This window comes from Cavia porcellus, unplaced genomic scaffold (assembly GCF_034190915.1).
Source record: "Cavia porcellus strain 051 isolate PalLab524CR breed Dunkin Hartley unplaced genomic scaffold, mCavPor4.1 scaffold_3, whole genome shotgun sequence".
NCBI lineage: Eukaryota > Metazoa > Chordata > Mammalia > Rodentia > Caviidae > Cavia > Cavia porcellus.
The window spans coordinates 95,278,679-95,422,857 of record NW_026947486.1 but is presented as its reverse complement, the minus strand read 5'-3'; the positions used below and the strand labels follow the sequence as shown (position 1 = coordinate 95,422,857).

Here is a 144,179-nt window from a genome sequence, read left to right as displayed (position 1 = left end):
ATACATCTTCTGCAAATATGAAGGGGAACTAGAAACGGTGCAGGGAGGGAAAGTAAGACAAAAGGAAACTAAAAAGAATTAGGATGTGTTATGTACATGTACCAACTCCCCACAATGAGTGTAACACTTATGTATAGCAACCATGTATGAACAAACATAAAAAGAAAGTGTCGAGAAAGATTGGATATGATGTGAGTGGTGGTTATCTCAGTTGAATGGATTCGAGTGATTTTAATTTGTTCTTTAAATTTTGTGGAGAGAAGTACATTGGAAACAACGTCTTATTATGTAGTCCAGGCTGACCTTGAACTTGGTATTCTCCTGCAGTTTGCCTCCCAAGTACTGGGAGTACAGGTGGCACCACTATAACTGGAAACTTTTCTATGTTTTATTTTGTTTTTGTGTGGGGCATGTGCTGGGGATGAAACCCAAGTCCTCTCACATGCTAGACAAGCAATCTACCTACTTAGCTTCTGTCCCAGTCTTGTTATTTATGTTTTTGTTGAACTTTTTAAAATGGACATATTGTTATTATCGGGAGAAAAGAGCTGTCTTGATGAGCTACAGAAAATACAAAAAAAAATATGTGTAACACAATTCTTTTGAGCTGGAAGTTTTATTAAGTACATTGATAAGTAATGAGATTGACAACATCCAAGAATACTGAGACTGTAGTAAGGGATCCTGACGTTTGCAGGCTTTCATTCCAAAGCAATAAGGACTAATGAGGAGATGCTAAGACATGGGACCATAACTTGGGTCAGAATTCTTCTAACATTCAATTTATATCACAGATTACTTTTAGTATCCTGGATAAAAGCAGTTGTGTGGTGCTTTTTCTTTTTCATTGAAGTTTTGGGAATTTTTTATTTGTTTTTTGTTTTTTGTATTTGAGAGAGGGTCTTGCTATGTAGTTCAGGCTGTTCTGAATTCAATACACAATTTGGCTGGCCCCAAACTCTCAGTGATTTTCTTGCCTTAGCCTCTGAGTGCTGGGATTACAGGTATGCCCCACTATGCCTGGGCTCATAAAGTTTATTTGATCTGTTCTTCCCTGATAATGCTAAAATTTTTTTCAACAAGCTCTTTTTATGCTGTCCTGCTCACCTAGCCAGGAATTCACTGCCCATCTATCAGATGGAGGGCACGATGGCCAGGTTCATGCGTCCATCAAAAAGTTCCACTTCAGACTTACTTGCAAAAGCAGAATTTGAAAATTTTGTTTATAAAAGTTTCCTGCTTTGAATCACAGACGGTACAATTTTACCAGCAAAGCCTAAGAAATGGAGTCTAGGTGGAAAAAGAAGAGAAAAAGAGGCAACCCATTCTTCATTTATCAGCAAAAGAGTGAATTACTCATTTTCATTTTCTTGATATTGACTTTTTCATTAAGCATTTGTTGAGTACCTGCTACATACCAGCCTAGAGCTTTTAGTTTTGAAATAACTCTATGAGTTAGGATTGTCACTTTATAGGCAGGAATCGAGGAAGAGGGAGCTAAAGTGACCTGGTGCAGGTTACATTGCTGATATTATTATTTCAAATAGACTCTTCAGTCCCCAGAGTTACTACCTTTTCTACGGGTGTCTCCAGCCAGAGTTCTTGTGAAGACTGTAGTGAGCGGTCACAATGTTAGCCAAGGTGTGCACCCTTGTCCAGCTCATGATGGCACTTCATGGACCTGATTTTACCAGCCCATTTACTTAGTGCCACAGAATAAGTTGGTTCAATATAGGCAAAGAGTGGAGTTTTTTGGCTTCCTGCCTAATATGATTTAAATGTACTTTTAAAGTGTCTCTTTTAAAAGCCACTGTCTCACTTAGTGAGTAGTCCTGGAAGCTTTCCCACTGAAGTCAGGAGAAAAAAAAAATAAATGGATGCGATCTATTGCTCCTGTCATTTAGCGTTTCACTGGGATCATTAGCCTACCCAATTAGACAAAAGAAAGAAAACAATGCTACAAGAATGGGAAAGGTACTCGGAGGCTGAGGCAGGAGGGCTGCAAGTTCCTGGACTATCGAGCAAGACTGTCTCAAAAAGCAAACATCACTTATCTAAGACATGTGACATGACACACACACATGGGAAAACAAAAAATACGGCTATTTATAATCACAAATAGTGGAGTTTTCTTATACATGAGAAGCCAATAATCAAATAAAGAATGACTACACGCTTAAAACTCAGTACGAAAGACATGAAATGAATGTATAAAATAGGTTCTTGCCTGGAGGTTTATAGTTCAGTGGCTTAAGTGCTTGCCTCACAAGCACAAGGTCATGAATTCAATCTCCAGTACCAAAAAAAAAAAAAATTCTTTACATATACACACAATTGTCAATTAAAAACTAGAGTGATAGAAAAGATTCACACTTTGAAAAGCAACCAACATGCTAAAAGGGAAAGTATATTGTTTGGTCAATCTCATAGCCTGAGCAATTACTTTAAGGATAACAATATGCAAATTGACAACCATTGTTAAGTTCCTATCATCTTGTTTTGAAATCCTCTATTGCCATTGTTTTGTTGTTGTCATCATCATTTTGCTTTTCTTGTTGTTGTTTCTTAATTCCTTGCTTGCTTCTTGATTTTTCTGGTGTTTTTCTCTGTAAAATAAAAAATAAAAAGCGGCACCAAAAAGATTATATACCTGCAGCAAATATTTGATCATGTATAAAGCATATATGTGGAATATTTTCATATTTTTATTTTATTTTAAAGAGGGTAAAACTAAACAGAACAAAACAGAACACAGCAGATCAGAAGAAAACAATGTAAGTGACACAGATTTCAAGGCAAGACAACAGGAGATCTACAGTGGCTACCATAATTATAGAAAATATTTTCAAAAACTTAAATGTTCATTGCCTAAAATCATTGATCAATCCTAGCATCCCTATAAAAGAAAACAATTGGACATACTACTCCTAGTATCCTTACAAAAAAGTTCGATGTGAATCTCATCAGACATTGATAAGAAATACAGGGAGTAGAGGGCCAGTTAAGTGGCATCATAGTGAAGCCAGCAGCAAAGATTAAGACAATGATGGCAAAACTTTTAGAGCTTTCAATGATACAAACAGCCCACCGCGGCACCTATACCATAGGTTTGCCACCTCTGGTCTAGGATGTGTGACATGAAAGGACAATTGATGTAAAAACTGCCAATAAATCAAAAGCAAAACAAGCAGGGAGGGTTACTGCTGTAGATCAAAAGAAGAGAAATAGATTTAACAATCAAACACAATGGGTAGATCTTGCCTGGATCCTGATTCAAACCAATCAATGTTACAAAAAGGACCCTCGAGTCAATTGGAGACTTCCAATATGGGACTGAGTATTATATGAGAAAGAGACAATGTTTGGCAATTTTCTAGGTGAGGTAATGGAGGAAAAGGTCCATGTTTTTAAAGGAAACGCTACTATTTTTAGAGGAGTCAATAGAATGATGTCTGGGATTTGCTTAAAGGAATTGGTAGAGTAGAGGGGGGAAAAACAGAGAAAGATAGTAAAATTTCAGTATTATCTGCATTATGCTAGCAAAATATCACACACTGCATGGCTTAAACAAAAAAAAAAAAAAAAAAAAAGGTGTTTTTCCCAGTTCAAGGGGCTAGAAACTCAAGATTAAAGTGTCAGCAGGCTTGGTGTCTCCTGAGGCCACACCCTCAGTGTGTCCCCAACAGTTATTCTCTGTGTGCACACATCCCTGGTGTGTCTTTCTTCATAGCCTCTTCTTCTAAGAATGCCTATTAGCTTGCCGTAGGGCCCATCCTAACGCAATTTTAATTTAATTTCTTCTTTAAAATTCCCACCTCCTGATACAGTCACATTCTGAGGTCCTAAGTCTTAGGGCTTTATCACACACATTTTGAATGATATTCCATGCTCAGGAGTTTATTTTCCCATCTCTTTGTTTTTATGTATTTATAAAAATGTGTATTAGACACAGGAACATTCTAGAAGACAAAGACATAAAAAGTAGATATGAACAAATTGAGTAGGAAGACTCATCAGAATGATATCAGTTACCCTTAAGTAAATTTATATTTTTAACAGCTCAGTAAATACACCAACATTTATTTCTTGGAACTAAGCAAGGTTATAATACCTAGAAAAATAAATAAATAAGAGAATCCAGGAAAACTAAGTAAAAGAAAGCATTAGGATGTGGAAAAGTCTTGCCAGATAGTAAGACATACTCTGTGTGGAGGACCACTGGAAGGGCTCCCCCAAAAGAAGCTCCATTTTGGCACCCTTGCCCTACTGCTGTGCATTGATATGTACAGAGCTGGCTAGGAAAATAATCTGTTCCCTCAATTGGCTTTAAGTAATGCAAATGGGCCTAGCGAGACGGCACTGATTCAGAGCCTTTGAAGCAATGTGACAGATCAGTGATGCCTCACCTATAACTCCCTAATACTAAGCATGAACTAGGCTGAGAGATGATCCAGTAACACGCCACAACTTCCCAGGGCAGGAAGGCCACACATCAAAGCAGAGAAAACCGACCCAAAGCACAATATGCTTCCTCAATCTGTGTTATGCAGATTCCTCCAGATTTAGAGATTACCTGTTACCAGAACCCAGTAGTCTTTCTGCACACCTCTCTTTGCATATTGCAGAGGTGCTGCTGTGTCGCCTACCTAGCCCTGTGCGCAGTACTCCTGCCATTCTCTCAGTCACTCAACGCTGGGCCATTCTCCTCTTCACCAATTAATGAAACCTGGGTTCAACCCTGGGTTCAGGCCTTTGTTCTGCTTAGCTATTGTTCAGACTGGACTTAGGACCGACCCCCTTGGCTCCCCACAACTACAGATATGGCTTTGTCTATTCTTGCTGTGGTTGCACTGAAATTGGTAGACTGGAATTTCCTTACTGTAATTCCAAAAACTTTTCCTTGGAATTACAAATATAAAAGCCTCCAGACCAAGATAAGGTCCAAATCAGGTTCTCTATACTCTAGAGTCTCAAAAGTTAGAATAGTGTGGTAGAATTTGTACCTGAAGGGAAAAGAATAAAAATGCAAACATAGACCGCAAGTACGTATGGAAATTTAGCGTATGACAAAGGCAGCTTCTCAAATCAGTGGAGGCAGAAATTAACTTCCTGAACAATGATGTCTGGGTAACTGGGTAACTAGCTGGAAAAAGATACAATTGGCTTTATATTGTGTATCATGCATCCATGCATCAGGATAAAATCCAATTAGACTAAAGAATTAAATATTTAGTGCCCAGAAGAGGTATAGTTGAGTCAAACATAATCTCTCTTTTTGAGTTTTCTGAGAAATCTCCATACTGATTTCCATAGTGGTTGCACTAGTTTATGTTCCCACCAACAAAGAAAAAGGGTTCCTTTTCCCTACAACCTGCCAGGGAACAGTCAGATCAGATTTGGGCTCTTTCTAATGACTTCATTTCAATTTAAATATCACTTTAAATACACTGTCTTCAACTCTCCAAACGCATTCATGTTTTGTGGGGGGTTAGAATTACAACATATGAATTTTGTGGGAAAGTTTGGAGGACAATCAAGAAATGGCAAAATCATTACCTGTGACCAGCAGCTCCACTTCAGAGCTCTGTTCTACACAGATCTACCTAAACACTGTGCAGTGGCATATGTATGCACATAAAGCAGGGCGTGGTGGTGCACTCCTGTAATCCTAGCACTTGGGAGGCTGAGGCAGGAGGATCCTTGTAAGTTCCAGACCAGCCTGGTCTATAAAATGAGCTCAAGGCCAGCCTGTCCTGCATATTAAAACCCTGTCTCAAAAAGAAAAAAAACCAACCAAACAAACATAGGTATGCACATAGTTATTTCAGCTTCCATGAGACTAAAGTATTCATGTCAGCCTGGTTGGATAAACTATAGTTACCTACACAGTCAAAATGATGGAGCTGTAAAAAGAAATGAGAAAACTCTCCACGCACAATGAGAGGGAAATCTCTACAATATACGAAGGAAGAAAAGGAAGACATGGCAGTGCAAGAGCCCACTGCCTAAGTAGGATAAATGCCTTGTACAATGCTTGTGTGAGGAACTCCAGAAGACTAAGCAACTACAGCCAAAACCTATTCAAATTGTAGCTGATGGAAGTCTAGCAGGGACACAGAATGGAAGGGACAGAGGAGGAAGTGGTGCTTTCCGTATTTTCTTTGTGATATGGTTTTTGCTTCTAAGTCACGAAAGTTCAGAATAATTAAAATTATATGGATATATAAAATAAAGCATATTTTCATTTCTAAAAAAATCTAAATTTAAAATTACGAAAAAGAAATATACATATGGAAATAGATATGCTTATTTATATCTATCTATCCCTCTATCTCTCCAACGCAGCCATGAAATTTCTTATAAAATACGGACTAATCTTTTTACTTTTGAAAATGTCGTCTCTCAGTTTTTCAAAGGCTCGTGTAGGGTTTCTAAATTGTGCACTTGCGAAATAAAGACAATCCCTAGAAGTCTCAAGCACTTTCTTTCTCTTCTGTTTCTTCTTAGAAAGGAACCCAGGTGAAAGTTCAGTTGGTTTTGCTGTTGGCCACGGCGGAGGCTGCCCAGATGCTGCGGAACCCAGCACTCAGCACACAGACGCCCTCGGGTGTGCATCACTTCGCGCAAATGGCACTGGGCCCCGCCGAAAGTGGGGATGCCTGCCTGGGGGTGGGGGGACCTGAGTGCACAGCATCCAGCTGGGAGTGAGACTGCTGGAGAAAGCCCCTTCCTGTCACAGCACCCACAGCTTGCTGAGCCTGCTCGCAGCCTAACAGCCTCTCCGAGGATGCTACATTTAAAAGTGCAGTTTTTGGATGATTCCCAGAAGATTTTTGTGGTTGATGTAAGTGAAAATCACATTGCTATTATTCCTTTATTATTCATTCAATAATGGTCATTTGTGGGCAGCCCATTAGGCCAGCGATGTTATGTTTTCTTTAGGAGCGAATGAGGGAGAACTGTGGTTTTTAGCATTGGAAAAGAAATCTGTCTTTAATACCACGACCTAGCTCATGTTTTCCCATTAACCTTTCTTCTAGAACATGTTGTCTTTTTCTCAAAGGACAATGAAAACAGATTTTAAAGATATGCTAAATATTTATGAAAAGGCAAAGCAGCAATACTTTAGTTCTCCTACCTAATAAGGTATTATTGTTCATTGAAATGATGTATCTGTGACTCTCATCCCCTGAGCATCTGCAAGGAGAGATCCGGGGCTCTGAGAGAAAGGAGAAGGACTAAATTCCCCTCCTTCTCTGAAGAAAACCTATGGGCTGTGGGGTGTAGAATTATGCAGTTCTAATGAGAACTTCAGGAAGTAATGACAAGTATGAAAGAGAAAAATAGGATAGAGACGATTTAGTTTGATTTAGTACTTATAGTTCAGACTTCTTAATATAATTCCTAGCTACAAGATGATTGCATACAATTATACCTCATCTCTTCACGAAAGAACAAATGTATTAAGCACATCATTTGATGCTCATGTTCCAGCATCTTAAAATACGGACATTTTGATGTCAGGATTTATGTATGAGCATTTTGAAATGTTCCACATTTTTATTGGAACTCAAACTGCTATTTCCTCTGACATTTACATTAGCTACTAAGAAGGAACAAATAGTTCATTTTCTTGAAAATTCATACAAAATATTGGTTGTTTTCTTTTATACATAAGATGACAACTACTATAGCTCAGCCATAATGCTGTGTGTGTGGAGAGCCCATTTTTCCAATGAGTATATCAGTTTTATTTGAATCATGTGCTTTGGGGGTGATGACTTCATGGCTTCAGCTGCTGTTTTGCTGTCTCTTCGTTTCAATTTTATGTGCAAAAGGCATTTCTAGGTCCATGGAGCTGAATGATTTGTTTTTGTAGAAAATAGCTTCCATTAGAGGTATGAGGCATTTCCTATTCTTTCTTGGAACTATATTTAAGGGTGGAAAATGTCTTTTGAGTAATTTATCCATTTGATGTTGGTGGACGCTCACAGTGTTCCAGTACTGAATTACTGAGGTGGGTATTCAAAAGACACTGCTTTAGGCTAAGTTTTTAATAGATATTTCAAGCGACTCAAAGAGAAATCTTTGACAAAAAGTGACAGAAGAGTTTTCTGAATGTGCAGTTCTAATTCAGATCCAATTAGATGGGGAATAGGGAGCAGAGTGCTGTGGCTTTAGAAAATTTACCTTCTGAAGAGCCAATTCCAGCAACTTGAAGCCAGCATGATTTGGCTTCAAGTCAGGTTGTCTCTTTCCAGCTGCAAATACATTGTGTTCTTTGGAAAGATAATGGGAGAGATTTGATACCCAGCAATTCGGGTGTCAAGGCATCTGATCCCTTTTTCTGTGTAGCAGGCTGCTCCGTAAGTAGCAATCACGATGTTACGGAGAGTGGCAACAGCACTTACGGCAGTCTTCTGGTAGCTTTGTCCTGAGGGGACAGAACCTTGATTTAGCATCCAGTCATGCAACAGTTTCTTCTCTCCTTAACAACAGTAGACATTGTGATGATGATGATGGTATGATGATGATGATGACAACAGTGGTAGTCAGTCACTAGTGGGTAGCACTTTAAAAGTCATAAAGGGATTTCAGTCTTTAGTTCATTTGATCTTCCACTTCACCCTATGAGCGAAGGTAGGGAAAAGATCTTATGCTATTTTGTAAAGTAAGATATGAGGATCTCCAGAAGTTTAAGTGACTTGTCTAGGATGACACCCACACAAGAAGTACAGAGCTGGGGCTGGCAATCTAGGACAATCCCTGCCTCAGTACACAATTTTATCTAGAGAACTCATCCCTCATAGCATTCTAGGCCTGAAATATTGCTTATGCATGTTATTTATTTTCTGTTGCTGTCAAAAACATAAAACTTTACACGCAGTGAGTGCTTCATAGTTCTTGTGAACTAATTAGTAAATCTTTCTTTTTCCATGGATGGAGAGTCATGTGGGAAAAGGGTCCTCGAAGTCAGGGGTCCCATGGCATGAATCTTTTCACTAATTCAAATGCTTAATAAAAGCAGCCTTAAAATGTGCTTTTAAAATTAGCACTAACAACCTAAATAAGATGGAGAAATGCTTAGGATCATAGTGAAGACAACTCATTAGTAGCTAAAACAAGCCACATGGAGGGGATTTGATAGGAGACTTACCTGAAGCAGCAGATGGCAAGTGTTGTCCCTAGGGAGAATTGTCCTTCAAGACAAGATTCAAGAAAATAATTGGTTGCAAGAGGAACAACAGTAGATTCTCAAGTATTCATGGTGATTTTAATAGAAAGTACAGTGGTAGAAATATTTTTAACACACACCACACACACACACACACACACACACACACACACACACAATCAGGTAAAATAATGTCATCTGGAGAAGGTTAATTGACCTTCAGAACCCTCCCCCTACCCTCAGTGACATTACCTTGGTGAGTTTTTCAGCATTCAAGATCTGGCTTAGGTCTACAGTTTATGAAGGGATTTGTCAGTTGTCCAGGAGAACTGAAGTCAGAAATTGATTACAAACTCGGAATGCCACTGTCACCTTTTACAGTGGGATTAGGGACACTGAGATCTTCCTGTGGATTATAGGAGGCCAAGTGACATCAGAAGAATAGATACATGATTATAATATTTCATGTACACTCCTCCACAAAACCACTGAGATCCTTAGTTATTTATTTATTATTTTATTTAGTTACCAGATTGTTATTAAGGACCTGTGTCTGGCTCTGTTTGCGCATAGTTGACTCTGCCTTATTTGTAGGTAAAGTTTGTTAGCAAAGACACAGCCTGCCTAGAAAGTGCCAGCTGGGCACTGCCAACTTGACCTCAGTGATTCCTTTCTTTTTCAATGTGTGGTTGCCAGGACAGTGTGTGCGTATGTGTGATTGTCTCACTTTAACTTGTTAATTCTTTCAATTAGATTGTCAGAAAGAATGACTGGCTTCAGAGGCATCCTGTTTGAGATTTCTTTGCATATTTGTGCTCTGGGGCACTGTGTGTTGATTTTATAGATGAGCTTTCTGAAAATATTATCAACCTTTTCCTTTATGAATTTTCAAGTGTATTTAGACAGTGCAGAGTAGGCATGGGACTTCAGAATTGCAGGAATATTCCTACTAAAGTATAATCAATGATGAAATAAATTTAACACAACTCATCTTCATTTTCAAGTCCTCATATTTATTTCATAAAACTGTTCATATATCAGCAGCATCCTTAGTGCTGCTCCTATCACAGACAATATTAGCTTAGACAAAAAGGAGGGATTTCTTGAATGATGATGAGAGAGGAGTAGCAGGAGGAGAAAGGCAGAAGAATGACTAAAAATTAATTAGAGGTTTTAGGGTCAATTCAGTTTGTCTTCTGCAACATGCATATTGGGCAATTTCTTGATAAAATAAAACCAATGCTAAGACTTTCTGAGAATTTAGAGGAGATTAGGTTTTTAGTCCGACTATGAATCTCCTCAATACACACCCTCTCCCCTCCCTCATACCAGTTGTGGTGATAAATGTCTTTGGAGAGCAATTTTGTTTTAACCCAGAGCTATCTGTCTCAAGTTCAGTTGGGGGAATAGTATTAAATAGCAATTCCACAACCGGGTGTATAGCTCTGTGACACAGTGCCTGCCTGACAAGCATGAGGTCCTGAGTTTGATTTCCAGCACTTGACACACTTCCAGAGCTTAAAACACAAGAGGTTGAAATAGCTCTACTTCTACATTTACTTGATTGATAAGTGATTGTGCTAGCCATGTAGTGGTTACAAAGATAACATAGTGAGTTACTGTTACGGTTTAGATCTAGAATATTCCTCAGGAAGCTCACGTGCTCAAAGGTTGAGCTTTTGGAAGGTAATTGTATCCTGAGGGTGCTAAGCTCATCAGTGGGTCTATCCACTGAAGAGCTTAGAGATGAATGTGCTGCTGAGGGAGGGGTCTGGAAGGAGGAGTCCATCCCTCCCTCGGAATGTGACTGAAAGAGTGCATCTCCCTGCCGGACTCCTCCCTGCATTGTCTGCTTGCTGGCCTCTATGATGTGAGCAGCTTTCCTCGACCAGACCATCCCACCATGCCCTCCCTGCACTGGAGCCTGTGGACTGAATCCTCTAAAAATCAAGAGTCAAAATAAACCTCCCCTCCTGTATTTTGTAGGTGTCAGATATTGGATCTCAGTGAGAAAGAGACCAAGTCAGCTCACCTGATTCCCTTGGGAGGCTATCTTAAAGGTCTCATTTGCTCAAAAGACATAGAGAAAAGGCATTGTCAGGGTGGAGCATTACTCAAGTCAGATAGGAAAGTGCCTAGGAATGTTTGCCCAAGAATTCGCTCTTTCAGCTTGTAGTGATAAGGAATCTTTCATCATAATTTGGCTAGTTGGTGAACTGGATAATAATTTCTCCCACTTTAGAAAGCTATCATTTCTGGTGAGAGGAATTGCTCTGATATAGTGTATCTGGATTAGGGCTACAGAATTGCACTAGGTTAGCTCTGTTATCTGGAGGCAGTCATTTATCCCCTTTATTTCCTTGAGTCTTTTGAGGAGTAATACAAATGAAATAATATTTATCTGAAGTCGAATAAAGCTGGATAAATTGGACTTTTCCAATTATAACCTGTGGAGCCCTGGGGACATTATTTGAGTCTTAGTTCTGTCAACTGTAGAAGTCTAGACTTAAAGTATCAAGAAAAGTTTCCCCAAGAATAAATTATTTAAATTGGTGAGTAAGAAATAAGAAGAGGAAGGGTGGGAAGCAGAATATACAAGGCAAGAGTGGGGATCTATGCTGATAAACGTGTGAAGGCCAATACACAAAGGGAACATCAATTGGAGTAAACAGTAGAGCCTTTCAGATGGGAAGTGACTGGAAATTAAGGCTGAATAAGAAAAGTCAGCAGCTAGATTATTCCGGAACTGTATTCTGTGTATGAAGAAGTCTGATCTTTATCCTAAAGGTGGAGAATGAGTAAAATATCTGCATAGCTCAAAGTGCACATATTAGTATCTGCTACAAATTTACTAATTGATGTATTCACTCATCCAAGCAGCACTTAGTGACATACATGTTACAAGCATGAGAAATGTCAGGCAGAATCTAGATAATGACATCAAGTTTAATGGTTCCAATTTTAAAGGGTCAAACTACCTCCTAACCCAAACATCAATACTAGCCTGGCTGGGTTTTGAAGGGGTTAAGAACATGCCATCTCAAAATATTCCAAATTGTTTTAATATTTAGATCTTTGATTCAATTTGACTTTAGTTTAGTGCATGGTGTTAGTCATGGGTCTAGTTTTATTCTTTGACACTAAATCTAAAGGAAGAGACAATAGGTAGAAATCTTGAAGACAGACATCTGCGTAGGTAGAGAGTTCATGAACAAAAACCAAACTGCACAGAACATACTTCAAAGAATCAACAACTTGGAAACTCATATTATTAAAAAAAATTTTGCTCATCAAAAGAAATCACCCACAAAGTGAAAATAAGACCCACAGAGTGAGAAAAAAATTTTAGCCAACTGTCCCTCTGACAAAGGACTTCCATCTAGAACATTTAAGGAACTGAAAAAAATCGAGTCCCCCAAATTCAAAGACTCAATCCAAAAATGAGCATCTGAGATGAATACACACTTCTCAGATGAAGAAGTACAAATGGAAAACAAATTCATTAAAAAATGTTCAACTTCTTTGGTCACTGAAGAAATGCAAATTAAAACAACACTGAGATTCTGTCTCACTCCAGAAAGAATGGCTATCCTCAAGAAATCAACCAATAACAAATGCTGGAGAGGCCGTGGGACTAGAGGAGCACTTCTCCACTGCTGGTGGGAGTGTACACTGGTCTAAATGTTGTGGCACTCAGTGTGAAGACTCCTCAAAAAACTAGGATTAGAGGTCCTATTTGACACAGCTATTCCTTTTCTAGATATTTTTCCAGAAGAACTAAAAACATCATACTGCAGCAATATATGTGCACCTATATTTATAGCAACACAATTTGGAATAGCTAAATCTTGGAAACAACCCAAAAGACCTTCAACTGAAGAAGGATAAAAAAACATTTTGTATTTTTATATAATGGAGTACTACTCAGCTATAAAGAAGGATAAACTCGAGGCTGTTGTAGGTAATGGATACAACTAGAGACCATACTCGTAAGTGAAATAAATCAGACTCACATGTGTAAACATTGTATTGTCTCCCTAGTGTAAGAAACTGAAAGAGTAAATAAGATCCAAAATGTACAATAGATATTATAAAAGAGAACAAAATCACTCACAAGGAAAGAATAACTGGGATGGTGAAAAGGAGGAAAAAAGGAAGGGAAAAGAAAAAAATGTATATACAAGATAGCTAAGCTAGTTATACTACTAATTTTTTTAGTTCATTCAAAAAAAGTTTGTGCTTATACAGTTTGATCAATTTTGCATGTCTATATCTTGTAATCTGAGCAACAATTTTGAAGCTAATGATACACAATATCTTAATAATTGTTAATTTCCTATTATTCTGTTTTGAAATGCTGTATCATTCCTTCTATTATTTTTTCCTCCTTAAAATAAAATTTTTAAAAATCCAAATTGGCCTATTGATTATTTCAAGGTGAAATCTCTTTAGGAAGTGCCACTTCAGAAAATGCCTCTTGGCCTGTATTTCATTGTGTGCAGTAAACCATAAAGATTCTTTCAGGAGCAATGTCCTTCACATACCAGGGTTGCAAAATAGCCTGGATCACCAGACACTGGTTATTGCAGTGAACCTGCATAAACACTCTTTGAAGTAAGCTTTATCTTCTACCAGCTTCTGTATGCTCCCCACATATATCTCAGTGACATACCTAGATTTTAAACCCATACAGCACAGTCATAGCCAAGTTATGTCTTCATATATTTATGGTTTTTTTATCTAAAAAGCATAAACGCATCATGCTTTGGTCATTTCTTTAGACTTCACCCACTTGTGAATATCTCCATATAGCTGTGAAATTAATATGAAATTTTATGCCTTTCTCTTGTTAATCAGTGCTTGTATTAATTGGGTTACTGAGTCCATCCAAAGACCCCACGGGAGAACTAAGGACAGGAGAGCAGATCTCTCTCCCTTACAAAATCTGAATTTAGTTTTTGGTGAATACAGATAGGAAAGAAGAGTGAAAGAGGCATTATTAAGGTGGAATTTCTAGAGCCATTTCATGGCCCCTTTTGGATATGGGAGTTAAGTGAGAAGAATTGGAGATGGCAGCAACTTTCTGGCTGAGGTATGTAGTCACCAAGATGGAGAACAGAATGGGAGAGACAAGTTTGGGGAGACAATGATCAGCTTGGTTTCAGATTTATGGGTAAAATTATGGAGAGAAACGCATCTGCGGTCAGGCAGACCTGACTTCTAATCCCATCTCTAACAATTTTAAGGTATAGACTTAAAAAAATTCAATTCACCCTTTAAGCCTGTACCGTTATCAGTAAAATGAGGGTAGCCATACCTCATGAAGCCATTGTGCAGATAAATGGGAGAGCAGAGGTAAGGTTCCTGACAGAGTTGGTATTTAAAGTTTGTTAGTTCCTCTCTTTCACACTTATACAACTCTTATTTTTACACTTCACAAACCAACATAGAACAGTATTTCACCTTTAGCTTGGAATTTCCTTTAATAATGCTTGATTTTGCATCCTGTCTCCAGATAATAGAATTGTTCCCCCAGGTCAGTGGGGCTTCTTGAGGTTCATTTGTCCTGCCTTTCTGTGGGGTTTAGTGTCTTCTGAGTCAACATCTCAGGACATTTGGGTTTTCTCCTGGGATCACTAATTCTAAGAGGGTCCATAATAACTGTCGGAGTTTCCTAAAATGATACTGAATTTCCTTTAAGAAAGCCAGTGAAAGTAGCCTAACACTTTGCATTCAATTACATTATAAACTATTCCATGGTCACTACCTATAGAAAGGCCTACATGGATAATAATAAAGACAATTTTACTGAATAATTATCATGAATAGTATCTACAGGCAGCTTATGTTCTAATTGTATTTTACATGCACAGTCCTACACAATTCTCACGCAAGTCAAATTAGCGAGTGTCAAAAATCTAATGTAGTTACATAATGTCTCTTTGACCTGGGTTTTTTCAGGTGAAAAATTGGTATAATATTAGTTTTACACCACAAGGCTGTTACAAATGAACATATATGAAAGAACAGGGCCAGAAAAGCTATATCAGTATGTACAGACACTTAGGTCTATGCAGCAGTATTCCAAGCTGATGAGGCACAAAATATTATATTTTTCTCTACTGTTAACAATCATGTAAACTGAGGCACAGAGAGATTGACATTTAAGATCTTGTTGCTATTTAAGTCAGAAAGTGAGTTGGGGCTCAAGCCACAGTCCAACTAGCTTCAAAATACTGGCTGATCTTTGTTTAGGGAGGAGACTTATGACACAACTCAAGTGTGATTGCTTTATGTGCGGAGTAGCTTCTTGGTTTCTAGGACTTCATGATGCATTCTCTAGTTGCAAGCAGCCTACCCTACTTTGGGCGTTTAATCGATGTTTGTCGATAGACCAACAATCTGATCAGATCAACTTACTACCATCCCCTGTGTGTACAGAGAAGACCGAGTGAAGGAGCTTCTAAACCACCTCAGAAAAATCATCCTGGAATCCTTAGGACCCAGCCCAGCCAGTGTCAACTGTCTCTTTACTAAGGATTTATTTGTCATTACAGGGACCCATGCTGCTTGATGAATGCGTCTCTTTAAACTGAATTTGCTGTCCCTCACATCTGAATGATTGTTGATTTGGGACATAAATTGAAGTGAAAAAGAAAGAAAGTGCTTGTGCTTTGTCTGGCCAATTGCCAGGCTGAGCAATGGGCCAATTGTACTTTGGGTGCCGCCCATTCCACCCCTCTGGGGGCCCCTCATTTTCTGTGTCACCTGGCTGCCTGGCTGCCTTCCTGCTCCATCAGAGAGGTCTGGCTTGCAGCCTTCCCGCCCCCGCCCCTGCCCTGCCTTTTCTCTTCCCATCCCCACAGCTGAAAGGAGGAGGGAACCAAGCTCAAGAACATTTGAAGCACTGGGGGAAGCAATTGGGGAGCTGGCTTTAGAGCCAGGTGGGTGGCAGTTGGGTGTTTGTTCAAGTCTGCACTCGTAGGAATCTGTGTGAAGAGTTTCAGTTAGTTGGGGCTTGCCACCCTTCACCTTTCACTCCAACACAAGGCCTGCCTGACGTCTTGGTGCTGGGGAGGCCAGGAAGAGGCTCCTTACCCTGCAGGCAGAGCTCCTTTGCTAGAGGGCAAGATTCCCCTGGAATCTATAGATTTTCTTACCCTGGATTTACATCATTGTTCAACCTATCACAAACACAAACACATTACCCTCTTAAAAGCTTAGTTTTAACTAGTGCTTTAAGACGTTGAAGTTGTTAACTACAACTCAGAGAAGGAGAAATTCTTCGAACTCATGGAGCCTAGTCTAATGCCTTGAGGTCAAAAGGGTATGGACTGAGGGGCAGAATCACCTGGGAAGCCGCTGTGGACTCACCTAGCCATTTCCTAAAATGACCTGAAACCTGCCAGCCCAGCAGCAGAGAGCAGTACTAGCCTTTGCTTGTGCCACTGGGCAGCTGTGTGCCACACCGTCAAAACTGCAGAAACAGTCGGTTAGGTTAGACCAGTTCTGCTGCTGAGAGATCCAACCCTCCGAGTTCATTCGCACCCCAGAAGGCAGCAGAGTTAGCCAGTGAGGTGCTAGGGCAAGGCACCCCTGGGGAGAGCTGCCAAAGGCTGTGCTGCTCTGAAAGAACCGAAGGTGACAGGCATTTGGGAGGCACTTCTCTGGGGGCTGCAGAACTCTGATGTATATAGCTTGTCTCTTTCTAAACACAGCTGCTGTGCAAGAGCTACAATTATTCCCCATACAGAATCCCTTTCCATTCTCTTTCTGGGTTGCCTCCCTTCCTCTTTCCCCACTTCCTCCTTTTCTTCTGGGTCCCAGGTGTGGGGCCCCAAAGGGGAGGTCTGTCTGGGTGAGCTGACCCGTGGCCCTGGAAGCACTTAGGCTTGGCGCCTCACCACTAATCGCTGGGCTTAACTGTCTTAAACAAGAGGTCCTTTGTCCTAGAAGATTCCACCAATGATAATGAAATTCACCTTTCAACAGACTTAAACAAACACAAAGGTCCTCCAGACCTTCACACTGAGGCCATCTCAAGTGTTCCAAAATAGCTGTCTCACAAAGTTGCTGTCAGTTACCTTTAAAGCTACAAGATACATTTCCTAACTTAATAATATTCCAGGAATTTCCACTTACCTCATTCTCTATGATCACCAGTACATTTGTCAGATAGGTATGATTATATTCCTTCATTCATTTATCACTGCTTTAGCAAGTTTCCTGGGGTGCTCACAGCTTCCATGCTCTGTGTGGTACTGAGGATGTAGAGATATGTAGGAACTAGCATCCTCCCTGCAAGAATTCATAGGCTAAAATAGGCCAAATAGCAGAGAGAAACAAGCACTTCCAAGGCAGTATGAATAATACAAATGACAATGGCAAGGATAGTTTTCTTGGCACAATGGAAAAATAGCATCCAACCCAAACTGAAGTGTGTGTGTGTGTGTGTGTGTGTGTGTGTGTGTAGGGCATGGTCAAGCAGGGCTTTCTGAAGGAGGAGACATCTTACCTGAGCCCTAAATGATCAGTGCTAATTGTTTCCATGTGTGTTAGAGAGTTAGGAGGTGGGGCCAGAAGTGGAGATTGCTCCAGACATAGGAAAAAGCCAACATAGGCCTGTGGAATTGCTCAGTCTGATTGAATCTTAAAATTGAGGGCAGAGGGTATCTGAGAGCTGAGACAAGAAAGACAAGCAGGATTCAAAATATAAACAGGATTTTTCATATGAAAATGCGGAGTTTCACCAAGGTTAAATATGAGCCCAAGGTCGTAACAGCTGCAAGTAGTCACTAGAATCAGAAATTAAAAGGAAGTGCTGGCTGCGTTGCTCAACTTCCCCTCCTGCAGCTTGCCGCCTTGTGAATTCTGATACCCAGTTTGAGTTCAGAAAATCCTTATGAAACAAGGACAATCGCTGTCATAAATCCTTTCCACAATTCCTGTTTCAGTAATTAAAAAGTTCATGAAAGTTTAATTAAGCATTTTTGTATTTAATTATAAATCTCCAACAAAATAAGACAAAGAGCAACCTAAATGAGCTGGGAAAATTTGATTGCTGGAAAAATGTACCCCAAGGAAAGGGCTGAACGTGTGTATAAAGATGTATGGACATCTTTGAGTGCTAAGATGATTATTGCGGTGTTACTTGCAATAGCTTAAAGGTTTACATGCCCAACAAGGTAGTTTCTTATCCAGGAACTAATGATGTTCATAACATAATGTAAGTTTTTCAAAAGTGGATCCACAAATTGTATTTTTATGTCACATGCATTGAAAATTATCTGGAAAACGTTTAAGACCCTCACACTGATTGTCTCTTGATAGAGGTGATTACCAGCACTTTATTTTCCCCCCTTTTTTTCTGTGTATGTTTTCCCCGTTTTTTTTTTTTTTTTTTTTTTTTTTTTTTTTTTTTTTTTTTTTTTTTTTTTCTAATGAGCATATATTGCTTTGGAATAGAGCCCAAAAAATGAAAGAAACTTATTTTAAAAAAAACTTTCCAAATGACAAATATGTGAGGCAATGCATATGTTAATTAGCTGATTTAGCCATTCTACACTGTACGGGCACTTGGAAATGTCATTTGTACATGATAAATACATATAATCTATTTGCTCATAAAAATAGTAAAATGAAAAAAAAAATATTGCTGCATAAGACCCATTTCCTGCAAAAGCAATGAAATAGGGAGCTCCTCTCAAAAGTGGCAGTGCCAGAATTTGCAGCCCCAGTAGGTGACATGCAGGGGTTCTTGGCACCTGCCTTCAAATATCAGTCTCCTTGCCCACAAACCCACCATCATGCCTCAATTCCATTCCAACCTAAATAGTAGTGACAAGAGTCGATATATGTGAAAATAACGTTCATTATGTGCTATGCGCTAGTTTAAGTGTCTGATTCATACTAGCTAGTTGAAAGCCTCAAGTATTTTACATGTATTACTTATTGAAATTTTTAATATAGCAGGTGCTTTCAGCACTCCTGCTTAACAGATGAGCAACTGAGAAGAGAGGCAAACATGCCTAAATTTCCAGACTAGTAAGTAGCAGGAACAGGATTTGATTTGGGCATGTTGGGGTAAGAATCCGTGCAATTTTTTTTTTCTGACCCATCCCAACCAGAAGACAACAGCTGGTGCCAAATTTCTTTATTGGAAGGATTTTTTTCTTTTTATTTATTTATTTTTTGAGCGCATGCATTTTGATCTGCCATTTGATCCAGTTATACACTCCTGGGCATATTCTCAAAGTAAAATCACCATACTGTGGGATACCTGCAATATCCATGGTTGTTGCAGGATAATTCACAACGGGTCAAGCTATGAAACCAGCCCATCAACAAATCCCTTTATTTGTGCCCATCAACAAATAAAGGGATAAAGAAAATATGTAATACACAATGGAGTGTTCTTTTAGCCATAAAGAAGGATGAAATCGTGTCAGTTTCAGAACTATGTATGGAAGCTTGTGCAGGGAGAAGGATTTCTTGGTACTAATATTAACATTATCTCTTCTATATAGTTATAGATTAATCCAATTGTTGGGAGATCATCAAGTGAAACGTCAGACTAAAAAGCCAAAAAAAAAAAAAAACTCCAAATATTGCATGTTTCATCTCATATGTGGAATCTAGCAAACTTAGGGTTAAAAAAAGAGATGACAGGGAAGCAGTAGGAGGACTAACAGCAAGGAGGAAGGAGTCATGGAAAAGGAGTTTGGGGATAACAACAGCCAAAGTAAGTTATAGGAATGTGTGACTATACCAGAAGGGAAGTCATTCGGTGTAACTAATACATACTAATAAAAAAAAAAATTTAAAGCCCGTGCCCTTGACCACTTTATCTACTTTGAAAGCCTCTTCCTAGAGGGATCTTCCTGGAGTTATCTTAGCATTTCACACCTTGAATAGTTCTCATGTGTTTAAGGAAAAGTGGTGCAGGAAATGGTCAGAGGTTGGTGGGGATAACTAATTGAGGAAGCGGGACCTGAAGAGCTGCAAGACAGATTTCATGATGTCTCTAGACAATGGAAATGACTCGGAGAAATGGGTTAGTTTAGAGAACTTTGTGGTGCTGAGCATTATAGGAGGCCAAAAAGAAAGGTTGTCATTTGCAGCTCAGTGGGTGGGACTGAGTCCAGAAGAACACGGTGCGTTCTATTAAATCTGTGAAGGCATAGTACATCTGTTGAATAGTTAGTACTATTGTTGAAACATCATAAATACAGAATAAATATCTGTTGAATCAATGAAAGAATTAATTCTGTTCTAGCCTTCAGCTGCCAGGAAGTTAATCCCTGCTCAAACAAGATAGCTGATAAAATGTCAGTTTGCTAATAAAACATTCTAGGAAGAAAAATCTTAGGTCAGAAGAAATGTGGCAAAAACATTTCACATGTTATGGTAAGGATTTTCTCTGCACCATCCCTGTACACATGTAAAAGTGTAGGACCACAATAGGCCTTCATCGACCTTTTAAAACGGGGTTCCCAGAAATCATAAATGACCTACATTGAGCTCTTCTAAAGAATGATAAAGGAGAGATCGTCCCCACACTTACTCCCCAAATCTTTCAGTGGACCCCACCATGAACATGTTTGTTTGCTTCTGTTTTGGGATGAATGTGGATTAGAGCCTCCTAAATTGGGAAAAGCAAATGTCAAATTCAACATTCAGATGAGAGGACTATCTTTGATTTTAGTTTATAAATAGCAATGAATCAGCTTAACCAGATCATTCTGCACAAATAATTTCACTTAAGCAATTACAGGAGAAAGGTATTGGAAAAGTTTGCATTTGGGGTGTACACCCAATTTTAAGACAAAGTTTAGTATCTCCTGGGACCATTCCCCACTGAAGGTTGATCCTTAGTTGCAAACTCTTCTTCCACCCCCTTTTTACGTTGCCTGCAGCCCCACAATTTGCAAGTTAAACCATGCTTTCTTTTTTATTTTTTATTAAAAAATTTTAGATATGTTAAAGGAAATGAATTTAAAATATTTTGAGTGCCATGTAGGGGTGAATCCCTATAATCTTGGCTACTTGGGAAGCTAAGATAAGACAATTACAAATTCAAGCCAAGCCTGGGAAACTTAGTGAGACTCTTGTCTCAAAATAAAATTTAAAAGGGCTGGGAATACAGGTTAATGCCCCCTGGGTTCAATACCCAGTCCTGCCCTCCCCCCAAAAAAGAAATATGTTTGGTTTTGTTTGCATCTGGGCACAACTAGAAAATTTCCAGTTGGCTGTTTTGAGTTCCACTATGCACCCTAATAATAGAGCTGCCATGCTTAAATAGTGGCGGGAAGATGACAGAAGTCCCCAATCTGGGGCCAACCCCAGACTAGGCCAGACTGAGAACAACATGTAACTCTCAGGGTTTGGTTATAGAGTCAGATTACTCTGACACTCACATGTATGAATTAGTGCTAAGTACATGGGTAGCTTCATGCCAGTATGGGTTAGAAGGAAGGGGCCAAAAAGCTGCAAGCAGGCCTGAGTTAAGTTATAGTTAAGTTCAGCAAACCATTATGAAGCACCTACTGCATGCATGCATGCCAATAGAGAAGAGCACAGCTCAGTGGAGGCTGTCATAATAGGTCCAAGACAGTACCAAGCAGCAAGAAGCCAAGTAAAGAAGCTAGAGGAACAGGGGTCAGGAACTCAGACAGATGTCTGCATAGGAAAAGAGCAGTAAAATGACAGGTTCTAAGTGACTGCTGCAAATATGTAGCTTGGCAAGGAGCCAAGTGGAGACTGCGGAAGAGGCCCTGCTAGGCTTCCTGCTGTAGGGCAGAACCATCCCACAGTGGAGCCCACAGGTGTTGACAAGCAAACACACCTGGCCAGGGTAAAGGTGCTGAAAGGGTGAGGACCGAGATGAATAATGGCAGGGAGATCCCAGCGAGTGACAGCTTACCCTGCAGCTCATCATGCTCATCAGTTAGAAGTGCGTAGTTTGTTTTTCAATTGTTCATAACCACCTCAATAAACAACACAACCAGAGTTATTTATAAATATATTAGAAAATTCTAATAAGAGGAAAATAAATTGCAATCACAGACTCTACATTTTGCAATACTATTTTCTTCTGAATTCCTAAATTCCACATGTACTTTCCCACTCTACTTAGTTTGGGATGGTTTCCTGAACATATTCAAAAAGATTTTCTATGTAGCCAACGCCTATTTTCCATGTTAACCCTGATATGCTGGGATTCTGGAGCTGCTATTAGGTAGATGTTTGAGAAGACATTATTCCTTAAGGGATTCTACAGTTTCCCGGGAAACTCACAGCCTGTCAGGACACAGTGGCCCCCAACTGCTCACAGCCCAGCTGGACGACAGAGTGAGCACACATTCTAAACCCAGCAAAGCTAGCTTGAGGAAAGAAGAGACAGGAATGGGGAGGAAGTGAGGAGAGGGAAACTAAAGGAGGAAGGAGAGGGATCTGAGCGATAGACAGGAGAGAAAAGACAGCAACACGGCCCAAAGGTGAGAAGAGGATAACGGCAGGAAAACACACTGAATAGAAGCAGAAAGAATGAATAAAAAGAATAAACTATAAATGTTGGCTTGGGCATAGCTCAATGGTAGGGTGCGTGCCTAGCATGTGTGATGCCCCGGGTTCCACCCCCAACACCACATGCAAGATTTAGGTGTTTATTCCTTTCTTATCCTTCATATATCTATACAGTAGTTTTTCCTTCATATTTAATTTTTCCTTCATATTTAAATACACTTCATATTTCCTTCATATTTGGTTTCAGAATCTAAATGATATGAGCCTATTACTAGAGGCCAGAGGACCTCGGTTGCATTTCCAAGTCTGCTATTTACCTGCTGAAAGACTCTAGGCAGGTGCCTTCCCTACTGTCAATCTTAGTCCCCACATTTGTGAACCGAGTGGGATGGAGGGACTGATAGAAATGGTCTGCACTGTGTCACTGCTAGATGTATAACAGATTCAACTTCAAGCTTAAGACGAAATTGTAGCTACCATTTAGAAGCTGGTTGTGCATCATGCACACCACATGGATTTAGTGCTAAAGCGTTACATGGAAACAAACAATTATAATTGTTTTAATTACCCAGGGCAGCTAGTAATTTCGACAGGACTGAGAGTACTGTCTTGAGAATGCTATTATTACACTGTCACTTTGCAACAGTCTTTCCAGTATAGGCATGATAATTTCAGTGTCCCAGGAGTGGGGGGCAAGATTGCTATTAGGGTGGTAATCTTGTGGCTTTTTTCTTTTTCCCTTAGTGGAAAGGGTAATGCTGGCTGGGGAGAGTCACTTAGACTCCCTCCAACTACTCTAGCAAAGAGTATGCAGATGTAACTTATCCAGGTCATTGCCAGGGGACTTGCCATGATCATTGCCTGTGATTTTGGAAGGATGTCTGCCAGCAAGCATCACCTATCAGGTACTAGTCTAGCTAATCTAATTCGAGAAGAAGTCTCTTCTTAATTTGATGTCACTGTATGAATATGGTGGAGGGTAAAGGGCTGGTGATCAGGCAGTTGCTCAGTTCAGCTCTCTAGGACTTTGCAAGACAGTTACGTGGGCTGGAAATCTTTCTGAGCAGTTAATCCTAAGCAACTTTAAACCTCCCATCTTTCACACATGCAGCACTTTGAACTGCTTTATGATTTCAGAATCAAAATAAAAAGCAGTTGTAATTTGGTGTGAATTTCACCGTGTACACAAGCAACTACAAGGGTTGTCCTTTCTGCTTACCCCCAAGGGGAATCTTAAGTATGTAGTTAAACTGTGCTTCTCTCCAGGGTTTATGGCTGAGTCCTTCGTGTTCTGGGGAAAAGGCCTCGGCTGATTTCCTACTTACTCTTTGTTCTTTGATGTGTAACTGCACCTTGTTCTCTACCAGATGCTAAAAGACCAGATTGCCTGCAGGGAAAGCTTCATTTTGGAAGGAACTGCTGCTACCTGGTAATTAGCCTCGCAAGGCAGTTCTCTTTTTACTAGGAGTTAAACCCCCCAGAAGGATTACAGCCTGGTCAACAAACTTTATCTGCCCTGCCCTAAAGGAGCTTCCTTTGCTAGCTTCCCTGAGTTCTTTTGTAGTGCAAACTTTCAAATTATTGAAATTATTTTACTTTATTTCTTAGAAAACTGGTTGAATCTGACTCTGTTGGCAAATATACAAGATGCATACCTTTTTCTTGAAATGTCAAGTTATTTTCATTTTAAATGAAAAGCAATACAGTCCCAGGTTTAATCCTCAGGAGGTTCTGGATATAGCCCGTAGGTGATGAGAGAGGTTTGCCTTCAGAGGGTCTAAGCTCTCTGGAAATGAGTTGCACACCTGTTGCTATTCATTAAAAAAAAAAAAAAAAAGAGAACGATTGGAGTGACAGAGTATATATCACAGTACAGAACAAGATTTCACTAGGGTTTACAGCTGGCACTAAATCAGCATCACTGAAAACATGCTTAGCCTGGAAGTTCACCTACTGTTATCAAAATGCAGAAATAACTCCAGATTTTCTGTTCCACTAAGTCCAGTCCTCTGTCTAGAGTGATCTGATGCTTCTGGCTTCCAGATGCTGTTTGGAGTTCAGAATTTGAAGAGTCAAGGGAGAAATGGCAATTAGCTAGAAGAGTAGCCAGAAGGAACTGGCTCACAACCGTGTATCTGGACAAAGATGCTGACTGGCAATGTGTTCATTCTGTGATGAATGTAACTGGTGTTGGGCCAGTGCTGGATGAGTGAATGGGGCCAGTTGCAAAAGAGATAACACATGAAGGTGCTCTGAGGACAGTAAAGAAAATGCCAGGTGGGGTGAACACAAACAAAACAGTGAACACATCAGAGGTGGGTGTCAAAGGGACATTTGTTCAGTTTGTGTTAGCTTTAGATATGACAAGCCATGATTTTCTTTTCATACCTGCACCAAGAGTAGGGAGTTGTAAAAGAGGGGCTCAAATATGTGCAGAGATTGGTGAGGAATGTTGCAGCATTCCGACTGGTGGAAAGGTCAGTGTGGGAAGAATTCAGGAATGAGATGTGGGGGGATGGAGGTAAGCTGCTTGCACAGTGCCTTGCTGTGCTGTGGTCAGTGGGCCAACTGAAGAGCAGAAGAGGTGTGTGTGAAGACAGGAAAGACTGCAAAATGTAGCCTTACATCAGGGGCAGTGATGCACACCTGTCACCCCAGCTACTTGGGAGGCTGAGGCGGGTGGATTGCAAGTTTGAGTCCCACCTGAGAAATACACTGAGACCCTGGCTTAGTTTCCCATCACCAGGACACAGTACCCGACAGCCACAATTGAAAGGAGGGGAGGTTTTTTCTGCCTCACGTTTTAATCCACATTCAGTTGGCTCCAAGGCAAGACCTCATGGCAGAGGAACGTAGGAGAGGAGAAGATGCTCAGTAGGAAAACAGAGAGTACAGAGTGCCGCATGGAAGGAACAAATGCCTTCCAGCTCACACCCACAGTGTCTCACCTCTGCTGATCAGACTCCCACTCCTAAAAGCAAGTCTGTGATATTTCCCATATGATGCACTCCCTTCCAAACACATAAGACATTGGGGGGGTATCATTTTAGATGTAAGCCATAATAGACCTTGTCTCAAAATTTAGATAGACAGACATACAGACAGATAGATAGGGCTGAAAATGTAGCTTAGAGTCTTAGATTCAGTCCCTAGTACTGGTCAAAAAAAGAAGGCTAGCGGCTGGAGGTTTAGCTCAGCAGCATAAGCGCCTGCCTTGCAAGCAGGCAGTCGTGAGTTCGATCCCTGGTACCGATAAAAAGGAAAAAGGACAAAAAAAAAAGAAGGCTAAATTCAGTTATGGTGTGTGAGAACCCCTCCCTGGCAGAAGGGAAAAGGGGAGCAAGCCTCTAAAGCCTGCGCAGAGAATACCAAGAATGTATGAGATATCCCTTTCTCTCACCTACCTGAGTTCTTCTGCATCCGCCATGCCGACGTGTCTCACAGCTACCTTGTTCTGTTCTCACCACTACTGCCTTGGATTGGGCTACAGTCTTCTCTCAGTTGAACATCTTCACATCTATTGAATCTAAATCTGCATTTTAACAAAACCCCAGGTGATTCATGCACACTTCGTAATTTGGAAAGCTATGTCCCAACAACTTCCTGGCTAATATTTCTAAACCACAACTCTAAGCATGCCAATTCCTTCCTTCAAATCATTCAGCTACTCCCGTTGTCATCCTGCCCTCACCTTTAGACCCTTCTTGGTCTATATGGCTCCTGCCCACTTTTCTAGCTACTGAAGCACACTTTCTCCTTGAACAACACCAAACTACTTGCAGATTTGTCCACACCAGATTTTCTAATCTCTTCCACCCTGAGAACCTGCTCCTTGCCTTTTCTTCACACGGCTAACTCCAACTCTTGCTTCGTCTTGATTACTTGGCCCTCCACCAGAAATCCTTTGTGCTGCCCTGTGCCCTCTTCTTCGGTTAGACGCCCCTTGGGTGTGAACTCATATTGCCCCTTGTGTACATGCCTTTGCAAAGGCCATTTGCCAGGCTGTCAGGAACCATTGATGAGCCTGCTTTGGCTGCAAGCCTGTGTGTTCCTTTGTAGTCACATCTGTGTCTTCTTCACCCCAGTCTCCTTGGAGACTAGGAAAGTACCTGGCACAGAGAAGATCTCAATAATATGTGTGGAATTATATGCGTTGAATAAAAGTGATCCTGGAACAAGTCACAGAAGTGTAAAGGCACGTACAGGAGGACAAAAAGCATGTATCAAAGCTAAACCAAGTTTAGGCAATAAAATCACATCAGGAAAACAAAAAGGAACTCAAAAACAGAAAGAATGGAGAAAACATGCTAAAAGATAGGTGGGTATTTGGCTTTTAGTATTTAACAAGTAGATGGTTAAGACTGTTGAAGCAGATCGCTGTCCTTGTCATTTGTGCTGTTTTGGACTTTTTGTTCCTATTATGACCGAGCTTTACCTATAGAAATGGGGAATCACAGGGTGAAAATAACCAAAAGGTAACCCATTCAATTGCCACTGGAGGAATGATCAGGAAGCACTGGTTTCCAGGAGGCGAAACTAATAGTTGTGGAGGTGATCTCTAGTATTCTAAATCTTGAATATTCAAAGAAATAGTACTCTTGTCAAAACAGACCCTGTATGTTGTCCTAATGTTAATGGTTGGGCAAACATACATCTGAGTTTGTCCATGGCTATCCTGTTGTGACAATGTAATTGTTATTATTGTCCCTATCACCCTCAAATTATCCGTTTGTTTGAGAAATTAAATGGTCATTCACTAATTGTCAACACATTTTAAGTTCTTCTTTTGGGCCAGACACTACATAAATTACTTTATAGAAAGATAGATATCCATTAGATGCTCACTATGACCCTTTTTGAAATTGAAATACAAAGCACATATTTAAAAAAATCCTTTTAAACTATATAACTAAATGATCTGAAATATACTCACTGCACTGTGAAATCATTGCAACCATCTAATTCTCAAATATTTTTATTACCCCCAAAAGAAATCTCATTCTAGTTAACAGTAACTCATCGTTCCATCTTGCCCACTGGAAACTATAATTCACCTTCTGCCTCTATGGACCCCCCAATGTCAGATATTTCAAACAAACGGAATTGTATAATATGCAGCCGTTTGTGCCTGGCTTCTGACCCTTCCATTGCACCATCAAGGAAACTGAGACGCAGTAAGATGAAGGAGCCTGCCTAAGATCGTTTGTCTATAGGAAGAGGAGTCAAACTAGCCTCAGGTATATTTGGTCCTAAAGCCCATGTTCTCAGCCACCATATGCTCGGCCTCTTCATATTTATTGCTGGTGCTCAGCACATTCTTGGAACTCCCCTTTGGCTTTCTGTAACTGGATGCATTCTTTCCAAAAAGTCTCCAATATTTTCATTATTCAAATTTAGTGTTCAGGAATAGCCAAAAGTGATAAAGAGTATGTGTGATAACTAAAATGGCCATCAAGTTGGGGCATTGCTCTGAATTGATTTGTGTCTTCCCAAAATTCCTATGCTGAAGCCCACACTCACAATGGCACTCTATTTGGAGAGAGGACCTCTAGAAGGTAATTAAGTTACATGACAGCATTGGAGTAGGATCCTTATCCAAAATAATTGGTAGCCTTACAAGAAGAGGAAATGATCTCCTTGTCCTTAAACTCCCAGGTGAAGACATAGGGAGAAGGCGACTGTCTGTAAACCAAGAAAGAGCCTTTGACAGAACCTGACTATGCTGCTAACCTCCTGTCAGATTCCCAACCTAGGGAAGTATGAACAAATCGATTTTGCTCGGAGTCAGTTGCCAGTTTATGATATTTTGTTATGCAGTCCCGCTGACTAAGATAATTGGCTTTTAGGATTAAATAAATAACTTATAACCACAGAAGAGGATGAATGATTATCATCTGTGACACTGAGAACAATCTCTTAAGGACATCATAATAGTACTGTGAATATTAGGGTCAACACTGGAGAGAACAGAAGCATCTGTAAGTTACTTTGTGTGATATTAAGCTTTCAACTGATAATATCAATGATGTTGCTCTGGAAAACATAAGGAAAAAGTAAAAATAACTTTTAAGCTATCATTATAATGTAATATATTTTGTTCCAGTCTATTTATTTGTGAAATCTTAATTTTATAATCTGTAATTTCTTTTGCAATCAGTATGTGGATAAATTAGCATCTCTTTTGAGGCAGAGGTACTAGGAATTGAACCCAGGACCTTTTCACTGAACTATAACCCTAGCTCATTTTTATTTTGAGGAAAGTCTTTGCTAAGTTGTTAAGTTGCCAAGGCTGGGTTAGGACTTGGGATCCTCCTGCTTCGCCCCCTCTCCTGAGTGCTGGGATTATAGGCATGCATAACTATGACCACCTCTGGAATGATTTCTCCGATGTTGTCCACAGTCTTTGTTGGGTAGTTAAATAATATAATTAGCTAAAGTGGAGACTGTTGTACTGATTGTAACATGAAACATACCCTTGTGCTCATATGTCAAGTTTTTGATGAAAGGCCTGGATATAGGCTTTTGCTTGCACTTTCCTTTGTCTGTCTTTCTTAAATCACATCCATAATGCGTCATCTGTGATTTCCAGTGTTGGCTGCTTTAATACAGAAAAGATATGTAACTGCTTGGGAAGTAATTTGGGTACAGAATCCTTTTAGATTTTGATATACTCTCTCTTCCAATCTTTTACCACTATCAGATCCAAAACTAATTTGACAGCCTATTTCTAGTGATTCCCTATTACTGAGTTTAAAATAGATCAACTTAATTTTCATAGAAACAACCACACTTTTATTGTGCATAGCAATTTTTGTTATACATATTTAAATTAAATTGTACATTTACAATAACAAAACTGTCACAAATATGTTCATTTCATTGTCTTTATCTGCACACATGTATATTGCTCATGTCATATGATGTGCCAGGCACTGAACTAACACCTTGATGTAAATGACCTTGTTGAATCCCCAGCACAATCTTGAAAGAAGTTGAGCAGAATGTTGAAATGTGGTGGGTTAAACAAGACTGAGCAACTATACAGAGAATTAAAAGTCCAGGAAAAAAAAAAGCCACGTAAGGAGATGTCATGAGAAAGATAATCATAAAATAGAAATTGAGGCATTGGATCAATGAGGCAATAGTAAAAAAAAAAAATTACAAGTTACATGTTTAAACAGAACGAAGACCATACCTATCATACAACTCATTCCATAAGGCTGGTCAATTTCAATATAGGGAGGACTGAAGGGCAATAAGCCTGTTCCGGGGGTAGAGGTGGAGGGCATGAGCCCCATGTGTGCCTGACCTCCAAGTGCATAAATGCCAAAGGCTTCTAGAGCCATTTGGTAACACTTACTGCACTGCAAGAATCAGGGGGATCATTCTTATAAACATGCTATTGCAGCTTACCAAAAGGAGCAAAAAGAAAGCCTTGACTTGAAACCTTACAAGTACTGCCTCATATTTATTCCTTGTGGCTACAGAGACATTTAAGTACACAAATACATGGAAGGTGGCAGCATCAATGAGGAGGTTGAAGTGTCCCTATGGAAAATAAGAATAAAAATGAAGAGGGAAAAAGAACAACATTGAGTTTCTTGAATTAGTTGCAAAGAAACTGCAGTCCATGATGGACTCGTCCTCATTACTGAAATATTTCACTGGTGTTAGAAAAAGTACTGCTGTCATCTCACTCTTTTTAGAGATTTTTTTTTCATAATAAAAATCCTATGGCATCTCCTTGTCTGGAGGACTTTAAAAATAGGAGCGATTTCATCTGTCTGGAATGGTCTGTGTCAGCACTTGCCCTAGGCAAGGTTGCCACATAGGCAGAAATCGCACTCCCCTCCCCCGACCAGGCAACCCTTCCCTCAACCCCCCTCACCTGTCCTTGGCACTCGCACCCCCAGTGCTGACTCCCTTTTCCTGGACCTTAGCTGCAAGTAAGTTCCCAGGTTAGATCAAAGCCCTTTTCCCTCCATACAGCTCTGTCCAGATGCTAGGGAGGCAATGGATTTCGCCCTTTGTGGCCTATTTGCATTTAAAAATAGGGCCCTGGTTAAACCAATGTGAATTTGAGCTGGTGGAGCTCTGGGCAGTGCAACCAAGTGCAGGGAAGTCCAGGGGGAGAAGGAAGTATTTATGGTCAGCAGGAGAAGCGGGTGAGGTAGGCTTCTTCCTGGAAGCTATTAAATCCCAGATGTTACCTCTGTTCAGCATGGTACTTGCCTTGGGGTGGGAGTGGAGAGGATGGATTCCCTGACCTCTCAAGGTTGTTGCTAATTCTATAGGTTGGTGATTTCCTGCTATGTTTCCTGAGCATGGGGCTTCCTTTGCAGCACCCTGGGCACCTCATGACTTGGTGTTAGTAGAGTGTCTTTGTGGCTATGAGCCAGGGCCTAATTTTTCCATCAGCATCCTCCCTGCAACAGCAATGGCAGCTGGTGAGGGCTGAAGACTAGCCCTGCCATGCTTAGCTCAGAGAGATGTTCACGGAAAGCTCTCAAAGCTCTTGTTTCAGAGAAGGCTAAGAAAGGCACCACTGTGTGCTTACAGTGTGTGTGTGTGCTTGTGTGCGTGTGTGGGGGGGGCTTCATGAAGAAAAAGAACTGTGGGGGCTGGTGATTTAGCTCAGCAGCATAAGAGCCTGCCTTGAAAGCAGGCAGTTGTGAGTTCGATCCCTGGTATCTATAAAAAGGAAAAAGACAAAAAAAAAAAAAAAAAAAAAAAAAAAAAAAAAAAAAAAGAACTGTGTGTGCCCTTAGTGATCAGGGTATTCTGGGTGCAGATTTGGTGGGCCAAGCTCGAAAAGGAAATTGACTTAAAGAGTCAGATGATGGATTTGACCAATTTCTTGTTTCAAGAGCCCCAACTGTGTGGCATGCTCTGTATATGGAGCCCTTTCCATCCTCGTCTCAGTCTAGGAAGTTTTTATTTGTAATCCATGGAAAAGTTATTGGAATTCCAGTCAGTTAATTTTCATCTACCACTTCCAGTGCAACCTACGGTGAGACTGAAGACACTAAGACGTATTTATAGTTATGGGGACCCAAAGGGGCCCTAAATCCAGCTAAGATAATGGTTCACTGAAGCAAAGGCCTCAACCCAGAGCCCAAACCAGATTTTATTAAAATCTAGTGAAAAAGGGAGTGGCTTGAGCATGAGTGACTGTGAGAAAGGCTGGAAGTATGTGAGTCCTATGGGCTGGTCTAGATAGGTGGCCTGAAGGCACCTCTGAAATATGCAGAGAGAAGAAGATGCAGAAAGACCAATATGTATAACACAATTGAGGTCACATCTAATATTCTGAGGTTAGTATTTCAGCTCTGATGTGTAAACTTTTCTGCCCTAGGAAGTCATGGCCTCTTATCTCAAAGTTGGATCCCTGTTAACAGCATAGAGCAGTGGCTCTTCATTCTGCCCTGCTTGACTATGTTTTTGGGAGTCATAGTGTGGGGAAATAGGACTGTCTCTTGGCTTCAGAGATTACACATTGGCACCTCAGCTAGCCCTATTTGCAATGAAGGGATAAAGACATGACCTAGCAAGCTCTGCACATGCCAGTACATAGAGACAAGGCCAGGAATGGAGATAATTGCTCTTTAGTCAAGGAGAGTCATCCAGGTGGTCTTCCACAGTTCTGAGATCTGGTGAGTAAGAAGAACAAGAACGCATGGTCCCTGATGTGGAGGAGTTCTGTCTAAGAGAGGAGCCTGCCATCCAGTGTAAGAAGTGCATGTTTGAGGTAAGCCAGGGTGCTGGCAAGCAGAGAGACCGTGTGGGAGCTGACAGGGAGCTGAGGGAATAGGAATCAGCCATAGCAAGGGAAGGTGGGAAGTGCTGCTGTGCTAGGGATGACAGCAGCATAGACACAGAGCGTGACAGGACCCGACAAGTATGAGGAACTGCAAAGGGGCTGAGATCACGAGAAAGCAAAGTGGCAGGCAGAGGTCAGGGAATGAGGCTGAGGGGCAAGCAGGTCCTGGGTAGGGAATGCCAGCCCCCCCCCCCCCTGCAGAGGAGCAGGAGAGTCATAGAGGATTTTAAGCAGGGAAGTAGTAGAGTCAGATTTACGTCTTGATTAAAAGATCTGTCAATTGAGGGGAAAGCATTTAAACTGCCTGTGAGATACCTTGATTAAGAATGTCCATTGGAAGGGTAAATTTGCAGATATGGCCTCTTTTTCAAAAAGGGTCCACCAATCTAAGGCTTCTTTGGGGATGTCGCTAAAACCATCACTTAGAAGGACAGCAGCACGTACTCTAAATGGTACTTAAAGGAAATGGCTCCTTAAGAGTCTTGTTACTTTGACCCTTTCTTTATTCCACACAGTGTTTTCAATGCCACGTTAGATACTCAATCTCTTCATTTTGTTTAGCAAAAATCATCTGGAAAAGCACTGTTCAACCTGAGTTGCAGTCACCTCAATCTTGCTGAAAAGGAATATTTTGGATTAGAATTCTGCAGCCATTCTGGAAATAATGTAAGTCAGTTTTATTATAGGATTGCTTCTAAAGGCAGTCCACATCTAGATATGTAGGGATCAACCCCATCTGAAAGAAAAAAACCCATTTATGCCCTTGAAGAATTATTGAATTTAGTAACTCACTCCATTTATTAAACATCATCACAGTTTGCCAAACACAAACTCTAATACCCCATAACTCGCTGATTCATCTCTGTGAACAGTTGTCATCGCTTCACCTATTTTGACTTTCCAGAGACTGGACCTCCACCTTGAAAATTAAGACTCCTGACTTCACCAGTGAATGTGCAGTGGAATTTGCTTTCCCGTTTTTCAGAGTCTGAGCGCCATCCCAGAAAGGCTCATTAGGTCTATTAAACTGGAATTTGGGAATGGCAGGATTCAAATATGGAACCAAATAATTTTGTTAGTCTTTGTAGCAACTAATGAGCCATACATGTGACACCTCTGTCATCCCACTGAGGCAGGGGAGCAGAGATTCAAATATCAACAACAAAGAGATTCTAGACCAAAACTGTTCACTGCCGTTAGAAAAATACAAGGGGGGCAGGTTGAATGTGGTGAAGGTACGTCATCTCCTTTAGAAATCTAAATAAAACTATTTGCTTATTTCATGTTGACCTTTGTCTGCTACTAAAAACCAAAAAAAAAAAAAAAAAAAAACCTGCACAAAATGCCATGTTCTACAAAGTTTTTCACTGATGTTATTTCAGGTTTGGTTGGAACTTCTGAAACCCATAACAAAGCAAGCAAAAAGTAAGTATGGAAAATCATTTAAGGAATATACTCTGAGTTAAAACTTGAAAGAGACATATTTCAGCCACCCTATACAATTCCTCACCTTCATATGGGGGAGGGGCTTTCATAGATTATTTCAGTTCTTCTACATTCAGTAAGTTTTGCAATTTAGAAAATTGTTTTAATTTTGCTTGAGATGAGGAGCTCATGCTGCTGGCTCCTTGAGTACATGTGAAGAATGCTGGTAATTACGGCACTCTGAGGACTGGCTCTAGGAATATAGCTCATGCTCTGCCACTGCAAATCTTCAAGCATTCTTAATGTCAATCTGCAATGCCACTCTCCCTCTGCCTGAAGATTCTTTAGTTTTAGGCCATTACAAGCATTGCCAATTTGCTTCAGTTCTTATTGGGCTGCCTACTGAGTGTGAAATATTTCCCGCTATATTTCACAATCGACAGTAGCGGTTCTGAAATTTCAGTGCATATTAGCGGGTCACCTGGGGTTCTGATCATCCTCATTTTTGGGTTGAGTACCATCAACCTGCATGGCTAACCAATTCCCCAAGTGTTTCTGATGCAGGTGGACTTTAACCAGTATTTTGAGAAATACTGTCTCAGTCTCTCTATTTCCTGATTCCTCTTCCCCAACCTGGGCTTTGCATGTTGATTCTTCTCATATTTCTGTCTGCTCCCTCTGTGTGATAATCATCTGTCACATTATTCAGATAGCTTCTAAACTGATTCCTCCCAACATATCACCTACATTACTCACAGAGGGATTGACTGAAAATGCTACCTTGATCACACTACCCTCCTACCTAAAAAGCTTCCATGGCTCCCTATAACCCCTAGACTAATGGCAGGTCTTGTTCACTGGACACCCAAAGCACCCAACTCTGACCACCTTTCTAGCTTCTGCCACGAACCATGTATAGTCCTTCCTATTCTGACTTGGATAAAACTAATTGCAGGTGTAGGCTTCAAGGATAAAATACAGGATGCTCAATTCAGTTGGAATTTCAGATAAAGGAAAAAGTCTGTATAAATACACCCTATAGTAGTGTTTAATTATAATTCAGATTGAATTTGAGTCCCGTATTTTGATTCACTAAATGTTATAGCCCTACTCAGGTATCAACTCCTCTGGGAGGACTTTCTTGACCTTCCCCAAACTCTTTTCTTCCTCTGTGCTTCCCAATACTGAGAAACGTTTTGTGGTTTAATCGCCTATCTGATGCATGTCTCTTCTAGCCGATGTGGAGCCCCCAATATCTGCGTCATACAATACTTGACACATAAAAAGCACTCAACAAATATTTATTGAATGCATGTTAATGCTGCAAGTATGTGGGTAATTTTGACGTAAAAAATTTTTTTTTTGCATTCCTGAGGATAGAACCTCGGGCCTTTTGCATGCCGGGCAAACACCATCCCATTGAGCTACATCCCTGACCGCAGTTTCTTATTTTTTAATCCAAGTGGACATGAGAGTGAGTAGATGCACTTTTTAAATGTATGTTTGAAGACAGAGACATTGGTCCCCACTTCTTCTGGTTCCCTTTACAAGCTCCTGAAGCCAGGTGATATTCATTCATCACAGCTGAACTGGACACTTCAGCAATGCAGAGCCCGAAGTAGCTCTGAATAGGCTCTGTTTTTCTGAATAGGACACTGCTTCAAAGAGCACATAGTAGGCCCAAAAGGGGCACACCTTTTTATTTTTGATAGTATATTTTATTATACATAATAATGGCATTCACCTTAGGGGATTGGTACACACACATAACACATCTTGGTCATTTTTACTCCCCCACCACCCTCTCCGTCTCTGTAGATCCCTTCCTGTCTCCAGAATCTACCTCCTTGTTTCCTATCATCTCTCTTTTATTTACTTTTGAGCGTATTTGTATTTTGGGTCTCTCCTATTGGAGGAACCATCTGATAACCTTCTGGGACTTGTTTATTTTACTTAGCACTATTGTCCCAAGATCCAAAGGGGCACATCTTTACAAAAAGAACCAAAAAAAAATGAAGGAAATGGGTGGAAGAATTTTCTCACTTGCTGTCCACATGGCGACACAGTCCTGTGACATGTGAAAAATTGAGACTTAAAATAAAACTCAGGGAGAAGGACTAGTGGAGAGGGGAGGGAAGTGCAGAGGTTTGTGTCTCTGTGTGTGCATGTATGTAAAGACCTGTAACTGTTGTGATTTATATTTAAATAAAACTTATGGAGATATTGTGTTTTAAGATCCTAAGGAGGTTGTTTTCAAATTTATGGTGAAATTTTTCCCAGTGGACCCTGGGCATCTTCGGGAAGAACTTACAAGGTATGGTACCTACCCGTGTGTCTGCTGCATGATGCTACTTGAGAATCACCATTCTCCACTTAACAGGGAAGGGGCTTCTAGCTGTCTCTTGCAAGGCTTGGCTTTTAGTCACTCTCAGGAGATAGTGTGGAACTGATGAAGGGAAGCCTGGCTGACCTGTTGATCTTCTGAAAGTTTAGAATTTCAGGGAGAAGTGGGGTGGTGTTCTCGAAGGGCTAGCAGAGCTAGGTGACCCCTTAGTGGACATACCATTACCTGCTACAGTAACAAGCATGCTCTTTTCCCATGGTGCTTCTGCCCCAATCAGCATAGCTATGATGCGAGCTGATTTCCACAGACACTGAGAAGGGCATGTATGAGGATGTATCTCAGAAGTAGGAAGTGAAGCATGCTGACATGATGATTCTTTGTACATAGGAAAGTGCCCTGCAGGATCACAATAGGAAACTGCGTCTACGAAAATATGTCGTCAGTATAACACTCCCCAAAGCCTTATTCTGCCTGCTCAACTTAGACTTTTACACAAAAATGAACCTAAGAGATACCTTAGTCCATCCCTCTAGGTTTATGGATGAGTAATCATGTTCTGGGGGCTATAGCAACTTGGCAAAGATCGTGGGACATTGGCAGTTACTCGCCTTAACGTCCCCCCTCATTCATGGTTCACAGCCTGGGCATCGTCTCCCTTTTTGTATAGGGTGATCTTCCTTCTGGTCTTTGCAGAAGTCACTTTCACGAACCCCTTTCTCCCTCAATTCACTCCACATTTATGAGTTGCAGACCACTCTCCCAGACAATCTGATGTCCTTTTTATCTATATCAGTTTGCATTTGCCAACTCTTTTCAGCTGAGTTCTAAACATGACCAAGTTTGATAGAGAGAAACTTTCTCAAAAAATGAGCAAATCAAGGTGATGATAAACGATTCATGAAGCATCAGCTGTTCAGAGTAAGGACTTGGTATTTGTACCAGGCAGCTGCCCTCTTCACAGCAAGGAATGTGTCAAGTGATAAGTAGTTTCCTTTCTCTCTCTGGAGGAGCAAAATACATTTATTTTCCCTTTAGCAACAGAACTGTTTATTCTCACATAAGTTTGTATTTGAAACAGGCAATGGTCAAAGTTAGGCTTCTTTTGATTTTCTCCTATTTGTTCATTTAAGAATATAGATAGATAGATAGATAGATAGATAGATAGATAGATAGATAGATAGACTGGGGATCGAACTCAGAACCTCATGCTTGCCAGCCAGCCGCTTAAACTGCTGAGTTAAATCCCTGACCATTGTAAAATATTTAATTATAGTTGAGTTTGTGAGAATAATAGGTGACTTTCCGAGAGTGGTGTACAAATAAAATTTTTCTAATAGAATCATTTCTAATACATTAGAGCAGCTCACAGCTTGAAGGGTTATAATGATTAATGTTTTCATAAACTGAATTATCACCTGCTGAGTTTTTTTCTCTAGATCTCTATCTCTGATGTGCAATTAATTTCGATCTACCATATTGCCTTCAAGGCTTAACTGGCTACCGAATAAAATGTTGGAATCAATTTTGGAACATGGAAGAAAGTAGTCAGTAGTGGAGTCTTTGTTGTACACATTTTGGTTTTCAAATTCAGTTTTTCTTTGACAAGGCTTTATATGTGTAAGACCAATGCTGTCTGTTAAGCAGAACCCTGAGTTCCAACCTGAATTTTATGGGTGTCTGATGAGGCTTCAGTGGGAAAAATGTCAGTCTGGCTTAGTTCCATTCAGTAAGCCTTAATTACATACCTACTCTGTGTAAAGCGCTGTGCTAAGCTCTGGTGATACAGAGATAGCAGTGCCGCCAAAGGGAATGACACCAACAGGAGGACGGCCTCAGGTCCTTGATTTCTAAAACACAAGCTTTTGCACAGCAGGCAGCCTGATTTCAGTGGCAGACCTAAGTTATAGCCAGTTTCACTATCTGTGGGTGATGGCATATTTTCAAAATCACCAAAGTCTTCTTTGTTTGCGGTGAACAAATTGTAACTGTAATGTGGGGTGATATTCCTGCCCTACCCACCTCCTCATTTGAGACAGCGAGAGTTTGACAAGCACTTTGGAAACAGTGCAGTATTGACCTCCCAAGCACACTCATTTTTGGTGGGTCTGCTTTTCTCTCTAGCTCAGGATGTGGCTTTGCTACAACATGGCAGAAACCACCAGAGGATGATTGGCCAAATCCCTCAAGTTGGCAGCAGAATTTGGCCAGGGTGATTCCTAATGGCTATGAAACCTGCCAAAATGCTGAATCAGCTGGAGTTGTGGTATGGGGCTAGCTTAGGGCTGAAGAAAAGCCTGTGTGTTAGTCATCATCACCGAAAGGCATGTGACTGGCGGTGCCATTCCTCTCATATCATCTTGGATCTGGGAGAAGGGGAATGCATTTTTTTTCCTTTTTCTTCTTCCTGTTTCTTTGTCAAAAGGTTTCCCTCAATTTCTTTTCAGGTATCTTTTTACTCTTCAGATAAAGAAGGATCTGGCTGTAGGAAGGCTTCCATGCAGTGACAACTGTACAGCCCTGATGGTGTCGCACATCCTCCAATGTAAGTAACAAATATCTGTTTTGGGACACCCTCAGCTAGGTGGAGAAACCAGCCAAGGATCTGAATACCCCCAACCTGCACGGCACCGTGTCAGCTTGAGAGGAGCTAAACAAGAAAAAAGGGCTGCTTCACTGCAGCCATTGGGGTTTGGATCAAATTGTATCAACTGCTCCCTAACTGTGGCAGGGAAAGTCTCCTTCTTTCTCTAAACATAAATGTTACGCCTTCTAAAATTGTGGGAGAAATACCTTCTCACAAGGTGTTTCTGTGGGCTTAAGTAAATGCTGATTTTTCTTTTACCTCTGTTCAACCTTCCCCTCCCACTGCCCCTGGGCTTGCTGGCCAGGAGCTGCTTTGGACAAATCTGGGCACAGTTTGCCAGGCAAGCTCCAAGTGCCTCTGCCTGCCCCCAGGATACATGGCTGGTACGTGCTGTCTACAGCACAGTGTCATGTTCAATACGATTTCTGTGTTGCTCTTTATCATAATTGCAGAGAACAAAGCACAGAGTACAGCAGGTGCAGAGAGGCTAAAAGGGAAAAAGGCCCCAGGCATCTATTAGTGTTCCCCATATCCTGGCAGCCAAGAAGTTGAACTAGCCTGAATAAAGAAGGCCTGCCGAAGGAGGCCTGGGGGGCAGTGGGGGCCTGCTTGAGAGGGGGTGACACTGGGCAGGCCAGGCTGTTCCTGCAGCCCTAAGGGTAGGGTCTAGGCTGCTAGAGATAGCATCTCTTCTAAAGCCAGCTGGACTTTCTCTGGCTTTTAGAGAGGCCTTCCAAGAATACACTGTTCCTTACTAATCCTGCAGGATCGTAACTTTAGTTTTTGTTTGTTTCATAAATTCATTCTCGACCTCTGTCCCTTACCTTTCTGCAAGTCCATAAATGGTAGATTTCTGATTTCATGGGAATGCAGCACTTGGAGGTGGACTGTGTTTATCAAGTGACTCTTGGCTGGGACAAGTAAAGAGAGTCCTGGGATCTGAGAAAGGTAATGGGCAGTAAGAACAATACCACTTAGGGAAGGCCGAAAGAGAAGGTGACATTTGTGCTGGGCTTTAAAGGGACATATCAGAATTGAATGGGCCATAATAAGCAGAGAGAGCTGCATGAAATAAATAGTGGAACAGGAATATTATATATATATATATATATATATATATATATATATATATATATATATGATGCAGTATATCTACTTAAGAGAGGCAGTGGAAATGGAGTATCATTTTGAAGGATCTTGAATGCCAAGGTCGCTGATCATGTGTCCACTAACGTACTTAGCATGGAGGCATGGGACACAAAATGTAAAACGTAACAGAAAAAATGCCCATCTCCACTAGCTAGCTCTTAAGGTAGCTGTCATGGGATGGGGTCTCTTCAGTGCCCTCTTTTGGAGGAGCTCAGTTTCACTCTTCACAGTTCTGCCTATGGATTTTGGCATTCCCTAGTGGCCATTTAAGGCATAGTACAGAGTACTTCAGCTTTCCCAGAGGTTATTTTATCTGTGGAAAGTTTCTCCCTGGGAAAGGGGATGTTCCAGAATTAGGTTTTCCACAATCCATCCTGGTCAGCCTCACTGAACTGTAAGATAGTGCACAGAACATAGTCACATTGCTCATTTATCTTCTCCTTTATTCATTTATCCAGTATTTGTTCTTGTCTTATACATGTATTCTAGCTATTCAGGAACCTCACATTCTGACCTCATTTGCTTAAATATCATTTATACTCTTTTCTCTTATGACTAGACACTCTCTCTTAATTACAATCCCTACATTTCCAATAAAGCTTCCTTCTGTTCGCAAACTCTCAGTAACTCTTCTTTGTCATTCATCCAACAAAAATTTATCAAGTACCTACTGTGCTCTAGATACTATTATAGGCATTAAGAACACAGTATTGAGGGCTGGGGATTTAGCTCATAAGCGCCTGCCTTGGAAGCAGGAAGTCGTGAGTTCAATCCCAGGTACCGATAAAAAGACAAAACAAAAACAAAAATAAAAAAATAAAATAAAAACACAGTAGTGAACCAAGACAGAGCTCTAAGGAACTCACATTTTGGCAGTGAAGGAAAATGAGACAGAGACCCAAATAATAAAAGCAGTGATACAATGTATGTCATAGGAGTTAAAAGTGTTGTAGAAAAATAAAACATGGACAGGAGCTGGGGGCTTAGGGGGTATGTGTTGAATATTTAAATAAAGTGGCAAGACTTACCTTACTGTGAGTGTGACAGTTGAACAAAGACTTAAAGGAGAACAGAGAGCAAGCCAGGCAGCAAAATCTGGAGGAAAAGTGTACTAGGCAGAGTGAATATCCTGGGCAGAAGGTCTAAAGTGACAGCGTACCAGGCTGAGGCATGCTGAGTGACAGCAGGAGACAATAATCATAGACAACCCCGAAAATATATTAAAGACCTAGAATATGACTCTCAATGAGATGAGGAGCCACTGAAGTAGTTCACAGGAGTGATCTGGGGTTTTTTAGTGTTACTGTGAATTAAAACCAGAAAGCCCTGAGCTATATCCTACCCCGTTATAAAATGTTATTTTGAGATAGCGTCTTGTCAAGTTGCCCAGGCTGGCATAGAATTGAAACCCTCCTGCCTCAGCCTCCCAAGTAGCTGAGATTTAAAGGTGTGCACCACCACATCTGACTTGAATTAGGTTTGAAAAGAATCATGTTGGCTGCTATGATGAAAATGACCAACCTTAGGAAGAAATGGTAGAAGGAAGAGAACTAGAAAAAGAAATTGCAGAAAAGACAGATATTGGTCATTCGGCCCAGCATGGTAACAGCGAGAATGCTGATAGCATTTGTCTGGTGATATTTACTCAATTGTATGTTGTAGCTCTCTTCCCAGATTGTCATACTCTTGCATAGGGGGAAAAAAACAATTACAGTCTTATGTGTGCTCGTGTTTTCCTAAAGGTCAACGTGGGGTCTTGTGTTCAATTACCAGAAAGATTGGTGTATGTGAGTGTGTGTGTGTGTGACATATATTTAACAATAGCTCAATTAAAGTATAATTGATATACCATAAAATCCACTCAATTAAAATGCTCAGTGCAATGATTTTTAATATAATTACAGAGCTGCACAATTATAACCACAACCCAATTTCAGAACATTTCCATAATGTCAAGAGATCTCTCACTCAGGCCCATTTGCAATCACTCCCTGTTCCCATGCTCAGCCCCAGACAACCACTCATTTACTTTCTTTTTCCATGCGGTGGCCTTTTAGGGACCTTTCATGTAAATGAAATGATGAAATAAGTTGTCTTTTGTACCCAGCTTTTATTCACTTGATGTTGTGTTTCTGAAATTCATGCATATTCTGGTTCAATCTTTCTGTTGCTGAGTAGTAATCCATTTTACAGATGTATCACATTCCGTACATCTATTCACCTGGTCATATACATTTGGATTGTTAACAGTTTGGCTATTATCAGTAGTGCTATAAATGTTGGCATATGAGTCTTTGTATAGACAGATGTTTTCATTTATTTGGAGAAAATTCCTAGGACTGTGATTGACAGGTCTCAGTGGTAAATTTATGTTGAACATTTTAATTAAACTACCACACTTTTTTCCAAATTGTTGCAGTAACAACAGAAATGTGAAGCTTCCACTTTCCCAAATCTTCACTAATACTTTGTATTGTCTGTCTTTTTAGTTATGGCCACTCTCATGGGTATGAAAAAGTATCTCACTGCAATTATAATTAGCATTTCTTAAGGATAAATGCTGCTGAATACAGTTTCATATGCATATTGCTATTTTCTTTGGTAAAATGCCACTTCAGTGTATTGCATATTATAGCATAGGCTTCTTACTATTGAACTATTTAAAATTCTTACAGATTTTGATTTATGAGCTAGGTGATTTTCAATCTCCCTTTCAATCTGTCCTTTGAGTTTTCATTTTTCCAATGCTGTCTTCTGAAGTACAATTTTTAAAAGCGTTCTAATTTTTTTTAGTGGATGGTGTTTTTATTTTACGTATAAGTACTTTTCACCTAATTTAAGATCACAATATTTTTTCTTCTAAAATATTTATAGGCCTGAAGCTCAGATATGTGTCTGGGATTCATTTGGGGTTATTTCTTGCATGGTGTGTGGCATGAAATAGGGATCCAACTTCCTAGTTTGCCACATGGATGTCACTTTGTCCCAAAACTATCTGTTGAAAAGGCTACAAGTTCCTTATTGTCTTGTCTTATCTGTCAAAAAACAAATAACTACAAATGTAAAAGTTTATTTCTGGACTCTCAATTATGCCACGCTGATTTGAATGTCTATCCTTTTGTCATTACTGCTCTGTTGGGATTGCTGATTGGATTGCTGGACCTTTGTAGTAAGCTTTGAAATGGTTGGAATATGTTGGAAAACGTCTTCCAGTTTCATTTCTCCTTTTCAAAATTGTTTTGATTAGTCTCCATGCTGTGCATTTTCATGTAAATTTTAGAGCTTTCATTCTTTCTTGCTTACTTGCTTTTGTTTTAACACGACAAGGGGATCAGTACACAGGAGGAAGCCCTCCTAGACTAAAACTCCTATTTATTTTTGTTCTTGGGATTGAACCCAAGACTTCTGCATGGAGATACATCTCGAGTCCCACACCCCCCCACTGTGGGCAGGTTCTCACTGAGTCACTTAATTGTTCAGGCAAGGCTAGATTTGTATGTCTTACCAAAAAACAAAGATAAAGTCTGCCAGCATTTTGGTAAAGGTTGCATTAAATTTTCAGGTCGATTTGGGAAAATATTGCAATCTGAATAATATTGAACCTTCTAGTCCATTAACCTGAAATAGTTTTTCACTTATATAAATGTTTTACAATTTCCTGTCAGCAACATTTTGTACTTTTCAATAAACAATACTACTTGTTTTGTTGAATTTTTTCTTCAATACTTCATTCTTTGCTGTTATTGCAAATGGAACTATTTTCTAATTTCATTTTTGATTTTTCCTTGCTGCTTCATACAAATACATTTACCTTTTGTGTGGTGACCTATCTTGTATACTTGTTGAATTAGCTTATTCGTTTTGGTAGTTTTGTGGGTTTTTTTAGAGCTTTGTACAAATAAAATCATGTTGACTCCAAATAAAGACAGTTTTATCTCTTCCTTTTCAGGGAAAATTCCTTATATATCTTCTGGCCTGACTGTTCTTACTAGATCCACCAGTAGAGTGCTGGGCGAGGAGACAAGAGCAGACATCTTTCTGTGGTTCCTGGTTTTAAGGGAAACCATTTAGTCTCTTGCCAAGTGGAACAGGTTTTATATAGGCAACCTCCTTCAGGTCGAAAACGTTCCCTTAATTCCATATTTGTTGAGTGTTTTAAACCATGAATGTGTGTTTGATTTTGCCCAATATTTTTTCTGTATCTATTCAGGTGATAAAGTATGGTGAGTTTTTTTTTTTTTTCTTTTGTCTTTTATTCTCTTACCACGGTTTATTGCATTCACTGTTTTTCATATGTTAATCTAGTCTTGAAATCTTAGGACAAATCCTCCTTGGTCATGAGGTATAATCCTTTTTATAAATTTCTATATTCAGACTATTAGTACTTTTTTAGGGTTTTGCCTCTGTATTTATGAGGGATAGTGATATATACTTTTCTTATGATGTTCTTTTCTGGTTTGGTTATCAGGGTAAGACCAGCTTGGTCTGGTTTTGTTATCAGGGTAAAACCAGCTTCAGAGAATGAATTGATAAATATACCTTATTCTGCTTTCTAAAAATGTTCATGAAGAATTTAAATTTATATCTTCTTTGAATATTTGACAGAATTAATCAGTGATGCTATCTGGGTTTGATTTTATTTGGACATAATTTGTACATTTATCAATACTGGTAAATAAATAAAGCCTCCGACTTAGCCTTTTTTATTTTTGGGTATCAAAGATGGAACTCATGATGGTACGCTTGCACAGCAGGCACTTATGCCGTTGAGCTAAATCCCCAGCCCCCTTATTTAGCTTTTAAAAATATTTCCTATACAGAAAATTTCATTATATTGTGATTTTTAAAGTATATATACATCTCACTTGTCTAAAAATCTGCATATCCTCTACTTAAAACACAAACAAAAATCCAAGGCAGAAGAGAAAAAACAAAGAAAAAAAAACAGTCTTCAAGCAATCAAACCTGGTGCGCTATTGTCTGTGCATTTTGTTCAACCCAAGAAGAATATCATCTTACAGAACATACCCTGCTAAGATTTGTGGGTATCTAGTTCTCTTTTAAATTAAATTAGAAGTACCAATTTAGAATAAATTGTTCTAAACTTTGACTTGAGGGAAAGTCAATGACCAGAAAGTAATTAATATAAACCTGCTAGATGGGGAACAAACATGAAAATTATACAGACGACAAAATAATTCAAAAGCCAAAGCATTTTAAGGGTATTTACATTAGAGCAGATAATCCTAAATATTTCAATTGCCTGTGTAGGGATATTGCTGTAATAGATGTTTATAACGATCAACTAGAGTTATCTAGAAAAGGTTAAATTATTATCATGGACAAACTGCCAGCTATTTGGAAAGACTAGAATGATTTCTAGAATGATTCATCTACTGGGAATTCCAGATATCTGGGGATTAAAGAGATTCCCAATGTACAGAGTGATGAATCGGTTGTGACTGGCTTACATTAGAGTTAGCATTTTTATTTTCATTTTTCGATAATGTATGATCAGGGTGGAGTAGCATAGGGGAAGTATCACTTTACCAGGGCTGTCATAGGAAAATACCAGAAACTAGGTGGCTTAAGTGAAAGAAATGTATTTTTGTGCCATTCTGGAGACTCAAAGTCTGCGATCAAGGGGTTTGTATGTCTGGTTTCTTCTGAGGCCTCTCTCCTTGGCTTTCAGGTGGCTGTCTCTAGCTGTGTCCTTTTTCTGTGTCCTCACGTCCCTAGTGTTCCTCCAAGTTTCCTATTTTCATGTGGATACCAGTGAGAGTGGATTATGCCCCATAATATTCTCATTTCAACTTAGTCACCTTTGAAAAAAGCCCTCAATCCAAAGAGACATACTTGGTGGTATTGTGGATTCAGAATTTGATGCATGAATTTAGGGTAGACAAAATTTACCTTGTAACAGATATGACAAAGGTGGAGTGATCATAGAAAATAATGCAAGAGGGAAAAATAGCAAAATTTTCAACTGTGATCTTGGAGCATTTAAAACCTGTACTGGGTCTGTAACTTAATTAACTGTACTGATGAGACTTCATAGGAGCCCACTGTTCCTGATTTGAAAAAGAGCCACTTGGTCTTTTATAGAAAGACAAATAATATATACATGGCATAACACACGTGACGCCACACAGGTTCCAATGAAAACGCTGTTTGAGGGGGAGGTCAGAAGGTTTATTGGGTACCCTGTTGTTTAAATTTTCAATGATAATGTGAAAAACGCCCCTTTTTCCATCCTGCAGCAGAACTGGGAGACTTTCATGAAGAAACAGTTAGGAAACATCTGGCACAAACCCGATACTTACCAAACCAAGACTGTTTAGAGGGCAAGATAGTACACTTCCATCAGAAGCACATGTAAGTACTTATCTGACACCTGCTTTTCTAGTGGAGGACGTGAAAGACAGGGACAGACACTTAAAAGCAAGCCCTTAAGCCTGAAATTTTTCAGGCTCAAGAAAATGCCAATCTCCATGGAGCTCTTGGGGTGGAAGTGTCATTCCTGCTGCATTTATTAGGCTCATAAATTCTTTTCCCTTGCAGTGGCAGGAGCCCGGCTGAATCAGACATTCTGCTGCTGGATATCGCGAGGAAGCTGGATATGTACGGCATCAGGCCTCACCCTGCCAGTGATGGCGAAGGGATGCAGATCCACCTGGCTGTTGCTCACATGGGCGTGCTGGTATTGCGGGTAACAACTTTTTCCTTTCAAGCCCTTTACCTGGCCAGGTGGCTAGTAGCTCGACTCCAACTTGGTTTCTGTTCCCAAGGTGATCACACACTCAGTCTTAGCACCAGTTAGAAAAGGAAGTAACATTTGGGTGTGTTTTGGGTAAGCCCTCCCCGCTCAGTGTGCATTCCTTCCATGCGCAGCCTGTCACTGTCTTGGTTCTGAAACACACATGTATCGGGCTAATGGCTTGTGTGGTGGGAAGATGCAAAGAGGCTCTTGGCACTTCCATACCAGTGGATTTAGGCATGCAAACAGCCTGCTCTGTGACACTGTCCAAATCCTCCAGAGTCACCTTGAGGGCTCCAAAATATGGTGTACTCATATACCCTTTTTGTTATTCATCTCCCTTGAGATGCCATGACTCATGCATCTTTTTTTCAGTACATTTATTGTTCGTCCATACTGTGACAACTGGGGCTGGGGATTTAGCTCAGCAGCATAAGTGCCTGCCTTGCAAGCAGGCAGTTGTGAGTTCGATCCCCGGTACCGATAAAAAGGAAAAAGACAAAAAGAATTGTTTCACCATACTGTGACAACTACTAGGGTTACAGAAATAAACAATAATGATCCTGACTTTGTGGCACTTGAATTCCAATAAGGAGAAGGCAGATCACTAAACAAGTAATAACAAGCAAATGTGGTGTACTTTGTGCCAGGAGCGTGGATATTCAAGTAACACATGTAGAGGCTTAACATTTAAGCTGGGATGTGAGGTAGTTGTCCAGGCCAAAGGGCTAGGACTGGGAGGCTTTTCAAAGGAAGGACCAACAGACAAACATCCTGAAAAGAGTAAAGCACGGCATTCCAGAGCAGCCTCCTGTCCCACCTAGAATGCTTGGTCATAGCATCTCCTCAAATGGAAAAGATCAGTCTCTGCAAGGGCTGGGCTGAAGAGTCAAAGATGGTCCCATTCATGAAGCACATTTTTCTATCTTCTTCGTGCTGGGTTACAAACCAGCACATGCTGACGCCTTCTGAAATCTGCCCTGTGTTTCATTGTAGGGAAATACAAAGATCAATACTTTCAACTGGGCTAAAATCCGCAAGTTGAGTTTTAAGAGAAAGCATTTTCTTATCAAGCTTCATGTCAACATCTTGGTAAGCAGTCTTTTCTTTTCTTTTTCTTTTTGTTTGCTTGCAATTTCTTATTTGTTTCTGCAAGTGGACTGAACGTTAGTAGTGGAAATTGGCTGGCCCTCAGGAGTGAATATGCCAACCCTCCTCCTTCTACAGAAACTAGCCAGTGCTTTAGTGAAACTTTTATTAAAGGCATGACACTTAAGAATTCTGATATGCCATTCAGAATGAATAAAGTCATAGGAAAATGGGCCAGCTAGGCTAACAGGCCTTTCTGTGGAAACTATTTGTGAGAGATTTGATGTCAAGTGGGAGTGAACAGATCTAGGACTATGGAAATTAACATTTGATGTTCTCTAGGCCGTTTTATAAAATTTCTTCATTGACTTTCCTTAAGGAAATTTACTGAACACTTGCTACATACCAAAGCCAAGCAGAATATGGTTATACATTTAAACAAAAGATACAATTATTGGGCAAGTTTGCATTGTATAGGATGAGACAAGTGCTAGAAAGGGTGTTGTTTTGTGACCATAGAGAAAACAAAATATGTGTTAAAACTACAGAAGATCCAGTTTGGGCTGCATTCTCTGGCATTATACAAATGTGTTCATTTGAGCAGTGCAGGGGACCAGATCCAATGTGAAACTCATGGAGAAAGACCCGGGGGCTGCATGCAAAAATCTGGGAAGGAACAAGAGAAGGGGGATCAGTGTAGTGGTTTCATGGGACTGAAAACAAGGAGGTCTGTGAATGTGCCATATACCCCTGGGCTAATGGGGTATATGGTGAGTCAGATGATAGGAAAACCTTAAACTCTAAGTCTGGAAGGCCAAGCTTCCTTAGGGCAGATTAAAACACATATAAAGAGCAATACAGAGCACCACAGATCAAGACAACATGTAGGTGAAAAAGTGTTTCTAGCTGATCTATTAAAAAACTCATGCATACATAATAATCCCATAAAGCCTTGCATCTGTAAGGATCCATTCTCCTCTTGACCATGTAGAACATCTTGTCATCTGAATGGACGGCTTTTGATGTTCATTTTAACCTAATTTACAACTTAATACAAGTGTTCCTAAGAAAGGGGAGTTTACAGAAAGCATTTAAAGTGAAAGGAATGCAGAAGGCAGGCCTGCTATCTTAGAAAACGCTTTGTTTGTGAACACTGGCCCTTTCTATTCCTCAGAAGGTTGCCAATCCTTTGGTTTCAGTAGGTGTGAAATCCACAGGAAGCCAAATGGAAAATCAGAAGCTGCATAGGCTGCCCTGGACAGATGGTTCAGAAGACACTGGGATTTGAAGGTCTTTGATATTCTCAAAAGATGTTTACTTGATGGAAATTGTTTTGTACAGGTATTGTGCAAGGACACTTTGGAGTTCACCATGGCCAGCCGAGATGCCTGCAAGGCTTTCTGGAAAACTTGTGTGGAGTACCATGCTTTCTTCAGGCTTTCTGAAGAGCCCAAGTCGAAGCCCAAAACCCTACTTTGCAGCAAGGGTTCCAGCTTCCGCTATAGGTAATTAAACACTTCACAGGGGAAAACTATGTACACTACTTCTTTCCAATAGCACGGAAGGCAAAAGAAAGTGTACAAATTGTAGAAACAATAAAGAAATCACTTCAATTATTCAAAAGGTTATATACCCTTTAAAAAAGATTATATCCTTTACTTCTCATTCTGGATATGCCACATTAAAGCCATACTTCCAAACTAGGAGACAGGAGAGGGGAGTAACTTACCTGTGACACTGGATCAGAATTGCAGCAAGAAAAGGGGGCACGAGCAGTTTGCAAGTACGTCTTCAATGAACCTATTGTTTCCCTTTCATGCAACTTAATATGCAAACCATGGAAAGGAAAGCTCAACATCCTTTGGATGATTTTTAAGCAAAAGATAGCATGACAGAGCCCTGGAGGGGATACAGGATTAAAAAAGATTGAGAGAGGTGTAGCTCTAAGTCACACCTCAGAAGAGTGGAAGCGAAATTGAATTAAGATCTTGTTTTTACTTGAACACACCAGCCTAGGAACTCATTGAAGAAGCTTTCAAAACTCTTAGCTAAGATTTAAAAAATTCTAATCGAATGCTTCCACACCAGGGATTTTTTTCAAGTAGTAGAAGTCTTCCCCAGAAAGAATTGAGTTATTTAAAAAAAAAACATTTTTAATGGAAGGTTTCCAAAGTGTATTCTACAAATCCCTGCCTTCTTAAACAGATGATACTGAGCATATTTTGCCCTTTTCTTAATGACCTGAGTTATTATAAACATCACTTATTATCCTCTCCAGGCAGCTGCAGTGTGGTGATGGCCTCAGGGCGGGGGAGGCATGTCAGGCCCTGCAGTTCAGTGATAAACAGCCCAGACTTTTTAGGTTTTATTATTCTCGCGATTTCTTTTTCGATTCTTGTTTTTTCTAATAGGCAGATGGATTTCTTTGCTGGTGTATGCCTGACGTGAGCAATCCTCTTCTGCCATTTATTTAGCTGGGTTTTTTTTTTCTGGCATGGACGTGGTATATAAAATAAGCTAGTTGGCTTTTTAAAATTTTTTAAAAAGATTTAGGTTCATGTAGTTGAGGTTGCCCTATTTATTCCTGGTTGTTGGATAAGTTGGTATTACCATTACTGTCATAGGTAAAAAAAATTCACATCATATTAATTCATCCAGACGCTTTTGGTTTTAACATTAAGCGAAACATTCAAGTTTTAGTAACCTATTGGCTTATGACTGAAATTAATGATTTTTAATTCATCTTTATAACAGTGGGAGAACCCAAAGACAACTTCTGGAATATGGGAAAAAGGGGAGGCTGAAGAGCTTACCGTTTGAAAGGTACATGTTTTTTCTTTCGTCCTGCTGATTTTAAATTGAACTTATCGATTTGTGTGCATCCTGGTATTTCCATGATGGACATTTCAATGACTTCTCTCTGGGGATTGCAGGAAACATTACCCATCTCAGTACAATGAACGACAGTGCAGGTCCTCCCCTGACATACTCTCTGATGTATCAAAACAAGTAAGTTTTCTGAAAATTCCTACTTCTTTATTTAATAAACATAATTTATCCCAATTTCAGATGCTCCCAAAAATTGATTCTGCCAGTCTCCCAATGTGTATGATAGTCATTCTGTTCAAGTAGGCTGGCCTCCTCCAGAGGGCTACTGGCTTAATCTTTCCAATCAATGGAAGGCTGTGTGTTGAACTGCCACCAGTGTGGACTTAAAACACTAGGTAAATCTGGTATATTTTCAAATTATAACCAGTATTGTTAATATCATGTGGGTGCAGATCCAAATAAATTTGTATGGCTTTGTATTTTTAAAACGAAGAGCTCTGCTTTTTCTTTTTAACTGATGAAAATCTCAAGACTTAGAGAAAGGTATGTGGCCTTGTGTTAGGTTTTAAAGTATTTCTGCTGCTTATTTGTTTAATTTAATGAGAAATTATTGTTCCCTGGACCTGTGACATGATAACTTCATTTGAGCTTTACAGTAGCAACTTTATGAATCATTGTTTTTCAGATGTCTCTATAAAGATCAATTATGAGTCTCAGAAACTCTTGTGACATTCTGAGATTCTGATTTTTCTTATTCCTTTTAAAATAAAAAAAGAAACTCTTGTGCTTTCATTCAAGTCACTGGTAATTTGTATTCAAAAAGCATTAAAGGTATAATGGCTAAAATTATCCTCTAGCATATGAACTTCCTGTGCCACTCATAGCTTTCCTCCTACCATTTTGCAGAAAATTGGGAGAAGGCTGGAGCAGGGAGGTTAGGGGATCTGCCTGAGGTCACACAGCAAGTCAAAGGCAGAACCGGGATCTGGAAGGTCATTGATATGGGTACTGAATCAAACTACTTAAAGCGCACATTTTAAGCAGAAAACAAGATGGCTGGAAGTGTGATGTAACTGAAAAAGAACAGTGTCAACGTACTTTTTATTTATTTTTTAATGTACTTTTAAAAAAAGATTTTCAAACCTTCAGTTTTTCCTTTAGCTGGTTCATATCATAAATTTTATTTTTTGTGTGTGTTTTTTATGAGTAAATGTTTGCAGTACATAATGATTGCATTCTTCATGGGAATTGGCACATGTACCTAACACATTTTAATACTTTTTAACCCATGACTTGGGATATGGTATAGGTTATTACCCTTTACATATATATTTAGCAACTCAGGAATAGAACATGGATTGAAATGACTGTGAAAGCCAACCTTTCAAAATTCAAGGGCAAGTTACAGCCCTACCCCCCACCTCAACCAAATAGCTTTTTATCCTTTCACCAACATGTCCTTTCTTTCAAGGTGGAAGACTTGAGACTAACATATGGCAGTGGATACTACCGAAATGTGAACGGAGCACATGCCTCGGAGCCTGTGCTGGACAGCAGGAGGAGGAGGAACTCTGCAGTAGAGGTGACGTTTGCAGTTGAGCTGGAGCATTCTAAACCAGAGGCCGATCTAATATTATTACATCAGTCCAGAAGCAGTTCCTCATTCCCTTTTATTTATTCAGATTCTGTTTTTAACACTGACCCTGATCCAGATCCCAGAGACTTCTTTGAAGAAAGGAGTCCTCTAAGTTCCTTCCAAACAAGTTCTAAATTTGCTGACAATCACGTAAGAACATCTTCTGGCCTCACAAGCAAAGTGAGTGCAGCAAGGCAGCTAACTTACACAGATGTGCCCTATATTCCTTGTACTAGTCAGAAGGTTGATATTATGCCTCCCCAAGTCTTCTTTTATGTGGACAAGCCACCCCAAGTAACCAGACAGTCACCGGTAATGGCAGAGGAAAAGCTAACACAAGACAGCTACACAGAGCCCACTGCAATAAAGCCAGCCAAAAGAAGCACACGGAATATCCGGCTGAAGAGCTTTCGGCAAGACCTTCAAGAATTCCAAGAAGCTATGCCCAGGACTAGTGGCAGGAGCAACATCCATGTAGATGTAGAAGAAGACCCAAATTTAGAAGATGCATTTGCGTATAATATTCAAGAGCCAACCCCTAAACGATCTCAGAGCCAATCAGACATGAAAGCCATTCGTTTTCCTTTTGGGTCAGAATTTAGACCTTTGGGGCCTTGTCCCGCTCTGAGTTGTAAAGCAGACCTATTCACATGTATGTTTACAGAGCAGGAGTTCCCAGAAGTTCTAATGGATCAGACTGCAGCAGAAAGGTATGTAGCTAGTGAATCCAGTGATTCCGAGTCTGAGATTCTTAAACCAGACTACTACTCTTTGTATGGCAAAGGAATAAAGTCACCAATGGCCAGAATCCGCTTGTCCTCTGGTAGTCTGCAGCTAGATGAAGAAGACGAAGAAGTTTCTTTCAGCACATCGACTACTGAAGACAGGACTTTGCTAAAACCATGTAATTACTTCTTAGCCTAAAAGCGTGAACTCTGTATTTCCAAGCCAGTTCCTTTACCACCTTAGGTTAAAAAATCGGCAACTTGTTTATAAATCATATTGTAGGTCACTCTTCATTGGTGTTAAGGGAATTTTTTTAATTTTTGGAACCTGGCTTAGGAAAGATCCAGCTAACACTGAATCCCCTAGCGTCACTCTTCTAGTCCCCTCTCAACATGTCCTCTCTTCTCCAGCAGTGTGACAGGGTGGATTTTGTCATCTCCATTATATACTTCATTGAAACAGTAAACATGAAAGACAGATTCTTCAATACTGAACAATGGTAACAGTGTGAGTTGGCATGATGAACTGGCTTTTAATAACATTTGTGATTGGGTAGACTGGGGCTGTGTTGGTCATTTTATACTTACACAGCATACACATATAGTGGAGCATGTTTCTCCTACAATGTCAGAAACAAGACGATAGCATAGAATCTCTCAACACAACACAAATTTACAATTAATATTGTATTTGACAGAATTCTAAGCCCATGAAATTCATGAAGTAGGTACATCTCTAAAGCCAGTTATATGCCTGATGAGGACCTTACGATGTTTGACTTACAACTTCTCTATTCTTAACTATCTGTGTAGTGAAGGAGAAAAGTTAACAGGTCCATTTGCTGATTGAATCTCTCCTGCCAGAATTTATTTTTGTCCTATCTTGTTGCATGCTTGTAGGCAAGGAAATGAGATGCCATTTTAATAAAGAGTGATGGAAAATCTATTCCATTAAAAAACAAGTATGGTCTTCCTTGTGTTGAATCAATTTCAGAAGTGATTGAGTCTGGTTTATTACTAGGGCCAAGACAATTACAGAACAGGCAAAAGGAGGCAAGAGGAAACGTATGGTCAAGGATGGAGAACTGGAACTGACGGTGTTGAAAAGCAAAATGGTAGTACTGACACCATACTGTGTCAGTGAGCCAAATTCTACCCCGGACCCATTCAGCATGAGATCTTTGTTTTGTTTATCGACCTGAATGCTAAGTGCAACACACTGTTAAACATAATGTTAAATGCAAACTTCAAAGACAAGAAACAATGTACAGACAAGTTGTTTTTATATATAACCTAATGAAAAGAAGATGGATAAAATAGTTTCCTCACTGTCCTGTTCCTTGTACCTGAAATACTCCTTTTGGAGAACTTCATCCTACCGCTTTCCTTTTCCTAGACACATATGCAGTAACTCACAGGTCTAGAGTAGTTATTTAATAATAATATACTGAAACCCATTTCTTTATATGTTAATTCTGTAGATTCATGAAGCTATTTAACCTCAAACTTTTCTGTAGAAAAAGCTCCAACTCTTTTATGCTGTACATTATTTCTCATCTCAATTTCTGAACATCTTTGTTTACTTTGTGTTTTCTTCAAGAGCTGTAGCACTCAAATCTACATATGTCTTTCTAGTAAGACAGTAGTTAGGGGAACTGTATAATTTATTATCTAACCTAGAACATTCTTAAAGGGGATTTTATGAATAATTTTTCAAGATGGGAGGTAGAAATCAGGACAGATGTTCAGTGTAGCTATAATAAATACTTAATAAAATGTGAAAAATATCTTTCTTCTAGGGTCAAATACTAGTTAATATTCCAGTAATAAATCTAAAGGGAAATAAGAAAAAAAACCTTAAATTAAAACATCAAACCATAACCCCTCCAAGAAAACAAACACTGAAGATCATGAAATTTAAATATTTATTTTTCAAAATCTCCAAAACACTGGCATATACTTTACTTAGAAACAGTTTCCAAGACTAGTAACTATAATGAATAAGCAATACAACTTGTGTCTATGATGCCATTGTGTTGTAAGGTTTCAAACAATCGATCTATAAATTTGTTGCTTTTACTTTTACAAAAATATTGATTTGATCCATGGTATGAATTGCAAAATTATTTTCAGAGCTCTATAGATTATAAACTATAATTAAATTACATAGCAGGCAAAATATTTAACTGAATCATTACTTCCAAATGTAATGCATTAAAAGTAATTGTTATAGGCACCAAAGAAACTAATTTTCTTGTCATATGACACAACTTTTTCAAGTGTCTGAATTAGAGAAAAGTTACAATGGCTACTTGAACTAAACTGTATTCTTTGTTGGCAGAACAGCTGTCTTCTAATATTTGGTGAATATTCAAATTTTTAAAGAACTATTTGTGCAAAAACCAAATATGCAGATCCAAACAATAAAACATTAACTATCAAAAGTAATTAACATAAACAAATCTACAACTACTGATAGATACTCCCCATTCAGCAAATAGGCAAGCACAATATATATACTGGTCTTAAAAGAAAAAGGTATTACCCACTTAACAGTACCATAAATACAAATGAACATTAACTGTACAGCCTAATTTACCTTTGTATGGAGAGAAATCATTCTGTACTATGATTATTTTCATATGAACTGTAAAATACTCATTTAAATACCCTTTCAAAAATGAACACATGCTGCTTATATACTGAGAATTATGAAGAATAAAAGCATATAAATATTTTATAGAACAATTTACTGCAATGACAAACATATGCTGGTGTAAGTTATATTCATACCTGTTGATCAGGTATTTAATCACAGGACAATTAGCTTTGTTAGAAGCTCTAAATCCAAGCATATAATATGCATTTGTGTTGAAGATTTAAAGAATGAAACCAGACAAATTCTTCCAGTGTTACCAAAAACCAATAGTGACATTACTTCGAATGTCTAACCATATTAAATATGGGTTAATTGCCTCTTTCACCTAACAGAGAAGATGAATATTGCACACCAAGAAGTACTTCTGTTGCTACATGTTGCCTATACATGCTTTAAACAGGGCTCTCAAATGTGATCATCATTGAGCTTCCTGAATTCAGAGCAACTTGGTGTTAAGAGTCAAAACCTTCCAAGGTTTCATTTCCAAGAGCCTCTTTAAAAACTTCTATTTTAAGAAGGTATGACTTATTTCCATCCTCCCACAAAGAATCATTTTTGTTAATCTGCTTGTGTACAAAGAAACTTTCTGCAACTTGATAGTTTACCAGAGCTGAATATTTTAGAATGATTTCTCAAGACCTGCATGTTTCATGAGTGTACAGTTAACTAAAGATCAAAACTTGAAAAGCATTTTTCCTTGTAACTTAAGAAATAATGATACCTAAAAGTAAAACTGTATCTCAACATTTACTACAATACAGGTGAAACTATAGTATTAAAAATTATTCATTACAAAATAATCTCTTTAAAATATAAAATGATAAACACCATCACAAAATAGTTGAATAGCTTCTTCCAAATCTTCAATGTTGCAAAGATCCAAAAGGCACATGGAGCTCATGAGTAAAGCATCATTAATCTTGAAGTAGCTTTGGTGGGTTTCTCTGGGTCCATACGAAACACAAGCCAACTGATAAGGTTTCTTAGTGGGATTCATCTGCAGAACACCTGCAAAAGTAAGAAAGGTTTAAGTTTATGTACCATGATACATGTTTATACTTCTCACTTGTCTATGAACTTCATGATGAAGGAACTGATTCATCAAACAAGATAAATTCTTTTGATTGAAAGTCACCATGTAAATGCTAAAATATAAACATCTGCTTTCATAGCTTTCAATTGATTTGCTCGTGAATTGAAAAGCAGATCGAGTTTTTCCATTATAACAGAAGGGATTATAAGGGGGCTTTAGGAGTAAAAGTGGGCTTAAATACATAGAAAGCTCTTTAAGAGTGTGTGATTTTACGGGTCATTCAGATCGTACCAACTTGATCCTAGTGGCATCAAGAATACAAGCAAATACAAAGGTACATCAAAAAGAGATACAACAAGTATAAACTGAAATTTTGTATAACTTTCTATATAGTGTGCTTTAGCTAAGGAATGTATCTGTATATGTTTGTACAAAAGTCTTGTTTGAAGAAAGAATTTTAAAATTAGAAGAACTTTTTTGAATCAAATGAAACCAGCAATTCAAGAGAAAGTATAGAAATTGAAGTTGAACATAAGAGCCTTTTATTGCCTGGTCTTTTCCTTAATTTTTCATATGAGGGACAAACTCAGGAACTTTAGCACTGGATACTCCATGAATAGTGATGATTCTGCATATACTGAGGGGAGTATAAAGAAGAATAAAATCATGCCTAAGTAAAGTTTTCAAGTGCTTGAATAAGACCTTTTGTCTGCACTCCTTTAGGGAAAAGGTGTGGAGGAAGCCATTTCATTCAGTGGGAAACTATCTTGTCATATTCTTTTAAATTTTAAGATGAGCAACAAACTGTTCGGAAGCACACAACGTTTAGAAAATGATTTTGTAAGAATAATTTAAATGACTGCATCAAAATAATGATATTGCATTGTAAAATAATGGCCAACAATTAATAGATAAGAATGACGTTTTCAGCTTACTTTTGAAATTTTTCAATTAACTTCTTCACCATTTTATCTGTGATGCCCGGGCAGGCGGCTTCAGCTACGGCAATACTTTTCTCGAGTTCTTCAATTGCCTGATTCCTGCTTGCATTATTCTCATCCTGCTGTTTAAGCTGAGAAAGATTGATAACTATAATATCTAAAATACTGTACTACTTAAAGTAGAGATCCAATGCTAAAAAGCCTGCACTTACTTCAGCAAATGCAGGTGTGATTATCATAGACAAACAGCTCAGGGTTTGCACAAGATCTTGCTCCTTTGAATAAATAAATATGTTATACACATGAAATTGCAACAATCATTCATGATATTCCTACTTATTCTGTAAAGAATGTGAACTACTTTGGATATCTCCCTCAAGATACAAGATAAAGCAAGTCACTATGTTTTCTTCATATCTCTAGCTTCCATTCATCAACCTAAGACCCCTGTCTTCTAGGATTACAGGAGATGTCTATGATTCTTTAGGCTTCTGTATCTCAAGGTGAATTGCATTAAGGATACTAGTGACTACTCAAATGACTTCCATTATCATTTGTTTTGAAATTTTCTTTTAATTGGTTCAAAATTAAAGATAAATAATATTGTGTACACAGTGAGAAAAACAGACATTTAGGGATGTTAAAGTCTAACTAGTATTATAAACTCACTGTAGTGAGAGCTATCAAAAGGAGCTAATCATCTTTATATACATACTGCTCCATTCTGTAGTTTCTTTGGATCAGGCTTCTTTCGCACAGTGGTGAAACTCCATTCAGGGTGAGTATTATTTTCCCTGCTGCTGGATTCCCTAAAGAGATCAACAAAGTTTCTATAAATTCCTAAATAATTCAGCATAGAAAAAATACCAAATCAATGCAGGCAGAATCTGAAGAGATAATTATCCCCATGTTTAACAACTCACAGTATAAAAAAAGCCTCTGATCACAGTTTCTGGTAGATACATATTACTGAAGAATAGCAGTGTTTCTCAGTGCTAAATATGCATCAGAATCCCATGTGGAGGATTCCTACACATGTATTTCTCCCTGAGGATTAAATCACGATATCCAGTAGCATGACTGTGTCTTTTGAGAGTCCCCTGGTGATTCCCATGGGCAGCTAAGGCTAACAGTCATTGGAAGAGAATATAAAACTATGCTGATATACTGTACACATTTTCAGTTTGGAGCACTTTATCATAATGCAGAAATCAGTCTTAACAAAAGAAATTTAGTACTGTCTTTGTGCCAGTTTTCCTAGTGAAAATGTAAATTCTGCTATAGCCTATTGTCTCTTCTAGTCAAAATTAAACTAGGGAGTTAGAGGCTGAATTGTTAATATAATGCTGCCATTGAAAAAAAAAATTTTTAAAAAAATATTGCAATCTGTTTTCAAAGGGTAAGAAGTGCCAGGGATCAAACCTCGGGCTTTGTGCACAGTAGCACTCTGCCACCAAGCTGTATCCCCAGCCCATCAAGGAATACCTAAATGTATCGGTCTGATCAGAATTTGGAACACGGCCAAGAGGTGGCAAGGCCTGCAGGTCAGTTCTCCACAGGGATTTTGTAGGTTGTTGTCCAAGTATGGATAGACACACTACCTTATTACTTCCTGTAAGCTAAAATAAAACCTTTAATTGAATGTTTTTCCAAAATTTTGTAATATACTCAAGTATCCACTAGGGGTTAGACCAAGACCATTCAAAACTAGAGCTAGTCACTTCCAAGAAAAAACTGTCTTTCTAAATTCATTATGTTCCACAGACAGTGACTGAAACAGACTTTCCCAGGTTCTAAAAGTGAAATTTCAGAATGTGCTTTGTATAAAATTGAGCTTCCTATATAAAAATTAAATAATGGGTACATACGAATCGGAGCTCTCAGAATCAGATTCATCGTCACTGTGTCCTTCTGCCTTCCATCTCTTAAATCGATCTATCAGTTCTGTCAGATAAGACGTCTTCTTTGAATTTTTTACGATGAATTTGTGTTTCAGAAGTTCTTTAGCTGTAGGACGCTAAGGCACAGAATGAAGGATACATGGCTATTTTAAGGCTCTTTATGATTGCAAGGGATGGTAAAAATCATTGAAATTATTACACAGAAATTTATTTTAAAAAGCCTATGGAAATGAGGATAATTAAATTGCCATGCTGTTCCTGTGGGAAAATAGGTAATTGTGTTCTTTAATCTGCTCACATGATATCCCTTACTTTGTTACCCCAATTTATTAAAGTCCAGTGGGTGGGAGATAGACTAACTCCTAGCAAACCAGCAGGCTGGAAAAGTTTTCTCAAAAGCAGAGCAACTTATGGTACGATTTAAGAAGTAAAAATTTAAAAATACTTCATCATAATGCTTTATGAAGCTTTTATTAATTTACTCTAAATTGAAAAAAATCCACAAAACTTGGTGAGCTATATAATTTTGTTATCATTTGTACATATCTTACAAATCCCTAAATTTGTCATTTTTTGCTAATATCTTACAATGGCTTCTTTATCAAGAATCAATTCCCACTGTGTCTAAATGCAAACACCAGCTGCTGTGGGGATACCTACCTTCCAGCATTTTATTAGGACCAGAATGTTTATTATCAACTTTAAATAGTTATATCAAGTTTAGACAGTTCCTGCATATTTCTAATCTCCAGAAGATAACAACAGTAAAACAACTATAACAAAACTTGCCAGATAAATGAGGAGAGCTCACTAGAGCAGGCAGAGGATCAAATTGTATGTTGGATTTTCTAAACATTAAATAAAAATAGTTAAACTTAAATATAGTTTACATGACAACATAGTTGAAAGAATCATTGATAATATTTATACATGTGGTTTAATAATGGCATAAAATAAAAATGAGTTTTATTTCTCAAATATCTCTCCCCCTTGAAATATGAAATGATCACTAGAATAAACAGGAAGTAGGGGATCAAGCAAAAGGTTCAAGGAAAGAAAGGAGAAAAGGAAGTAAGGATCTGTGTAAGAAGATCCTGGATGGATATTAGACAGTTTTCATGAGTACTGTAATCCCCATTGTAGGAAAAGCCAGCTTCGCCATAAGTAGATCTAACAGAAGAAAAACAGGTAAAAGCGATATATACTCACAAATGACGGGTCTTTATTCAGACAAGCATCGATAAACTCCTTAAAAGACTTAGTAAAGTCTCCAACAAGAGTGGGAGGATTGTTTTTTGGAATAAGAAACAGAACTCTCATGGGGTGCATATCGGAGTTAGGTGGCTCTCCCTTGGCCAGTTCAATGGCAGTAATTCCCAATGACCAGATGTCAGCCTAAGATAAGAGAAAGGGACAAAGAATATCACCTTGAAGCTCCATTGCAGCTTACTATCATGTAATATTCTGTATAATGACATGGTCATATGGCAACCCGTGAAGAAATACGGTCTACATTTTTACATATAGAATTCACTGATTAAAAATGTTATTGATTCCATATTTGTGTCAGGTATCATTCTAGGCACAGAGGATTTGGGTGATGAATAAGCCAGACAAAAGTCTCTGTTCTCAAGGAGCTGACGTTCTTAGCTACAAAATGAGTCACATACTACTCATTTCTCTGAAGAAAGTAAGAAAGTGAAATGACGTTCTAATGGAGGAAAGGGCCAGGAAGTTGGAAATTTATATAGGGTGACTGGGGAAACAGCTCTATGTAGGTGATGTTTAAGCAGTGGCCTGATTGGCGGAAAGATTATTTCAGACAAAGAAAAGGGCAACAGTAAAGGTCCTGCCCCAGGTGTTCACTTGCTATGTTTGGGGCCACTCTGAGACTACTATGTGTGAAGCAGACTGAGTACAGAAGAGGATGGGGGGAGGGTCAACGGCAGATCACGCTGGAACCTTGTAGGCCACAGAAAGAACTTTGGATTTGTATTCCAGGTGAGATTTAAATGCACTGAAGTGAGGTTTGAAATATGGCCAGCATCAGGGAATTTATGATTAAGCAGCAAAATATGACATAAATCTTGCTTAAGAAACACTTGGAAGGAAAAATAAGGCAGTCAATTAACTAGGATGGCAGGCTATATAAAGTTGTTATTGAAACAAAACCGGTTAGCTGGAAACCATGGTACACGCCTCTGATCCAGCTACTTGAGAGGTTGAGGCAGGAGGATCACAAATTCGAGTTCATCCTGAACAACTTAGCCAGACTGTGTTTTCAAATAAACAAAATAAAAAGAACTGTGGATGTAGCTCTGCACTCCCTGGTTTTGAATCGCAGTATGGGGGGGCTCCAAGGTTTTTATAGGTAGTAACTTCACCTTTGAGTCATAAGCTGACTGCTGAATCACTTCTGGAGCCATCCAAAATGGCGTTCCCACGAAGGTGTTTCTTTTAATTTGTGTATCTGTCAGCTGTCCAGCAACTCCAAAGTCAGCAAGTTTAACATCTCCTTGTTCTGAGAGCAAGACATTAGCAGCTAGGAAACAAAGGGAAAAAACCCTCAATTCTTCAGAATACATTTATTTTTCATAGGTTCATATTAGACTTTTGTGTACCTTTTATGTCGCGGTGAATTTTCTTTTCTGAATGCAGATAGTCCAGACCTTTCAAAATTTCCTTTAGCATGGTAGCAATCTGGAACTCATCAAATGGACCAGCTCGCAGCTTAAGGGGGAAAACATATACTCACACACACGCTTGAAAATTTGCAAAAATAAAATTAAAAACTGATACATTTGAAATAAGCGAATCACTTAGCTATAGGAAACAACTCTCTGTTTATTAAACTAATACTTAAGAAAATGAAGAAAAAATTTAAATGTAGAAGAAAAAAGCAAAATGTTTTAAGACAAAGGGCTGAAGAGGTTTTTACATTATTACATTTAATCTTGAAAAGTAATAGAAGCACGTTACTTAGATACTGGCACAAAATATAGAAGTTCCCAAAATTTACAGCAAAGTTTTAAAATTAGGTGAAAATAAGGGTAAAACTAGATATTTCTGGTTTTTTCTTTTTTCTTTCTTTTTTTTTATTTAAGAGGAAAAAGAGAAAAACACAAAACAAAACAAAGCAGTATAAGGTTACACATAATACAGAACTACAAAAAAAAAAAAAAACATAACAGTAAGAAATCACCTGTTAATAGATTACATACAAAAGTGAAAATTTAAAGTCTCACATTTGTTATTAAAAAGTTACTCAAAGTGGGACATGGGACTGATTTTTATATTGGACAATCTACAGGATTTCTGCAGCAACTATTTAATCATATGCGTCTCCTGTAGCATCATTCTTAGAATTTATATTTTTAAATAATACTGTGAGGAATAGAGCCTTTTTGAGTCTCCCATTTTAAATTTGGCCAGGGATACAATAATCAAACTATTCAGACTCATTGTAAAAAAAAAGTCAAGTCATGGAGGGAAAATATTTTTAAAATAAATGTAACACATTTCCCTTTCTCTCGCCATCCCTGTACCAAAGCCAATGGTTCCAACCAGAATACAAGGAAAGCAATGATTAAGTTTCAGAAGAATTTGTAATGGAATATCTGAAAGTTTCTCTTTAAAGTACGTGGTTATTTTAAAATTCTGGTACCTCATAAAGCACAAACAGTGGACTGTACAATATTATTACAGGAAAGGGTGGGAATCTAAAGTCAGAACGGAGGTAAAATTCTGTTTGCTGGGAAGCAGGAAGAGGTTGGTGAAAATCAAATACTGCCTACTCTGCTCTCGCCCTGGGAGGGATTCACAGCTCTTTGACACCTTGTGTATTTCATCTTTCATGAATGCCATATTTATGCTGAATAAAAAGTACTTTCATGTTGAAATTTAACAGCTTAAAATAGAACCCATACTTGGGTCTCACCATTTAATATTAACTGTGGTCTGGGCATACAGTTTACTCCAGGGGCATCTGTTATTCATTAAGTCTCTTCCCTAAGTAACATGATACATTTACTTTTAAGTCTATCAATTTCCATTTCCAAAAGTTTCTATTTCAAAAGCAATGATTAAATTTTCACATAAAAGATGAAAATATTTGGTTGATCGCTGACAATGAAATGCTGGAAGATGACCAAAAACTGGGCAAACTTATGTTTACTTTAGGCTGGTACTATCTCCTGATCATAAAACACAAGGAGGGCCTGAGGCATATCCTTTGTTACTTAAGAAATTGGACTAGACCCATGAAAAGGGTCCTGAATGGCTTCTAAATGTTGCACAGATAAGCCACTATCCTACCTAGGACACAATTTTAAAGATATATAAGTAAAAACGGTGCCATAAAGAGGATTTTCTGTACCTGAGGTCCAGTTGATAATTCAATAAAAGTAAAACCTCAAATAACTATGTGCTAGAAGAGGATGGGAGGGCAGACTGTGGCAGAGACACAAGTGGGTGCATTTTCCCTTTCACTGCTACACAGAAAACTGCCTCAAACCTGTGCTTAGTTTATGTCTTTAATACTAGTGATACTGATGACAAAAGGAGAGCAAAGGGAGTAGGGAACGGTAGATTAATGCAAGGGTTTTTGTTGTTTTTTCTAGTATTGGAGTGCAAACCCAGGGTGCTCTACCACTGAACTATACCCATAGCCTCCTCTTAATTTTTAAAATATTTGTATTTTTATTTTACTGAGTTACCCAGGCAAGCCTTGAGCTTTCAAGCCTCCTGGCTCAGCCTCCCAAGTAGCTGGGATTAAACATATACACTTCCATGGCCAGGGTAGGTTGTGCACTTTTTAAAAAAAATTCTAATACACCATGGGGAAAGATAATGCTAAGACCTTGGTCTGCGTCCTTGGAGTGAATACCTGCACTGATCTCCAGTGATCAAAGACAGCCATGTCTCTAAAGGGAATAGCTCCACCCAGGACAGGGAAAAGAGGACATCTGCTGTTTGAAGACTGTGCACTAGTGAGACCGTGAATTTTTCCCTCACACTCCTTTGACTACAAGCTAATCTGTAAGGCAATATGCTATATTTAACCTTCTTTTTATAATTAGCAAGTTGCTTCTAGGGTTTCTTTTTTTTTCTTGGTCCTCATATTTTACTCTATTTACGTTATTGTGTTTTTTGTTGCAAGCCACTGCAGGGTAATTTTTGGGGGGGACAGGGTGGCAGGGAGAGAAGTGGTGTAAGATAGATCTAGTAAAATAATATACAACATGCTCAGCGTCTATTCACATGTTGGACTGGAGATGTGGCTGAATGTTGGAAAACCTGGCTACTATGCACAAGGCCCCTAGTTAAATCACCTGTACCATACACACACACACACACACACACACACACACACACACACACACACACACTGTCTACATACAACCAATGGCTTTTTCAAAGATTAAAGACTCCCGAGAGTCACTATAGATAATGCTAACATAAGTTGAAGTAATATTGTTAAGGTATTCCATTAGCTAGGCACCAGTTTTAAGTAACAAACACTTCACTCAACATTCCTCTTATTTTTTCATTCCAGGTACCAGAGCCCTTCCCTATGCCTAAGTCTTTTAAGATTCCCAGAATGATAGCATTCATTTGTATATGACTATTCATAGAAAAGAAACAGTATATTGCTTCCCTTCTAAGTTCTAGTTAAATGAAAAGTATAATTCAATCACAATATTAAATTTTAGAGCCAGCATCCTCCTTTTTAAAATTTTATTTAATTATTTTTGGTGCTACTGGTGTTTGTACTCAGGATTTTTTTTTTTTTCTTTTTTTATCAGTACCGGGGATCGAACTCACGACTGCCTCCTTGCAAGGTAGGTGCTTATGCCGCTGAGCTAAATCCCCAGCCCCTGTACTCAGGATTATTTTAGAAGCTACATCCCAGGGTCTTTAAATTTTTTGTATTTCAAGATAGTAAGATGGGGTTTTGTTTATTTCAAGATAGTAAGATGGGGTTTTGTTAAATTGCTAAATTGAACACACTGGCTCAAACTTAGACTCCTCCTGCATCAGCCTCCCTGAGTGTTGGGATTACAGGTGCATGCCACCACAGCCAGTGTAATCGTTTCTTTAGTTTACAGTGAGGGAAATAAAGTGATAAAGATGTTAGCTTGCCCAATATGAGCCAACTAGGTAATGGAAGAACTGAGACAAAAACCTAGATTCTTTAAACGCTTAGCTGCTAGGGTGCTAATCAATTCATTCACTGAATTTATACTGATTGCCATTGTCATTTTTTAATTAGGTATAGATCAGAATGACAGGATGAGACAAAGAACTCTCATTCACTTCAGATATTTCTTAAAACTGACCAAGCTCCTAGCAGGGAATACAGACTAGCTTGTTAGTGGGGGTTACACCAGCGTCCAGTGCTATTAGCTATTCTGAAAAGCTGGCTGGACCAGCTTTGCCAGTGCGTACAAAATGGAGAAGAGACACAGTAAGTACCTTGGGTGACCAGCGAAGGCACCTGGTATCTGTAAAGGCCTATCAATATTTGAACAGTGCAAGGAGGATTGCAGAGCATTTGAGAGGCTTTTTGTGGAAATAATGTACAAACTATTGTATAATAAGACTTTGACAAGGCAAATAAAAATGAAATTATTTAACTTCAAGAAGAAAATGAAACCCGACTCCATATGCAAGAAGGATTATTATATAAAGAAATGCCAGTGGTGTTCTCTAACTAGAGAGGAATGCAACAAAAAATGAACGTGAGCTTGAGGATGTAAAAAATAGACACAAGGGGCTGGGATTTAGCTCAGCAGCATAAGCGCCTGCCTTGCAAGCACGCAGTCGTGAGTTTGATCCCCGGTACCAATAAAAATGAAAAAGACAAAAAAAAAAAAAAAAAAAAAAACAAGGAGATAGACAGGAGGAAGGATTACCAAACTCAGCAATAGTGCAAGTATGACTCTGTCTGAAGGAAATAAAATCTTTATATGGTCATGTTTGTTCATAAGATTATTTGAAACTTGCAGTCACTAGCAGTCAGTGTTAAAGCCTTTTAAAATAATCATTTTCAGTTAGGAAAATTCATCCCCACTTAAAAAATAATTAAAATATTACTTGATCTTAATCAAAATACCATTTTTCTTAGAAACAGCATGCTCTGTAATTTTAAAGGCTGAAGCAATGTAAATTAAATGTCACATAATATTAAAGATGAAAGAAAACTTGGAAACAAATTTGGCGATTTGCTCTCCCTCCTCCCCTCCTCCTTTTCCCTCTTCCCTTCCCCTTCCTTTTTTCCCTCTCCTTTTTTGTATTGCTGGGGGAAAAACCCAGGGCCACTTGGAAACCAGCAAGTGCTCTACCGCTGAGTCACATTCCAGCCCTTTAGCGCAACTTCTTTGCTTTATACGACACCTTCATCCAGGGAGTGCAGGTGTCTGGTTCCCAGTCACAGATTTCATTGAGCAGTGGCAATCCCATGAACTTAAACTTTCACAGGCCAGCCTAGTGGTCATTCCATCACAAAACTGATCTTCTTAATTCATACTGAATGTTAAATATAATGTCATCGTTATAAAGATCTGGAACAGGTAAACCAGTGTTGCCAGGATCACATTACCCTGGGGTGGAGAGGCACAATGAATTGCTCAAAGGCACTGTGATCATGAACACATTTTCATTGGGTGGACCTGTTCCAACACAATGCAAAATCTTTAGCATTCTGACTTCTGCTCAGTAAAATGGCACTAGCACTTCAAGTCATCATTATAAAAAACAAATAACATCATGTTTCTACATGACCTATAGAGGGGCAGAGTGAACACATAAAACTGTATCTGTTAGCCTTCCTGGTATAGCCCCTAAACCAATGTCTTGGTCAGTTTGGGCTGCTGTAACAGAATACTTCAGACTAGGTGACTTAAACAACAAACACTGATTTCTCACAGTTGTGGAGGCTGAGAAGTCCATCATCAAGGTGCCAGAAGATTGGTGCCTGGTGAGAATGCTTGTCCTGGTGTCCAGGTGGCCATCTTCTCATAGTAGCCTCATATGGTGGAAAGACAGCTAGCAAGTTCTCTCAGATGTCCTTTCTGAGGACCCTATTACCATTCCTGAGGGCTCTACCCTCAGGACCCAGTTGCCTTCCAAAGTCCCCACCTTCCAATACTATCACAATAGGAGGAAAGATTTCAAGATGGGCATTTTAGGGGGACACAAACATTCAATTTATAATTACTTTTAGTGACATTTATCTCAATTATATATTTTTAAAAATCTAATAACAAACAGTATTACTGAAAACTGACAGCAATTGGCATATACCCACTCGTAATTTGAGGGATTTTTTTGTATTGAAGATATTTGCATCTCTTATAACCTTTCAGACTTGTCAACACCATGATCAAGTTTGCAATACAGTTGCATCCAAGTAGTTGTCTTGACAAAAGGATTTTGATTTGAACATATTGACTAACATAGCCATTTAGCTTGCCCAAATGCTATTGCTTAATTCAATTAAAACGAAAAAATATGGGTGAACGTGTACATTTAAAAATACTCACAAGATCCAGTGCTGAACCACCACCTAGGTATTCCATTATTATCCATAATTTTGAACCCTGTAAAGCCATAGAACAGTTTAATATTTATAAACTTGAGGCAAAATAAGATACAAGCAAAAGTGTTAAATCTTATATACTAATACACGTATTCTAACACATAAGTTTAAAAGTGGTTTTGTGGAACACCGAATATACTTTTCCATAAAATATTACATAATGAAAGGTAAAGTTCTGTGCCTACTCTCCAGGAAATCTACTTAGCTTTTGATCAAGCTAAGCAAACACAAGCACTGTTTGCTAGTGTCAAACTATTCGTAATTTGTAATACAAAAAAAAAAAAAATGGCCCTCAACTATAATCTTGACTGATGATACTTAAAGGCAAATAGTTACCTGAATAAATGAGACACACAGCTTAACATCACATTTTTCTCTTATATGAGAAACCCAAAAGAGCAAAATAAAGTAATTCAAACAGCAAGAGGATCGAGAGATGGAGGGAGAGGGAGAGAGGAGAGTGAAAGGGGACAAAAACACAATCGGGATATGTTGTGTACACGAACCAACTCCTCACAAGGAATGTAACCAATGAATACCACAAACATGGACTACTAAAAAATAAAAAGTAGTCAGACGTAAAGGCACATGATTGTAATCCCAGCACTGAGGAGGTGGAAGCATGAAGATCCTCTTGAGTTTGAGGTCATCCTGAAATATACAGTGAGTTCAATGATAGGCTGAAATACATAGCAAGATCCTGTCTTAAGAAAACAAAGAAAAAAAGAAAGAATAAAAAACTAAAAAATTTTTGAAAAAAAGAATGAGGAGGTCAGGACGCAAAATCAGCATGAAAAATATCAATAGCATGTTTACATATCCATAAGGAACTAAAATTGAGAAAAAAATCAGAAAAACAGTTCCACTCACAATAGCTTACAAAAATGCCTAGGGATCAATTTAAATAAGGACATGAAAGAGCTCCACAATGGATGTTAGAGTGTGGAAGAAACAAATTGCAGAACATGCTAGAAGATGAAAAAAATCTCCCGTGTTAATGGATTAACAAAATTGCTGTTGTTAAAATGGACAACTCACCAAAAGCAATCTACAGATTCAGTGCAATCCTCATCAAAATACCAGCTATATTCTTCATAGAAAATACTTTCAAATCCTAAAATTCATATGGAAACAAAATACCCAGAACATTCAAATCATCCTAAACAAAAAGAGCAAGGCCTGAGACATCACAACATCCAATTTCAAATTATATTACCAAGCCAAAGTAACAGAGAGGGCATATTATGAATATAGACACACAGGCTGATGGAGTAGAGGACACAGAAACAAATCCACACACCCCTCAAAAAGAAGGAAAAAACCCCACCCTACTATAGCCACTTACTTGATTCTTAACAAAAAAAGCAACAAACAAACTAAAATCAACCAAACCAAACAAAAATAAACACTGGGGAACAGACAACCTCTTTAACAAATTATGTGGGGAAAACGGAATATCCATAGGTCAGACACTGAAACTATAACCCTATCTTTCACCGTGTACAAAAATCAATTCAAAATGGAACAGACAGAGGTATATGACCAGAAGTGTTGAAACTGCTAGAAGAAAACATAGGGGGAAACATTTTGAAGCCACAGGCACAGGCAAAGACTTCCTAATAGAACCCAAATAGCACAAGAAATAATATTAAATGTCAATGAATGGGACATCAAACTAAGTTTCTATATAGCAAGAAAAACAGCTAACAGAAGAGACAGATTATAGAATGGAAAAATATCAGCTACTTTGCGGGCAGAAGATTGATAACTAGAATATATAAAGAACTTTAAAAACTTAGCAGTAAAAATCAAATAGCCCAATCAATAAATGAGAAGTGAAATGGATAGTCATTTCTCAAAGGAAGAAATACAAATGACCAGTAAGTATATGAAAAAATGCTTGAGGGTTATAGGTGTCAGGGAAAAACAGGTCAAAACAACACTGAGATTCCATCTCAACCCAGTCAGAATGGCTATCATTGAGTATACAAAAAATGATAAATGCAAGGATACAAGGAAAAAGAAACTCTTCTATTCTGCTGGTGGGGATGTAAATTAGTACAGCCCCTGTGGCAATAAGCGTGGAGATTCCTCAAAAAATTAAAAATAGAACTGTCATTTTAGCCAGTTACACCATTGCCGGGTACACACATGAAGGATTAAAGTCAGCATTCTATAAGGATACCTGCACATCTCATATTTATTGGGGCTCAATGCCCAATAGCCAAGATGTACAATGCTCTATGTGCTCACCAACAGATGATGGACAAAGATAGTGTAATACATGTACACAATAAAGTACTGTTAACAGTAAGGAAGACCAAAGCTTTGTCATTTGCAGGAAATGGATAGAACTAGAGATCATCATTTTAAGACAAATAAGTCAAACTCAGAAAGACCAATATTGTATGTGCTACGTAATATGTGGAATTTTAAAAAGATGCCATAAAAATCAATGGGACACTATTATTAGACAAGAACTTAGAAATGGGGGGCAGTGGGAGGAGTGTAAGTGAAGGTAATGGGGAGATGGATACGATAAAAGTTCTGCATATTGGCACCCGATGGTTTGTAAAATTAATAGGCACTAATAAAAATTTAAGAAAGAATGAAGTGGTGATTGGACATAGAAATTTTGAATGCTTTCTTTGTAAGTTTAGAATGTGAGGACACTGGATATTTTGTCCTATTTCTGCTTTTTCGGTTTTTATTTGTTTTCATATACTTCACAATTTTTATGAGGTAATATTAATGGGCATTTTTGGTGCATGCCTGGACCCTACAAAGAAGAATGTTTACAACGCTTATAAATGAATATCAAAAATGAAGTGCTGTAGCTTAAAAAGTACATGAATACTCCAAGTGACATTAATATCATTGTAACCTGAACAAGAGGACATGGTGTTCACGGCAGAATATATGTATATGAATTCTAACATAAGTGTAAGCACATACACAAACACACACATCACCCACTTACTTCCTTTTTAAACTAGAATTCTAAATACTAGATCTACCTCTCGCCACACCATTTCAAGAATGGTGTTCTCCAAATTTTTGTGATACCACATAAATGACTGGGGGCAAGTTGCGAATGAACTGTGTTCCAAAAGTCCACTTTTAAATAAGATATTGGGAACTTTCAAAGCAATCATTTTCCCATAAATATTATATCTAGGTTCCTGGGGATAGTTCTTCCAAAATATAACTTTAATACAAATCTATCTGCAGTATAGCAGAGTTTCCAAAAATCATTGTTATTTATATCATAAAATTTTTCTAGAGGAAAATATATTCAGTATCGGACTTCAACTTGGGATGCCAACAATATGTATCTCACCTTACAGCCAGAGCTGTGGAATGAAGATTCTCAAGCTAATGCTAGTAGTCTTCAAGTTCTAAAATCCATAGGCAGTACTCAGAAGCTCAATTTAAAATTATCAAGCATCTCCTTGGGGTTAGGACTGCATCAAGGCTCAGAAGGGACTCCAGTGATACATGTGTGCTTAGCAGATGGTGGAGAGCTGAAGAATCAGCGTCAAGTTGACATTGAGGTGTGGGGTTAGATCCCTACTGAGAGTTATGGACCCAGGAGGAAGGTTCTTATTAAAACAAAAGCGTTCCCCTTTTTTGATGCTGACACTATGTGAGATGTGTAAGAGAAAAAGACAGTGTTTCCAATTGCTGCCCCTGCCCCAAACTAATCTTAACATCCTTTCTGTGTAACCACAGGGGTCAGCTGGAACTTAGGGGGGAAAAAGTTGAGTTGAGAGTTGAGAGTCATGTGTCCACAGCAGGAAAAAGAAATAAATTTCTCCAATGTTGGGAAGAGAAGTTCTAGGAGTGGTTCCTGTACCTTATATTTACATAGAGAAATCAGGCACTCAGAACTTGAGAATTATGAACTTGATTTATCTTGATTTTTAAGAGAAGAAAAAAAGGCTTTATTACAAAGGCTTATGCTTCAATTAGTTTCTCTTTTGCCTCGAGTTTGTTTCTAACAAGTGGTGTTCTCTGCCCTATGAATTCGGAAAGTTTCCCATGCACCTGACACTTAAAAGAAAAAGATCTTATAAAACATTTGATCTATTTTGCAGGTCTGTGTAAATGAAAGCATCTGTTTTTCAAGTTAAAAACAATGTATGCATTTTTGTTTGCACCAAGGCAAAATGGAAACTTACCAACTCTCTGTCACCAAACAGCATTTTGGTTTGAGATGTGACCTAAGAAACCAGTATATACTGCTGAGTTATTAAAGTTGAAACTAAGGAATTTCTAGATATGAAAATTAGGCTTCCTGCCATTAAATGAGCCGTTCAGTACAATTAGGACACCTGAGACATGAGGGGACCAAAACTACCTGATGGCTTCACTGAGTACGTGCTTTTGATTGTCGCTTGTGGAGACAAGCATCACTGGCCATAGGTCTGGACATTCTGAAGATCACAAGGCAAGCCAAGCCTGAAGCAAGGCCTGAGGGAACATGGTAGGAACAGGAACAGTGGGCTGTCAAGGAAGCTTACTTCACAGAGGTTCTTTGCAGCAGCTATTGGGCTCAACAGCTCATTGAAAACCAGTCACAAATGAACAATCTCAAACAACCTACAGACTTATTTTGGGATAAGATAGCTTTTACCTTTGATTTCTGTAGAAAGTCTCCAGTGTTGGAGAACGCAAATAAGTTTCGTTTGATTCTTAAGTCACTTCAACTACTAAATCGGTATCTACAATTCCAAAACAGCCAAGAGATTGTAAACTGGAATCATAAAATCAAGCACATTTAAGCAAAGGAAGTCCCTGGTGGAAAAACTTGACTCCTCCATCTAAGAAAGAACAATTTGAATAATGGTTTGACAGAGTGAGTTCAGCATCAACATGGACGTTCTGCCAGGGGTTCAGAAATTGTTCCCAAATTCAGAACATCTAAAATGTAACTGCTCTAGCATTGTGCATTTCATTGGGAAGAAGTTAGAGTTTTCAAACTATTGGTGTCGGAAGCATGAGTCCTTTGAATCCCAATATTTGCCGGTAAAGTAGAGACTTGGCCAAAGTAGGGAGAAATGCTACTGTGAACTTGAAAGCCATTCGAAATACTTCCTCTATGTATTAGAAAGAGGATAATTTGTACTATAAACATGTTGAATTAAGTGATTGGTTTGCTAATCTAATAGCCTATGTTCACAATCAATGTATAAACCAGAATGTAATGTCGAGTCAAGCCAGTCTTGAGGTGGAATAGCCAAATTCATAGAGATAGGAAGTGGAATGTAGCTGCTAAGGTGTGGGGAAAGAGGAGTAATTGTTTAATGGGTACAGAGTTTCAACAGGTGCAGATGTCCTGCAGATGAATGGTGGTGGTGGTTATGCAACAACGTGAATGCACTTAATGACAGTGAAATGGACATTTAAAATGGTTAAGGTGGTAAATTTTATGTTATTAATATTCCACTACATTTTTTTAAGCAGTGCATAATAGGTGTTTGGTGCATGCCTGTAATTTCAGCCAAGCAGAGGCTAAGGCAGAAAGATCTCTAGTTGGAAGGCAGCTTGGACTATTCAAAGAGTTCGAGGCTAATTCAGTGAGACCCTGTCTGAGGAACGAACAAAAATAAACATAACACAAAACACCTAAGACATATAGAACTTTAAGGAATACTGCCTAGTCTATAGTGAGACACTCTTTGAGCTCTGAATTGTTTTCTTCCAGGTTGTGAGATCCATACATTTCAACCTCACCGAGATCATACGCAAGATCTAGTTAAATGTTACTGGCCTAGTTTCAGAAGTATTGTATTTAACATGTCCACCAATAAGTGGGTAATACTAACCAAGTTAAGGAACATGTATCTGAAGCTGAAGAGAAGGACTGGAATCAGAAATACGGATTTATAAGTTCTCAGAATCAAGTGACTGAAATTGACCAGGGCAAATACGCAGAATAAGAATATACAGAATAGGCACACAGTCTACACGTCTGTTAAATTGAATCTAATATGGAGCTTCCTAATAGATGTGTCATATTAAGCATAAAGCTACTCTTATTTTGAAAAAAAGAGCATTTTAAGAAAACAAAATTTCTGTCTCAGTTTCCTTCAAGAAAACTCCAAAACAAATTTCTAAAATAAAGGTGTATTATAAAGCCACACTGCAGACATTGGAATGTAAGCACACACGGGATGTGAAAAACAGAGAAGGTCACAAAACTTGACTGAATCTATTGTGCCATATTTTACCTCGTTAATTATGTTATTTTATAAAATAAAGAATATTGGTAGTGCTATATGTGTGTATAGGAAAGGAGTGGGATATTTCCTTTATATAAAATGTTTGAAGGTGATTTTCAACAGCAAATAAAAGCATGATTCAAGTCTATTCAGTGCCTGAGTAAGTTTCATTTTAACATTTACATTGAACTAGAAAAATAAGAATTATAAAAGATTCTTCCAATATTGCGAGATCAGAAGGGAAGGGTTTGCTTATTTTAGCACTCTTCATAAAGACTAACTTTGTCCATCAAGAAAACCTGCACTGAAACCAAAATTAAAGGAAAACACTGTGGTCACACAGATGTGTTTGTCTGGTTTTAACCCTTGTTTCTAAAAATGAAGTTATACAATGAGCTCAGTCAAAATGAAGACCTAGTACATTTTTGCGTCTCTGAAGGAAATCACTAGAACTGCAAACAGTTTTAGGGAGCATATAAGTTTCTCTCAAATTCACTAACTCTTCCCTTTAGCTTACAGTAGGCTCTTGGTTATGTATGATAGCCTGTGTAAGAACTACCTGAGAAAAATCTGTATCCTACATTGCCAAGGAACTTGATTTGCAAAACCCCATCTTCTGAGATAGAAGGATAGGTCACAAAGGTATGCAAGCTGATTGTTAATGTACTAAGATGATATGACCTCAGATTATGTTGACTGCATTAAACAGAACCTGTTATAGTTGATGTGATTTTAGTTTAGAATAAAAATACAAGTTCACACAGTTATACAACCGTTTAATATAAACCAAAAAAAATGAAATGAATGATTTGTTCAGTGTAGGTGATAAAATAAAGATATTACAAGATTATAAAATTAATATTAAATTAAAATTTCTCTTTTCCTATGTGTATGTATTTATTTATATAGAGACACATATAGATATATACATATTTACTTTAAATAGATTCAGGTGACAAATAATTAGTGTCAATCCACTGTGCATTATATCCTTCAAAATAGCCTTTTGATCCTAAACTTCAGTTAATGATTGGTAAAGGAGATAAAAATCATTCCGTTTAATCCTTTGGGAGACATCTGAGACGGTAGTATGTATATCAACTGGGCTGAGTAAATTCCACAATCAAGATTTGGGACAAAACGAAAAATAAGAAAATACTTTGTATTTATTTAAAGATTAATTACCAGGTGATGAGGGCATAAGTACTATTTTTAGGCTTTGAAGGAATTTTTTGTTTTTGGTACCAGGGATCACACTCATGACCTTGCGTCTTCCAAGCAAGTGTTTGAACCACTGAGCTAGATCCCCAACCTCTGGAAAGTTTTTAAAAATGTGAAATGTTAAAAATAAAAAATACAGTATTGCAGTACATCCTCTACAAGAACACTGACTATAAATAATGCTATAAGTAACCAATAAAATGTTCAATACCACATCAGTACTTATTTTCAATATGACACAAAATAACTATTTTAAATCTTATTTACTATTTGACATGAGTCACCAAAAACAGCTTATCTGTTATATGTATATATACATACTTGAAGCTGCTTATAGGCAAGCCTGCTATAGGAATTAGGAAAGGGACATAAGAGAATTGAAATCAAATGATTACTCCTAAAAATGCTGCAAAAGAATATAACCTGCTAATTTAGATTTTATAAACAAATCTGAGTAGAAAATAATGTTACAAAGCACAAAAAATTATGTATGCAGTAAGTGACAGTACTAGCTAACACTTAAAAGTAAATGCTGAAAATGGATACAAATTCCCAGCATTAGTAGTCTCTCTTGGGGGGCCCGTTCCTCATATTTCATACAAAAGGACAAAAGTGACTACTCGCTTATTTGTATCTTTATGTGCAACTTGCACAAATATCAATAATAAAATTGTACCATCTTAGTACTATGCTGGACTGGTGGTGAAAATGGGGGTTTCATTTCTAAGCTTGATTTCTATAACTTTTAAAACTAATAATTCTATAACTTTCTATAACATTTCTGTAATTTCTATAACTTCCCACTTCAGTGTATGATACACAGTGCCTACTTCATTGTATTGTGACCGATCCTATGCATTTATTCCTCGTTTGTCTAACTCATATTGTTACAATAAGTTGAGGTTTGATAAATACATGTACCGGTAATAACTGAAATAAATACAGATAGATCAAGAAAGTAATGCGAAGTGAAGTCCCCAAGATGGAGGTGTGGGAGATGCTAGTCTTCATTACCCCAGAAATATAGACAGAGATAGATAAAAAGAGAAAGAATAGACACAGCTATCCACAGACCAAAATAACTGCAGAAGTCAGAGTCCATTTAAGAACTGGTAGCAACACAGTGGAGTGAAACAAGACAGAGGAGCCCCCACAGGAAGGATGACGGGTGAGATCAACATACCTCAGACACCAGGAGCTGGCTAGAACAAAGGAAGGCTGAGGCTATCAGCCTGACTCAGGAGCCCCTGATCCTGGCTGTTATCTGGGGTAGTTTACACAATCAAGGCGCCCCAGAGAGCAGTGCAGCATCACAATCAAGCAGCAGACACTCTTTGAGGCCCTTGGGGAAAGGAAATGCACTTTCCAAAACGCTACCAGATGCTGACCCCTGAATAATGTCAAAATCCATGGTTCAGATTGGGACTTTGTGACTGTACAGTTTCCATAAACTTCAGACCCCAGAGTCACCAGCTCAAAAAGCAGATTCACACCCTGTCCGGAATCTAGGCGGATGCCTGCACTGCACATACCAGTGCCACTGAGAGACAGCATTGCTCCGGACTGTGGACTCTCTCTGTGGTTGCACAGTGTGCATCACTCCTGAGCCCGGGTCTCTCTGCACACGCCTGCACTCTAGGCACCTGCAGTGAGCTGCCATTGAGAGCGGCTACACTGTGGACAGCCTATATCCACACTGCACCTACCCACACCTCAGACAAAAAGACCACCACCATACACAGACTGGCTCACATTCATCTGCAACAGTTCAACCATCAGAGAGAACTCAGCCCCTCCACATCCCGGAGGAGCTGCAAGCATGTCGCATCCTCCATCTCCACGAGCTTGACAAGCAGCACTTCCTGTGTGCCTTTATGAACTCTGCAGCTAGAGCTCTACAACTTACACTCTGGAGCATTACCATCCCAGATGCCACAATGGACACGCTTGCCCTTGCTTCAGACCCTGGCTCTGAGGCTACTCCACTAGTATCAATCATCTGCAACCTTGGACATGTGCACAAATCAGACCCAGCACCAAGAAAAATCCTCTCAGCCATGACTTCTGCAGCAAGAATAAATGAGATTGGAGTACATTAGCAGCCACAGACAGGGAAGGTCCCCAAGAGATCTCACCACTTTTGTGACTGCTGAAGATCCCTGCACTCTTTGTCAACACCAACCTCAGCTGAACTGTATGAGAGTTCCTGCACCCCAACTCGAATGCTAGTTAGAAAACGATTTTCAAACTGAGGCCTGCCTAAAATGTCCAAAAGAGCTAACTGACTCACCTAATGCGCATTCATCAAGGTAAGGCAATAAGAAACAATGCTCTAGGGGGCTGGGGATTTAGCTTAGCAGCATAAGTGCCTGTCTTGCAAGTGAAGTGTGTGGTCATGAGTTTGATCCCCGGTACCAATAAAAAAGAAAAAGACAAAAAAAAAAAAAAAAAAAAGAAACAAAGAAAGAAACAATGCACGCGCGCGTGCACACACACACCCTGAAAGGCAAAGGTATGCGTACTGCTGTCCTTTGTAAAATTTCAATTCAGAAAGAAATACTTTTAATTGTAAAATAATTTAAACTCTAATTTAGAATTTCCTAGCTATTTATTCTTTAGATTTCAGTGGACACAAAGTGACATCTAACTCTGGAAGCGAAAACTCTTCGGTTTTACTAAACAAAATGTTTTCTTCTATTAGGCAAAAATACCTTCATCTGCAGGAACTTTAGTTGTCTGCTAATTTCATGACCCTAGAACAAGTAAAAACCAACATGGGGTGGTAGAGTGATACAGATAATATCCCACTTAATTCCACAAATGGTGAGACCTGTATAATCATCGTAAGTTACTCGTCCAAAGAGTCAACCAGTTGTAGACTGAAAATATGTGAAGCAAAATTGCATCTATACTTACCATGTACTTTTTGTCCTTATTCCCTAAACAATATAGTATAGCAACTATTAAGTAGCATTTACATTGTACTACATGTCATAAGTAATCTAGACGTGCTTCAAAATATACAGGAGGGTGTGCATTGTTTATATGCAAATACTGAACAATTTAATATAAGGGACTTGATCATCTGCAGATTTTCCTGTCTTTGGAAGGGGCAACCTGGCCCCAATCCTTAAGGATAACAATGAACAACTGTGTTTCTCATGTACTTAAGAGGTGCCATACTGTATCCTAAGTGACACAGAAATCCAGAGTGGTTAAGCTAATCTGTCTTCCATCAAGAAATACACAACCTAATGTGAGAGAAATGTGGAAATGACCACCATCATTCACTGGAATTCGTGACATGCTTACTAATTATATCAATCTGAGGTGGAGTCTAACTGGACTACTGAGGGCTCTGTCTCAAGAACCTGCTACATTCCTGGTCCTGCATCAATTCAAAAGTTCAGGTGTGAAAGGGAGAGAGCTAAGTACTGGGATGCAGCTGGAATATAGCTGCTTGATCTAACCACACTTTATTTGGCACTATAAATGGAACTGGATTCTGCCTGAAGGCTGAAGACTGCCAAATCCTAATTTAAAACATTGCCTTCCGGAAAATAGAATTTTTAAAAAAGAAAAATATAATGAAAATACCTTATGACTTTAATGCAGCATACACATTACCTTTAAATATGATCCATAGTATTTGGTTACATAGGCGCTGTCACACTGACTCAAAACAGTTATTTCTTGCTGAATGTCTTCTATTTCATCTTCAGCTTCCTCAAGATCTATGATCTTAATAGCAACCACTTGCTGAGTTCGGTTATCAATTCCTTTGAAAACTTCTCCAAATGAGCCTTTTCCAATGCGTTCTAATTTTGTGAATAGTTCTTCTGGATCAGCTATATTATTCTAAGAGAAGGCGTGAAAAGAAAAGACACAAATGTTTTGAATCAAAATATTTGTTGTCAATTTTTTTTCTGTCTTTTTGAGACACGTTATTGCTATGTAGTTCAGACTGGCCTTGAAATCACCTTGTAACCCAATCTGGCTTCAAACTCACAGCAATCCTCCTGCCTCAGCCTCCCAAGTGCTGGAAATACAAGCATGCACCACCACGCCCAGCCTTTGAATCAAAATTGTTAAATGAAGGAACATAAATCACAGAAGAAAACACTTTTGTATAGGTTTTCAAATTTATTATTTTTAATTGTGTGTATGATTTAGTATAATTAGATAAATCCATTTAATATGTAATGATCAAGCCAGGGAATTAGAAGCTCCATGTCAATAATTCAATAATTATCACTTCTTGATTTTTTATAGTTTTTTTTTTAGATGAAGTCTTGCTATGTAGCTCAGGCTAGTCTCAAACTCAAGGTGACTGTCCTGCTTCAGCCTCCTGAGTGTTGGGATTACATCATGCACCACCACATCTGGCATTCTTGAATTTTTTTAAGACCTGAAAACTCCTTTGACTTGACATTTGCTTTCTTACAACAGCTATGATCGCAAACAGCCCGTTAGTCCATAATCTATTGCATCACCCACAATAATTTGTGCTTAACTGATCCTGCTGCCACATACAATCCTATGGAGCAAATGTGGTCTTTGGGTCTAAAAAAGGGTCAAGTACATTTTGTAATAAAGTAGCTGACTACATATATTTGGCACATTAATGCAAATATAGTAGTAGTAGAGAATGCCTTACTTAAACTAAAGCATTTAAATTTCCACAATTCTACCAATATTACCTTTTAATTATTCTCCTCTGTTCCCAGTTCAGACATCCCTGCATTTCTAAAGTACCATCTACACAACAGAGAATACCACAAGACTCCAGTACATGTGTCTTCTCCTTTTTTAAAAAAACTTGGGGTCTTATTTGTGTTTAATGTTCTCAATTTGCCTGAAATATGGTTCCACAACTTTTATTAAGAAATTCCCCCAAATCACAGGGATCAAAAGCAAATTAGCCAAATGAGATTGTATCAGACTACTAAGCTTTTGCACAACAAAAGAAAACAACACAGTGGGAAGACAATGTTTGCAAACTGTTTATCTAATAAGGGATTAATATCTTGAATATATAAGGAACTTAAAGACCCAGGAACAAATAACAAATCCAATTAAAATGGGCAAAGGCTATGAATAGATACTTCTCTAAAGGAAAAATTTAAATGGTCCACAACTTAGTGAAAAACTCTTTGACTTCATCGGCTGTCAGGGAAATGTAAATTAGTATAGCCACTGTACAAAACAATCTTGAGGCTCCTTCAAGAAACTAAAAATACATCTGCCAGGAAATCCAGCTACCTTGTGCCTGGGAATATATTCATAGAAAATGACACTGGCATGTCAAAGAGACACCTGGCCAGATGTGGTGGTACACACTATAGTCACAGCTACTTGAGAAGGTGAGGTACCAGGATCGTAACCTCAAGGCTGGCATGGACAACTTAGTAAGACCCTGTTTCAAAAAAAAAAAAATTAAAAAAGATGAGGGTGGTAAAGTGCCCCAGAATCCAAGCCCCATAAAGAGAAAGAGACTCAGAATCCTTGAGATATGGAATAGCCGGGCATGGTGGCACATACCCGTAGTTCCAGCACTCGGAGTGCTTAGGCAGAATTGCCATGAGTTGGAAGCCAGCCTGGACTACATGTGAGACTTTGTCTCAAAAACCTAAAAAAAACAAATAAAAAATCAATACAGAATTAACATAGATGCTCATCAAAGGTTGGGTGGATAAAAGAAATATAATATCTGAAAATGACTATTTTCAGTCATAAAAAGAATGATATAATTTGCAGCAAAATGAGCGGCACTAGAGTAGAGTACTCTAGGAGAAACAAGTCAGAGGAAGGAAAGCAAATTCTGCATGTGCACCTTCGGATGTTGTGTTTGAAAACAGGAGATTGGAAGGTGTAATAATGGTAACTAGAAGCTGGAAATTAGGAGAGCGGAGATGGTGGCAGGCTGGATAATGGGTCGGGCAGACACAGAAAGGAGTGAAACTCCAGTGCCGTCCAAACAGTAGGTAACTACAGCTCACTGTAACCTATTACATAGTCTATGAAGACTTCGCACAGAGGAACTCAGAGTAATGATAAGAGAATGGGAATATTAATTACCTTGATTTACCCAGTACATACTATACATGTGACTCAAAATATCACATTGTGCCACATAAATAAGACCAATCACTACAGGTTGAGAAATTTTTAAAAAAGTGTTTAGGGAGATGGAGACATTATCCCAATTTGTTACACATTATATGCATATATCCAATTATACAGCAGCCCATAAATTTGTACAATAAAATAATTAAAGCATACAAACAAAAACTATATATATATATATATATATATATATATATATAGAGAGAGAGAGAGAGAGAGAGAAGCTGAGGCAGAAAGATCACTAAGCTTGAAGCCAGTCTGGGCTACATAGTAAGTTCAAGGACAGGCTGCACTGCATAGGAAAATTCTGTCGCCAAAAAAAAAAAAAAAAAAAAAAAAAAACAAATAAACAACAACAACAAAAATATGTAGAGACACTTTCAGAACTCATTTCACAGTGGGGAACATAAATAATTTAACACTTTTCTAAAATCAAACCTGGAATCACTATGTTTTTAACAAACGTATAGGTATGACTTAAGATTTGTAAATCTACCATCTTACTAAACAGGAATTTCCTGTATCTTGCATGACACAATTTTGGATTAATATTTTACTCCCAGCTGGGCATTGCACAAGTTTATAATCTTAGCTATGCAGGAAGCTGAAGCAGGAAGATCGCAAAAGTTTAGCCTGGGCAACTGAGAGAGATACTATCTCAAAATCAACATTTTAAAAGGGCTGTGGGTACAGCTCAATAGTAGAGTGCTGACCTAGCTTGTACAAGGCCTGCGCTTCCATCCTCAGTATAAAACTTTTTTTACTCTCATGAGATAATTCTTTTGTTCTTCACTTAAGTGTATATTGCTAAAGATACAGCGCTGATCAAGTAGAAACCCAAGATTTTCAAGCCCTCCCCTTTCATTAAATTATCCTTAAGTGCTTTATTAGTCTAAAACTTTATTTTGAATTCTTTCGAAATACAGGAGGATACTGTCTAGTTCTGGTGAGCTATCTATAATGTAATTTCTCAATTGGACCTATAATAGCTGTTCATTTACTGTAATTTTATACAGTTTCACCTCATCACCAATTTCAGGGGACGATTTTAGAATTACCAAGTCCCTATATCTTAGACAGAGGCCACGAGAGTATTTTTCTCCTGTCAATTTCTTTGTACCATGATCACAAAATAGAAAATGTTACTCCAATAAACTTGTTCTTTTTGAGATGACTTCAAAACTCACTGCTGCTTTTATAGAATGTCAGCAAGTTCTCATTCCTTAACCTGCCTAAAATAGTTTATACAAATCCTGTTTATATTATAAGATTCCCCCATTCTCCTTGATTGGATTTTTTCATCTTTAAAGGACACACTTTCTGTGCAGGCATCTTTCTTATGCTGCAAGATCCACATGTACCCCTCCCCCACAGGCACAGGCCTCCAGAAACTACGTGGAAATAAAAAGTCTTAAATTTCTCATAGGAGCTTTAAAAACAGTTGCAGACTTTCATTAGGTTGCAAATGTCCCTTTAAGGCTCACATTTTATTGTAATACCTTCTCAAAAACTCCAATACCACAATTACTGGTTTCCTTGGTTTTTCTTTTATCCAGACATTGTACATACTTCATTGTGATTACTATTATACAGTAGCTAAGCCACAGTTACCTCTTTCCACTTAAGGCGATAGTTTTATTTTTCTACTACCGTGTGGTAAAAATATCCAGTGTCCTGGTGATGGATTCGTCTCTCTATAACTTCCCAAATTCAGTGGACAGATTTTACATAATAATTCTCTAGGTTGGAAATACATCATTGATTAAAAAGAAAATAGCGCGTACCTTCTGATACACTCTGGATAGTGTGTGTATTCATTAACTTTGTAACAAGAAACTTCTGTTGTTAAGAAACAAAAATTAAATCCTAATCTTCCTAATTAGTGTTTTAAAAGGATTTGACTGAAATGATCAACCCCAGGGAAGATACAGCTGTTCCTTGCTTCTATAATAAATAGGTTCCTGCAAATATGTAAATCAAACATTTAAAAACCAAATCACACTTTGCATTTTTAAAGAAGCTCTGAAGTGAATCCTAAGTCATCAATATAGATGAAAATTTTAAATAGAGAAACAGGCGCTGGAAACAGAAAAAGAAAAACACCATCCTTTGCACAATCTTTGTACTCTCTACTCTAAAACATATGCCTAAAATCACCTTTCACAGAGGAATGAATCATGAAAATAAGTTTTCATTCCCTAACTATCTGAGGAGTTGAGATTCCTGCCCCACTTGGTAGTTCCTGAATTCCTGATAGATAATAGCCAGGGGCTAATTTTCCATCCGCCATCTTATAACAAGTATTCTACATATCCTTAATAAAGACAATTTTTTTTCTTGTTTTTAGCACAAGGACAAAACAGAAGTGGATAAATGGTAAACAAGCCCTAGGTGATGGTGCAGGCCTGTAACCCCAGCACTCTGTGAGGATCACTAAAGAAGACTGCAAATTAAAAAACACCTATATAAAGATGCTGATATACCAAATCACTCCCATTTCTCTTTGACAACTAAAGGAAAATCAAGTCAGCTTTCTCTTCCCAGTCAAATATTCTTTTAAGAATATTATAATTGCCAATTTTTTTCTTATCTATTAAAAAACTATAGTTGCCTACTATACCTGCCTATAAAGTGCTTTCTCACATCTATAGCCTAAAGAATTTCATATTAATTTACAAATAATGGTAGTTGATTTCTACATGCCCAACCCACAAAAATGGTCTGTGAAAATGGAAACCTCACAGACCCATATCAAGACATTCACATAGGGGCTGGGGGTTTAGCTCAGCGGCATAAGCACCTGCCTTGCAAGCAGGTGGTCGTGAGTTCGATCCCCGGTACCCATAAAAATGAAAAAGACAAAAAAAAAAAAAAAGACATTCACATTAACTCCTCCAGCTGCTCTATGGGTTCTCTAGATTCAATCTGTATCCTTCTCCTACAGATACACTGTTGCAAATGGAAATACTCTCACAAAGTCTAAAAGAGAAATATATAAATTGATCATCTTGCTTTTCTCATGTAAAATCGGGGGCAAATGAAAGAAGGCTTTGGTTTCTCAAGCCACAGAAACAGAGAGGGCTAGAAAAGTTTCTTTCCATGCCAAGCAATCTTGGCTGTGCATTAGAATCACCTGAATTAATTAACAATACAGGTATCTAAGCTTGACCCCAAAGCTATTGATACATAATACCCACGATTAGGGCCCCACAATTTTCTTTGTATTCTTTTTCTTATTCTATTTTATTAGTACATGTTTGCAATACATAATGATTATATTTCTCAGAGAGAGTGACACATTTTAATTCTTTTCCATTTCCTTCGCCTATCAGTATTTTTAAGTGCCCCAAATGATTTCTGTGTAGTCATTTTGGCACCAGTACTGTATTGAGATTAGCATTTGGAAACCCCTGAGAAGACAGATGTGAAATATGTATCCTTGATTACAGGAAAGTCATTATAGCTCTTGTTCCCAAACAAGCATATGGATCTTATCTAATTCTGTACACTAAAATCACTAAAAGTGAACAACTTGGAAATGAAAATAAAACCAGGGTGATTTTTGTATTTGCATGTATGCATGCATGTGTGTGTGTGTGTGTGTGTGTGTGTGTAAATTAAGTTTACAACACTTTTACTAAAATTAGTAATTTTTCTCAAGACTACTTCCACAATACTTTACAAAACAAAAGCAATATATCAATTTCCTTTGTGTAAATATGCTTAGAATGGTCTTACACAATAAACTTTACATATACTGTATAGGTTAAGATATAACTGATAACAAGAGTTTTGAGATTAAGGGCCAACTAAAAGCATAGATCTAGTTAGCAGTAGAAAATGGGTTCAAATAGGCACAGCAGTGTCACAGGCTTGCAGTCCTGTCACTCTGGGAAACGATGGCAGCAGAACCCCAAGTTTGAGTACAGCCTGGGCAATTTAACATCTTACTGAGACTAGGTCTCAAAAAATTATTTTTTAAAAGGGGCTGGGAGTGTGACTCGGTGGGAAGCTCTGAGTTCATTCCCACTACTGAAGAAAAAGAGAAATAAAATGGTAGAGGGGCTGTTAGGAACAGCCCGCCAAAAGGAACAAGAAGAATATAGACAAAATTAGAATTAGGCTTGGGATTCTAGCACAAAGAATATCTGGAAAGCCAAGGGGGGGGGTAATCACAGGTGAAGAATGTTTCTTTGAGTCTGAGCTAGCTAAGAACTATGTCCAGTCTGAGACCAAGAGGGAAAACATTAAGCAGTGTGATTGAAAACTACGGAGAATGTTTCAATTTTTTTAAAATGTATTATAGTCAAACACACTTATCACACCACTCTTGCCACTTTTGGAAGCAGTTCTGGACTGGGTCATCCTTAATCAGTTCAAAACATTTATCTCTTATGGTCAGTTTGACTTTGGGAAAAAGCCAGAGGTTGCATGGTGCCAGATCTTGTCAACGAGGTGGGTAAGGACACACTACGTTTTCATGAGCTTGACTTTCTGTTGGATGGCACTTTGGTAGCAATGTTCACTGTATTTTTTTATCACGTCTTGTAAAGACACTCATAAAAGAGAACTGCTTCTGTAAATAGAAAAAGGATACCATAAATGTGTTTAAAGCCAAGGGGAATATTTGGGGGGTGTGCTTAATGATAATGTCTTTCACTGCAATAATTTTTTTTAAATTAACATTCACATGTATTTTTATCACATCCCATAAGATTAAGGAAAAGGTGGTATATTCTGCAGAGAATTTGACCAGGAAGAACTGGGCACAGTTGTTCAAGAGCTTTCAAGAGCTCAGAACCAAGCTGAGTAAGGCTGAATTCACTACGCTTTCTATTTGCCTCCCTACATTAAAGAAGCCCATAATATGAGTGCTCTTAACTATAACTTCTTGTACTGTAGAAAGGCCAGTCTGTGCTATCAGTGATTTCATGAGGAGGAGAGAAATTAAAGTAAATGCTCCTAACATCAACGCTTAGAAACAAAGATTTCTTAACTGTCTTCAAATTCTCAAGTAATAACACTACAAGTAAAATGCGATACACACAGGGTATCCTAACAATCACAGAAAGTCACAAAAAATTTCAGCCAAACAATGTACTAAATGCTAAAAAAAAATGCCTAAATGACTACCTCTTAAAATTGCTCAGATTAGTTTTCCCAAGCTAGAGATGAAATATTTTTCAGGATTACTCCCCTGTGTATACTATTACCTGCCATCTAACAAATAGAACACATGTAGCAACAAACCATTCTCAACTGGCTCCACGAACTTCAAATTAAATTACTGTCCTATTACAGTCACCTATGTTGATTTTTCATTTGCTTTCTAAGAACGTTGCCTAAAAAAGTACTGCCAGAAAAAAAAAAAGGTTCAAAATCAATAATTGCATTTTCCTTAGCACCGCTGGGCTCAAGATAGCAGGACGCTGTCTTTTAAAGTACTAGATGCCATCCAAGCACAACTGACTTGCCCTCAGTAAGAAGTTTTTGCAGCTGGAAGGAAGTACAGAAGTCACCGAATCCAACTCCTTATCACTGCTTACCATTGGTAAACATTCACTTCATTGCCTACTGTATCCTAAGTGAGTGTCACCTAATACAAGCTATGAGATTTAAGGTCATTTATGCCAAAATGATAGTACAGGTAGAGAGATGGTAAGAAGCACTACAGAGTGCTGGATTTGAAAGAATTATAGAGTCTTTGAGATGAAAAGGAACTCTGCAAATGTTTAATGTATCTTCTCTAAAAGAGAAAACTGTAATGTAGAGAGGTTACAACTGTTCAATTATATAACACAATTAACTAGTAGCAAAGCCCAGAAAAATTATATAGCATAATTAACTGGTAGCAAACTAGTTTAACTAGTAGCAAAGCCCAGATTTCCTGACTTTTACTCATATATTTAAAGTTCCTTCACAAGAAGTTGAATTTATTTGTAAATTGGTAAACTTAATCTACGCTACGTTTTGCTATAAAGCCAAAAGTATTTCCACCAGAACGAGAACATACACACGTCCCATGTCTATTTTATAACATCTCAAAATTTAAAGAAGTTAAAAAATTTGAAATAATTTAAAAATTTTAAATACCATTTTCTCATCTACCAAATGATACAGTTCCTTTATTTTTAAAAACTGACTGATATAAAAAAATAAATTTAAAAAACTGATAAAACTCCAAATGTGTATCCTGTTTGAAGAACATATATGTTTTAGAATAACTAACTCTAGGTAACTAACATATTCCTTACCTCACATAATTATCAAACAATAACATCCATTCCCGTAGAATTTTGTAAGACTGCAATATATTGTTGCTAATTATTATCATCATATTATTCAATAGAGCTCTTGAACTTGTTCCTGCAATTTAACTGAAATTTTGTATCTTTTGTCCAATAATTTGCCAGACCGTGGAAAAACCTGCAGGACACTATGTTCAGTGAAACAAGCTAATGACAGAAAGGCAAGCACTCACTGTATGTTCTTGCTCAAAAAGTTGATCTCATAAAACTGGGGAACAGAACAGTGGTTACCAGGCTTTAGGGTACTTGGTGGGGGGGGTGTGTCATAAATGTCGGGGAGACATTGACCTAAATGGTATGATTTCATATAATTTTTTAATTAGTATGAAATTGATTACTGTACGACCACATATTTCAAATCAAAATCTTAAAAGTAATCTGTACATTAACTTGACTCTTTGTCAAGGTTACTATAGTTGGTCCATTTTTCCAAAGTCAGTATGTATGCTATAATTGATTAGGTCAGTATAGGAGGCAAAGTAGTGATTATATCCTATAGCATGATTCCCATTGAACCCAACATCAGGAAGCCCACAGGGCGAACGCCAGCACTATCAGAAATTTTCGATTTCAGTAACCTTTAAAACTAAGATTTTAGAAAAGTAAGATTTTCAGTTTTTTTCATAATAATTAATTTTTCTAAGAATAAAAATAATATTTAACATCAATTGTTAATTATTTGGTAGGCTTTATGTAGACCAGAATTGGTCAAGCAACCATATGAATATTCAACCCTTTAATAATGATGTTAAAACAAACATCTCATTTAAAAAAAAATCTATAAGCATGTGATGATAAGAGTATTTCTGTACTTTGTACACCCTCAGGTTTATACTATATATATCTGATGAAATTGCATGAAGTCCTTAAGAGACTCTGTGGTTTATCTCTGAAACAAAATACTTAGCTTCACAATAAGTTGCATATGACAGAATAAAAACTAAGACAAAGTTAGGTATGTCTCTTATGTTTCAAATTAAAGCTGACATGCATGGCCTGAGTTCATATTCCATTAGATGGCCATTTGTCTAAGTTTGTATTTCCTTGTTTATAAGAGCGCAAAATAGTTCACTAAGTGTATAAAGAAAATGTTCTTAGTTTATCTATTTTTATAATGTACTCACATTTTTGCCTCTCTCAAAGGTTAATATAACTTGCCTTTGTAACATAAAGTTGTGGTCAAACTCTCAGATTTTCCATGTGTGCAACGAGATGAATGAAATGCAGTCAGAAATGCACTTGGAACAACCATGGGCTTCCTTGTGGCCATCAGAGACCATCCCGTCAACACACACTTGAGACCTTTTCTTTACCCACCCACATAAAAGGCCATTTTGAGATAGATGAGGCCAGCACTACAATACTTTATTTTAGTGGCACAGTGTAAAGTGGAAGGCTACACATAATATTGTTTTGTACTCTGAAAGAAACCATTTAAAATTTCAGCAATATCGTAGATAGCAACGAGAAAAAATGTGTTCATAAAGCAGAAAGAAGATTAAATTTATAAGTACTTATTCATCCCCCTTTATTTTATTATTCCTATTTTAAATGCATCTCATTAGGAAAAATACTAAGACTGCAAATATTTTAGTAAGGGATAACTTCGTTACATTTATTACAAAAGGTTTTGACATAACTTCAGGAATAACAGTAGTCTGAGGAGTTTTTCTTGATTAGTAATTCTGAGTCTACTTCATTTTTAGAATAAAAGAATAATTGATAATATTCCTCTATCTTAATTCCTCCGACTCAAGAGATGAGTGTGTCTTCTGCCTCTTAAACTTCCACTTTCTCTTTACAATGAAGTGAGCAGGACACATTCTGGGAGGTGAAGAATACAGTTCTTTACATATATTTGTGAGACACTTCAATTCACACTGGAATAAAGAAGAATGACACATTTCTTTGATTCTATTGTCACTTTACCATATACCACAGTTTTTCTAAAGAGATGTCATACAGAAAGGAGAATAAATTTAACAACGCTTTCCCCATGTTAGAAGTCCTCAGGCAGGAAACAATTTCATAATATGCAGCATTTTTATTACTTGTGTTTCCCAGGTATGATGGTCTTTACATTCCTGTTATTCTAAATGAGAGCTGAAATGACAGATTATTTTGTTAAACCAGATAAATCACCCTTGGATCTAAGACCATTGAAGTGAAAGGAAATAACTAATTTTGCCTTTTTGACTAACTATAGGATCTGAAGTTTTCATAAACCTTTAATTAGATCCATGGATATGGAAAGGAAACAGTCTTGCAAAGGACCACATTCTCCTCTCAATAAACTAAAAGTTTAAGCTATCATCAGAATAAATGCTGGATGCAAATTCCACTGCAACACTGAACTCATTTTCTCTGACTCTGCAGCCATTCCCAAAGAAAAAGGATGGCTGGCTTCTTACATGTATTGTGGAGTAAAAGAGAACAGAGAGGTCAGGCAAAATTGGCTTCATTTTACTTAGCCCAGAAATTAAAAGAAATCAGCAATTAAATGTTGGCTTCACCATCTATATAATGAGGGAGAACAGTAGATTCAATGATCTCTAAATTCCTTGTTGTTCTGAAGCTGCATGAATCTGAGAAATACCAGAAGCCAATCAATGCCCTTTGACTGTCCCCCTTTACCACTTGCAGTCACCAACACTAGTTTGGGACCATAATGTAGGAGATGGGCTAGCACAGACCACACAACCAGTTCTATCACAATGTATAGTGGCTGAGGTGAAAAGTATATACGGTCCTGTTTTTCCAGTACAAAAAAAAATCAAAATCACTAGTAGACTGCATTCAAGTTGCAATTCTGAGACACCTCTGAAGCTCGCCTAGAAACCTAGGATGGACACAGAATGGTAAAGTGAGTCATGCTCCAGACTATTTTCTGTTCCCCATTCTGGGCACATCCTATTATGTACAAGAGATGCTCCCCAAGGCAGTAGAGCAGGGCTAGGAGTTGAACAGGTAGAAGACTGAAGGTCCTGTTAGTCTTCCTCTCCTGGTGAAATATGTTCATCTAGAAAGTATTCAGAAGGTAACACAGTTATACTTAACCATAAACACGACTTGAATATCCAACAAAACAAAGTGCCCAAAAGGAAAATTCCAGGAATATTTTAGTGCATGTCAAGTCCAAAACTTCAGGAGTTAATAGCTTACATACACAAACTTACATGCAATACTCCACAAGGGAGTGACTCTACTTCCTTATTTTTGAGTCTTTGACTCAAGCCACTTTCTCAGTCTACAACATCCTGCTTTTCTTTATCCATTTCTGGGTATCCCTTCAGTCTTTAATTAAACCAATAAAACAAAAACAAACAAACAAACAAGCTTCTCCCCGCTCCCCCAGGGAATTCTATTGCTTCATGCTCTGGCTCTCTTTTATTTAAACCTCCAGGAAAGAACACTTCTTATTAAGCTCACACTATCTTTCATTGCCATGATGTTCCTGTTTTCAGCAATAAGTTCATTAAGAAAAGGGCTCAGCCCCAGGAGTTCTCACAGTACCCAGTACAGTACTTTATACACTGGAGCCTTTCCATGCTTGCAGGGTGTTTACCTGGGAACCTACTGCAGAAAAATTCTTCAGCCCGAGAGTATCCTTTCATTTGCAATCTGATTCCTGACCTTTCCTACAAGGGAGATTACATTCAATAGATTACATTCAATAAACTAAAGGATGTTAGAATCGGTATGAAATTTTGAGCTAGTCCATATTCTCATACGTAATTAACATAATAAAGATTTCCAAAACTTTGACCTTTTTTTTGTTTCAACCAGAGTTGATTAGGTTGCAAAACAGCAGTTCTTGAGATAATATGAAGCTAAATACACAAAAAAGAACTTGTAGCAACCACATACACAAAGATGCATATCAGACCTATCTGCAAATCTGATCCGGGAAGCACATTGGCCATCACAATTAACTCGTGACCACTGCATGTCCTGGAGTCGTCTTGGGGTTTATACCCCAAGTCAGAGGTCTCCAAAAGCCACAAGACACGTTATCACTGTCGCACATCTCTTTCAATTTAGTTGGGCTAAACACGCATAGAAACACAACTCAAACTGGGTCAGGTTTAGCCATGAGCATTAATGTTAAAATTAGAGGGATTATTACAGAGTAGACAGGATGTTACACACATATGGCCTGGGATTGATAATAAGCCCTAACTATAAAATATTCATTTGAAAAGGGGAACAAGGCCATACAATGAAAGGGAGACAAAGATTCCGTTAGTATATAAATGGTAAAACAGGTATCCTAATTTATTCAGGCCATTATTTAATCAAACTCACACAGGGCACTTTACAGTGATGGACAGTAAGAGCCTCACTTATGTTGTCCATGGAAGGAAACCAAAGGATGTCATTCGAGTACTTTCAGAAATAAGCACCTTTGGTTAGAATCTAAGGCAGTGACTGTTACAGCAAATATCGAACTATCACAGGTAATGTTATGGTGAATCTTTAGCACACTTATTAAAATGCATTGGATTAAAACAAAATTGATTTCTCACTGCCTATCTTCCTTTTAGATGCAGAACTCCAATTAAAATCAATAGGTTTGAAGCTTGTAAGCACAGCACTAAATTATTAACACCATGAGTTCTTTTAGAAAATTAACACTGATTGAAAAAGTGGAATTTTTACATAGACTTACCTTTTCAATCTTAATGAGAAAGTGGTTGTAGAATAATTTTCCTCCAACATTTTCCTCTTTAATCAAATCTATACTCTGAACGAATTTAATCAAAGAGTATTTGCAAGGAGTTACCCAATGGAATCTCAGGACTCCAGAAAATTACCTCTTGGGTCCTGCAGGCTTTAACATTCTGTGATCATAAGAAAATGATACTGGTAACACGATGGTGTCAACAGTGAATGATTTTCATCTTGGCAAGCACTAAAAATGATGCTGAAAGAGACTGTGCTAAAAGCATGCTCTCCAGTACGTTCAACAATCTGCTTTTCATTTCCCCAAAGTGAAAAATATAACCAAGAGTGTATGTTGACATGTGTATGTATGTGTGGAGGGCTACAAAAATGCATATTGTTATTTTTATATCCTTTAGAAAAGATTTGAAGCACATCAATAAATAAAAATACTCAGACAAGAAGTGAAATGGTGCTTGTGTATATGTAAAACAGTTATGCCTGAATACCCAAGCTGAGAACTGCTACAAATGAGCAGAAATATTAGCGCTACACTGAGAATATGATACTCTCAACTCGCCTGAAAAAGTAGTTTACAATATCGAGACAGGGGCTGGCTGAAATTCTATGCCTTACTGAGGATGATTTTATTATTATTTGCTTTCCTTTGCATAAGGTATGTCATTCATTTTTAAAAGATTCATATATGATCATATTTCTACTTTTCCAAAGAATTGTGACTTAGAAAAAAATATTTTTATTGTGAATTAATTTCCTCTGGAAATTCTCGAACTTTTTTAACTAAAATTTTCAAAACCTATCTCTATGCCACCCCATATTTGACTGCCTTCTTGGTCAATAGCATTATGAATGTCATAATCTACCTCCTTGCAATTACAGTTTTTTTTTTACACCAGTTTTTTACATGCACTGATCTGAGGTGACATTTACAAAACCTGTACATCTGACCAAAGCGCAATTTAAATGTCTGTCAAATTAAATGCTCACATAAAGAGTAAAATGTTCCTGAATTATGGAATATTTGCTGGAGGAGTCGAATGTTTAATTTTTAACTAATATCCTTATAAGCAAATCAGTTTCCAAGTTTTCTATACAGATATGACAAATATATACCAATGTAAATACAAATAATTTTGTTGATTCAAATTTATAATCCTTGCCTATTTTGCAATTAACTTACCAAAGTTGTAATTCTCCCATTAGAATAATCAACTTCTAGTACCACATTTGCATACATATATGAAATGATTTTTTAATTTAAAAATCTATATAGTTTATTTAGGAAATTTAGAGAGCAGGATCATATGATTTTAGAACTGGATATGACCCTTATAAAACACTTAGATTTTTTGACTTTAAATAAATGATTTCTAGCAGGGGATAGGAGGTGACATGGGCAAAAACAAATAGATAACCTCAGGATAAAGACAATGACAAAGTTCCTTAATTAGTTCCTGGCTTTCTATCACCAAAACAAGCTTGATGAGCAAGTCAAAGTAATTAAAATGCTTTGAGCAGTGCCTATCCCCAAAGATCTGTGATCTACAACTTCAGCTGACTTGTACTCTATCATTTACAGCCCTAACCAGAGAGAAAGTACCATTCACTCAACGATTCCTCATAGACCACGGGAAAAAGACTTACAAAGCAATGTGAGGAACACGATCCTAGCACTCCCTTGTCCATTCCTGCCTTGACTCAGTTTTTTCCCTCCCTTCCTCTTTCTTCTCCATACTCAGCCTCAGAGCGGGCTCCGCTACACAGCAGTGCCTTTCCCGACCATCTCTGCAGCCTGGCTTGACCTATCTTTCCTCAGAATTTCTGCTCTGCCTGGTAGGAAGGCACTGACAGCTTTCAGCAGATGAGTGATAAAATAAATGCTGTGTTTCAGGTAACTCCATCATGTCTGCGCGTAGCCTGGAATCTACTTAGTGACAAAGGCCAGGATGGCATGATAAAATAAGGAATGATGTGTGACACGTTCTGGAGAAAACCGCTGATAAAGCTTCATGATTAACGAAACATGGAGAGAAAGGAAATCAGAAGCAAGTTACAAATAAAGCCTGCTGGTGGTTGGTTCTGTCCCTGATAATTGTGTCATTTACCAATACATGTTTTATGGTTTGCTGGCACCTTCCCGACTAAATCAAGTAGTTAAGTGGCATTTGGTAGAGCCTGATTGTTCCACATGCTATGATCTAATAATTTTAATGCAGTTTTTGATTAAGTATTATTCTCCTTGCTGCTGACAGGGTACCTGAGATGTTAATTGTAGGGTGAAGACACTTACTCAGTACAAGGAGGAAACAAATGCGATTATATCTGACACTTAACACTCACTATTCATTTCCCTTCTCTAATAGATATGGCTGTTTAATTTGAAATACTGATAAAAGCAATTAATGTTCTCTCCTTCCCTCCCCTAAATTCCTTTGCAAAATGTACTCATTTTTATTTTCTTTCTCCAGAAACCAAGAAAAATATGAAAAGGTGATCATACATAAGCACATACACAATTTATCATTCATCATCACTACCAATGCGATTTTTGTCTAATTCAATGATTAAAATTTATCTTTAAAAAGCAATAAAATTATGTCTACACATTTGTCTTCTGGCTCCTTTCCTTGATTTCAGTGTTACAATAATGGGACCAATACACAAATTAGTTGCCTTACAAAAGAGAAAAATTTTTCTTTTCATAATATGTCCCCAACCTCAGAGAAATTATACAACCCTTCCTGCTTTTGAATCAGCATCTCTCAGTGGAGTTCAAGGGCTTAGGGTGCTAGTTGGGGAACTTTTCTGTAAAGGTCCAGATAATAAATATTTTAGGCTTTGTGGATCGGATACACTCTGTCATCTCTGAGTGGTACATACTCTTTTAGAGGAATTTAGCAATTCCTCTAAAAAGTAAAACAAACATGTACACACGTATACGCACACACATGTCCACATAGGTCACACAGTCTTCAGACAGAATTTAGTCCTTGCTTGTGGTTTGCTAACTATTGCCTAAGGAATCCACTGTATGAAATAAATTATCTGCTCTCTAATGTACCTCAAAATGGTCTTAGTGATATGACCTTATTAGGAAAGTTAAGAAAAGAACAGCTCAAATTATTTTCTCTGTTTTAAGGTTCAGATGAAGAACCCTGATAGGAAAAGGTACATGACAGTAACAAAGCTCCAAAAACACTACTAAAGGAGGACGATGTTGACTGTTACTTTCAAAAGTATTGGCATTCAAAAATATTTATGAAGGATAATTTTAAAAAATCAAAAATTTCAACTACTTTCCTTGTGGCTGAAGCATAAGGTAAACATTATAGCCTGAATATTACTTAGCAGAAAATTACACATAGTCAACAAGTAATGGCAATTAATTGCTTCATCTAATTCAAAATTTGCATGGAATGGGGGTCCAAACCCTTTGATATACAAATGGCCACGTGTGTCTTATTTTTACAAATAATAACCAAGTCCTAGTTCTTTAGTAGGAGCTTCGAAACACAAGTTACAGGTTACCTATCAATCCCCTCACTTCACAGTAGAGCAAGCATTTGCAGGCAGTATTTAACAGAGAAACAGAATGCACTGCGTTCTTCATCTTGGTACACAGGAAGAAATGACTAGGAGCCCTATGGCAAGGGATTAAATACTTAAGCTTGGGAAACACTTGGGCATAATAAAAGAATATTCTTTCACAACGAGCATATCACCTTTTCAGTAGAAAGAGTCTTTTTTAAAAGCCTAAAACTATGCCTTATGTTTTAACCCAAATCATCCCTTACACTATAATTTCATGACATCCTGTTGTCAAAAACTACACACCAGAGTAACCCAATTAAAATGTTTGTCGTTACACACACTGGCCCAGGATTCAGTCATGTAGGTGGACAGCCAAAGTCATCTCTATCCTGAAACTTGAAGGAGTGCAGTCTTTGAGCAGAAAGCAGTGATTTTGTTTTCTTTTTTTAGCATATGAAGGCATTTATATCTTTTTTAAGTACTGAAAATTTAAAGACAGTAAAAAAATACAACGTAGTATTAACTATGTGTAAGTTTTCTTATAAAAATTAATTGGACTACTAGTACGTAGAACTTTTAGCTAAAACATAAATCAAATGTGCTAAAAAGTCATTAGACAAAACTATTTTCAGGTAAATCTGAGATACTATTTAGCCTTGAAATGCTCCAAAGAACTGATTTCCTCAAGGGAGACCTTTAATGCCAGAGCCTACTAGAAAATAACAATGATGTTAAGTCCAATCATTTGAAAGTTAATCTCCTATTTTGTCTTCCCTCCCCACAAAACAGCAGCCCAAATTAGCCAAATAAAATCCAAAAGATATTCTGGTATTTTTTCTTGTTAATGAGAAGGAATCTTTCAGCTACAGAGGGGAAAAAAAGGCCACCCAAAATGACTTCAGTTGTCTAGAAACAATTTATTGGACCAATACACATAATACCAAAATTGCATATCTTAAATTTAAAAAGCAGCAAAAATCACCATCTCCTCTTCCCTCTGATTGTTCACAAGCTTTCTCCCAACCAAAAAGATTCTTTACATTTTCTTTCCATAACAAATTAAATATGCAAACATAACTTTCATCACAAAAGTCATTAGCAACAACAAAGAAATGAATTACTATTACCTCCCCAATTTCCTTTTCTGTTACCTTTTTCTCCTCTCTGCAGAAAGTAGAGAAATTTCCCATTCTAAAAAAAATACAGAATTCTCAATCTTTAAAGCAAAAGACTACTTTTCCTTCTCGTTGGAAATACTGTCTTTCTGTTCTTCCAGAGTCCAATACCTTTTACCTCACCAACACTTGCTGTTTGCTCATGAGGCAGCAGTAATCCTCTGGTACTAGGAAATTCTACCTTCCCTAAGCAGGGTTTACATCGCAGTCTCCAAAAAACGATGCCTGAACCTCAGCAGATAGAAGATCCATAGCAACAGCAGTAATAGTTTTTTTTTTCACTTGCTATTACCAGAAATCACAGTCCAAAAAGACGACCATGGAGGTGTCACTTATGCTAAAACCTCAAAATTGATTCATTATTTAACTAGTTGAATCCCGCCTTTTCATTGTATGTGCCCTTTGGGAAGCGTGTAACAGAATAAAAAAGATCTTTCAGTGACAGTCACCATTTTTCATAGAGATAAATAGTTCAAAAGAGAAAAAGCAGCTCTCAGGATACAAGATTTTATTTGTCAGTGAAACAGGCTCTGATGCCTGGCCCCTTCCATTGCTTATCACCTTAGAATCTATAGCTTGAAGTACCTATAACAAATTGAAATTCAGCATAATAGTTTAGAAAATGATGTCAAGTTTCAGTTAACTGGAAGTCATTTGTATCCTGCCCAATATCTCTGATTTTACTAACAGGTACACAGATTTATATTTATCAATGGCAGTTCTTTTGGCACTTTAATTCTATCTAAGACTATTCTAGGAGAGAAATTAAGCAGAGAATCAGAAATCATGATAAATGTAATCCTACGTAATGTTCAATTCAATTCTAAATCACTAAAACTGCTTAACACTGGTATTGAATTGTGTTAAAAGTCATTTCCCATGATCTGTCCTCTGTATGGAATACACTGCCAACTTCAATTTCTTTAAGAATAACAGGAGTGTTAATATCAAAGGCAGAAAGAAGTACCAAGGATCAAAGAGCAACATGTGTTACAATAATGTGCAATATGTAAAAAATCCTGAAAACCTTATTAAACTTTTAGACATAGTTATATATACACATTTACCTTAAATATTTTAAATGAGGTAAGAAATGCTATATATTTACTCTATCTTTTCACATAATGAAAGTATTTAGCAGAATATCAGCTTTACTGAATAATTTTATATCCATTTTACTGACTTGCTTTCTTTCTATAAGCAGACTTTCTTAAATAACAATATCAAATCATATTTTTCGCTTCTGCAACTCAGTGAACAGCTACCATTTCATCCATTTTTATTTTGACAATACATTTTTTCACTTTTTAAAAATGTTTATCTACAACTGGTACAGTTGCAAACATTGGGCTAGAGTTTTTGGGTAAGATTCGTGTTTTCAAATGCCAGATATACTGAAGGTGCAACACAAGACATATTGTGTGTGTGTGTGTGTGTGTGTGTGTGTGTGTGTGTATACAAACATTCATCCCTCTGTCCATCTATACATCTATCATTTTGACCAACAAAAAATTAATCTATCATTAAAAGAAGTAAGTATCTTGGAAAAGAGACAACTACCCAAGAAGTATGAGGTATAAGGCAAACACATCTGAATTTTCACATCTAAATTTTATTATCTAAAGGGGGAAAATCAACTAGTAACTATAGATTTTTTTTGTTTTTGTTTTTGTTTTTGTTTTTGTTTTTGTTTTTTTTGAGACAGGGTCTCGCTGTGCAGTTCAGGCTGGCCTTGAGCTCACTTTGTAGCCCGGGCTGGTCTCGAACTCGCAACAACCCTCCTGCCTCAGCCTCCTGAGTGCTGGGATTACAGGCGTGAGCATTCATTGACTATAGAGTTGTTGTAATAATAATTACACATGGTTTAAATTATTTTAAGAGGACATTTCTGTACATGCTTTTGAATATTCTCGTTGATGGAAAGTCTTTGATTCTAAGGGGTGTATTCATTTTTGTTGGCTGTGTTCATTTTAGAAATTAACTGATCTAGGTACAAGACTGGTGAATCAAGTGGATAATCAATTTTGCACATGTTGTTTAGTGTTGGCAAAGTCATTCAATATTTGTTTCTCTTATTTTCATTTCTCCTTTGTTTGAACTAAACTGAGTCTTCCCACAAGGTATTGTCTGGCAAGGACTAATATATTAATCTGACAGGTCCAGGGACTATTTTAGAGAGCAGAGAGGCCATTTGGGCAGCAGTTGGATATTTCCTTAATGATTCAGAATTATCTTCCTCGCCTGTCCAAGAATTTACATATGGAACCACAAGTTGCCTTTGGAATGTCATAATTAATGAAAACAAACTTCATATATAATAGCATCCCAGATATATTAAGTCCAGTTTGTTTGATTTGGGGGATATGTGTACTGGAAATGAGATGGAGACTAATAACAGGAGAGAAAGACATTGTGAATAAGAAAAAACTTGGTGGGATGTCAAAATTGAAAAAAGCTTTTGAAAGAAATCTCTAACTTGGGGAAGGACTACCACTTATTAACATTTAAGACACTGACACTTTACTTCTTTTAGCCAGGTTGCATTTTTGCCACTGTACATATAAAGAGAATTCGTGTTCTTAGTAATTGTTCACATTTGGAGATAGGGAGCATTTACTAAGTTATTTACTACAGAAAACACCTAACTAAACTAAGCCCAGTAACAGAATTCTAGAAAAAATTATCCTTTGTAAGAATTTGTCATCTAAGAGGCCAGTGCAGATAGAAAGTTAAAGTACATGTAATAATATTCAAATATAAAGCCACTAAATAAAAACTGAGGTAGTTTATAGCACACGTGGATCAATGGCAAATACATAACAAAAAGAAAGGACGTTCGTTGCCTAAGTTGCAAATGTACTTCAATCAAAGCAGACAGATGTCATGGGTGACATATTTGAAAACTGTAGAATTTGTTTAAAAAGTGATATCCAACTTCTTGATGGAAAACTGAAAATCTTATTCTTTCCATTTCTCACAACTTCATCTCCTACCTATATCCACAGAGGACCCTCCGTTTTCCTCTACTCTCCTGAGTAAAGATGCTCCTAATTGCTTCTGTTTGAATGTGCAGCCAGCACTTCAAATTCAGCATTTCTAAAACTGAACCTTTATCTGACTCTTTAACATCTCCTCTTTCCCTATTCAATTAGTCACCAAGGTCTGGTCAAGTCTTCCCAGAAGAGCTCAGATTGGTCCTCAAACCAGAAGAGCAGCTTAGAAAGCATTACAGATGCACACTCCCAGGTTCTACCCCAGACCCAAAGAATCAGAAACTCAGGGGATAGGACTTAGCAGTCTGTATTTCCACAAGCCCTGCATGTGGTTTTTATGCAGGCTCAAGTTTGACCATTATTGCCCGAGATCAAACCCTTACCAACTAAAGCCTCTAGCCTTTCCATATCTCCAACTCAGCTGAAGTTTTTCTAGCCTTATAAAATCTTCCAAAACAAACTAACAAATGGCATTGTTTCCATTATTCCACTATCTAGATGAAAAACTCATTATCAGCTGATCACAGAGTTAATGTCTCAGTCTAAAAATCAAGGTCTCTCACAATCTGGCCAAATCACAGTTCACACCAATAGGCACCTACCTCAAACTTCTTGACTAGAAAGAAATTTGAGTAAGCCTTTTGTCTCTTTTCTCCTATTTGTCTTGATTTTTTCAAGGGACTGTTGATAGTCACCCTACCTAGGAGCAAGGGAGTACAATAGCAAACACAAGGCCCTAGCATAAAAGGAGTTTCTAATTCATAGCTTCCTCTGAAGTCCAACTGTCCAGGGACGTTTGGGTAGCAGAGTATCTCTCATCTGGCGTTCATCATTTTTGCTCCACACTGTAAGATTTCTAAGCGTGTGAGTGTCTAGTAACTCCAGTTGTACAATAAATATCGTGAGCTCAGAGACTGTTTTACAACCTTTGGTTTCTGAAAGGTAGGGATCAAATCTTATGCCCTACTCAAAATAAGTCTTCCAAACTTTGCCACTAATAATTTTCTAGCGTAAAATCAACTCAGTTGTTTCACAAAGATTAAGTTGCAAAAACATTAATTCTTTTTCAACTTGGAAAGCTCAACATATTATCATTTACTGACAGACACATAGGAAGGTTTAGAGCTAAATACAAACAAAAGATTTAAACTAAAACTAAGGAAGGAAACAGAACCCTAATTAATGAGTTTGCTGAGTGTTCTTCCTGTAGGGTAAATAGCATTGAAAAGCATACATCTGAAATATGCTTCTTTCCCTGAGGCTGCCAATCACACTGACGAAGATCTCTTTAACTACAAGAGGTCAAAGCTCTACTTTCTAGCACCATACTTAGTAGCATGTGTGCATGCGTTACTGATTGGTTTCCTTTGTGCTCTGGCTAAAGTTAAGGCAGGCAACAGGAAAATGAGAACAGGGAGTCTACAAACTTTCCCAGCACTAGTGGGCAGCAATATTGATGAGGCAGAGGCTTTGGGAAGAACCTTTGATTTTATAGTTTCTATCGGCTCAGCTACCCCAAGTTTTCCTTCTTGCATTAGTAACAATTTACACATCACCTGATTATCTGTGTTGTCATCCTTCCCATCAGCCTCTGCTCTATTATTTATTCTAGACTGTATCAAACAGTTAAGCATGGCTTAATATGCATATTGTAACATGAAATGTCCCAGAGTCAGTGGTTTAATGGCAATCGGGAAGAGGAAGGTCAGATAAGAAAAGGCACTACAGAGCAGCACCAATATGCATTGTCGAAGAAAAATCTGGGTGCTTCTACATGTGCTTGAAGTATTTCCTTCAACTGCCAAAAATTCGCTCCTAGGATTATGTTGCCAGGTATTATTGAAACCTGGTAGAATAATTCACTACTACACTTAGAAATGTCCCAACACATCTAGCATGGTATGGATTTCACATCCAATAAGGCTTCATTAGGTTGATACTGGGAAGCCATTTCTATAATTCAAAGCAACTGTTACACTTTGGCTAGACACCCTATTGTATAATAAACAAATTTAAAAAAATAATCCCAGTGATGGTTGACTTGAATCCAACTTGTTTCAGTCTTTTTATTTTAACGTAGTAGGGTTTTACAGACACTGCAGCCTCAGTTTTTCTTGAATAGTGAGCAGGAGAGAGGAAAAATTTCACCACTGCATAACATGTTATAAGAACCACATTTTCTGTAAACATTTTATTTTATTTTTGTTTTTGAAACAGGGTCTTGCTATGCAGTTCAGGCTGGCCATGAATTCACTATGTAGCCAAGGCTTGCCTCTAACTTTCAGGGATTATCATGCCTCAGCCTCCTGAGTACTGGGACTACAGGCATGCACCACCATCCCCGGCTTGTATAAATATTTTTATGAGAAAAAATTCAGAGGACTTCCAGAAGAACATGGCGGAGAGGTAGAAGCAGCTACGGAGGCTCTCTGAAAGAACCAGATTAGAATTCAGGAATGGTGCGGAGTAAGGAATCATAAGCAAGTGGAGATATGCCCTGCTAACACAAGAATGAACTGGGCTGAGAGAAACCAACTTGGAATGCAATCCTGGTGCTATAACAGAAACAGAAAAGCCTCAGTGGGGAAGCTGGAGCCCGTGGCATTGGAAGCTGCGATTTGGGTTTCCCGGCTGTGTCTACATCGGCTTGGCAGGGAGAGAGACGCGCAGAAGCTCTGAGAACGGGAATCGGCAAATGGAGTTGAAAGCAGGACGGGCAGGGAGCTGTGCATTGACTTGCAGTGACGTGAGTGAGAGAAACTGAGTCCACAGTTTAGGAGACTCCAAGAGAGGACATTCTGGGACTGGGCAGACTTGCGGGAACAGGGCGCTGCAGTGACTTCAGCCACGTATCCCCTTCTCAAGCAGGATTGGTGAGAAGTGCCTAGCCTACGTGACGCTGCTGGCTGAGACCCAGTAGGCTAGCACAACCCAGATCCCAGCGCCTGAGGGTGACCTGGATGGGCGGCCCCGCATAGGCTGCCTGGTCTGCAACTTCTTGGTGTGCTGCTGTGGGCGGGAACACCTAGCCAGCACAATTCAATCAGACTGTGGCTGACAGGGAAGGAAGCTGGGCCTCCTATATACGCTTGTATATATAAGGAACAAAGAATGTGGGAAGAGGCAGCAACAAGAAAGGGTCCTCGGCCCCCAATCCTGAGAAAGAGGCAACAGCAGACACAGCACCAATAGACATAAAGCGCTATCTCAAGAGCCTCATAGACAAGTTCAGGAATGAAGTTATTAATGATCTGAAGCTAGAAATAAGCAGAATAGTTAGAGATATGCTAAGCACCACCCAAGAAAAAACAGATGTTGGAATGGAAGAACAGAAAAACAGGGGAGAATTGTTTGATGGAGAAAATAGAGAAAGCATAGAATACGTGAAGCAAGTTCAAAGAGACTATCAGGAAACCAAAAACTCTATCGAAAACTGGCATAACAGCTTGAAAGAAACTAAAGGACAGACTATCTGAACTGGAGGGCAGAATTGTAATATGGGAGAATGAAATGAAAAACTTCTTAAAAGTAACAAAGAAACAAACCACAATAACACAAAGACTAGAAGATGATAAGAGGATCCATAATTTAAGGATTAAGAACATAAAAGAAGAAGTAAGGACACAAACAAATGAACTACAAAAGCTACTCACAGAAATAATCCAGGAGAATTTTCCTAATTTAGCAAAAGGTAAAGATGCTCAGATGTATGAGGCATACAGGAACCCAGCCACCTACAACCCAAACAGAGCAACACCCAGGCATATAATAATTAAAATTCCAGAAATCCAACACAAGAACAGAATACTAAAAGCCGTCAGAGACAAGAAACAGATCACTTACAAGGGAACACCCATCAGAATTACAGCAGACTTCTCGGCACAAACCATCAAATCACGAAGAGCGTGGGGGGAAATAATTCAAGCTTTGAAAGATAATAATCTCCAGCCAAGATTGAGATATCCTGCACAACTATCCCTGGAAATTGATGGAAAAACAAGGTGCTTCCAGGATAAAGAGGAACTAGGGGAATATGCAACCACCAATTCAACTCTACAGAGAGTACTCCAGGATATTCTAAAAAAGTAAAATACGAAGAATCCAGAAATAGTGGCAGAGAGGCCATAATGAATGGAGCAGAAAACAAAATGAAGAAGACAAACTGACAACTAATGACAGAAAAAGAGCTCAACAGAAATGAGGCAGAGAAGATTGGATGATAGGAACAGCTAGGAGAAAATGATGTCTTAATAGGTAATACTGATTTAGTAACATCTTGTTTTGAAGTCTCATCAAGCTTTTGTTCTTCTGTCTCCATTGGTCTAAACATGTTGTATCTTATTGGATTTTATTATGTATGATAGTATAAGCAAAAACTTTTATAGACAAGGAGATTATACAGAAACCATTGTTCATTTTCTGTTAGTTGATTCTAAATACCCTGTAATGCTGTCATTCTCTTAAATGCTTTTACATTGTTTTGATATATTTGATGCTACAGTATACGAAGTTATACTCAAAGATTTCAAGGAAAGAGACAATATGGCAACTACTTTTATGTCAGGATTATCTTGTGGTGAAACACTACTCTGCTTAAATGGTTATGTTTTGATCTGCGCTGTTTTGCTGTTATGCCCTCTTTTATCTCAATCTCCACTCCATTATTTACTTTTTTTATTTTTATCCTTTTAATTAAGGGAAAAATAATTTAAAAATAGCAGGATATATTATAGTAACCCACTTTGACTTTCTATTATCTTGATTTAAAGCCCTGTATTGCTCTCACCATCTTGTTTTGACTGATGTTCCTCTATTCTGTTTTGCTTGATAGTACCAGGTTCGAAAGTTTAGGCAACAGCTGTGAAGATACTGGGATTCATTATGACGCCCATTCTGGTTGACTATTATCTACTTTTGAAGACCTATAATGTCTCCAATGTTTTGGTTTTGTCGGTTTTGTTCTTTACTGTTTTGTTCAATTTTATTATAACTGATGATATAGGCAATTCTATTAGAGATAGCAGGAGGCATTATGGTAACCATTATTGATCACCTTGTATTATGCTTTTACATTATCTATTATGTCCACCCTTTTGATTTGATTGACTCTGTTCTGTTATGTCACATTTGTTTCTACTCCCTTCCAAAAAAGTAATAAGAACTGTGGGAGCAACAAAACCCAAAATGTGTAATTGTCATTGTACAAAAGAGAGGAAAAGAAAGTGCTCTAAACGATATAACTGCATGTATATTTAAGTGTATAAGATAGATAATGATATCACTGAGTTTTGTTGGATCATTGAACAAAACTGTTTGCAGTCTCACTGTTGGAATGTCCACTTTACAAGCTTTAATTTTGTAACTTGAACAATTATTTCTAAGATGACAAAATGTAATCCATTAACTAGTTGATTTCCTACTGTTTATTTTTTCTGTAAATCTGTATAACTTGTCCCCTTTCTCTGCTTTCTTTTTTCTCCTTAAATAAGATAAAAAAAAAGAAAGAAAAAATTCAAAAAGAAGATGTCTTGGGTTTCCCAACAATACATTTTTGAAATTACTGAGCAAAAGGAGGGAAAATGTACTTATTTTTAAAAACTAATTAGAATATCTTCAACTTTTTCATCTAAGCCTCATGTAATTCTGCTTACTTTGAGGCTCAGAAGTATGAACCAAAATTTTGTTCTAATTTTACCAGAGTATCCAAAACTATGCCATACTAATCGCTAAGCTGATTTTCTGGGGGTCAGAATCATTCTAATCCATGATCTGAGGATAAATAAAGGAAAAGAAAGGCCAGCAGGCTGCTGTTAGGTGGATTCTGCAACAAAAAAAGGATGAATTCTCAGCAGCACCCTGTAGGTTTATCAGGAATATAGAAGAAGAGGGCTTGCTTCACACGTAGGTTTCCTTGTGTTTCTGTACATATATGTCAGGAATTTGCCTGAGACATATGTAGTTTGGCATAGGGACAAGCACGAGGATCACAAGGTAAAACTGGCTAGCAATCTGCTGGTAATTTTATGTATAAACTCAATTTTGAAGGCATTTTCCTATACAATCACTTTTTCTGTTTCTTAAGGTTGTGAAGAGGAATTAGTTAATAGCTTCAGTAAATATTTGACTTCTATAAATATTAATTGTAAGATATGGTCCTTACCATATAACCCCTTAGTCTAAAATACCAAATGATCAAGTAAAGAGTGTACCTAAGATGGGAGTCAAAATGTTAGTTGTGTGTATTTCATGGATTTTTGCTTCTAGAGAGATCCCGTGGCATTCCTCCAGAAACATTATTTTACATGTACTTTTGATGGAGATCTTTTGAGTCCTAGTATGAGAAATGAAAGAAATTTGTTGCGTCACACCTAATAATAGTGTTAATTTTTGTTCTCCTAACTCCATTTTTAGCAACAAATAAAACTGGTTAAACTACCACCCTTTCAGAAGACACAACTGGGTCAAAAACTATTATCAAGATTTCTGAAATGCTATTAGATTTCCATTTTATTAAGGCATTATTCCCTGTAAAATGTGAAAATATGTTCAGGAGAGTTCAAACGCTAAGCATTTGATAAAAAGTGCCTTAATACAGATGAAATAATCATATTCTAACATGATGGCTGGCACAGGAAAATAGAGAAATTTGAAAAATTCATTTGCTTAGGAAGGAGGGAGAGAACAGAGGAAAGGGTTAACAGACAGGTAGATCTTAATCAGCAGGGAAAGCACCCTGAAGGACCAGTGGAAATGACACCTAGGAGGAGGAGAAAAAGAACAGACATGAGACCAGTAGAGTCTGTTTCTCCCAGATTTCTCTGAAACTAGCCCTTGTTACTAAGCAAGCAGTGAAGCTTCTTTTTTCTCAAAAGCCTTGAGAAGTAGGGTAATGAGAACTCCAATATTTGGACATCTGAGTATTTCACAAATATACTATGTTAGACATATTATGTATAAGGCATTAAAACCATTTTAACAGTCTATACTGTACACACTTAATTTAGCCTTCACAGAATTTAAGCATTACACAACATATCTAAAGAAAGAATTGAAAAAAATTTAGGAAAGTGTCTACTACATACTTACTAACAAAAATGTCTACATATGACTCCTGTGTAATGGTATAAAGAGTAGTAAAATACATGATTCCTGCCTTCAAGAAATTTACAATCTAATATTAGAAAATTGTATATTGTACATACACAAAATGTAAGGCAGTATATAAACCCAAGGCTTTCTGCTGCTAACAATAGATGTAATAAATGCTTGGATAGAAAGAGACTTCTATAGCCTGGAACTTTCAGAGAAGATTTATGGAGAATGTAAGTGCTTCAAAATCAGGTACAATCTTGCCAATCAGTGATTATTAATTGTAACTGTCAAGGTAGAGCAAAAGGGCATTCTTGTTGGGAAATAGTGAGAACTAAGTCTAGCTATGTAGAAAGTTGCCCAATAACAGAAAGCATGGAAAGCCGAGTAGAGGGATTTGGATCTGACTGGTGTGGGGAGTGGGGTAACTGTGAGAGTTTCAATAGAAAAATGTGGGATACTAAGCAGAAAAGAGATGAGATAATGACCATGTTTTTGTGCCATTAGCCTAGCATTGTTTTGCAGGATGAGCTATCCATAGACATCTCGTAACACCTTTTATAAATGAGCTCAAAATATACTCCACAGATGATAGTTAATTCATCAAAATAACCTCTCATTGAGTCAGAGGAAATGCAGCATTTATTATTCCCAATTTTGTAGATAATTTACCCAAGGTCACTGAATAAATGAAAGGGAAAATAGAAAATACAGTATCACAATGTTCAGTGGTTGCTAGTATCACCTAAATTATATTCTCTCATTTTCTATGACTCGAGCAAAGGAGGTATATGATGGACCTTTGGACTGGGGCCGGCCTCATTACTGTTCCAGACATAAATCCTATCATACCCAATTCCGACTTAAGCTTCCCTACAGCCCCCAGACCCTAGCTTCAAACCATCCATCTAAGTTACTCCCATCTCTCCAGGCTAACACTTGGCTTGGATTATTTTGTTCCATCTGGTCTTCTGCCATTATCATTAGCATATTCAACACCTTTGTGTCAACCAAGCAACAACAGGGACAGTGCTTTGAATCCCCAAACCAACGCAATGCTTTCCACCGGAAATTGCAAATCTCAGTAGTCCCTTAGGAAGGTGTAAGGGAGTTAAGAACTCCATATACTGCGTTCTGGTACCACATAGAATTCCTTCTTCAATTGAGGTTTCTTGATGACAGTTAAATAAAGAATTCTCCTCAGGTAACTTCCTCTTTATCATGACACCTTTTCACATCCTTCTATGCATCTTAAAGCTATACTTCCTGTATGTATGTATCTATGTATGTATGTGTGTGTGTGTGTGTGTGTGTGTGTGTGTGTGCGTGCTTATAGACAGGGTCGCTGTGCAGTTCAAGCTGATCTTGAATGCACTACTGCTCAGGCTGGCCTGGGGCTTACTGTGATCCTTGGGTCTCCGCCTCCCTAGTGCTCAGATTACAGGCATGCTCCACCACACCTGGCTAACATTTCCTCTTCTTAAACGCATTTTTCCTCCCATGAGCACCCTCACATCTGCATATTTTTTTCGCATTATAATCTTCTCCTTCCTTGTCCTTAATTTTCAAGTAAAATGCCAGACATGTAGGGTAGTAGATGTTCAGTAGATGTTCATTGGCTAAAGGTCCTGTTTTGTATCTCCAACTACTGGAGATTTTCACTGTGCCATCCCTATGTTCTCTCCAAGTTCAAAAGTGCAGAACACAAATCATGATCTTTCTAGCAGACCTGGCATTCCTCATTACATTCCAATTTTCTCCAAACGTACTCTGATTATCCTAGTTTGCCATAGGCAACACCACAAAGATTTTGACAATTTCTTCTATAACTAGCTAATTATTAAGTCTGGTAATTTTGCTTTCTTCATAGAACTAGGCCTATGGGAGGTAATATGTCAAAGTAAGGTCCCTTGCATCTGTATAGCTATGATCATTCCACTAAAATAGTCTATTAATTAAACTGCCTTAAATCTCTTAAATCTCTAGATCACTCATTCATCCAACACTGAGTTGTCACTTCATATATATAACCTTGTACACTGAGTATCCTTTAATCAGAAATGTTTAAAGGCTAGTTCAAATGGTAAAATCACTTCCTAACATTCAAAGACAACCCTAATCTAGACCAGATAAAGTTTTCTGATCTTAACTCCTATTATTTGTCTAGAAGGAATCTTCATCATGGCCCAAGTGACTTAATCCAACTCTCACACTACATATATGCTTACATATGAATAGGTGCCCTTTCCTACATATGTATATATACCTTGGTATATATACCTCCAAAATACAGATCCTAACAATATTTTGGAGGCAGCCTATGATCATGAAGACTTCAACTCTTCCAGTCAAAAACTTCTATTATACTTAAAATAAGATTGTAAAACTGGCATTATTTGATATTTCAGTGTTAGCTTTAGCAACCCAACAAGATTTTAATATCTTTCAGGGCGGAGCCCATTTCTACATTTACCAAGGCCAGGCCAGAGTTGTTATCACTTAGTTAAAAGTCTCCAATAAAGTGTTCATTAATCATAAAATGTTATTTCCACTCATATCTCAAATAACAACCATGGTTAACTTGCACCACTTTGATCATATTTAAAGATACACAAAAGCCAATTTTAAACTTTTTTAGCAGAAACTTTAAAATTCTTTAATGAGAGTAGCATGAAGCACACCATAACATTTAGCATTCTGATAATTACCTTTATTTTCCCACCCAAACTTTATGAAAAATGTAAAAGTCAGTTTAAAATACTTGTCTTCATAAATACTATTACACATTTTAAGAGAAAACATCTTAAATTTTTACGTATGATTTATGACTGAAAACATCAAAGAAAAAACAGGTTTTAAATCAATAAAGAGTAAATATTGAGGTGGAAATCAGTAGGTTTACTGGTTTATTTTTTTAAGTTGTATTTTAAAGATTGTTTGAAAGTCTAGCTCCTAGAATGGAAAATTCCTTTAGTTACTATACACTAAACAAATAAACACAAATTAAGTACAAAAAAATTAATACCCTCGACAGTTAGTGTAATAAGGCAAAAATGCTCATTGTCAAAATACAAAGAAATATCAACAATATGAGTGTAACGAATTCATAAGAAAGAGTTTGAATTGGACCAAATCCTGGGCTTTCTTTCATCACTCTAAGTTTCTTTTCTATTTTAAACTAGTAGCAACAGAAATTTCTTTGTTTGAAGTCAAGAATGCTAAAGTCTTAAGTGATAGAACAGGTAGCTCGGCTTCTACTTCACGTCTGTCCTCAGAAGGAGCAAAACATTGTGGATAAAATAATTTTGTTTTTATTTCTGGAAAAATCATTTTTCCATGAATCTTCATAATTCGTAAACTAAACCATTAAAAAATTACAGGCCAGTCAAGCACCTCCCACTGATTTGTGGCTATACATTTGTGGCTATACATTAATTTCAACAACACACAGCTTTACCCAAGTTTTCTTATTGCTTCAAAAGCCTAAAAGTTACTCCTAATCCTAACACAATTCCAGAATTTCACTTGCTCACCATATAGTTCTATAGCTCATGTGCAATATTTTTGCAAAATATAAAAGCAGTCTATGCTCAAGAGTCACACTGCAGGCCACTGAATTTATTTCAGGGTACTGTACATTTTCAAATATGGAAAAAAACTTTGTGTTGCATCTACTTCTTTAAGAACTATATGTAGAAAGAAAGTGGAAATTTTGTTATTCGCTCCATCTTAATGAAATTAGTAATTGACAATGACAAAAAAGTCATCTTTCTTTGCTCATATCTGATATGCTTGTTCTACACTAATTAAGTTTAACAAAGTAATCACAACTTATGGAGGGAATGAAGCAAAAGACGAATTTTTAAATTTAAACTCCGTAATTCGGAGTCTCGCCCAACTTAATTAAGTTTTAAATATTCAAGAAATAGCCAACTCCACTAATTCAACAAAGCAGGGAGCAGCCGATAATAATACTGCACAGCAAACAGTTCCTAGGCCATATAAATCAAATCAGGGTCAAGACAAATGAAATAATGACCTGAAACCATATAAATCAAATCAAATCAAGACAAATGAAATAAAGACCAGAAACTATTTTCTGCTCAGCACATCACAGTTCCTCAGAATCACAAACTTGAGGACCCGAGGGAGGCATCTCAGATGTACTGCAGGCAGGCAGGGCTCCCCACACACAATAGAGGGGAGCTTGGAGACTTTCAGCCAATGGAGAGGAGAGCACGGTGGGGAAAATTCACTTTGTTTCAGATCAGGCTGAGCTAAACTGCACTAGGTGTTGCAAACTACCAATTCTTTGGATTCAGTCAAAGAGAAAACTGAATGAATCAGGCATGGGTCAGGGTTGGAGAGGATGGGGGGGATGCTTGAGAAATAATTTGAGATACTTTGCAAAGTTTAAATGGATTAACCTTAAAAAGAACTTAACTATTTCTTATTTCATATTTCCCTCCCCAGTCTCTAATTTTTATTAAATATACACGGACTTCCTGGGAGCTTAACCTAGACTTGTCCCTAAACCTAGCTTCAAAGGCCTGGTCCTCAGGACACGCCAGGAATCCAAAGCTAGCAGTGTATCCTGTACAGATGGCTTTGGGGGAAGGGAAGGGGATTTAAAATATCACTTTTGTGATCATGCCTAAAATGAGACCAATAGCAAGAGGAAAAGATGAACTCCATGAGTACATATGTAAAATGAGAACCCAATCTACAGTGTTTTGATCTTTTTCTACTGGAAACAAAGGCTGTGTACTATACTCGACATTTTTTCTTAACTTGAAAAAAAGTTTGTTTTCACATTTTTAGACCATGAGGGATGAAGGCATTGGTGTTCTGAGCCTCTGATCTGTTCATGAATGGCTTGTTAGGCTACCTAGCAAAGGAAAAACTAAAACATGAATGCTTTAAATAAAAAGTTGGATCTGGATAACATTTAGCAGATAGCCTGAAATGCACTCTTATAAAAATGTAACAACCAAGGAGAAAATAAAGCCTTTCCACAGGGCTTTTCTTTAATACAATGAAAATACAGTTGGGGAGGATGGTGCTGGTTAGACCTTGATTCACAAATTGGGTCCCTTTTAGTAGTCTTTATACTGAACAAAAAGCTTTCCTTAGCCACATTTATCCATCTTAGGGAAAGGTAGGGAGAGGGGACTGGGAAGTCACCAGGACACTGCATTTCCCCTGTCACCACCAGTTGGGCCAGGTGGGGGAGCGAGACACAATTTAGCTCTTTACAAGCAGCTCTGAAAGGGAAAAAAGTCACCTCGCTGCGCGCACAGAGATAGAGTCAATTTAAGGCCACCTCCACCCTCTCTCGCTCCGCCCGGACTTGTGTGAATGCTGTTGGGGCCGTGACTCGAGTTTACTCCACAGTTTCCATCTCTTCCAAGTTACTTCCCCCAGCCCTGGTCCCCAACTTGGCCGTGTTCCGCAGGCACAGGTGTCTATTTTTATTATTTCCTCCCCACCCGTCGCCCTGCGCGCAAGCCCCATCTAGTCGCGCTCCCCAATTCCTCCTTGCCTACCAGCGCGGAGCACCAACTACAGTAGTCTCCTAGACTGCAGGAAAGTCCTACTCGCGGGTCACCTGGCCAAAGTGACAGGCTCAGCCTTCAGAGGAGCCCGGGGACCGCCCCTTGTCGCCGGTGCCCAAAGTAGGGCGCGCGAGGGGTTCCGGAGTAGTCACGTGGGCGGCCAGGGAGGCCTGGGCTTGCTCACCTGCATCCCGGGCACTTGGACAGCCACGGATGAGTGGGCCATGAAGGCGACCGCTGCTCTCTCTGCACTGCTTCGGTGGCGGTGGCGCCTGGGGCACAGCTGGCTCCTCCTATGGGGTAGCTCGGCGGCCCTCCCAAGCTTTTCGATCGGGGCCTGGGAAGACACACAGAAGTAGGGTTATTGGACTGGTGGTGCCTAGCCCCAGGCTGGGAGGTGAGCAGTTCGCTGCGCTGCTCTCCGGGACTCAGTTTACCTTTCTGGCTCCCGCCCGCCTCTGTGACCGTCGCCTCCTCAGCTGCTCCTCTTCCTGAATGCTGAGCGCTGTTTGTGGCAGTGGCTGGGACCTGGGCTCGAGTGATGCCGCTCCTCTGCGCCTCGCCGCTTTAGCAAGAGGAGGTGGAGGCGCCCCAGCTACCCGCCCGCTAGTCTGGCCGAGGAGGCGGTTGGGGGCGGTTCCGCGGTTGGCCCTGCCCCCGCCCGGCAGCTGGGCGGTGTCCGGGGAGCTGAGGCAGCTAGGTTTGGCTAAGGCTAGAGCCTAAGAAGGGGGAGACTCGGTGGCACGCGCAGAGCAAAACCCTGGGACCGGGAGACCAGGAGCACAGCTCCGCCTGCAAAGAAAGTGGAAGAGTTTGTAAGACCCTGGGGGGTGTGAGGAGTTCTCAGACTCGGCCACGTTGCAAGCGGGACTGCGAGGCTGGGTGCATGCAGTCTCTGAGACATCTTCACTTGAAACTTGGGAAGTGTTAGAAGTTTTTCTTGGCTCCCTCACCTGAGCCTGGATAGGGTCACGGAGAGCTACAAAGTTGGTTGACGTCCCCCCCCCCATACACACCTTGCTCCTTCCCATCCCCCCAGCCTGGACTATACCGCTGGGCCAACCCACAACCTCTCCCCCTGCTTCTCCGCCCCAAACAAGCTTCAGAAGGCTTCAAAACAGGCCACTCCTACTTCTTGGGCGATGAGATTTGGGGGGCTGCCAGGCTGACACTTCTCTCCACAAGTTCTGCACGTGTGACAGAATTGGAAAACTGATGATCTACTGGCAGGAAAATTAAGAAAATAGAGGCGAGAAAAATGAGATTAGATGATTAGCTGTATGTGTTACTGAAGTTAGCACACACAGTAGTAGTGGTTTCCACAACTCCCTACCCCATTTCAAGTTCCATGGTTGGAGTTCTTTTGAATGTATTCTACTAATAACTACACTGACAACAGTAGTAATACCAATCACAGAACTCTCACAAGCGATTCTGTGAGAACACACAAGGGGTTAATCACATTTTTAAAAAGTAAATTCCAAGTACCAGTGTAAAATGAAGATGAAATTCCTTACCTGGCAATTTGTCAGGGTTCTCAGTACCCAACACGTTGGGGGAGAGAGACTCTGGTAAATAGTAAATGCTTTTCCTTTTACACCTTGCAGAAACTATGATTGTTGTCAATATCATTGTTACTAATATATATCATTTTTGTGACAGAGCTGCAAACACAAAGTGTTTTATATGTTACATTATTGAATTTTGACGAAGCCTGCTGAACTCATACTGATTTCTTCCCCTTTAGAAAGTGGAATAAAAAAGTTCAGCGAAGTAAGTAATTTGACCTATATATTAACAGTTAAAAGATGGTAAAGTAGGGCTGGGGATTTAGCTCAGGGGCATAAGCGCCTTCCTGGCAAGTGCGAGGTCTTGATTTCGATCCCCCACCACCACCACCACAAAAAAAAATGGTAAATTAGGTTCACACCTGGAATCCCAGCTGCTCTAAGAGGCTACTGAGAAGGAGCCTTGACTAGGAAACTGAACAAGATCTTGTCTCTCAAACTACAAAATAAAAAGAGTGTGGACATAGCACAGTACAAAGGCCCTGAACTCAAACTTTAAGACTGAAAAAAAAAGCCAATACAGTTAGAAATTCAAACTTGGGTTCTGCTGATTGATGATCAACTTATTACATCTCTACCATGTGGCTTCTGTTTGTTTTTAAAGATGATAAAGGACACAACTGCATTTTAGTCACTCCAGGTTTCCAAAGTTCAGGCTTTCATTATTGCTAGCTTTATGGTATCCCCAAACCTAGGGTCTGCGTCACACTAGCCCAGGTCACACTTAATGCCAGAAACTTGCAATGCTACCTACACTTAGAAGGCCTGTAGAAATCTCCTGGGGTTCTTTTAAAAGTGCAGGACTTAGCTCACAAGCTTGGACTGAGGCCAAGATTTTGTAATGCTAACAAGCTCCTAGGGAGTGGTGAGAGGACTGATCTTTAGATCACACACAGTTTTTTAAGACCTACTTCGTTGAGTGGGTGGGTTCATTGCATGCCGGTTGCTCCTTCAGACTTTCCTATTGCATGGCAGTAGAAACAGCACTCACACTATAGTGCTTTTTTCTCATTTACCTATTTCATGACTTTTTCTGATTGGGTCCTTTGAAGCCAGAAATCAAGCTTCTCTTATATGGAAATTACTCAGGTAGAGTGGCAGCTTGCTGAGGGCAAGTGTTCTTCTTGTTTCCTTCATTGCTATAGCCCCAGAGCCTAGAACAGTGTGTGGCACATAGTAGGCCCTCAATGAATGTTACTTGAATAGATGAATCCAATTCCTTTGAATTCTTCATTGAGATTACTAGATGTGTAATGGGTTCTTTGCGTATTTTATTGATGGCAGGCTAAATTCCAAGGCATTGCTCTTGCTGAAACTTTAAATTGGTCACTTCATGTGTTACACTATTCATTTTTTTCTTGTAAATTCTCTCTAGTTATTTTGAGTTCACAGTCACCTGAGAGTGCACATATGGTTTTAATAAGTAAATTAAACTTATCAGAGGAGTGACTTTCCCTAACTTCATTCTGGGTTAGGGTGACATAATAGTGGGGAACAGTGAGTGTGACATTTTCAGAGCTGGGACACTTCCTAAAAACATCGCTTAGCAAACTCTTGTACCTTTGTTCACCTCTACTGATAATAAATAAGCCATTGGTTGTTGCTATTATTGATAGAGATCATTTGAATTTTTGCATGAAGTGTCTTATAGTTTTACTTATGCCTTATCTATTGTGTGTGCACATATGCATATAAATGCACATGCATATATACATAAATTTCTATGAAGTTGTCAGTATTTGAAATTAATTCAAATTTCATGAGCATCAAGAATTTTTGTCTCTCCTAGACCACATTACTTCTTAATTATTTTTTGAGACAGGATGTCACCATGTAGTCCAGGCTGTCCTTGAACTCATTTTGTAGCCCAGGCTGACCTGGAACTCACGGCTATCCTTCTGTCGCCGCCTCCCCAGTGCTGGGGTTACAGGCATACACTACCACACCCAGCTAAAATTCTTAATTTATGTAAAATGACAAGAAATTCAATTATGCTTTTGTTACCCATCCCCTACACATATACATACACATTCTAGTGACGTAGGTTAAATATCCCTTACCAGAAATACTTGACACAAGAAATGATGTGGAACTTTTCAGATTGGGGGCTTTTTGCATGGACATTGTCAGTTGACTGTCACAAATATGAAAATCTGAAACCTGAAATGCTGTAAACTTCAACAATTTTAGACTATCCTGCTGGTAAAAGGAGTTTCAGATTTCAGGACTTTTTGGATCTTGAATCCTTGAACAGAGGAGCTCTACTGCAGCTTGGTAGATAAAGTTCCTTGAAGGGAGACTCTACATTTTAAGCTTCTGAGTAGCACAGGGTGTAATACAGTGCCTCAGAATTTGGTACTTTCTTGACCCATGTGATCTGAGTGGCTATGAATGCTAAATAGTTATACAAATAAAGATTATATATAAATTAAGTAAAGTTAGTGAATTCCAAATGAGTGTTCTTGAGTTCCTTCAAATTTAAATTTAGCTTTTGTGGTTTCAATTTCCTGTCATTTGTCATACCTTCAATATTAAATATTTAACTTTGTCCATGTTTATAAATATTCACTGAATGGACTGGTTCATAGCTAAAGTACAGGTAGATGACAATAACCAAACTGTAAGGAACAGTGAAGGAATGTACTAAAGCCAGAATTCTCAATCAGGTGCAGTTGTGCCTGCTAAAAAAACATTTTGGGATGTCACAAGTGAGGAAGGAGACATGACTGGTATCTAGTGGGTAGAGGACAGGAACACTAACCATCCTATATTACACAGGACAGTCTCTCCAACAAAGAATTGTCCAACCCAAAAGGAAAATGGTGCCAATATTTGAGAAACCATTCTCTCTGCTCCTACATTACTTGCTAACCAAGAGGCAGACTTGGGAATCACTGTTCTTCCAGAATTTTATTGCAATATGAATGCCCGCCCCAAAAGAGCCACAGTTTAGTAGGTTTATTAATTTGGTGTTAGAAACAGGAGTATTGTTACCTTACCTTTGTGTTAAGCCACAGATCCACTGCACTAAAGTAGGAAACAAGGAATTCATGTATGCTTTTGTTACCCTCCCAGTACACAGTGGACACTTGAATACTTTACTTCTTCAAGGTAAGCTTTCATAGAATATGGCTTTAAGAAAAAATGGAATTTTTTTAAAAAAAAACTTATCACCAAATGTGATAATATACTAGTGTTGCCTAAAAGACTTCCAATACATTAATTCATCAAGATAAATTGGACTGCTCTTCCAGTTTACAAAATTTAAAGGTAGAATTTCACATTTTGGAGTTTCACGTTTTGAGCCTAATGACTATGTTGAAATATATAAACTGGGTAAAATAGCACAGCAAATTAATAGGATTATTTGGATTTCTTTCAATTATCAGAATATTTTAAACCAAGGGAAATTATCTGAGTAATTTTAGAAGCTTACCATCCAGTGATACGTATATTGTGACTCAAGCTCTAAGACTCTACTGATATTTGGACGTATAGCATTCAAAGATCGTTTTCTTTTAAATAAAAACATATGTGATATCTCAAATCTCCTTTTTACTCTCTGAGGGTATCAAATTGGAAACCATGATATAATAGTTCTTGCAGATGTTGTATTCTTGTTATTGTTCTCACAAGCATCCCGAGGAAAAACCAACTGAAACAGTTCTTTTCAGGAACATTAAACCTGTGTAATTGCTGAATTCTCTGGAATCACCTTGTATGTTTTGGGGCTTGCACAGTGCTCGACCACAGCACTATTTTTAATGAAAACTATAGTATCTAAGACTTTGCACAGCTGAATTTTCTCACTAGCTTTACTTCCTGAGCTGCAGAGGGGGAATCGAGCAACAGAGGAGGTGGGTGGAAGCAGATGCTGCCTAAGTGGTTTCCTGCTTATAGCATTTCTTTACATATATTCTTACTTGCTTTGAAATATTTGCATTAAGTACGGAAAGAATTGAGCTCATAACGTCTTGCCTTTATTAGTTGGTTACAGAGCTGAGAGAAGCAAATGTGGCCTGGACAATTGCAGACACGCGGAGAGGTAGGGGTGCAAAGCTGCTTTCTTGATTTCAGCTTTGCTACGTGCCTGAACCCTCAGTTACAGAATCTCACTGTTGACCTCTAGATGCCTCAGGCCCAAGATGAAGGCCCTCAGAGCCCGCATGGGGTCAAAACCAGTGTCCTCAGTGCCAAAAGAAGCACGACTTGCTGCACTGGTAATCCCCTAATAACAGTTTTGCCTTGCTAAATAGGCATGCAAAGAGACTTTCTTCTGTGAACAGTTTGAAGGGCATTTCTTGGGTGAGCTTCTTTGGGAGACGAATCTTTTAATAAGACGATGTAACTTCTTTTTGCTCTCCTGGTACAGTGTTTAGTCACAGCAGAGCCTTTTCATGTCTTTCCATGAAATGATGCTCAACCACCAATACCAGCAATATTTCTTCACCACTGAGTGTGCTTTTAAAAAGATATTCAATTGACCACTTGTTCTTTAATTCATAGGCTTCTCAAGAAAACAGCTCTAGTCAAAGGTGGCAGTTAAAAACAGGAAAAAAACTGGCAGTTGAGACCAAATAGGAAGTGACTATGCCATCAGCTCATACTGAGTAAAAGGAAGTTGTTGCCAGGACCTCTAAGAAAGGCAGTTGTGTGAAACTACCACCCTTCAACTTTATTAGCTGAGGCTCTGCACCCTGTGGCAAAAACTTTCATGGTTTTATTATTGCTGGAAGCAAGAGAACATGAAGAGAGCAGGCACTACCAGGCACCCCTTGTAGAACTGTTATCAGGGACTGCCAGAAGATTCTGGGGGCAGAAGCTCAACACTGTAAACAAGAAAAGTTCCCATCATGCTCCTCTTTTTTCCCCAGGGGGCATGTTGGCTTTATAAGATTAGTTAACATTCGGTATGTCCTATGACGGGGTCCGCCACAAGGATCTAACTGTAGCCTATGATGGAATTTTTACTGAGAAACCCAAGACAGAATGTCTTTTTTATACTTTCACTTTGCCTCCACATCCAGCCTAAGCTGCACCATCTTTCTGTTTCTTCTTGTGTCCTTCTTGAGCACAGTGCAAAGCACCGTCAGAAGTGCTGTGAGTTTGCTTTCTCAAAGAAGAAAACCACAGACAACTCGCGACCAAGGTAAGCAATGAGTATAGTAGCAGTCTATTTAAAATACAGCAGCAAAGCCAAGGGCAAGTCATTTACCAGTGTAGGTCCCGGAAGGCATCACAGAGGCGCTGATATTTGAGCTAAACCTTGAGAAATGAGTAAGTAAAGAACTGAGGTGAGGGGACAGAGAAGACAGGGAATCCTAGACAGGTGGAACAGCATAACAAATGCCTAAGGCAGGACTGTGAAGGCCCATCGCCTGTAATCTGGTGAAAATATATATTGTACTCTCAGTTCATAAGAGATTCTGAATTTGTCGGTTTCAAGCAAAGAATGGATACTGGGATTTTATTTTGTAAAAGCTGTGATTAGCCCGAGTGATGCTGCACACCTGTAACTCAGCAACCTGGGAGCTTGAGGCAGGAGGCAGTTCAAGCCCAGCCTAGGAAGCTTGGCAACTTAGTGAGACCCTGTGCAAAACTCAACAAGAGCTAGGGCTGTAACTCAGTGCAAAGGCTCTGGGCTCAATCCCCAGTGCCATAAAAACGCTATGGTAATGAGTATTCTTACCACTAGCTTAGAGAAATGAGATGCTTTCTTTGAGGACTACCTGGCTGTTTGCTTTTGAACCCACAAAAACAGTTCATGAGGCATCTCAGCAATGAGACTGGAAGGATAAGTTAGGGGACGGCTGTGAACCCCTCTGCAGGGTTTATTCTTGATCCTATAGGCTCCTAGGAGTCCTGAAGGGTTTTAAGAAAGCAAGGAATTTGATCCAGATTTGCTTTTTCAAAAGAAAACTCTACTTAGCACATAAAGGATAGATTGGATATAGGAGAGAGTGGAAGCAGAGGGACTTATTAAGAGGCCATTAGGAAGCCATTTAAAAACTACAGAAGAGGGACTGAACTAAATTAGTGGCTGTGAGAATACAGAGGTGAAGATAGATTCCAGAAATAACTTGAAGGTGGAATCAACAACATTCAATTGATTGGACGTGAACACGACCAGAGGGAGAGGTTTCAAATGCCAGAAACATCTAGTTTCGAGGAACTGGACAGGGGATGCTTGCAACTGAGCCAGGGAATGCACAAGCGTCAGGATTGGGGGAAACATAGGGAGATCAGTTTGGGTACCCTGAGTTTGAGATGCCTACATCACTTCTAAGTGGAAATGTGCAGGAGGCAGTTGAAAAAAGCAAGAGTTCAGATTGCAAATATAGATTTGACAACTGCAGAAATGAATCCTTTGTAACCTCACGGCGAGGTATTAATAAAGGAAATAAAAATAGAAACCAAGTTGAAACCACTCACTTCCTATTTAGAAAAATACTTCTGGAATAACTGTTCTGTATTTTGGACCACTCAAATGCTGCCTGTGCCTACTGGGTGTCACATCTATCTGCAGAAGGTATACCATTTTTTTTCAAAGTAGTGACTGTTAATCTTCTGTCTACAGGATTGTATTACTTAAGTATTTCTTTTGTGTTACAGCATGCATAAACTGCCCTTTGAATGCTTGATAATGACAGTAAAGAAAGGAGCTGAGTAAAGGACAAGAAATGATGTGAAGAGACCTGAATGCTACATTGCCAAGTTCTCTGGGATGGTTTTCTTGCATGCAACTGTAAAATAGATTATTGTGCACCAGAACAGTTTGTATTATATTTCCCATCCTACACTCAAAGAAAATGAGGTGGGAGATGACATGCACACCTGGTTTCACAAAGCCAAGTTAGTGTCTCCTACAATGGAAAGAAAAACAAGAACAATTTATTGCAATCTAAAGCACAGATTACTGGCAAAATCTTGATATTTGCCTGCTGTGAAAGTATGTAGTGAGTTGAGTTAATATCTCTCCGATTTTTCAGAATCATTCATATTGTTCTGGTTCTTTCATTCTTTCTGTATTATTGACCTTTTATGAAACTTCACACATCCCTATAGTTTACCATATGTGAAGGTAAGCATTCAAGTGGCTAACTGCCAACATGAAATTAACACAGGTAAATCATATTTTTCACATAAATTGTGTAAATAGTGGTAAATATTTACAATATGAGATCATGAAAGCATAGACAAATAGATTGTATGTTAAATATTTTGTACACTACACTTTTTATGTATTTGGGGTTTTTTCTCAGGTATTACAAGAAACGGAAATATACCAGCTCTTAAATTTTAATGCTTCATTTGCATCTGGCAATATACAAAGTCCTACTAGGTAAATACAGAGAAATAGTTGCTTACTACGTTGTAAAGGACAGATTTAGTTCATAAAGTAGATTTTTAAACGATATATTTCCTTATTTTTTCCAGACTCCAAAGGCATAAAAAATTTATAGCCGTATGGAAAGGTAATTTATATGAACAATAGCAGGAGGAGCTGTGTCTGGGTTGTAAAATGTTGGGTTATTGAATGTTTTTCCTAGTGAAAAAGTAAGGTATTCAAAGTGAGTGTGCATAACACAGTACTGCGCTCTCGTTTCTCCACTGTGGGTCTGCATGTAGGAAATGAAGCACAAAGTCCTAAACTCCCACCGTCCTAAACTCAGTAGCCAAGCCATACTTAAAATACTGTAGATGGAGGAATGAATTAAAATAACCATCATTTATATAATGTTAACTCTGTCTCAGACAGTGTTACAGTTTATATACCACACCATCGAGCCCTTACCTCAATTCCATGGGCTAGCTCCTGGTACCGTAGTATCATTCCCACTTCACAGATGGCGACGCTGAAGCTCAGAGACATTAAATAAATCTTTGTCAGATGAAATACAGGATACCAGTTAAATTTGAATTTGTAATGAATGACGGATTCTGCATGAGACATATTTATACTTAAGCATTGTTGATTATCTGAGATTCAAATTTGACAGGATCTCCTAGACTTTTATTTGCTAAATCAGACAAACCGACAAGCCAAGGTCAAACAGTTCTTAAGATGTGGAGCCAAACTCAGGGAGTGTAGCATCAGAATCATGATTTTTAACCTTCACCTTTATACTGATTATAAAGCATGGAGAACAGAATGCTCCTCTATATTTGGAGTATTGAAAAACTACTGACTATTGAATGAGCCTCATGGTCAAGATCACAGATCTATTAGAACTTTGAATTTATTTTAATGTATTCTAATTATTAATATCATTTAATAACAACATTCTGAATCTGAATTCTCATTCCAGAAGTGACAACATCCAGAGTATTTTCAAACTGATTTTTGCTTTAGTGTTCTCTATGGAAAAAATTAAGGAAAAGTGTGATTCACTGTAATGATCCACTATAATGAGTGGAATTACTTGATCAGTACTGTTGCTCAAAACACCTTTCCTTTCCATTACAAAGCACCTTTGTGTTCTTTGTAAAGAATAAGGGCTTTCAGTAAAAGCTTTTTAAAAGAAAAGGTATATTTACACATGTCATTTTCTTTTGATATTATTACTCTGAAACAGAGAGAGACATTTTTTTTAAGATTGTGCAATTTAACGGATGGAAATATGGGCCTTGCAACCTAGAAGACCTTATTAGGATATGTGAAGTTGATGTCTGCACCTCATTTTCTTTGTCTGAAAAATGGGCATTATTAATATCTACACCAAATGGTAACAGTGACAGTGAAATGTTGTAATGAATTCAAACTGCTCTAATGCAATATCCGGTATAGAATTGAAAATTTACAAAAAGTGGTACTTGTTTCTCCTGTCCATTTGTCCCTTCTCTTAGCCTCTGCTACTCTTAGCAACCCTTATGAGTCTCTGAAAATCGAGCCCTTACTTAGGAAACTATTTTGACTTGTTCAGACATTACCCAACCATCAAGAATAGAGTCCCTGGGAACTCAGAGAGCCTAAAATGCTTTCCTTCCTTCTGTGGTTTTCTGAATCCCTAAAATGTTTATGTTCAAACAAAAGATTACATTGTGATTTCTGTACTTTTTGAGAGAGAGAGAGAGAGAGAGAGAGAGAGAGAGAGAGAGAGAACTGAACAGAAAATGGAAACAGAATTTTGGTAAATGGAGAGGAGGAAAAGGGGTTAAAGGGAGGGGAAGGAAATGAAAAAAAGAATTAAGATATAGTATATCACATACAAATACACCATCTCCATGATGAATATGATCATTACATATGGCAAACAAGTACCAACAAAAAAGCAACTGTTTAAAAAATGAGAATGCTCTTAGAGTTGCAAGTTGGAGTTTATATACTTCAGTTGTCTTTAAGAAACACTGAGACACAAAAAATGGCTGTCAATAAGGAATTTATGTCATTAAAGCATTCCCCGTTTTATGCTCTAAGTGTGAATGTGTACACATGCCTGCTGAATTAAGGGGTGGTGATATATACAGGACAAGTACAGGAACAGATGCAGTTAGAACCGAGTCATCTTAAGCTTAGAAAGCAATAAACTTGATCCTGAAAAAAGTCAATTCTGAGATATAGCACTTGTTATAGTATATTAAGAGCAGAACTCAGACTACTGAAGTTTCAAATTGCAGTCTAGGTTACATACCAGCTCTGTGATCTACAGCAAGGTAGTTTTCTTATACCACAGTCATCTCATCTGTCAAAAGAAGATCCTAAAAGTATCCACTAATCAAGTTCTCAATAAAGCCTTAAATAAGTTTTTTCTCTTTAAATCTTCATTAATGTATGAGATATCTACAGAAACCTGCACAAATCTTAAATGTGCAACAACTCAGTGAATTTTCATAAAGTTAACACATTCAGGCATTTGTCACTCAGATCATGAAAAAAGGACCCCCGGTGTCACCTTGATAAAACTACAGTTTCCCTGAGCCCAAAGCTGTCTTCAACCAATGTAGGTTCCAAGTGCCTAGATTAGAACTTGCAGGGGTGGGGGTCAACAGAAAGTTCTTAGAGCAGTGTCTGCAGCAGACGTAACTCAATGTACATTTGGCAATGTGATTTTCACAGACAGAAAGTAGATATGATTTTGGGGATTGAATAGTTAATGGCAATAACAAAAAGAAAATTGTGAAACAGATCACATGACAATAAAGTTAAATGTGTCAAGCCAATTTAAAAAAATTGAAGTTCTTAATATTTTCCTTCCATAAATTATGTCTGTTGTATGCTGCATGGGAAGAAAAATGCATTCCATTTGAGAAATCAAAGTAAACATATTCCCAAACACTTCTGCACAATCCAATATAAGAATTTTACTAAAATATTTAAAAGACTAATTGATGAAAAACCAAGTTAAAGAGAAGCCATTCTAGGCCTCGGTTTCTATATCATAAAATGAAGGGAATTAGGCTCTCTCTATGGTTCTTTCCACCATGACGTTTAATGATTCTATGGACACGTTTCTTAAAAAGCAAAATCTAGAAATCTCTGAAGTATTGATTCATAGCCTAATAATTAATCTAGAGGCATGGTCAAACATGACCTTTCAGGGGGAAAGCTGCTGGTTTCCGAGAGGGAATTCTGTCTGACTAATCTGTTAGCACTCCTCAAGAGAGTAAATAACATATGGACAGGGAAGAACCAAGGCACAGAATTCACAAAGACTTTATAAAAAGTCCTTGACAAGCTTCCATATTTTTTTAGTATTTGTTTTGTTAATGAGCCCCTCTGGGATTTGTGCAGCACTTTTTTCATGAAAGGGAAGCTAACTTACAGAATGAGTAGGAAAAAGTGGGTGCTTTCAGGATGGAGCTATGCCAAGCACAAGATTCCCAAGGGCCCAGGCTCCTTTAAGTATTACAAATAATAGAGAATTAGGTGTAAACAACAGATTTCTGTGTTTGTAGCTGGCACTACCTCTTCTCAGCAGTGAAATGACAAACTAATGTAGGATAAATGAAAAGAAAATGTCTCAAAATTGAAGGATTAGGAAAAAGAAAGAAATAACAGATCATCTCAGTAAGGTATACAGAAAAAAATTAACTGTACAAAAAATAATTAAATGTTTTGTTACCTACCTCTGTCTCTGGAAAATGACGGAAAAGTTGTAAGTTATTTCTGAAAGAATTTGAGCTCACTGCCCCACTTTGGCCAGAAGGACTAGCAACATTCTGTAAGTCAACAGAGAAAAGACTAGAAATGAAATAATGTTATCTTATTTTTAAAAATTAATTTTAAAAATGAACTTCAAAACTATATCTAGAACATAATGTTAAACTCAAGGCGTGACAAGTGAAGAAAGGTGACATGGGGTCCAATGTGGCACAGAGGTGAGCAGCAAGAATGAGGAGATGAGAAGGCGCTACACAGAGTCAGGTGCAAAACATGGAAACGGAGGCAGCGGCCCAAGTCAACACAGTGACGCTAGGAACGATCGCTTATTTAGGGCTTGCTCTGTGCCCAGCACATGCCTAAGTTCTTCACATGCACTGAATCACTCGTGCCGCTCACCCCATAAGTAGTTCCCACCACTTTCTTCAATGTAAAAAGCATCACGCACGGTAGGTATAGAGTCAATAGTGATCAGAGCTATTTACTGTCTAGAACTCAGCACAGACCTTTCAACTCAAAAGTCAAATCCAAGACAAAATAAAGTGAGACTTTATATACTGGGCAGTAGACCTGTGGAACTCAGGCTAAAGCAACGGTACAAAGGGGAGACTCAAGGATTTAGATTACTTTTGTAGAAAACAAAAACAATGTTAAAAAATAAGGAAGATATTTATCTTACTTAAACCTTTGAAGTTGTCCTCAAAGAAGACAAGCACACCCTCTCCTCTCCTATTACCAACTTGTCTCTGATTCTCTCTTTAAAGCTTCTGAGCTGGGCCAAGAACGGAGCCACCAGTTTACAATTCCAACTAGTCGGCAAGTTGCATCATAAGTTTGAGGCCACTATTTCCTAAAATAAATACATTTTTAAAGGGCTGGGATATAAGTCGGCACTACCTGGGTTCAATCCCCAGTACCAATACATACGCATATACATACATACATACTTACATACATAAAAAAAATAAAGAAATAAAATTCTGGCCTGAAAGATCAGAAATTTGGCTGAGTGTGCCTTTGTTTACTTATGCCATGGAGGAAAGGTAATTAAATTCCTTATGGCTACCTTAATATGAATATAATTCATAGTGTGTTTGAAGCTGTTTTGAGTGATAGAATTCTATTACAAAGAATTCTATTAAAAACAGAGCTTTATACTCTATAGAAATGGAGCATTTTTGAAGAGTGACTTGCTGAAGAACAAATTATGATAAAGAGAGCAAGTACAGGATTTTTTTTCTTTAACATCTGTCATCTAGTCAGCATTTACTTTGGGTTATTTCATGCTCATATTTCCTTTAAAAATGGGTTTCAGAGCAAATATGTTGCATGCAAGGAAAAAAATAGGAAATTAAGTTGCATGAGAATCCTTGTGTAAAAATCCTCCCATGTAAACTTGCACAGGGGCGTCTCCATCACATTGGTCCTCACAGAACCCAACGACAGACTCATCCGGTGTTGCTTGGAACATCTGTTATTTTATTGGGTGATGCTGATGGTTTCCACCAAATGTGCCGGCATCCCATCTTGCCTTTGTGACCTCTACCCCGATTGAAGCACTGAATGGGCCCTGGGCACACCATGGATGGGAGCAGAAGAGAAGAAAGCCTGGGTAGGACAATCTAGGTCACAGATGACTAGTCTTATTGGTAGAGAGGAATTATGAAAAGCAAAATGAAACAAACTTGGAGATCTGAGAAAGAGAGGAAGGGGATAGGGACAAAAGAAAAGATAAGAGGGCACAGAATTTGTTTAAGAAAGGAAATAGGACCAACTATGGTTTTAAATGGTAATAGGGGTAGATCATCCAGGAGCAAAATGGTGAGGCTAGCTAGTCAGTCCTGTGAACTCTCCTACTTCTCACAGCAAAGTCTCAGTCTGCCTCTCACCCTGACACCCTGACTCTGTGTCCTCCCGCTACACCCAAAGCCCATCTCTGTAGCCAGCATGTAATCTAGGACTCCCCCCAACAATGACCTACTACTAGGCCATTTTCAGCTTTCTTGATCAAAATGTATCAGTGTTCTGTCCATTGGTTATCCTAGTGGAGAACATTTCCATTTTTATAGAAAAATAAGGTAATACTTCTTAAATACTGCTATTTCTAGTTACAAGTGGAGATACTTTGGGAACAGAGAATTCTCACATCCTCAAATAACAAGCGAAAAGTCAATAGATTCTGTGAAAGACAGCTCAGCACTCTAAGCTTCATTTCTTCGCCTGTAAAATATAGATAACACCTTTTGCTTCTATTACAGTTTAGAACACTTTCACATACGCATTTGACCCTCCGCAGCACCCTCTAAGGTCATCATCGCTCCTGTTTTATAGACAAGGGACTGAAAGCTCATGAAGGTGAGTTACCTTGTCCTGGATAATGTGAAAGCACTTGCACCCTCCAATATTGTGGCTGACATGTGACAACAGGAGCTCCTTGGGCATGGATGTATGATGTGAGAGCCCTGTGTCTCTTTCAAGGCAGTGTGAAGTCAAGGTTATGAGTACGAATCACAGACAGCTAGGTAAAAATGCTGGCTCCGTCCCCTTAATTACCTGGATCCCTGGGACAGGTCACCTTCATTTCCTCACTTGGAAGATGAGGGTACTGTGCTACCTTATAAGAGCTGTGGTGAGGATTCAGTGAAACACTGAGTGAAATGTGCTTAGTGCTTAGTACTTAGAAATGCAGAGCACATGGGAAGCAGGCAAAAATGTGGAATCTACTGGAAAGATTCTTAGCACTGATATTTGGCCCACTCTCTTACCCAGAACATGGAGTCAGTCTACTGACCCTAAGGTAGAGGTAACCACTATCAATGAGGCTGTAGTAAAACTAAACCAAACACAGTTGATCCAAGGAAAAAAGAATGAGGAAGCTGTGAACTTTGCAAGATAAAACTAGTCAAAGATACCAGGACTAGATTACACTATTCTTAAGACAATGGTTCTCAAACTGGAGTACACATCAGAATCACCTTGTTGGGGCTGGGGATTTAGCTCAGTGACATTATCGCCTGTCTTGCAAGCAGGCAGTCATGAGTTTGATCCCCGGTACCGATAAAAAGACCAAAAAAAAATTAGAATCACCTTGTTGTGGATTAAAAACTGGTGGTCAATTTAACACTAGCTGAATTGCATGAAATAGCATGATGCTGAGCATGGATGGCCCACCTGAGGATTGTTGCCAGCATACAAAAGACACCTGGAGAGGAACAGTAGCATTGTGGGTTTTCCTAAGCTTTGTTGTTGTTTGGAGCTGTTGGTTCGCCTAGAGGAGCTTGTTGTGCTGGCTCCCCTGAAATGAACTTGGCTGTTATTATCAGAGGAGCTCAGGACCTTGTTGCTGAGGATGGCTGCAGTTCACTTAGGGGGCTCTTTGATCCTTACTTCAAGTATCACTCCCTTTCCTGGCTCTGGAGGGGAAGATGTGTGCTGTTCAATCTCCAGGAAAAGCTTGTCACACTGGCTTTCTTATGTGAAGTCTGCTGTTCTCATCATTGGAGGAGCTCAGGCCCTCTTTGTCACTGAGGATGGTTGTGGTACTTTTCGGGGTGTCTTGGTCCTTATTTTGAGCATCGCTTCCTGGCTCCACTGAAGAATCCTCAGGCTGCTGGCACAGATCCTTCAACCTACTCTTACAGACTTTCTAGCTCCCACCGCTGACCTTTGGGCTTTCTCAGCGCAGCTCCATGAAACAGACTTACATGAGTCATTGTCATGGGCTCTAGGCCTCCAGCTGGACACATGGAGGCATTGTCATGGGGTCTCCGTTTCAGCTGAACTCACGCAGGTTGTTGCCATGGGATCCAGGCCCTTGGCTGGATTTTCTATGTCTTTAGTGTTGCGGGTAAATTTCCTGCACATTCTTTATATTTTACTCCTTGGGTGACCATTATAAATAATACTACAAATTATGTGTCCTGTATGCAATTGTTCTCCTTGCAACCCCTGACTACAACACTCGTAAAGGGCTTTTTAAACTCAGATAGTTAGGCCCCTATCTCAATGCCTGATTCAGGTGTTCTAGGGTGGGACCGGAGAATTTGTACTTCTAATGAGTTCCCTGATGTTGCTAATGATAATAGTCTACTGGGAAGTCCTCTTTGAGAATCATTGACTTGGAATGAAGAATCGCAGTTTTGATCATCAGAATTTCCTTGAATTTATATTCTCTTTTCTGAGTAAATATCCATTCCAAAAAGTGCCAAATCTGCTTTGGTAGAACAAAAGAAATTGTCCATCCATGATCTGCATGACTTAGGGCAAGCAGAGGACAGCTGGAAACCAGGGCTGATGGTGACAAAGGCTATCCCAGCTGACAGGCCGAGGAGAGATTCTCGAGTAGAACAAAGGTCAAAAGACACAAGCAACAGAGTTGCAGACAGCTGAGATTAGTGATCCTTTCCCAGCTTGGATATTTCCCTGGCAAGCTTTTTCTTGCTAGAACAATTTATCTCTTTTGCAACTATTATGGTATCTATTGAGGTGTGCAGGAAGGATTTACTCTACTTTGAATTTTTCCTACTCTTTTGTTTCAGTCTTTGCCATCCACAAAGCCAGGGTGTACCTCTTAGCCTTGAACTGCAATACAGATTACAGCAGTCTGAGCAAAACATTAAATGAAATTAGACGTCTCTCTTGAGACAAAGCGCGTGCTCTGTGCCCTGTATTATATTACAGCAAATTTGAAAACCAGCGGCTGTGTTCCAATTTACCACCTGGCAGTTGTCAGTAACTAAGCCTCTGCTACCTGTTAAACTCAGTTAATGAAGCAGTCTGTGTTTATAAATTCAAGGATTTGTCTTTGAAAAGAGTATCTCAATAGAATGGGAATGATAGCCTTGGGTTTAGACTTCTGGATTAGCAATCATCTGTCCCCTGAATTTCAATGGGGTGAAAGAACTTGCGGTCTTACTTATTAATGAGATTATATATTTAAACTACAAATCTTCAGAAACTGAAACACAAACATGGAAGTCTGGTATGATTATAAAAACACTGTTTCTTCAGCTCCCAAGGCAGAGATTCCTTGGCTTAGGGATTCCACACAGGGCGTCTGGGCCTGCTCTAAGCTATCAGGTATTTGCCTGTACCAACCTGTCCACGTTACATGAAAACAGGCCTCTCTCATTCTTTCAGAATTCATGGCTCTTGTCCTGAACCATTCACCCCAGCTTATCTCCTACTCCAATTCCTAACTCTTCCTCACTCTGTTCTAATTTCTGACTGTGTGACTCATTTTTCCTTTTACAGCTTTGCCTCACCCTAGAACCTGGCACTTGGTATTATTTCTCTGACACGAAGCTTTGCAGTGCTCTTTGGCAGTCGTCAGCATCCCTCCTTGGCTGCGTTTCTCTCATGCCGGGGAGAGTGCACACGCGGGACCGGCCCCTCCCTGAACCCTATTACTTTCTCACACAGGTATCTCTGCCCAGTAAACTGGTCCTGGACAGAACTCAGACTTGGAAGATTCGTGGCCCCTTGATCCTGCTCTCTAAAGATACAGAACACAAATGGGAAAGGAGAATTTGAATACCTAATCACTAGGTACAAAAAAGCCAGAAGAGTGTCAGTGGGTTCTGAAGTACATGAGGAAGAAGGACAGTATATATATATATATATATATATATATATATATATATTCATATATTCCAACTTCTCAAATTTGGAGAATCACTATTTATTTCTCCTTTCTCCTTCTCCTTCAAATCCACTTGTCCCCAGCAATCTACTCACTGATTGATGGTCACGACAGATTAACTGTGTCTTCCAAGTCACTGGAATCCATTTGCCGTGCCTGAGCTGCTTGCAGTGGTATCTTTTCAGTCGGTGACCCTTTCTCCTGTGTTTCATCCCCCCCATCCTACTGTTCTCTGCCCCTTATCCTGTGCCAGTGCCACACTACCACCAAAGGAGTCCTTCTAAACTGCAGATCTGATTATGTTAAGCCTCCTTTTAATACTTTCTCTGTCTGTACCTTACTGACTGTTCTTAAATGATTTGATTTTTTAAAAGATAGAATTTTCTAATTAGGACAATCGTATTTATCCATTATACCTGTATTGCACATTGGGATATTTTTACAGCTACTATATAATTTTTTAAAGCAACCCTAAGACTTGTGTCTTATTTTATTCCTACATTTGAGGAGAGAGTGTTTTTACTGAATGGTACATACATAGCATGAGGTGGATATTTAAAAATTAAATTTCACTGGCCAAGTGAACAGATTAGCTAATACTAAAGAAGTATTAAACTTCCAGTTCCAGAAAATGAATTCAAAAGTCTTAATCAAATGCTGCTACATTTTAGTTGTTTACACCATGAAATTACTGAGTTCAAAGTTGCTGGTTAAACTTCCATTTGTTTAAGTTAGCCTCATTGAATTTTGTGGACATAGTCTATAACCCTAACCTCAGCAAGCTACTTCCCAATTGTTGCTCTCAGTGGAAACTGGGTAAAAGAACATAGATAAATATTTGCCATAACTCCATTCTTATTACCTGGAAATGTAAATATATTGGTAGCTCTACAATGTTGTGTAGATTTTTGTAAATGCAAAGAATTCTTAATAACAATAATTTAGACAAATAAAATGTCTCCAAAATGATACTGTGAGGACTCTAAAGGCTTTTCTATAAATACCTAATTCTAATCACAGCTTTCTAATCTAATAATGCTAGTTGCATCTCTACTGAAGACTTAGGAAACAATTATTAATGTAGCTTCAGCTAAACCCCAAAGAGTTCTACTTATTAATATGTATATTCTCCCTGGAATGATTGATGCAATATTGTCCCAATTACACTACCTTTCTCACTCCCAAAAATGTGATGAACACTAAACTCAAACTTTAGGACAATGACATAATAAATGCCATGCATGGTAACACTGAGGAGACCCTAAGCTAGAATTTTCAGATTCCCTGTTGCTTACTGTAGGTCAAGGGAAGAATCAGTTGTTAACATGAAACTATCTGCAGAAGCAGGAACAAACCTTTGTCCATCACTAGAATCTGTGTGTGTATTAATTTATCAGAGAGATTCTTTAAGGATAACATTTGACTGGTGTGCTTTGAAAGGAAAATGACGGAGGCAAGTGTGCATATTCCCAAAGAGCAGTTTTAAGTTACATCCACAGATAAAACAAAAGCAGAAGACCTTTCTTACTCATCTAAGAACTGTGTGTGAAGATTCTTCAACCTTTAGGGTGCACTTTCCTTCATGAAAACAATTCAGGAAAGGAGGATATGGTATACACTCCTTTTCAGGATGGGAGTTTGGAGGCAAGACATAACTGATAAGCAATTCAAAGGTCATGTTTATTTTATTTTTGTGTAGAATTTTAACTGAATGTTCAGAGAGAAAATAACACTTGTGTTTGTGTCCTCCTTGGGCCTGAGGACATTTTTGTTGTTAAGAGTCTACTGATTAGGATAAACAAATCTCAAATCACTGAGTTACAACTATTGCTTTTTTAGAACATAAACAATGAGCACTTACCTACGTGACTAAAAGCAGGCCAAAGCACCAGGTCTGATGGAATGTTAAAAGCATGGCTGCTGTCACCTGCACAATAGCCACTTACAGTCCTGTCCTGCTTGGCAGCATAGTGGAGAGGGCTACAGTTTGGGTGATTGACTTGACATCTTGACTTGTCATTATGATTTGAGCAATCTTTTCTGTCTCCCTGTCCTGCTCAAGTGACATTTTGCTTCATTACGAGAAACATAGTACAAATAACTTTCTAAGGAACAAAGTCATGATTTGGTTTTGCTAGATTCAAACAATGTGCGTTTGAGGGGCTGGAGATGTAACTCAGCGGTGCAATAGCTGAAATACACCTTCTAGATTCCAGCTCCAGTGCACATGCACGCACACACACACACACACACACACACACACACACAGTCACAAAAGTAAGTTTTCAGGTCAGTAGCATAATAGCACCTTCAAACATATGATGCACGTTTACATATGATCACACATAATTCCCACAAGACCTGTAAGGTAGGTTGTAACTATTTTTAATAATTTCTAGGGCAGAAAAGACTTACTCCAAATCTCAGCTAATAAGTGGTGAGCCTTTCAATTTGGATTCCAAATTCTAGGCCACTGACATTGCGTCTAACATTAATTAATATTATTACCATCTAACAGGGTTTCCAGCCTAAAGTCCTTATGTCTGACCTCTCCTTCAAGCTCTTTCTTCTGTCAGTCACAAGATGTGCCTCCATAATGTTTCACAAATCTGCCGACTTTGAACTTCTTCTCCTTGTTTCCATACCTCTAGTGCAGGCTATCATTGTTTCCCACCTGGATTACTGCAATACTTTCTTAATTGGTCTGCTCACAATCTTGTGATCTGTGCTTTGCGTTGCTGCTACAGTGGGCTGTTTAGAAGCACAAGTCTGAACATGATGCATCCGTACTTAAAACCTTTCAGTGGCTCTCTGAGGCTTTCACAGTGAGGTTGTGAGTCCTTACCATGACCCCGCTGTATAGCTTTATGCCTTGCTCTTCAACTCCATTCTGCTCTGTGCTGACAAGAGCTGGTGCTCTTCTCCCTGAACATCTCATGATGTTTTTGCCTTTATTTCTATTAGAAAAACTCCTTCCTCTTGTCCACCTTATGTAGAAAGAACCTATAGCAAAAGTATTCAGGGAGTTGTTCACCTGAGGCAGTGCCTCCATTCATCTTCATATAAATGTCTGCTATCGTACTTAACAGGTTGAGTTGTAATTATCGATTCACGTATTTATCTGACCCACTAGACCAGGGCATGCATTTTACGGTGGGATCTTGGTTTCACTGAAAGCTCTAGAAGGTTTAAATCACTGCACTAGACTCTTGAGATAAAAAAGACAGCTATAATGAAACATATGCTCAGCATTTTATTTGTAACATAGAAGGTAGGGAATAAAAATGTTAACATCAAACTCGTAAGCAATCAGTAATTATATATTGTGTGTTCAGCTTTGTAAAATGTAGTAAAAAAAATGTAGTGAGACACTAACTCCAAGTCTTACTGAAATAAACCTCTGCAATTCATTTCACTAAGAAACAGCACGAAACATTTTGTGATTGGGAGATTGTACTGAATGAAAGTCTATAGCAGTTCAAAAGATTTGAAACTTGGGAGGCACCTTTTCTTTGAAACACAATAATTACTCATAAAGTGTCACTAGCAATTGAATATTTACCATCTGGGAACTGCCAGAGTACACACTGTATATCAGATTTAATAAACTCAAGCCCTTTGAAAGGTGAAGGTGTTTTATGTTATTTAGAGAGAAGTACCATCCCTCAGGAGAGTCACTCAAGGAAAGTACTTAGGAACTGATACCTTCTAGTTTTTTTTTTTTGGGGGGGGGGGGCAGAATTCTATGTGACTGGCATGTGATGTGCTTGGAATTTCTTCACTAAGAGAATTCATCATTCTTACTTCTATTGAGAATAAATCATGACTGCTTTGCATTTAACCAGTTGGTTTGAGTAAAACATGATGGACATTAGGTGCTACTTCCTGGGCTATGTCTCCCAAGCTAGCAAGCCATTTCACTTGGACAGAATATATGACAAGAGCTTTCCTCATGCTGCCTTTCACCCTCTATAAGAATACATCATGACTTGCATGAAGTCTCCCTCCATTATCAACTATCTAACCAACTATATTTCTCCTTTCAAGTGATCGTGAACAGCAAAACGGAAAGTGGGAAGTAGTTCTTTTCTTGTATAAATGTGAGATGCTCATTATTTTCTGATAAAATTTAAACTGGAATTGTCTTTAAAACCTAGATGTGAAATGTCCTTAATTATCAGAGAAATGCAAATTAAAACCACAACAATGTATCACTTCCACTACTTGTCAGGATGGCTATTGTCACAAAAAGACACTAAGTATTAAGGAGGATGTAAAAACAATTATACCTGTTGGTGACAATGCAAAATAGGCCCAGCCACTGTGGAAGATGGTAGAGAGTACTTTAGAAATTTAAAAATCAGGCTAGGAGTATAGTTTGATAAAGCATTTGCTTATCCTGTACATGGCCCTGGATTTGATCCCCAGCATCCCAAAATGTAAATAAATCTAAAAATAGAACTATTATAAGAGCCAGTAATTCTGAGTTTTTTAAAAAAATGAAAATAGGCACCATCTAATCTGTGCTCTCTTGTACATTACAGTACTATTCACAATAGTCAAGATGTGAAATCAACCTAAACACCCATGAACAGATGAATGGATAAAGAAACTGTACTACCTGTAAGCACAGACAAAGGCTTCCTCAGTGGGACCCCAATAGCACAACAAATAATATCAAAAATCAACACATGGGACTGCATTAAATTAAAACGCTTCTGCACAGCAAAAAAAAAAAAAAAAACGCAGCAGAGTGAAGACACAACCTACAGAACGGGAGTAAATCTTTTCTAGCTATTTCTTAATAACCCAATCAATAAACAGGCAAATGAATTGAATGGACACTTTTCAAACAAGCGAGTATAAATGACCGATCAGTACATGAAAAGCTTTTAGCATCTTTAGTCATTAAAGAAATGTAAATGGAAACTACACTGAGATTCCATGTTACCCCAGTCAGAAGGACCATTGTCAAGAATACAAAAACCATGAGTGCTGAAGACTATTGGGGGAGGTGTTGGTACAGAAGAAAACCTCCTACACTGCTGGAAGGAAGGTCAACTGGTACAATCATTATGGTGATTTCTTACACACTAAAAAATACATATCCCTTTGATCCAGGTATACCACTCCTTGGTACATTTCCTAACAAATACAGCATAGTGTAGTTACTCATACATACCTAGGTTTATAGAAGTATAATCTACAATAGCTGAACTGTGGAAACAACTTAGGTGTCCATCAACCAATGAATGGATATAGAAAATGTGGTATAGATACACAATAGAGTATTGTTCAGCCATAAAAAAGAATTAAATCAAAGTCATTTTCAGGAAAATCGATGGAAGAGGAAACCATCATATTAAGTGAAATTACAGAGAATTAAATAGTGCATGTTTTCTCTTACAAAGGAAGGGGCATATTAGGAATGAAAATTAACAATATATTATAGGCATGTACCAATACACTATACCAAAATGCATATCATCATTCTATATTACTAATATACGCGAATTAATGAAAGAAACTGTGCTACCTATGCACAGTGAAATGGTATTCAGCCTTTAAAAGGAGAGAGTCCTGTAATCTGCAAAAACATGTATAAACCTTAAAGTGAAGTAAACCACTTGCAGAAGGATAAACACTACATATTTTCCCTCCCTCACTCCCTCTTTCTCTTCTTTTTAATTTGAGAAAGTAAAAAATCTATTCCTAAAATGTGGAAAATGTCCAATTTTTATTATTAGACTTTTTTATTTATCCTCTTTTCCCACTTTGGCATTGGCAGACTTTTTTTTGTTTACAAAGTTTAGTTTATATTGAATAATTGTTTCAGATTCTATACAAATAAAAGTGCCTCAAGTGCAAATTCATTTTCATGCATTTATTATTTCTGTTAATGTACATTATTTATATCTTGAAGATGAACCATAAATTGGATTGGTTAATTATGTCACTAAGTTTTAAATGCCTTACAAATTGGGTTAGTACTAAGTAAAGATAAAAGAGTGACACTATTCTGAGATTCATTTACTATATGGTTAAAAAAAACAAAGAGCACTTGCTTAACTGTTTTGCCTCCTCCACAAATTTGTGTTACTATTTTTCTTGTATCTTAGTCATATACCCCATAAATTTGCTTTCATTCAGAAATATTATGTACATAGTAAGACCAAGCTGATGGCAGTATGAACTTTTATTGATAGAGGATATTTGGCCACAGGGTACATTTAGTCATAGTCAGTATTCTGGTCTCCCAATCACATTTAATTCCTCATATTCCCATCACCCTCTCACATTCCCCATACAGTTTCCTCGAGACTTATGACCTATTTTTCATGATTTAAGTCAATATTTATAACATATCTACTAAACCAAGAAGTAGTGACTTTAGCCACAGAGCATACAGTAGCCCGGACCAGGTGATGTCATGCCCATTCGTGTTGTCAAAGGCTCTGCCACTGAGGTGCTGATGGCGCTGAGATTTGAGGTATCCAGGGAGTCCAGGTTGCTAACAGTGTGGTTACCCAAGAAAAATCAAAAGTGATCTACACATGGACAGTGCAGCTGGAGATGAGAGGAGCATTTCATGATAAAATTGACAACAAACAGCACTTATTGAATGTTTTCATTTGGGCACATGATAGGAACAGAGAGATAAGTGAAACCTAGATTTCTGGCTGGGGAAACTGAGTAACATCTCAATCCAATTTTTATAATAAATCGTTTGTGAAATGAATTCAAGTTTGAAAGTTCTGCATTAATTTTTCTCCCAAATTGTCATTCATTCACAATCCTTTATTAAGTACATGCTTCAATCAGCTTTAGGCTCATTAGAGTGAGAAGAAAATGGAGGACACAGTCCCTTAAAAAAGACACAGACATGAATTGTGAAGATCTGTGTGGAAGGAAGCAGAGTCAACTCATCTTTATGCAGTGCTATGTGTGGGAGTCTGTGCCTAGTGCTACATAGGACATGTGGAACCATAAAAAAATAGTCCTTCATTCGTCAGTTGTTTATTTTGTGATAGAGGGTTCCCTTAGCCAGACCAAAAGCAGGGAACAGAGGTAATATTTACCTTCAGCTGGTAGAATATGAAGAATTTTTTGAAGTATTTAATGAAAACTAACAAATAGACAAGCTGTGATAGGAGATTGTGAGCAGACAGAGATTGGTTGGAGAGCTAAGAAAAGGAAACTGGATTATCCAAAACAGAGAATCCTGGATCCATGGCTGAGAGTAATCCTGGAAAGAATCTCCTAAGATAGACAAGTACAAACTACACAGTACAGTTCAGGGAGACAGCAAGACCTGTGGCATGGGTTGTGGCAGGGACTTAAAAGGGAAAAATTAAGGTGCGGATGTAGTGCCAATGTACCAGTTATGTTATTGAACACCGAGTAGACTGGATAGACAGAAATGGGGTCTGCTAGAGTCAAATGTATTCCTCATTTACAAAGCAAAATAGAACCTTACTTTTCTAGGAACCAATGAGCATGAGAACCAGAGTACAGCTTCATCCCAGATTGCTGCGCAAATGTAAAGTAAACCAACCAAAATCCTCATCACTATAATCCCTATGATTAAAAAGAAATGTCAGGCTGGGACTGGGAGGATCCAACAAGAAGCCAACTAGCCAGTCCTTCTGGTAAGCCGGGCAAGCCGCATGGCTCCCAGGAGGAGAAAAGTCAGAGCCTCCCATGTGCCAGCAGCTTGTGCTGAGAATCAAACCACCCTGCCACCCCACCCCCACCCCCACCCCACCTCACCCCAAGGCCCTTGTAAGCAACCTTCTGGTTTGGAGGACAAGCTGAGTTAATAGCAAATAAGGTTCATAAAGGAACTAAACGTGTGTCTTGTTTGGTTGGTTTTGCAGGCCTGGGTCCAATGGACTGAGCATCTCGTGGGAGGATAACAATATACAATATAGCAAATATGGGGGATTTCCCTCTGTCTTGTCTTTGAAATCCAATATTATTCTGTTTTGCTTTATTCAAAATTCTGTTTTGGTTGGTTTTATTCTTTTTTGTTTGATTTTGCTCTACCTGATGGAATGGATAACTATTGTGAAGATAAGGAGATGTACTATGGTGGCTATTGCTGTTTTCATAGTTGTACTATTTTGTACCAGTTTTGCTGCTTTGTTTTGATTGACTTTGTTCTGCTTTGTTTTGTTGGATTTTATTTTGTTTAAATTAAAAAAAAAATAAGAAAGAAACAAAAAAAGAAAAGAAAAGAAATGCCAGGAGATAGACCCCAAATAGGATCCAACAAAGTTTTATAGTTTTGCAAAGTGAGTCACATGAACTGTAATTGGGGGAAACTTAACTGGTTATGGAGTTCACAGTTTGATATTTCTATTGCAAGGAAGTTTAGTTAGAAAATTAAATTACTTGTTTTGCTGATTTTTAGTAGATGAGATGAAAGGGATGGAATACTACTTGAAAATCTGGACAGCCAGGTGAAAAATGGGGAAATACAACCCTGGGAAAAGAAATTTCCAGTCCCATCACACATACCATCTCAAGAACCTGAGATACGCCACAATGGAGAAATGATCCTTCAGGGATTGAATTTCCCACCATCAGATTCTGTCTTCCATGACCTTCTTGGAAATGCACAATCCAATTGAACTAAAATATACTCATCTCGTGAAGTGTTCTTCATCTAATTGTTTACCTTTGTTCCCGTTCATTCAACAAATGAGAGCCTGGCACTGTGTTAGTGAATGCACACATGTAAAAAACCTAATCTCTACCTTCAAGAAGCTTGCAGTCTGCCTAAGCCCTTAGATGAAAAGGGTATAGGAAATTCATCTATGAGAAACCATAGGTATGTAAAGTAAGATGGTAGAGAGACTGGAATTTGTTGATGCTTGGCCAAGTGCAGAGCCCAGAACTCTGGGAGTGATGATCATTTAAAATTCTAAGCCCCTGGCAAGGTGGGAGAAGGATGTCAAGAGAAGGGCTAGGTTGGGAGGAAGGCAAATACTCTGGATTATTAGACAAATGACAAAGTTTATAAGGACAGAGGAAAAAGCGAAAACTAGAGGAAACTAAGTTTTCTAAGTTTATAGTAAATAGAATGTTATTTCAGCGTGTGTGTGTGAGAGACAGACAGACAGAGACAGAGAGACACAGACAAACAGAAAGTGATACAGAAGGTAGCATGTGCCAGAGAGAGAGAGAGAGAGCGCTTGAGGTTCTGTCAGCCTCTTAACCATTGGTAACAGGGTGCAGATTCTAACCACTAAAACAAAAGCAAGGAGATCGGGTTAGCCTAAATTGAACTTTAAAAAAGAGGAAGTGAGGAAAGTTTGTTTGTGAGCCCTGGTGGCAGGAAATCCTGTGACTAACCTTATTTCACACATCTCAGATTATTCAAAGGGTTCTTAACTTAAGAACAGTATTTAAAATGGAAGAGGTTGTCTCACTGATGTCTGGGAAGAGCTGACACCTTTTCTAAGTAAACTAATCCAATTTGAGTTGCCCTTTACTGTGTGAATGGCTATTTTAGGGAACATGGCCCCCTGGAGTTTACAATCAATAAAGTAATGCAACATTAACAAATGGCATTCGACTGTATTAAATAAAAATGCCAACATATCGGAAGCAAATGAAATCAACAGGCTATCTTTTTACTTGTAGAAGTGTTTTATAAGGCTGAAAGCAGCCATTGCCTATGAGCTGTAAACGCTTTCAATAGGACTGGTGAGAGTATGAACCACGATGGGGACTGCAGGGGCTGAAGAATAGGTGAGGAGGGCAGTAGATGATGGTCAGAGCAGGACAACAGCATCCAGGCAAGTGATGACATGTGCTCCCGCGAGGGCACAGTAATGAGAAGGCGCCCCTGTGCCAGGCTAGGTGGCCCATTAACAGGAGGAGTGAGGGTTCCAACCACCCGGAGCTCTCATTTCCAGCTGAAGGTGTGATTGTGGCCAGAAGGGGGTCTCAGACTTATCTTCCATCAACTGAGGGTGAAAATGTACCTCAGACAAACACATAGACATTTTGCTTTTTGTATTCCAGAAGTATATATAAAGCCTGATCAGTTTCCTGAAGACAAGGAAGAAAGTGAGAAAATCGTTTGCCATGTATGTTGAGAGCTGGCTTGGTTCGGGCCAACTGGATTTTCTAACTTGTCACAGATCTAGCAGGACTCTCATTAGAGTACATTGCATCGCTGCTCTCCTTGATAGGGTCAACAGGACTCCCAGCGAGAGTCTAGCCATCTTACAAATAGAATCATCCTCCCAGAGGTGCACAGATCATGTCAATAGTCATCCGACCACCTCCTGTCCAGATTCTTTGTTTCTGAGGGGTGTGGCATGAGGCTTCATGTTTCAACAGGCAGCTGAGCCTCAGAAAAGGCCAAAATCCTATTTTCAGGCCTGACTTCCCATAACACTCATGAATTAGTGAAGACACGGTGCTTCCCATGCTGTCTGAAATCATTTGGAGGAACGCTGCTGTGTTCAAAGAACACAAACAAAAAGGAGGATGAGCAAACAAGCTCAATATCTGCAGGCGCATGCTGGGAACCAGCCTCCAGCTGACACAGACCAGGGCGGCTTCTCAGGGCTCTCAGCCCTTAGCAGCATCACACTGGGCCAAGTCAAAGTTAGGGACACCAGAAGCCTGAAATAAATACTCCCAGTTGTTCTGAAGAGGAGGGACTGGAGACATGGTGAAACTACCTCTACGCTTGATTGAGGGAAGATTCAAGAATCTGCGACAAGAGCCAGGCAAAAGCCAGGACAGGGGAAGGAGGGGGGGATACTGTGACCAAAGGCAAAAGGCTCCGGAAGGCAAGGAGCACTTCTGTGGGATAAGTGGGAGCTATTGTCAGTACTCACAATACAGGGAAACCTCCAGGAGTGAGACACATTAAAAATTACTCCAGATTGGGAAGTGGAGGGGGAGGATTCAAGGAAAGAGCTTCTTATCACTGACTAAAGAAGGGAGAAACAATCATCTCAAATCTTGGTGACTGTGTTGATCACAGTTCCAGTTTAACTAAGGGCCACAGGCCTGGAAATCAATTAGAAGACAATTTAGGGGTTAGGTTCAACACAATTCATTAAGAGGCTACTACTCCAAAGACACTGTGAATCAGGAATGTGGCTATTTGAAATGCAAACATTGTACCAAGAGTGCAAACCATGCTAGATCTGATTTGGCCAAAAACCAAGTTTATAGGATCTATAGATGTGATTTGGCATATGACGCACTGTCGATCCATTATGAATAAAACAACTATTTTTCATTATTTTAATTAATTTTATTAATACCAGATAGGCTACATGACCTGTGAAATTTTTCCCTTCAGGGCTGAATTTATTTACATACAGTTATTGGAACATTAAATCACATTTATTCCGACATTTAAAATTCATCTTTATTGAAAGCAATAAGCACAAATAAAAGGAAACACAATACATCAACAGAAGTGCATAGGAAATTTGAAAACATAAAAGCTTGAGTGAAAGTCAGGAAAATATGATTTCAAATCCTATTTTAGCAACTGGATACCCCTCGAAGAACTTAACCTATGTATGCTATAGTTTCCTCATGTATAAAATGGGAATAAAATTAATATTTTCAGAGATACTGTGTAGATCAAATGAAATGATGCTCGTAAATACCTAGCAAATTTTCTATACTTAAGGGCTAAAATGAGAGTTTTATCCTAATTGTTCATTTTCTCATTCATCAGTCAAAGCTGATAATAACTTTGTTTATATCTTCTTTCTGAACGTGTTCAGCTTGTTTCAGAAAGCTTTGTCCTTAATTTCTAAAAAAAAGTCTTCAGAAATTTTTATCCTTAATTTTAATAATGTATTTAGCTCATTTCAGAAGTCTTTAACTTTATTTTTTTCCAAATAACTTTTTCAAACAAATCTTGTCAAGCATTTGAGTACTCATTTGGGCTATGCAGTCGAAGTTTTTATTTTTCAATGGGTAGGAGTACCTTTTCCTAACCTCTCTAATTCGATAGTTTGTGAAAATGTCCCTTGGTTGTAACATTTCTACTTCAAAATAAAATAGAGGGTTTTTTTGGTATTTAGAAGATGCATATTCTAAACAGAAAAGTATTGAGCTATATTCTACCAACTCCCGTCAGTATCTATAACTCTTCATCTATTACTCTCTCTGTATTCCATTGGTCTAAATCTACAAGAGGCTATAATTTAAGAACCAAAGTTTCATTATACAGATTATTATAGGATAGAATGACAAAAATATTGTGGAAATGATCCTGTACTCAGGGGGGTTTTATCAACAAACTGAAAGATAATCATGGAGTCTTAACCTAAATTCTTCAGGAAGCAATCCTTAGGGACTCAAATGAACTGTGATTTGTCTGGTAACACTTCAGGTAACACCTCTAGGGAGTGGGGTGGTTGTAAAGCAAATGAAGGCTGTCAATAAAGAGTGTGTTATAAAGCCAGCTACCACAATATGAAACTGAAGATCATATTGAAAACTCTGGGAAATGGTGCAACACACTCATCTGTACACCAGTTCAGGAGCCTCACCTCACAGCTCCTGGGGGAGTGTTAATTCACTGGTATTTGCAGATTGCTGTACATGTTGATGGCTCAGAGTTTTGCTATTTGGAAAAGGAGCCCTAAAGCAGTGATGAAGGTAGCCTGAGAACATGGGGAGGCCACAGGTATATGAGTGGAGCTCTAACAACACCTGCTATACCAAGAGAAGCTCGAAGGAGCTTTGATTCCATGAGATCAAGGGCTCCTGGGATAACTTTCC

The 144,179-nt window shown here is 38.4% G+C and overlaps 2 protein-coding genes and 2 long non-coding RNA genes across 4 annotated transcripts; 2 read left to right on the top strand and 2 right to left on the bottom strand.

Moving 5' to 3' along the window:
• Positions 1 to 7,562: 7,562 nt before the first annotated feature.
• Positions 7,563 to 9,573, bottom strand: LOC134475373 (uncharacterized). Its single transcript, XR_010046481.1, has 3 exons — positions 9,428 to 9,573; positions 9,158 to 9,200; positions 7,563 to 8,628 (listed from the first exon to the last, which is right to left on the bottom strand). It is a non-coding gene; the product is annotated as an uncharacterized LOC134475373 (long non-coding RNA).
• A 22,802-nt stretch (positions 9,574 to 32,375) lies between these two features.
• On the top strand, positions 32,376 to 54,074 carry Frmd7 (FERM domain containing 7). The gene is made up of 11 exons (XM_063245593.1): positions 32,376 to 32,447; positions 35,325 to 35,418; positions 36,180 to 36,258; positions 38,733 to 38,830; positions 46,282 to 46,396; positions 46,583 to 46,730; positions 47,775 to 47,870; positions 49,209 to 49,372; positions 50,622 to 50,690; positions 50,801 to 50,876; positions 52,168 to 54,074. Exons 1-11 carry the CDS (start codon positions 32,376 to 32,378, stop codon positions 53,254 to 53,256), a joined length of 2,100 nt encoding a protein of 699 aa, XP_063101663.1. The 3' UTR covers positions 53,257 to 54,074.
• Positions 54,075 to 54,965: 891 nt separating this feature from the next.
• Positions 54,966 to 113,714, bottom strand: Stk26 (serine/threonine kinase 26). Its single transcript, XM_013144406.2, has 12 exons — positions 113,533 to 113,714; positions 113,280 to 113,432; positions 79,263 to 79,493; positions 68,135 to 68,191; positions 62,213 to 62,321; positions 61,976 to 62,133; positions 60,801 to 60,986; positions 59,559 to 59,707; positions 58,406 to 58,499; positions 57,903 to 57,965; positions 57,685 to 57,821; positions 54,966 to 56,724 (listed from the first exon to the last, which is right to left on the bottom strand). The coding sequence occupies exons 2-12, from the start codon at positions 113,319 to 113,321 to the stop codon at positions 56,700 to 56,702; spliced, it is 1,251 nt and encodes a 416-aa protein (XP_012999860.2). The 5' UTR covers positions 113,322 to 113,432; positions 113,533 to 113,714; the 3' UTR covers positions 54,966 to 56,699.
• Positions 113,715 to 119,298: 5,584 nt separating this feature from the next.
• On the top strand, positions 119,299 to 137,185 carry LOC134475505 (uncharacterized). Its single transcript, XR_010046657.1, has 5 exons — positions 119,299 to 119,812; positions 121,107 to 121,192; positions 121,276 to 127,376; positions 128,023 to 128,119; positions 135,950 to 137,185. It is a non-coding gene; the product is annotated as an uncharacterized LOC134475505 (long non-coding RNA).
• The last annotated feature ends 6,994 nt before the right edge of the window (positions 137,186 to 144,179 follow it).

What these genes read in the sequence shown, in the direction of transcription:
- Frmd7 (XM_063245593.1), top strand. Translation starts at nt 32,376, where the DNA reads ATGGTCCCTGATGTGGAGGAGTTCTGTCTAAGAGAGGAGCCTGCCATC. An exon ending in TAATCCAAGTGGACATGAGA is followed by an intron (nt 35,419 to 36,179) that starts GTGAGTAGATGC and finishes TTGTGTTTTAAG; the next exon opens with ATCCTAAGGAGGTTGTTTTC. An exon ending in CTTCGGGAAGAACTTACAAG is followed by an intron (nt 36,259 to 38,732) that starts GTATGGTACCTA and finishes ATTTCTTTTCAG; the next exon opens with GTATCTTTTTACTCTTCAGA.
- Stk26 (XM_013144406.2), bottom strand. Translation starts at nt 113,321, where the DNA reads ATGGCCCACTCATCCGTGGCTGTCCAAGTGCCCGGGATGCAG. An exon ending in GTGGTTCAGCACTGGATCTT is followed by an intron (nt 62,322 to 68,134) that starts GTGAGTATTTTT and finishes TTCCCCCTTAAG; the next exon opens with CTGCGAGCTGGTCCATTTGA. An exon ending in GATTCTGAGAGCTCCGATTC is followed by an intron (nt 58,500 to 59,558) that starts GTATGTACCCAT and finishes TGATCTCTTTAG; the next exon opens with GGAATCCAGCAGCAGGGAAA.